Consider the following 144,179-nt stretch of genomic DNA (forward strand, 5'->3'; position numbering starts at 1 on the left):
GCTCTGACAGCTGATGCTTAAAGTTAGTGAAGAAGATATGTCTCCAGCTTCAGAGATTTTTGCAATTTGTTTCAATCATTGGCAGCAGAGAACTGGAAGGAAAGGCGGCCAATGTAAGTGTTGGCTTTGGGGATGACCAGCGCAATATACCTGCTGGAGCGCGTGCTACAGGTGGGTGTTGCTATGGTGACTAGTGAGCTGAGATAAGACAGGGCTTTACCTAGAAAATGATGACCTGTAGCCAATGGGTTTGGCGACGAATATGTAGTGAGGGCCAGCCAACGAGAGCATACAGGTTGGGGTGGTGGGTAGTATATGGGACTTTGGTGACAAAAAATAATAGTTTTACAAGGGTATGTTTGGCAGCATAAGTGAAGGACACTTTCTTGTGAAATAGGAAGCCGATTCTAGGTTTAATTTTGGATTGGAGATGCTTAATGTGCGTCTGGAAGGAGAGTTTACAGTCTAACCAGACACCTAGGGATTTGTAGTTGTCCAGAGTAGTGATGCTGGACGGGCAGGCAGGTGCGGGCAGTGATCGGTTGAAGAGCATGCATTTAGTTTTACTTGCATTTAAAAGCAGTTGGAGGCCACGGAAGGAGAGTTATATGGCATGGAAGCTCGTCTGGAGGTTACTTAACACAGTGTCCAAAGAAGGGCCAGAGGTATACAGAATGGTGTCGTATGTGTAGAGGTGGATCAGAGAATCACCAGCAGCAAGAGCGACATCATTGATGTATACAGAGAAGAGAGTCGGCCCGAGAATTGAACCCTGTGGCACTCCCATAGAGACTTCCAGAGGTACAGACAACAGGCCCTCCGATTTTACACACTGAACTCTATCAGAGAAGTAGTTGGTGAACCAGGCGAGGCAATCATTTGAGAAACTAAGGCTGTTGAGTCTGCCGAAAAGGATGTGGTGATTGACAGAATCGAAAGCCTTGGCTAGGTTGATGAATACGGCTGCACAGTAACGTCTCTTATCAATGGCGGTTATGATTTCGTTTAGGATCTTGAGTGTGGCTGAGGTGCACCCATGACCAGCTCTGAAACCAGATTGCATAGCGGAGAAGGTGCGGTGGGATTCGAAATGGTCGGTGATCTGTTTGTTAACTTGGCTTTCGAAGACCTTAGAAAGGCAGGGTAGGATAGATATAGGTCTGTAGCAGTCTGTAGCAGCAGATACGAAAGAGAGGTTGAACAGGCTAGTAATAGTGGTTGCAACAATTTCGGCATATCATTTTAGAAAGAGAGGGTCCATATTGTCTAGCCCGGCAGATTTGTAGGGGTCCAGATTTTGCAGCTCTTTCAGAACATCAGCTGTCTGGATTTGGGTGAAGGAGAAATGGGGAGGCTTGTGCGAGTTGCTGTATTTAGTGTAATGTGTGATGCTGTAATCACATATCAATAAAGCGATGTTCAGCACCCAGCATTAAGCACTTCAATCCTGAGAATATTTTTTGCTTTTACATTTATGTAAAATTTGCTTACTGCCCCAATAGGTCCACAGACAACGCAATCACACTGCACACTGCCCTAACCCATCTGTTTCAAGAGGAATACCTATGTAATAATGCTGTGCATCGATTACAGCTCAGCATTTAACACCATAGTACCCTCCAAACTTGTTATTAAGCTCGAGACCCTGGGTCTTGACCCGCCCTGTGCAACTGGGTCCTGGACTTTCTGACGGGCCGCCTCCAGGTGGTGAGGGTAGGAAACAACATCTCCACCACGCTGATCCTCAACACTGGGGCCCCACAAGGGTGCGTTCTCAGACCCCTCCTGTACTCCCTGTTCACCCATGACTGCGTGGCCATGCACGCCTCCAACTCAATCATCAAGTTTGCAGACGACACTAGAGTGGTAGGCTTGATTACCAACAACGACGAGGTGGCCTACAGGGAGGAGGTGAGGGCCCTCGGAGTGTGGTGTCAGGAAAATAACCTCACACTCAATGTAAACTAAACAAAGGATATGATTGTGGACTTCAGGAAACAGCAGAGGGAGCACCCCCCTATCCACATCGACGGGACAGTAGTGGAGAAGGTGGAAAGTTTTAAGTTCCTCGGCATACACATCACGGACAAACTGAAATGGTCCACCCACACAGACAGCATGGTGAAGAAGGCGCAACAGCGCCTCTTCAACCTCAGGAGGCTGAAGAAATTTGGCTTGTCACCAAAAACACTCACAAACTTTTACAGATGCACAATCGAGAGGATCCTTTTGGGCTATATCACCGCCTGGTACAGCAACTTCTCCGCCCACAACCGTAAGGCTCTCCAGAGGGTAGTGAGGTCTGCACAACGCATCACCAGGGGTAAACTACCTGCCCTCCAGGACACCTACACCACCCGATGTCACAGGAAGGCCAAAAAGATCATCAAGGAGAACAACCACCCGAGCCACTGCCTGCTCACCCCGCTATTGTCCAGAAGGCGAGGTCAGTACAGGTGCATCAAAGTTGGGACCGAGACTGAAAAACAGCTTCTATCTCAAGGCCATCAGACTGTTAAACAGCCATCACTAACATTGAGTGGCTGCTGCCAACATACTGACTCAAATCTCTAGCCACTTTAAAAATTTAAAATTGGATGCAATAAATGTATCACTAGTCACTTTAAACAATGCCACTTTATAAAATGTTTACATACCCTACATTACTCATCTCATATGTCAATACTGTATACCATCTACTCCATCTTGCCTATGCCGTTCGGCCATCGCTCTTCCATATATTCTTATTCATTCCTTTACACTTGTGTGTATAAGGTAGTTGTTGTGAAATTGTTAGATATTACTGCACGGTCGGAACTAGAAGCACAAGCATTTAATGTGAGTGTAGCATTTCGCTACACTCGCATTAACATCTGCCTGTATGTGTATGTGACCAATAAAATTGGATTTGATGTTGGTTGTCAAGCCTTTGCTGAATTTAATTCACTGCCTTTTTGTGACTTTGAAGGTGAGAATGGTAAAAAAATATATATTTAGAGGAATTAAATACTATGTATAAAACCAATACGTATATAAAACCTAAATATATATATACTGATTCTTTAATTATTTGTCCTTTGTTGGAGAATTTACTCTATTTTGTAAAATTTTTGTATTTTGTAAAAATAGAGTAAATTCTCCAACAAAGGACATATATATACAGTATATACAGTACAAAATACAACATTTTTACAAAATAGAGTAAATTCTTCAACCAACAAAGGACAAATAATTAAAGCTTAATGAATAGTTGCTTATTTGAATCAGTATATATATATTTAGGTTTTATATACGTATTTGTTTTATACATAGTATTTAATTCCTCTAAATATATATTTAAAATACAAAAGTGGCTATTTTGTAACCCCAGGCTTTTTTTTACCGTTAGGAAAGTGTTGATTCAAATAATGAAAGCTTAATGAATAGTTGCTTATTTGAATCAGATGTGTAGTGCTAGGGCAAAAACCAAAACGTGCACAAATTGCGGTCCCAAGTACGGAGTTTGGGAAACACTGCATTAGGGACTCTTGGAGCAATGGAAGCAAGGCTAGAGCACCATAGTATGAGTCATAAATACCATAAAACCTAGCTGCTTTACTCATCACATATGTATATACTGTATTCTACTCTGTTGTATTTTAGTCAATGCCACTCCGACATTGCTCGTACTAATATTTATATATATATTATTTCCATTCTTTTACTTTCAGATTTGTGGTAATTGTGAATTGTTAGATACTACTGCACTGTTAGAGCTAGGAACACAAGCATTTTGCTACACCCACAATAACATCTGCTACAAATGTGTATGTGACCAATACAATTTGATTTGATCAGATGAACACAGTTATTGTTTATTGCCAGTCGCATGCAGGTTTAGGCTGTCAATGCCCCGTCTAGTGTCTATCAATATTTATTTGTGAAAAGTATTTCTTGCTGTCCTTTGGAAGCATAAAGACAAGGTCCTTATGCTTCCAAAACCGTACCGCAAGTGATGCGTTTTAATGTTCAGACCTGATCGTTAACAATATACCCCGACAGAACAATATCCCCTACAGAAGACGCCTTCATCCAATGACTTATGCCTTGAAAACACCTACAGCGTTTTTGCGCAAATGATACGCAGCATCATCTGGATATGTGTGCAACAAAAGTTCAACTTTCACCTAACGCCTAGATCACACCGACATCGTCCCATTTTGGTACACCAGAAGTGCATTCATTTCCAATGGAATGCTGCATTTGCCTTGCAGCATTGGGGTGCAGAGGCAGTTTCAGTGCGTTCTGTGTGGTGCATATGCTGGATTTATCGAACTTCTCCATCAAATTGTATGCATAGACAGCTTGACATAAATAGTAGCAGATGGTGAATGTTTAACTGTTGTTGCACACATATGCTGCATACCATTTTGTGTAATGATGCTGTAGGTGTGATCAAGGCATCTGCTACCATTTCAGTCAAGCCATCTATGCATACAATGTGATAAATCCAATGTATGCACCACACAGAATGCACAGCAACTGCCTCTACAAAACAATGCTGCAAGGCAAATGCAGTGTTCCATCGGAAATTAATGTACTTCTGGTGTCCCAAAACGCAACTGCGCTGTCGGTGTATTCGAGACTTTATGTGTAATGTATTGTAACACCTTGATCACACCGATAGTGTCATGTGCAAAATAGTATGCAGCATCATCTGGATATGTGTGCAACAAATGTTCAACATTCACCTTCTGCTACTATTTCTGTCAAGCCATCTACACATACAGTTTGACGCATACGTTCGATAAATACAACGTTTGTACCACACAGAACGCAGTGCAACTGCCTCTGGCAATGCTGCAAGGCAAACGCAGCGTTTCATTGCAAAATAATGTAATTCTGGGGTACCAAAATGCCTTCCCTGTCGGTGTGACTGAAGCGTAATGAGAGTCATGATCAAAGGCTAGCTTGCAGGCAGCTCTTGATTTGAAAAAAAATGGTGTACATTTTAGAATTACCCAGAATATAAAATGAATTGTTATGGATAGAATGCAGAGTCCTTATCAATTGTGTCTAAAAACGGATTCTATTGATATTTTATGTGGTGGGGTCACCCCCATGACATTGAAAATACATTTGATAGAATTGCATTAATTGCATTAGAGTTCAATTAAGGATATTGGTGGTAAATTAAATTCATTTTGAAATTGGTACTATAATTGGATTGCTGTAACTGATCACATGAGGCTATGGAGAATGTCCACATTTGTACAAATCTGTCATAGTTTTTTGTTTTTATCTTTAATAAATGTTAATTGTTGTAGTTTAAATGTAGTTTTGATGTCAAGCACATTTCTCAAAAATCAGCTCATGGTGAGTCGATTTCTCTGCTCTTGTTCCATGACTCTCAAACATTCCACACGCAACAGGGGTGGGGAGGGACTCAGCAACAACGAGCAAAGTGCTGGAACAGTGCGGTCTCTGGAACAACTGGTCCCCACAAAGGTTAGAAATATGGGTTTCGTGGCCCTTGAAACGAAAACAAGAGCCATTTTTTTCCCGAAACTGGCAGTTGTTAACTACGCAGTGGACGAAGACTGGTTTCATTTAATGGTGTAATACGTGAGTTATTTGTAGTTTAACATGTGGGAGATGGTGGGTTTATCGAGATCCTCGTTGTCTAAGAGAACAAGATGGCAGCATTGCAGGCAAACCGAGCATGGTGTGGGTACTTGTTAACTCGTTAGCATGTTCAGAGAAGCCCTGGATTCTGTCATTTACTATTGTTTATAAAGGTATGTGCGCTACAATAATATCAAGCCCAACTTATATTTTTATGCATTTCGTCGGTAGTTAGATATCTAGCAAATAGTTCGTTTCACGTTAGCTAGCAAATATGTCAAGCTAGCTAACGTTAGCAAAAAGTTTGTTCGTCAGCCTGGGTTTACTTTTTGATTCGTCCTTTGGTTTGTAACTACATTTCGTTGATTTTTTTTGAGGGGGGGTTAGCTAATTATTACAGTCTCCATTCTCCTACCCATACTGTACATAGTTTAGTTAGCGAGTGAATTTTTAATTCAGATACCAATCTTGGCTGTTTAGCAAACGTTAGCTAGCTAATGTTACAACTTTAACTTACTAGCTACAACTTGAATTTACAAGCTAACTGGTTAGCCAACGTTCATGTTTAATAGCTAGCTACATTTTGTGGACTAGCCACATACCAAATATACTGTGACAGTACTGCACACGATCAGTGAGGGGGGGGCGTTTAATCCCATGTCCTCCCTATAGCTATACCATTGCTGACAAGTTAACATTAAACGCTTAGCTAGCTAACTCGGTCATATAGCTAGATAAAATATTCGCTGCATAATATACATACTAGTGGATTTCTGCCTTAACACTACTAGTTTAGTTACTTCCTTGAAGCCACGTAGTCAGGTGTTTTATCAATCACCCATACACCTCAGTCTACTCTGCAACTCACCCATTTGTTGATGATTTACACGTGGCCTTTTATAGCAGGCAGCCTTCTAATCCAGAAATGGTGAGGAGGAGTGTAATTCAATACTGGGCTAGGGTCTCCTACCATTGCTGGGGTGTGGTGTAGGGACAGCAGGCATTGCAGCTGGCTCTGTTTTGGTACTTAGTGTGGTAGCTACTAAGTGTCTGACAAGCATATGAAAATAATGATAAAGAAAGGGGGAACCCCGGAGTGTGAACCATTTTTTAATGGGGGTTTTGTTTTGCACAGTTCCTTTTGGTAGGATGACATGCTTTAGTTAAATGTGTTATACAACTAGCCATGTTTTATATTTTGTTTTCAATATTACTTCAATTAGGAACTGAAGTAATGTAGATCCTTTTGATACAGAAGACACCCATTAGCCTGTCTGAACTTGGCATATTTGTACCCTAAGGTGTAACTAGTTTGTCTGGCTGATGTGACTCACAGCGAGGGAGTTGTAAGTGCAGTACTTGCACAGAAGTGTGCTCCTGAATGTGGTAATTTTTGTTTGATTCTATCAATGTTTTTTTTTTTCCTTGGGGTTGAGACCTCCAGGCATTTGGATTTGAAAATCCAGTTATATTGGCTGGGGCTTTGTGGTTTTCCATGTGGGCGTTTGAGTGGGAAAGACACAAGATAAACAATCAGTAAAAAACCATCCCTTCATTATTGGTGCATCGTGCCTATATCAAAATAGCCTTTCCATACATGCCAGGAGGACTTTGAGTTAGGTGTTAGTAACTCTAGTTGTAACTAGTGCCATGTCAGCATAAAACCTTCCCATACTTTGAAGCAAACACTAACTATAATCAGCAGCACAGCTAAACCTGTCATATTTCCCAACTTTGCTGGTACTCCAACAGAGACTATAGAGGCAAGCTTACATTTGAAACAGTTTATGCTGAATGCTTATCTTTTGACGTGCAAGCTTATGGTCTGTCTCTGTTTGCCTGTGGTCTATAGTGTCACAGTTTGCTGGTTGAATAAAACTGCTCTTATCTGCTGTAGTTACCTTTTTGCTTTCTCTGCCTTTCCTGCCTGAGTGACAGGCAGCATAGCTCGCCCACAGAGTTATGCGATCCCCCTCATTACGTTTAGTTTTGAGTTTTTTGCTGAATGCCCCAGTATAGCTTGCTATTGAACAAATAGCATGCCTGCCTTTCCCCCAATTTCTATCTGATCTAACTGAAATGTTTGAGTGCATCCTCATTAACATGCTTTGTTATTCTTCTCAATACAACTTCCACCAATCACCCACAACAACAACGTGTCTGGCTAAATTGCGTTTAACTCCCTAAAGATGAATTTACAGAAATGAAGTAGTTCAAGTAAACTAATCATTCCCCTTTCTCTCTTACAGGTATGACCTCACACGTTTTGGTCTACCCACCACACGTTTATCAAACCCAAACAAGTGCCTTTTGCAGTGTGAAGAAACCCACAGTTGAACTCAATCGCTGTGTTTTTCATAGGAGGACCCTGCAGACCTATATAATTGGAGTAAACCTTGGCATTGCTAAGCCTACCAATATCCTCCTTTCAATTAAGACGAAAGTGTCTTGTAGACTCCAGAGTGGGCAGGACTTATCTTTGCAGGCAGCTACATCCCTGAAAGAAGTACACAGAGTTGCTCCAAAAAACGACACCCCCCTGTCAAGGCAAGGGTCCAGAGAAGCTGAGGCTGCAGGGAGACAGCAGTGTAGGTGCAGTCACCCTGGGTTTCGGGGACTGTGGCTAGAGAAGCAGCAGTGAACAAGGTGAAGGAGGTAGTTCAAACCTCCACTGTGCTCTAATTGGACAGCTTCCTGCGATGTGGGCTGAACTGTAAGGGTGAGTGGAGAACAGTGGGAAAGCCATGCAGATAGTGGAGGACATTTCCATGATACCTGCCATGTTGCAAACTAATGTAGGGAACAAGAACACCATGGGGGGAGTGTCCCCCAAACAGAATGTTGGTGGGACTGGGGCTCGTAATGCGACAGGGGATGGGGACTACCAGTTGGTGCAGCACGAGGTCTTGTGCTCCATGAAGAACACTTATGAGGTGCTGGAGTTCCTAGGTCGTGGCACCTTCGGACAGGTGGTGAAGTGTTGGAAGCGAGGCACAGGGGAGGTTGTGGCTATCAAGATCTTGAAGAACCACCCATCGTATGCAAGGCAGGGCCAGATTGAGGTGGGCATCCTTGCCCGTCTGAGTGGGGAGAACGCTGATGAGCACAACCTGGTGCGGGCATTCGAGTGCTTCCAGCACCGCAGCCACACTTGCCTGGTGTTTGAAATGCTGGAGCAAAACCTCTATGACTTTCTCAAGCAGAACAAGTTCAGCCCGCTGCCATTGAAGGTGATCAGACCGGTCTTACAGCAGGTGGCCACTGCGCTGAAGAAGCTCAAGAGCATGGGCCTGATCCACGCTGACCTGAAGCCGGAGAACATTATGCTGGTGGACCCGGTGCGACAGCCTTACCGGGTGAAAGTGATCGACTTTGGCTCGGCCAGCCACGTGTCCAAAGCCGTGTGCTCCACGTATCTGCAGTCACGCTACTACAGGTAGGTCGGGCCTGCCCCTTCACTAATAGGGTCTTGTTCATGCCTTTATCTTGCTAGAAACACATTTTAAAAGTTAACAGAATTCAGGACAACCCCAGTAAGGCTACTAAGTAAGCACTAACCAGTTTGAGATACAGGGGCAGCATTTCACAAGGGTTAGCATCTTTTCCAGAGCTTTAAGGTATTTAGGCTATTATGTTATGTAATGTGAACAAATGGCCCTGTAATAATCTACAGGTTTTTGAGGGAGCTTGACAGCATGCAAACACTTCTTCTGCACTGCCTCTGTTAACCATCAGTCACACCCAAATGAGCCTGGATTACGTAACCTGCTGAAGGAACAGAAATGGTTACGTGCACAAGAATGCCTTATGTCTTGCATGTTTCTGGAAGAGACAAATGGAACATTCTCAGGAAGTATAAGCCTTTTGGTCACTACCCTATGTGTACACAGGCATAAGCTTCCACTTGAACAATTATGTGAAATGTTTAACCAGTGTTGCATAACATACAGTCGTGAGTGACCGCTTCCGTCTTATGGTGTGGAGCTTCTCAGAAACTGTCCTGGTCTGAGGTGCTTACAAGACCAGTTTCCTCTCATGCAGGGCTCTACGCTGACCTTTTTTTACAAGGAGCACATGTGCGCCTGAGTTAAAAAATGTAGGTGCACAAAGTAATTTAGGAGCAAATATTTTAGATATTAAGGATACTTTCTAGGCACACTGGTGCTCCTAAATTACATTTACAGGTGGCACAGTAAAGTATTTAGGAACAAATGCAAGTAAAATGGTTGCACTACACAGCCCTGGCAGCCGAGGCTGCATGTAGCCAGAGAGGTCAGTCAGGCGGGGGCATGAATGTTGCGTGTAAATGTGCATTTAGAGACCGGAAATCAGGTGTTCGGACATTCCTCTGTTTAGTGTACAGCACATGGCACCCAGAAGTGTTTTTAGAACTCTGTATGCTTCATGGTATTGGGAACAACATCCACGTGTCTTTAAAAATATATTATTTATTTATTTATTTCACCTTTATTTAACCAGGTAGGCAAGTTGAGAACAAGTTCTCATTTACAATTGCGACCTGGCCAAGATAAAGCAAAGCAGTTCGACACATACAACGACACAGAGTTACACATGGAGTAAAACAAACATACAGTCAATAATACAGTATAAACAAGTCCATATACGATGTGAGCAAATTAGGTGAGATAAGGGCCATGGTGGCAAAGTAAATACAATATAGCAAGTAAAACACTGGAATGGTAGATTTGCAGTGGAAGAATGTGCAAAGTAGAAATAAAAATAATGGGGTGCAAAGGGGCAAAATAAATCAAATAAATACACTAGGGAAAGAGGTAGTTGTTTGGGCTAAATTATAGGTGGGCTATGTACAGGTGCAGTAATCTGTGAGCTGCTCTGACAGTTGGTGCTTAAAGCTAGTGAGGGAGATAAGTGTTTCCAGTTTCAGAGATGTTTGTAGTTCGTTCCAGTCATTGGCAGCAGAGAACTGGAAGGAGATGCGGCCAAAGAAAGAATTGGTTTTGGGGGTGACCAGAGAGATATACCTGCTGGAGCGCGTGCTACAGGTGGGTGATGCTATGGTGACAAAATATAATAATTTATAATATAATTTATCAATCCTACAAGCAATACAAAAATCTTATTATTGTGGGAGATTATAACAGTTTTAAATACCTCAATGGACCGTAAAGGAAATCTAACTTTCACTTAAGGAAATCACGAATGTCATGGATATACAGTTTAAGTCGGAAGTTTACATACACTTAGGTTGGAGTCATTAAAACACGTTTTTCAAACACTCCACAAATTTCTTGTTAACAAACTATAGTTTTGTGAAGTTGGTTAAGACATCTACTTTGTGCATGACACAAGTACTTTTTTCCAGCAATTGTTTACAGACAGATTATTTCACTCGTAATTAACTGTATCACAATTCTAGTGGGTCAGAAGTTTACATACACTAAGTTGGCTGTGCTTTTAAACAGCTTGGAAAATTCCATAAAATGATGTCATGGCTTTAGAAGCTTCTGATAGGTTAATTGACATAATTTGAGTCAATTGGAGGTGTGCCTGTGGATGTATTTCAAGGCCTACCTTCAAACTCATTGCCTGTTTGCTTGACATCATGGGAAAATCAAAAGAAATCAGCCAAGACCTCAGGAAAAAATTGTAGACCTCCACAAGTCAATTTCCAAACGCCTGAAGATATCACCTTCATCTGTACAAACAGTAGTACGCAAGTATAAACACCATTGGACCACACAGCCGTCATACCACTCAAGAAGGAGACGTGTTCTGTCTCCTAGAGATGAATATACTTTGGTGCAAAAAGTGCTGATCAACAGCAAAGAACCTTGTGAAGATGCAACTTTTGGCCACGACTGTATATATTGAAGCAACATGTCAAGACATCAGACAGGAAGTTAAAGCTTTTTCGCAAATGGGTCTTCCAAAGTTGTGGCAAAATGGCTTAAGGACAACAAAGTCAAGGGATTGGAGTGGCCATCACAAAGCCCTGACCTCAAGCCTATAGAAAATTTGTAAGCAGAACTGAAAAAGCGTGTGAGCAAGGAGGCCTACAAACCTGACTCAGTTACACCAGCTCTGTCAGGAGAAATGGGCCAAAATTCACCCAACTTATTGGGGGAAGCTTGTGGAAGGCTATCCAAAACATTTGACCCAAGTTAAACAATTTAAAGGCAATGCTACCAAATACTAATTGGGTGTATGTAAACTTCTGACCCATCTGGGAATGTGATGAAAGAAATAAAAGCTGAAATGAATAATTCTCTCTACTATTATTCTGACATTTCACATTCTTAAAATAAAGTGGTGATCCTAAGATAATTTTTACTCGGATTAAATGTCAGGAATTGTGAAACTGTGTTTAAATGGATTCGGCCAACACGGAACCCAAACTGTCTCGCGTGCACCATGCATACATTTATTTTGTCCCACTACACCAAACTTGATCACGACTCGCAGGTTAAAATATCAATAGCTAGTACTTGCTAGCTAATTTGTCCTATTTAGCTAGCTTGCTGTTGCTAGTTAATTTGTCCTGGGATATAAACGGTAGGTTGTTATTTTATCTGAAATGCACAAGGTGCTCTACTGCGACAATTAATCCACACACAAAACGGTCAACCGAATCGTTTCTAGTAATTTCTCCTCTTTCCAGGCGCTTTCTTCTTTGGACTTATATGGTGATTGGAATCTAAACTTTAATAGTATTACTACACCGACCGGCAACACAGTTCGTCATTCAATCACCCACGTGGGTATAACCAATGAGGAGATGGCCCGTGCTTCTATAAACCAATGAAGAGATGGGAGAGGCAGAACTTGCATCGCAATCTACGTCAGAAATAGGAATTACTTCAATTTTAGCTCTTGTCAACGCAGACGCTCAATAATTGAATAACACAGATTACTCAATGTATTTTGCAATGCTCGCGCACACAATGCTGAGCGGTGTGGTCAGCCTTTAAGGTATATGTAAACTTCCGACTTCAACTGTATTGGAACTAGTTGCGGCTTAAATATATTATATATGGAGGCTTAAATATCCTGACCTAGTGAGATATACATGGCAGAGGCTCAATCAAGCTTGTCGTCTTGGCTACTTTTAAGTAATTCTCGCCGTCACCAAATGTTCATGGGGGACAGAATGCGGTCGGCCCATCAAATAACAACATTACTGTTACAGAATTTCCACATGGGCAGGATATTGGAAACTTAATCGAGCCTATTGGATGACGACTTGTTTTTAACAAGGACAGAAGACTTTATAACTGACTTTTTCCAGCATAATATACAGTGCACTCAGAAAGTATGCAGATCCCTTTTTCCACATTTTGTTACATTACAGCCTTATTCTAAAATGTTTTAAATTCCCCCCCAAATCAATATACACACACTACCCCATATGACAAAGCAAGCACAGAAATATCACATTTACAAAAGTATTCAGACCCTTTGCTCAGTACTTTTTTGAAGCACCTTTGGCAGCAATTACGGCCTTGAGTCTTCTTGGGTATGATGCTACTATCTTGGCAGACCTGTATTTGGGGAGCTATTCCCATTCTTCTATGCAGATCCTCTCAAGCTCTGTCAGGTTGGATGGGGAGCGTAGCTGCACAGCTATTTTCAGGTCTGTCCAGAGTAGAGGTCGACCGATTTAATCGGAATGGCCAATTAATTAGGGCCGATTTCAAGTTTTCATAACAATCGGAAATCGGTATTTATGGACGACGATTTTTAATTTAATTAAATTTTTTACATTTATTTTAAATTTATTTAAAATTGATTTAAAAACATATATATTTAAAAAAAAATTTTTTTACTTAACTAGGCAAGTCAGTTAACTTCTTGACGCACCCATCCCTTTAGCGGGATCATTTTCATCAACACCCGCTGAATTGCAGCACGCCAAATTCAAATTAAATTACAAAAAATATTAGATTTTCATGAAATCACAAGTGCAATATAACAAAACACAGCTTAGCTTGTTGTTAATCAACCTAGCGTGTCAGATTTCAATACAGCTTTTCAGCGAAAGCATACCAAGCGTTTTTATGTTTACTCTCTCAGTAAAACAAAATATTACAAACACTAGCAGCCAAGTAGATTGGTCACGAAAGTCAGAAAAGCAATAGATTTAAATCGCTTACCTTTGATCTTCGGATGTTTGCACTCACGAGACTCACAGTTACACAATAAATGTTCCTTTTTGTTCCATAAAGATTATTTTTATATCCAAAATACATCCATTTTTTTGGCACGTTATGTTCAGTAATCCACAGGTTCGCGCGGTCATGACATTGCAGACGAAAATTCCAAATAGTATCCGTAATGTCCACGGAAACATGTCAAGCGTTTATTTATAATCAATCCTCAGGTTGTTTTTAAAATATATAATCGATAATATATCAACCGGGACTGTCGCTTTTTCAATAGGAGAGGGAGAGACAATGGCTGCCCCACTCTGCGCAAGCAAAACTCTGCGAACACCCAGCTATCCACTGACGCAATGCTATCTTTCTTTCTCGCTCATTTTTCAAAATAAAAGCCTGAAACTATGTCTAAAGACTGACACCTTGAGGAAGCCATAGGAAAAGGAATATGGTTGATATCCCTTTAAATGGAGGCAAGGCATCCAATGGAACAGAGCTTTCAGGAAAAACAGCACTTCCTGGTTTGACTTTCCTCGGCCTAGGAACAGTGGGTTAACTGCCTTGTTCAGGAGCAGAACGACAGATTTTTACCTTCTCAGCTCTGGGATTCAATCTCGCAACCTTACGGTTAACTAGTCCAACGCTCTAACCACCTGCCTCTCATTGCACTCCACGAGGAGCCTGCCTGTTACGCGAATGCAGTTGAAGCCAAGGTAAGTTGCTAGCTAGCATTAAACTTATCTTATAAAAAATTATCAATCATAATCACTAGTTAACTGCACATGGTTTATGATATTACTAGTTTATCTAGCGTGTCCTGCGTTGCATATAATCGATGCAACGCTGGGGGATGATTTAACAAAAGCGCATTTGAGAATAAAGCACAATTGAAGCACGACTGTACCTAACCATAAACACCAATGCCTTTCTTAAAATCAATACACAGAAGTATATATTTTTAAACCTGCATATTTAGTTAAAAGAAATCCAGGTTAGCAGGCAATTTTAACTAGGTGAAATTGTCACTTCTCTTGCGTTCATTTACATTTACATTTAAGTCATTTAGCAGACGCTCTTATCCAGAGCGACTTACAAATTGGTGCGTTCACCTTAAGACATCCAGTGGAACAGCCACTTTACAATAGTGCATCTAAATCTTTTAAGGGGGGTGAGAAGGATTACTTTATCCTATCCTAGGTATTCCTGAAAGAGGTGGGGTTTCAGGTGTCTCCGGAAGGTGGTGATTGACTCCGCTGTCCTGGCGTCGTGAGGGGCCAGAGCAGCGAACAGTTTTGACTGGGCTGAGCGGGAACTGTACTTCCTCAGTGGTAGGGAGGCGAGCAGGCCAGAGGTGGATGAACGCAGTGCCCTTGTTTGGGTGTAGTACCTCCAGGCTCTGATCAGGCCCTGAGGTGCCGTTCCCCTCACAGCTCCGTAGGCAAGCACCATGGTCTTGTAGCGGATGCGAGCTTCAACTGGAAGCCAGTGGAGAGAGCGGAGGAGCGGGGTGACGTGAGAGAACTTGGGAAGGTTGAACACCAGACGGGCTGCGGCGTTCTGGATGAGTTGTAGGGGTTTAATGGCACAGGCAGGGAGCCCAGCCAACAGCGAGTTGCAGTAATCCAGACGGGAGATGACAAGTGCCTGGATTAGGACCTGCGCTGCTTCCTGTGTGAGGCAGGGTCGTACTCTGCGGATGTTGTAGAGCATGAACCTACAAGAACGGGCCACCGCCTTGATGTTAGTTGAGAACGACAGGGTGTTGTCCAGGATCACGCCAAGGTTCTTAGCGCTCTGGGAGGAGGACACAATGGAGTTGTCAACCGTGATGGCGAGATCATGGAATGGGCAGTCCTTCCCCGGGAGGAAGAGCAGCTCCGTCTTGCCGAGATTCAGCTTGAGGTGGTGATCCGTCATCCACACTGATATGTCTGCCAGACATGCAGAGATGCGATTCGCCACCTGGTCATCAGAAGGGGGAAAGGAGAAGATTAATTGTGTGTCGTTTGACGCAGAGTCGGGGTATATGTAACAGTTCGGGCAGCCTGGCTCATTGCGAACTAATTTGCCAGAATTTTGCGTAATTATGACATGACATTTGAAGGTTGCGCAATGTAACAAGAATATTTAGACTTAGAGATGCCGCCCGCTAGATAAAATACTGAACGGTTTCGTATTTCACTGAAAGAATAAACGTTTTGTTTTCGAAATGATAGTTTCCGGATTCGACCATATTAATGACCAAAGGCTCGTACTTCTGTGTGTTGTTATGTTAAAATGAAGTCTATGATTTGATATTTGATAGAGCAGTCTGACTGAGCGATGGTAGGCAGCAGCATGATCGTAAGCATTCATTCAAACAGCACTTTTGTGCATTTTGCCAGCAGCTCTTTGCAAGCATAGCGCTGTTTATGACTTCAAGCCTATCAGCCTGATGGCAGGTGTAACCGATGTGAAATGGCTAGCTAGTTAGCGGGGTGCGCGCTAATTGCGTTTCACTCGCTCTGAGATTTGGAGTAGTTATTCCCCTTGCTCTGCAAGGGCCGCGGCTTTTGTGGAGCGATGGGTAATGCTGCTTCGAGTGTGGCTGTTGTTGATGTGTTCCTGGTTCGAGCACAGGGAGGAGCGAGGAGAGGGACGGAAGCTATACTGTTACACTGGCAATACTACACCTGCATTGCTTGCTGTTTGGGGTTTTAGGCTGGGTTTCTGTACAGCACTTTGAGATATCAGCTGATGTACGAAAGGCTATATAAATACATTTGATTTGAATACTAAAGTGCCTATTAGAACATTCAATCGACAAAGGTTAATGAAATACAAATGGTATAGAGAGAAATAGTCCTATAAATACTATATTAACTACAACCTAAAACCTCTTACCTGGGAATATTGAAGTCTCATGTTAAAAGGAACCACCAACTTTCATATGTTCTCATGTTCTGAGCAAGGAACTCAAACTTGAGCATTTTTACATGGCACATATTGCACTTTTACTTCCCCAACACTTTGTTGTTGCATTATTTAAACCAAATTGAACATGTTTCATTATTTATTTGAGGCTAAATTGATTTTATTGAGGTACTATATTAAGTTAAAATAAGTGTTCATTCAGTATTGTTGTAATTGTCATTATTACAAATAAATTTGTAAAAATCGGCAGATTAATTTCCTGCGACTCCAAACCAGTATCCGGGAGCGTAATCACAGCCTCAAGCTCATTACCATAACGCAACGTTTCCTATTCATAAAAATCGCAAATGAAATGAAATAAATATATTGAAACACAAGCTTAGCCTTTTGTTAACAACACTCATCTCAGATTTTCAAAATATGCTTTAACCAAAGCTACACAAGCATTTGTGTAAGAGTATTGATAGCCTAGCATAGCATTAAGCCTATCATTCAGCAGGCAACATTTTCACAAAAACAAGAAAAGCATTCAAATAAAATCATTTACCTTTGAAGAACTTCGGATGTTTTCAATGACGAGAGACTCAGTTAGATAGCAAATGTTCATTTTTTCCCAAAATATTATTTGTGTAAGAGAAATAGATCTGTTTTGTTCATCACGTTTGGCTAAGAAAAAAAACGAAAATTCAGTCAACACAAACGCCAAACTTTTTCCCAAATTAGCTCCATAATATCGACAAACATGGCAAACGTTGTTTAGAATCAATCCTCAAGGTGTTTTTCACAATTCTATTAGATGAAAAATCATTCCTGGCAGTCGTTTTCTCATCAGAGGCAAACGGAAAAATACTCCAGCTGGAGATTACGCAATAATTGCGACGGAGGACACCAAGCGACCACCTGGTAGATGTAGTCTCTTATGGTCAATCTTCCAATGATATGCCTACAAATACGTCACAATGCTGCAGACACCTTGGGGAAAACGTGGAAAAGGTAAGCTGACTCCTAGCTCCTCCACAGCCATATAAGGAGTCATTGCCATGAGGCGGTTTCAAAAAATTTGGCACTTCCTGATTGTATTTTTATCTGTTTTGCACTCACAGACAATATCTTTGCAGTTTTGGAGACGTCAAGAGTGTTTTCTTTCCAAAGCTGTCAATTATATGCATAGTCGAGCATCTTTTTGTGACAAAATATCGGGAACGTTTTTCATCCACAAATTAAAATAGCGCCCCCTAGTTATAAAAGGTTAACCTGTCTGGGAACGGAACCCCGTTCCGCTAGCGGAACCCCTCGCCAACAGCCAATGAAATTGCAGGGCGCCAAATTCAATCAACAGAAATCTCATAAATCAAATTTCTCAAACACACGAGTATTAGGCACCATTTTTAAAGATACAATTCTCGTTAATCCAGCCACAGTGTCTGATTTCAGCGAAAGCTCCACAAACGATTGTTAGGTCACCACCAAGTCACAGAAAAACACAGCCATTTTTCCAGCCAAAGAGAGGAGTCTCAAAAAGCAGAAATATTGATAGAATTCATCACTAACCTTTGATAATCTTCATCAGATGACACTCATAGGACTTCATGTTACACAAAACATGTATGTTTTGTTCGATAAAGTGAATATTTATATACAAAAATAAAATTTTACATTTGCGTTATGTTCAGTAGTTCCAAAACATGCAGTGATTTTTGCAGAGAGCCACATCAATTCACAGAAATACTCATAATAAACATTGATAATAGATACAACTATTAAACTTCTCCTTAACTTCTTGCGTCGAGCCATCCCGGATCCGGGATCGTGACTACAGCCTCAAGGCCATTACCATAACGCAACGTTAACTATTTATGAAAATCGCAAATTAAATGAAATCAATATGCTAGCTCTCAAGCTTAGCCTTTTGTTAACAACACTGTCATCTCAGATTTTCAAAAATATGCTTCTCAACCATAGCAAAACAAGCATTTGTGTAACAGTATTGATAGCATTCGCAGGCTAGCGTAGCATTTAGCGTTAGCATTCAGCAGGCAACATTTTCACAAAAACCAGAAAAACATTCAAATAAAATCATTTACCTTTGAAGAACTTCGGGTGTTTTCAATGAGGAGACTCTCAGTTAGATAGCAAATGTTCAGTTTTTCCTGAAAGATTATTTGTGCAGGCGAAATCGCTCCGTTTTCTGCATCATGTTTGGCTACCAAAAAAAAACGAAAATTCAGTCATCATAACGCCAAACTTTTTTCCAAATTAACTCTATAATATTGACTGAAACATGGTAAACGTTGTTTAGAATCAATCCTCAAGGTGTTTTTCACATATCTCTTCATGATATATCGTTCGTGGAAGTCTCCTCTCTCCTCTCAATCACTGGATGACTGCGTGCAGCTTGTAGATTACGCAGCAATTTCAACAAAGGACACCGGGCGGACACCTGGTAAATGTAGTCTCTTACGGAAAAAGAAAAACGTGCAGTAATCTGCGTACGGCGCTCAGACACACAAACAAGCCATGTAGATACCCGCCATGTTGTGGAGTCAACAGAACTCAGAAATAGCATTATAAATATTCACTTTGATGATCTTCATCAGAATGTACTCCCAGGAATCCCAGTTCTACAATAAATGTTTGTTTTGTTCGATAAAGTCCATAATTTATGTCCAAATACCTCCTTTTTGTTCTCGCGTTTAGTACACAAATCCAAACTCAGGAGGCGCGGGCAAGTCCAGGCGAAAGTTCAGATGTAAAGTCATATTGCAGTTCGTAGAAACATGTCAAACGAAGTATAGAATCAATCTTTAGGATGTTTTTATCAAATCTTCAATAATGTTTCAACCGGACAGTTCCTTTGTCTGTAGAAATGCAATGGAATGCAGCTAACTCTCATCGGAGCGAGCAAGACTGAGCTCATGGCACTCTGCCAGACACCTGACTCAATCAGCTCGCAATCCCCCCTCCTTCACAGTAGAAGTATCAAACAAGGTTCTATTGACTGTTGACATCTATTGGAAGCTTTAGGAAGTGCATATGACCCCATAGACACTATATTTGATAGGCAATGACTTGAAAAACTACAAACCTCAGATTTCCCACTTCCTGGTTGGATTTTTCTCAGGTTTTTGCCTGCCATATGAGTTCTGTTATACTCCGACATCATTCAGTTTTAGAAACTTTAGAGTGTTTTCTATCCAAATCTGCTAATTATATGCCTATTCTAGCTTTTAGGCCTGAGGAGCAGGCAGTTTACTCTGGGCACCTTTTTATCCAAGCTACTCAATACTGTCCCCCAGTCCCAAAGAAGTTGAGGCAGGCAAACTTAAATCAGTTTTACCAAATTTTTACCAGCATGTCACATGTGCAACCAGGGGGGGAAAAAAAATCCTAGACCACCTTTACTCCACACACACTGATTAATACAAAGCTCTCCCCCGCCCTCCATTTGGCAAATCTGAACTTAATTCAATTTTCCTGATTCCTGCTTACAAGCAAAAACTAAAGCAGGACGTACCAGTGACTCGCTCAATAAGGAAGTGGTCAGATGACATGGATGCTACACTACAGCACTGTTTTGTTAGCACAGACTGAAATATGTTCCGGGATTCATCCAATGGTATTGAGGAATACACCACCTCAGTCATCGGCTTCATCAATAAGTGCATCGATGACGTCGTCCCCACAGTGACACTACGTACATATCCCAACCAGAAGCCATGGATTACAGGCAACATCTGCATCGAGCTAAAGGCTAGAACTGCCGCTTTCAAGGAGCGGGAGACTAATCCTGCCGCTTATAAGGAATCCCGTTTGCCCTCAGATGAACCATCAAACAAGCAAAGCGTCAATACAGGATTAAGATTTCATCCTACTACACCGGATGTGACAGGGCTTGAAAACTATTACGGACTACAAAGGGAAACCCAGACGCGAGCCTACCAGATGAGCTAAATGTCTTTTATGCTCGCTTCGAGGCAAGCACCAGCTGTTCTGGATGACTGTGTGATAACGCTCTTGGTAGCTGATGTGAGCAAGACCTTTAACCTTTTGTGACTAGGGGGCAGTATTTTCATTTTTGGAAAAAATAACGTTCCCGTAGTAAACGGGATATTTTCTTAGGACAAGATGCTAGAATATGCATATAATTGACAGCTTAGGATATAAAACACTTAAAGTTTCCAAAACTGTAAAAATATTGTCTCAGTATAACAGAACTGATATTGCAGCCTGAGAAAAATCCAATCCGGAAGGGACTCATGTTTTGAATGCCCTGCGTTCCGATGCGTCCCTATTGAGCAGTGAATGGGCTATCAACCAGATTACTTTTTCTCCGTATTCCCCAAGGTGTCTACAGCATTGTGACGTAGTTTTACGCATTTATGTTGAAGAATACCCGTACTACATTGCGCAAGTGGTCACCTGATGGCTCTCAGAGTGATTCTCCTGTAAAATAGAGAGGTAGCCATTATTCCAATCGGTCCTACTGAAAAACCAATTGTCCCGGTGGATATATTATCTAATAGTTATTAATTATTAATTTATTAATTAAATTATTAATTATTATTAATTATTATCTAATTATCTATTTAATATTTGAAAAACACCTTGAGGATTGATTATAAACAACGTTTGCCATGTTTCTGTCGGTATTATGGAGCTTATTTGGAATATTTTTCTGCGTTTTCGTGACTGCAATTTCCGGGCGATTTCTCAGCCAAACGTGAAGAACAAACGGAGCTATTTCGCCCAAAAAAATATTATTTTGGAAAAAAGGAACATTGGCTATCTATCTGAGAGTCTCGTGAGTGAAAACATCCGAAGCTCATCAAAGGTAAACAATTTAATTGGATTGCTTTTCTGATTTCCGTGACCAAGTTACCTGCTGCTAGCTGGACAAAATGCTATGCTAGGCTATCGATAAACTTACACATATGCTTGTCTAGGTTTGGCTCTAAAGCATATTTTGAAAATCTGAGATGACAGGGTGATTAACAAAAGGCTAATTTTATTTTTTACATTTTTTTTAAAGCTAAGCTGTGTCTCAATATATTTTACTTGTGATTTTCATGAATATGAATATTTTCTAGGAATATTTATGTCTGTTGCGTTATGCTAATTAGTGTCAGTTGACGATTACGCTCCCGGACCCGGGATGGGGAGTCACTAGAGGTTAAACAGGTCGACATTCACAAAGCCGCTAGGCCAGACGGATTACCAGGATGTGTACTCAAAGCATGTGCGCACCAACTGGGAAGTGTCTTCACTGACATTTTCAACTTCTCCCTGACCAAGTCTGTAATACCTACATGTTTCAAGCAGACCATCATAGTCCCTGTGCCCAAGGAAGCGAAGGTAACCTGCCTAAATGATTACCGCCCCGTGGCACTCATGTCGGTAGCCATGAAGTGCTTTGAAAGGCTGGTCATGGCTCACATCAACAGCATCCTCCCGGACACCCTAGACCCACTCCAATTTGTGTACCGCCCCAACAGATCCACAGATGACGCAATCTCAATGGTACTCCACACTGCCCTTTCCCACCTGGACAAAAGGAACACCTATGTGAGAATGCTATTCATTGACTACAGCTCAGCATTCAACACCATAGTGCCCTCAAAGCTTATCAGTAAGCCAAGGACCCTGGCACTAAACTCCTCCCTCTGCAACTGGATCCTGGACTTCCTGACGGGCTGCCCCCAGCTGGTAAGGGTAGGCAACAACACATCTGCCACACTGATCCTCAACACTGGGGCCCCTCAGGGGTGTGTACTTAGTCCCCTCCTGTATTCCCTGTTCACCCACGACTGCGTGGCCAAACACGACTCCAACGCCACCATTAAGTTTGCTGACGACACAACAGTGGTAGGCCTGATCACCGGCAATGATGAGATGGCCTATAGGGAGGTCAGAGACCTGGCAGTGTGGTGCCAGGACAACAACCTCTCCCTCAATGTGAGCAAGACAAAAGAGCTGATCGTGGACTGCAGGAATAGGTGGGCCGAACAGGCCCCTCATCGATTGGGTTGTAGTGGAGCAGGTTGAGAGCTTCAGGTTCCTTGGCATCCACATCACCAACGAACTATCATGGTCCGAACATACCAAGGCGGTTGTGAAGAGAGGGTGACAAAACCTTTTCCCTCTCAGGAGACTGAAAAGATTTGGCATGGCCCCCCAGATCCTCAAAAGGTTCTACGGCTGCACCCTTAAGAGCATCCTGACCGGTTGCATTACAGTCTTGTATGGCAACTGCTCGGCATCTGACTGTAAGACTGTACAGAGGGTAGTGCAAACGGCCCAGTACATCACTGGGGCCAAGCTTCCTGCCATCCAGAACCTATATACTAGGTGGTGTCAGAGGAAGGCCCATAATATTGTCAGAGACTCCAGTCACGCGAGTTATTGACTGTTTTCTCTTCTACCACACCACAAGCGGTACTGGAGTGCCAAGTCTATGACCAAAAGGCTCCTCAACAGCTTCTACCCCCAAGCCATTAGACTGCTAAAAATGGCCACCGGACAATTTACATTGACCCCCCCCTCCTCTTGTACATTTGTACACTGCTGCTTCTCACTGTTTGCTTGTTACCTATGCATAGTCACTTCGCCCCCACCTACATGTACAGTTTACCTCAAATAACACTGACTCGTTACCAATACCCCTTGTATAAAGCCTCGTTATTCTTATTGTGTTACTTTTTATTTTAGCCTACTTGGTAAATATTTTCTTCTTGAACTGCACCATTGGTTAAGGGCTTGTAAGCATTTCGCGGTAAAGTCTGCACTTGTTTTATTCGGCGCATGTGGCAAAGTTTGATTTGATTTTAGGTTTAACTTCAAGAAAATTATTAAGAAATGTAGCCAGTTACATTCTTTCTATGACAATCATTAGAAATAGGATGGCCATGCATAATTTTTGCAATAAAGACTGCAATTTCATTGTCAGCAATAGAAAATGCAAGTTTAATGGTTTTAAATGCAGGTTTATATGGTCTGTGTTTTTTCAACTCTAAAGTGACCTCTGTAAGAGGGAGAGGTTGAAACGGAGGGTGTTTCATGAGGTATTTTACCTCTTTCATGGTGTTTCTTATTGGTGACTAAAGCTTTTATCTACTAGGCCTAAATGTAGTCAAACTGCTTTGTGAATCCAATCAAGTGTGCAGCCCATGACTATTACTGTTGGATTAGATCAGAAATGTGTTCAAATTATACTGCTGCCTGTGACGTGTATTATTGTTTTATAGGAACATGTAAAGTGATTTTTCTGAAGAACCATACTTTGCCTAAAAGCTCTGTTTTTTCAAATTCACTACCCTGACTTTTGTCTCTACTCTCAATTGTTGTTCCTGCTGTGTACAGGCTGCTTCACTTCGCCTGCCGTAAAGCTTACCTATATTCCTGGCATGTTTCTAAACTTAACCCTGGTTCTGACATCAATGATTGTTAATCCAAGGACTGCAGGAAAACCCTGGTCTTAAGAGCTTGGCTGGCTGGGCTGATGGGACAGTGGATGAGCAGTGCTCTCTCAGCTGGAACAGAAAACAATATTCCAATTTTTGCGTCAAAGGCTTACCCATGCTAAACATGTTTTTAGAATGGCTTAGAGCACGGCTCAACCAATCACAATGCTTTTTTTGACCAACCTGTTGTAGAATTTCTCCCTTTAAATGTAGTCAATACCATAAACACACAGACACGATCAAGAAAAACACAGGAACAGATTTCCTAAAGTAAATTATTTTCTAGCTGACGTCCTAGTGACTTGTCTTTTTTTTTTTAAACAAAAAAAGTAAAACTTCCCAGTTGTATCTATCTTTTGTTGTTGCATTAGTAAAACCATAAGGGTGGCATATATTTCAAAATATATAGTGCGAACGGCCCAGTACATCAAGGTATAAAATTATTATATTTTAAAATCTATTTTTGGGCTTAGTTGTGGTCAATTTGCAGTGTACAAATGTATTATTTATCTTCCAACCATCCTACTGTAGTTGCCTACCCTTGTTATTGATTGCCCTCAGTTTGTTAGATTGACCACGGTGGAGATCCTAGTGAAGAGCGGGCTTTATTCATAGTCATGCTCGTATGCTGGGTTGTCATGACAAAGCACACTTTGGTAGGGTATTTACAAAGTAATGCCCTTACGAAGATGACCTGTGTTTTCCTTTCTCCAAGTTTGAACGACAGTTCCAGCATCCATCCGACGCACGGTCACACTGCTCCTAACTCTAATTCACATATGAGACGATACCTGTTAGATGTTAACTAGCTTACAGGTTTGCACTCTCCTTTCCTTTCTTCAACTATGGTTTGAGGTACATTACAGTTTGGATGAAGGAGTGTGTAAGAGATGAAGCATGATCCACTGCTGCTAGAAATAGCCCTCTGGTGTTGGACAGTGTTGTCTGACTCCCGTAGATGGTGAGCTGCTGGCAGGGGCCTCAGTAAGACATGCCAGAAGTTTATCCCTGTGAGGTCACTGTCTCTTCTGGCTGATTTCAGATCAGTTTCTAGATTAAAAGAAATGTTCCAGGCCACACTTTTTTTGTGTGGGTGTTTTTGTTCTCTTAAAAGTAGAATAATTTGCCTGTCACCTGACCTTTGAGGAATTTAGTCACTGGGTGTGTTTTCACTGCCCTGCTTTTCAGGTTTGGATGTTCTTTGGGCATGTGTGCTCTTGATCAGTTCCCACATGTAGTGAAAGTTCTTATGAGAAAATAAAATGTAACCCATTGAGATGGGAGAAAATGGAAACAATTGCATAAAAATATGGATACATTTCCTAATTTAGGTCTAATCATGAACACTGGTAATATGTACATATTTTCAAACTATATATTTTGAAATATATGCCACCCCTATGGTTTTACTAATGCAACAACAACAACAGGCCTGATCCTATATAGATACAACACAACTGGGAAGTTTTACTTTTTTGTAAAAAAAAAAAAAAAGTCAGCTAGAAAATAATTTACTTTAGGAAATCTGTTCCTGTGTTTTCCCTCTAATTGTTCTTGATCGTGTCTGTAATCAAGGTATAACATGATTATATTTGAACATCTATTTTTGGGCTTAGTTGTGGTCAATTTGCAGTGTACAAATGTATTATAATTATCTTCCAACCATCTACTGTAGTTGCCTATGCTTGCAGTAGGAACATTAGGATACCTGTAAATATGACATTATAAAGGTAATGCAGGGTTTGCTCGTCAGTTAACCATTCTCTTGTGAGATTTAAGTTTTGAATTGTGTGGTTAGGATTTGGGTTAGGTGTAGTGTTTTTAGCGTACATTCCCTTTTGGATGTAGCGGTGGTTGCCTGTGTTCCTCCTGAGGTGCTTATTCCTATAATGCCTCAGAGTAAATGGAGCACTGTACTCTTTGAATAATTCAGCCAGCAGCTCAGGTGTGTGTGTGTGTGTTGATTAGGTTTCCTGGACAAGAGGAGAGGTCTGGAGTTACACATCCCAAAAGTTTCCCTCCATGCAAGGATCTAAAGCAGCAGGCTATAACAGGCATCGTAGTGTACGTTCTGTTAAATTCAGGCGAGTAGGTTTTCTTTGTCTTTTTTTCTTCTTTTTTTTTTTTTGGTAGAGCATGGCACTTGTAACTCCGGGGCAGTAGGTTTGATTGCTGGGACCACCCATAAAATAGGCACGCATGACTAAGGCTGTGTCTACACTTGACAGTTCATGCAGCTTTTGTATTCTGAACACATCATGTGTCTACAGTATTCAGAGCCCCTCTTTCCACATTTTGTTACTTTACAGCCTTGTTCTACAACTGATTAAGTGTCCCCCCCTATCTAAATACAATACCTCATAATGACAAAGCAAATTCAGGTTTTATAGAAATTGTTTAAATTTTTTATTTATATATATATATATATATATAAGTATTCAAACCCTTTACTCAGTACTTTGTTGAAACACCTTTGGCTGCGATTACAGCCTCGAGTCTTGGGTTTGATGCTACAAGCTTGGCACACCTGTATTTTGGGAGTTTCTCCCATTCTTCTCTGCAGATCCTCTTAAGCTCTGTCAGGTTGGATGGGGAGTGTCGCTGCACAGCTATTTTCAGCTCTCTCCAGAGATGTTCAAGTCCAGGTTCTGGCTGGGCCACTCAAAGACTTGTCCCGAAGCCACTTCTGTGTTGTCTTGGCTGTGTGCTTAGGGTCGTTGTCATGTTGGAAGGTGAACCTTCGCTCCAGTCTGAGGTCCTGAGCGCAGGTTTTCATCAAGGATCTCTCTGTACTTTGCTCTGTTCATCTTTCCCTCGATCCTGACTAGTCTCCCAGTCCCTGCTGATGAAAAAACATCCCCACAGCATGATGCTGCCACCACCATGCTTCACCGTAGGGATGGTGCTCGGATTCCTGCAGATGTGACTTTTGGCATTCATGCCAAATAATTCAATCAGGGTTTCATCAGGACAGAGAATTGTGTTTCTCATGGTCTGAGTTATTTGGGCTATTAGGTGCCTTTTGGCAAACTCCAAGCTGGCTGTCATGTGCGTTCTACTAAGGAGAGATTTCCATCTGGCCACTCTACCATAAAGGCCTGATTGGTGCAATACTGCAGAGATGGTTGTCCTTCTGGAAGGTTCTCCCATCTCCACAGCAGAACTTTGGAGCTCTTGTCAGAGTGACCATCGGGTTCTTCGATTGCTCAAGGCCCTTCTCCCCCGATTTCTCAGTTACAGTTAGGCCAGCTTTAGGAAGAGTCTTGGTGGTTCCAAACTTCTTCCATTAAAGAATGATGGAGGCCACTGTGTTCTTGGAGCTTCAATGCTGCATAAATGTTTTGGTATCTTTCCCCAGATCTGTGCCTCGACACAATCCTGTCTCTGAGCTCTACGGACAATTTCTTCTACCTCATGGCTCGGTTTATGCTTTGACATGCACTGTCAACTGTGGGAATTTTTATATAGAATGGTATATGCCTTTTCAAATAATGTCCAATCAATTGAATTTACCGCAGGTGGACTCCGATAAAGTTGAAGAAACTTCTCAAGGATGATCAATGGAAAAAGGATGCATCCTAGCTCAATTTAGAGTCTCATAGCAAAGGTTCTGAATACTTAAGTAAATAAGTTATTTCTGTATTTTCTGTATACATTTGTCTAAATGTCTAAATCTGTTCACTTTGTCATTATTTTAGAATAAGGCTAACAAAATGTGGAAAAGTCAACGGGTCTGAATACTTTTGGAACGCATTGTACATTCAAATGTCTACCGTGTCCTGTTTCTCTTTTCTTGTGCTATATTCAAATGTCTGTATGCATTTTGCAAATGGTGGAACAGGCTAAGTCTGATGTCAGTAGCCAACTACTGTAGCTAACTAGCCAGCTAATCTCTGTATCTATCCAGCTAGCTAGCAAAGCTAATGGGATTGCAAAATGGCTAGCATTTATGAAGCCAGCAAACACGTTCCTAACCTGCTAGCATTCATTATTATAATATTTTTGGGCGCAAGGCTATTTTTGGATGGTAGATTTGTGGTCCAGCCCACAGGGCTGTCAAATGCACGGTTTGCTGTGTCCGTGATGTTATTTTACAGCTGTTGTTGTTAGCAGTGCACTAAGCCCTGGCCCACTGAGGTTAGTGAGCAGAATATGAGCTGTGTACTTTTGGAGTGTTACGTCATGCCCATTTAAGTAAGGCTGGCACAATTACAGTATAATCATGTAACGTGATTATGGATGAAGGACCGTCATGAAAATAAAATAACCGTTCTTATTTAAATAATTCCTGTTTTTTTGTGTATGGAACGCACCGCTGACTGAAGACGGGGCGTCTGGGCATTTGTGTGGTTAAGACCGTTTCCGCAGTTACATGGCCACTTTACAACATGATGAAACTTTGCTCATTTTTTAAACAACAAGGTGTTGTAGAAAACTAGTCATGTTGCCTAGGCAACACCCCCCTCCCTACAGCAGCAGCAGCACATGCAGTCCGGAGTGGAGGAGAAGAGAAAATATGGGTTTACCTTTTTTTCATTTTTTTCATGTATGTTATAATGCAGCCATTTGTCTGAACAAAAACGGTCATCCATAATTCCATTACGGTCACAGCCCTGCCATTAAGCTAATGCTGTGTATCATGTACTTATGCACTCATTCCTGATGGTGAACCACTTTTAATCTGCCGCTTCACTGCTAAGGCCTCCTGGAGGACTACCACAAGGGGCATCACTGCTCAGTCTCTCTTTTTTGTTGTTTGATATGACAAAAATATCTTTGTCATGTTAGTGAAAAGGTAAACTGATGAATTTTGGCCAACGTCTACTATTGGCTTTGTATCGGCTCCTAGATCACATCTTGATAATGCTGTATCTGAAATAAAATACACCCCACACCATATTGTGAAATACAATTGATTCCTTTTATTTCCATGACTTTGGAGTTGTGTAACAGTTAGTCTAATTAGCTGTCAGTGGTGCTAGCCTATTAGAACAAAGCTGAAACGCCAAGAAAAATGATATTTACAGGGGAGTGCATAACGGGCCACTCACATTTGCGAGTGCAGAGAGATGAAGCCCAGGTCTCTTATGCCTGAATGGATCGTGTGTGTGCTTTCCACATAACCAGCTTCTTGTGCCTGCTCAGAAAACCTTGCTGTTGCCTCTGGAGGATTCCTCCCAAATGATGGAATACTTCTGTCCTGTTGTCTAGCCGTTTCTGCATTTCTAGTTTAGACCTTGAAGAATCGTATTGTACCATGTGCCTTTTTCATTGATAAAACACAGATTTCTTACATCATGCTTATTGGTCTAGTGCTGATAGCTGTGATATAGGCCTATTGGTGCAGTTTTTCTAATCTAGGCCTAATGCTATTCTTGAACTGGAAAGCTAGGCTAAATTCTATTGGCTATGAAACTTGTCAACAATGTTTTCTTGCTTCAAGCCAGATGGTAAAATGTTGATAGTCCAGTCTTCAATTCTGCATTGTTAACCAGGAGGCACTGGTGTCTTATTGCCAAGTATCCTATAGGGTACTAGGGATATGGGTTCTGTACCATTTTGTAGTATTTGTAAAGCCATAAGCTTCCTAGAAAAACACATTCGGGGCAGTCTTCTTTGGGTACATAGATGCCTTGTGAAATGCTTGCATGCAGGCCTAGGCAGGATCAGTGTGGGTGCTGCTAGACAAAATGATAGGCCTAACATTCACCAGAGAGATTTGCCTTTGCCACAGTAAAACTGAAATCCCTCACCATTATGCAACAGTACTGTTTTTCTTTCTCCTCCCTCTGGTTCACAAAGCTCATTTTAATTTCTGCAGCTCATGCTCTCTCATGGCATACTTGATTGGCCTTAACATGTGCTGTTTTAGGTTGGACCTCATTCCATAGATCCAGGAATTTGAATGCTGCATCCTTAAAATCTGTACATTCTGTACTTGTACTTCATGTTTGCAGTTTGTTGGCCATTTTGTTTTTACTTCAGCTCCAGTAAATTTTAAAACGTTCAGGGTATAATGTTTTCCCACTTTCCCATGTGCCTACTAAACACTTCATTTGATTTCAATGCAAACTGTGCTTTTCATGACCTAGGTTTTGGTTCGTATCTAATCCACGGCCTGCATACATATTTCTTCTGATCTTATGTCAACAGATCTCAGAACTGTGGGATAACAAGCTGCCTCCGATGACCTAATCATGGGTTCAGCCTCCTTTGACCAGAGGCCAGTCTGTCTAGCCAAGGCCTGGTAAATGACTTGAGTCTTGGTGTAATGAAATACCTGGAGGGAATGAGAGCAGTTGATTTGGCATGGCGTTGATGATCAAACCGTGAAGACCAAACAGAAGATTTACACCAAAGGGTGTAGTAGAAACCATCCATGTAGCCACCAATTAGTTACTAGTAGTGCACCTCATCTTGGTGTAGAGCTCTCGACCCATTTGCTCTACTTTGCATTTAGCGGTTCGTGTGATTTTTGGCCCAGTAAGCATGTTGGCTGTCATGGTACTGTTGCTGGTATTATTTATTGCTTTACCTGTCAATATCAGGGTCTGTGGTGTTTGTTCTCATGCTCAGGATTGCACATATTTCTGTGATAAACCGTGCGTATTGCCTACATTCATATCCCTTGGATTCATTCCCTTTCGGTACCTATGCCGCTTAGAAAAGCTGCTGTCCTCTGATGACCCAGGCTATGTTTTGAAAACCAAGCTGATCTTTTTTTGTGCTGGTAGCCTTTTATGTCTGCTACAGATCCTAGCCGATGTTGCTGTGTGGCTTCCTGTAATGCTGGAAACATGGGATGCTATTGCCCGCATTAAAGGGATACTTTGGGATTTTAGCATGCTAGCAGATACCCATAGACTTCAAGTCAGTGCTAACGCTAGTTAGCGAAACTACCTCTAACTTCCTTCATACTGGACACAGAGACAACAATGATAACCACATGTTCATCTAACACTGGGAAGTAGATAAAGGGCCTCATTGCCAAAATCCTGAAGTATCCTTTTAAACCCTGGAGATTGTTAGTACTCTACCCTCCTGTTTGAGCTGGGGTTTAGTTTTACAGGTGTGAAGTGGGTTTGTATGCTTAGTTGTCAGGGTCAATCAGACCAGTGGCACACTCACCGACTTGCTTATATTTACTCTACCACATTGTTTTAATGCATTGCCTAACTCCCTTTTAGATAAAGATGGAAGTTTCTATGGCTGTCTGAACCCACAGTAGAACGAAGGCTGTGTGGTCAGATCAACCAGGGCTGCTGTTTGATCAGCGAAACATGCCCTTGGCGGTATACATCATTCAAGTAGAAATGATCAGGAACACAACTGTCTGTGGCTGCATGATTAGGACCTTTTTTTAAATTGGCACGTTAAATCAGGTCTTGTGATCATGGTTGGGCTGATGCCCTTCTGAAGTTAGTCTGAATGTCCTGTGTTGTTGACAGACAGCAGATGGGGTCAATGGAGTGCTATTCTACAGTCTGAATGCTGCCTTAGGGCTGATCCTCAGGCTGGAATGCATCTTCCATGCCTTACCGCTCTCGACGAGATGTCACGTGACTTGAGTCTTAGGCGCAGCCCTATAAAAGCTCCGACACACCAGTAGGATTGTCAAATGTTTGCCTGCCAACAGTAGATAGCACCTCTGAACAGTGTTGGCAGTCACTCTTGTGTTCATCCTTGTTTGGCATATCTGTGCTCTTTGCTTATGGTCTAGAGTCCAAGTTATCTGTGCTAATGTTGCTATTTTGTAGAAAGCCCTTGTTGATACTAGCCCCGAAACAATTTAATTCACACTTCATCATCCCATACTGCCAGCCTATAGCCAAATGTTTAGCTAGCTAACGTTAGCATATTTGCTATCTACCACAATATAGAATCGCTAAGGACACTGCATTAACTCGGCAGCTAACACGCCTGTTTCAGGGAAACTATAGAATTCATTGTGATTTTTAAATATGCCAATACTAGCTACAGTGATTTGCTAGCTTGGAGGAACTATTTGGTGTTGTGTGCATTGTCTGTGCATTTGGCTAGCTACCCATCCCATAGCTACATTGCATATGTAGTGTGACTGGCTCATCTGTGGATGTACGTAGAAAATGTCCCCCCCCCCTTTATTTTGGCTCCCTCGTGCTCTCTGATTGGCAAAAAGTCCAGTTGTTGGCCACTGACGAGCATTACAATGCTACAAGTAGAATCGTTTAGGTTTGTTGCCACCGGGTTGGCACTCAGCAGGTACCATTTTTTTGTTCTAGCAAGAGAAGGAACGGCCTCCCACTATGATAAGTATCTATCGGCATTTATAGGTTCTCGGTGTGTTTCATGCTCAAGACCGACTTACATTAGGATGTGACGGGGAGCAGGTGTCACGTGCAATGACAGTTCCTTTCTCATCCCCTCCAGCTTGATGACCAGGCTGTGTATTTATCTTTCTCATCCCCTCCAGCTTGATGACCAGGCTGTGTATTTATCTTTCTCATCCCCTCCAGCTTGATGACCAGGCTGTGTATTTATCTTTCTCATCCCCTCCAGCTTGATGACCAGGCTGTGTATTTATCTTTCTCATCCCCTCCAGCTTGATGACCAGGCTGTGTATTTATCTTTCTCATCCCCTCCAGCTTGATGACCAGGCTGTGTATTTATCTTTCTCATCCCCTCCAGCTTGATGACCAGGCTGTGTATTTATCTTTCTCATCCCCTCCAGCTTGATGACCAGGCTGTGTATTTATCTTTCTCATCCCCTCCAGCTTGATGACCAGGCTGTGTATTTATCTTCACAATCTGCAGACCAATAAGTCAGACACAGGAAAAAATAAATCAAGGCATTTCCTCGTTGCGTGATTAGAAATAGAAACCCATTTCCTTCTGTTCTGTTGATTTTAGCCCCGGTTTTCTAATGGAACCGCGTTGCTCTGAGGTTATGTTTGTGGTTCTCCCCTTCATTTGAATGGGTGGTCACAGCCCGACTCCCAGGCCCCAGACCAGCAGTTCGTTATAATTAGGGCTGGGAATTGCCAGCGACCTCGTGATAAGATACTTTGGTGCCGTTGCAAGATGTTTTGCGATTCTCACGATTCTATATGTATTGCGATTAGGGCTGGGTTGTATACCGTATTTACTATATACCGGTATTGATGCACGGACTGGTTTAGATTTTTACTAAAACGGTATTTGATTTTTTAGTTTGTTAAATGTGATGCGGTGTGTAACTATACAAATGGACGTTTTCTCTCTCGCTCTCTCATATATGTGAGTGTGATGCTTTCCACATAGACCTAGTCCCACCCCCTGTCACTCAAGGAGCACATTTGTTGCTTGACCATGAGACACTTTCATTAAGTGTGCGTGGTCAATGCAGCACATGCAACAATGTTGTTTCCACTTTGATCTTAATATAAATCCACAAGCTTCTATAATTATAATATTAGTTTGTGTTTCTTACATCTGCAAACGGCTAGTTTGTATTTTCTTAGTAAGTTAAGCTAAATCGTGTTAGCCACTAATGCTAATGGCTTGTTAGCTGGCTAGCTAATAAAAGTACTGAGTCAGAGCAAACGTAGCCAGCTAATACAGCCTGACACCAGTACTGGTGGAGGCTTAAATCAGCATGTTTGTGCAACAGTATCTTCTAAATCAAAGAGGAATAGGGGACGCATGAATATATTGGCTACGTGAATAAAGATTTAATGTAGCCAAAGATTATAGGGTCCACTAGGAAACACTGAACATCACTTTGGTTCCTACCCTGTCACAATAACTCATCCATGGCATTTTCATTCGTTGTCATGTCAAACACTGTATTCAAAGTGTCCACTGTAATTTATATTATAACTAGAATTATTTAAAAAACATATTTCCACGATTCAAAAAGTTCACCCAAGTGTTTTGATCTAAATCGCAATTGCAATATTTGGTCAAATTAGGGCCTACTAGTTTTGCCCATATCAAGGCAGTATAGAAATGATCTCAAATTGAGTGCAGGAAATGCAGATACTGATGGAAATGCAGGAAATTATTTTTGGATTAAGTTAAATTGAACAGTATAAACCAATCAGAATGGAGAAACTCATTGAAATGATTTAGACTGTATGTGTTGCCACCCTAGGATCACTTACTACTCAGAAAGCAAATGTAGAACTTTTATTATTCAAAAACATAAAATATTTTGGCCATATTGCCCAGCCCTATATGCGATTTATTTTTTTAATGTGCCAAACATTGCTTGCTATATTATGTCTGCTGCAGAGCGATATGAGCGAGCATGAGAAAACAATTTTGTCAGTCTGGGAAATAAAAGCGCTGAAAACATGTTTGCTCATTATTTTAAAAGATGGAGAACAAGCTCCAATATGAAAAATACTGACGTTCTGGTGCCGGTAGAGCCGATTTTTAGCTCTAGCTTACACTACAGTTGCAAAAAAATCAATACCGAGTCAAATATTGATATAATATCATCCAAAAGTAATATTGCAAAATGTAACTTGCATATTTCCCCATCACTAGTGTCTTTATCCTGTGGCTTCTCCAGTAGGAGAGTGGTTATCTGCTGGTGCACAGGCACTACTCATTGTTTCTTTAATGACCCAATCAGGCATGGAGGATATTTAATGGCTGTTGAGTGAAAGTAAATGATGCCCCCTTCTGTGGCTTGAAAAGCTTCTAGCTAGCCATCTTCCGTCCCTGTTTATTCTAATTTTAAATTCCGATGTGCTGCTATTCCAACCGCTCTGTTGACATTGTGTTATATTAGCTATGTCAGGTCGGTCTGTTTTTACCCAGTTAATGCAGCTCTCATGTGAACGGTCCAGTTTATTTTAATTCTGTAAATGGTTACCCCCTGGAGGCTTCACAAAGTGCTGTGCTCCATCAAATATAGTGTGTGTTGTGCAGGCAGCTTCTAGAAAGGCAGGCCATGGTTGCAGCCTTTATCACACTGCCAGAGTTGAGTTATGAGTGGTAGGCTGTCCCTGCTGGGAGTGAGCAACACACACACACACACACAGTCCAATACGTATACGCACACACAGGTTCAGCCACACACACATACACACTCCAGCCCCAACCCATGAAGAATGCACTAGCTTAGAGGAGATATGATCATGTCATTTTTCAAAATACCCAACTTCTTTATTTTTTATTTTTTTATTGGAAGCAGTGAACTCGTCTGTTTCTGGGTACTGGTGCGTTTGTATGGGGGAATTTTGGTCTTTGTGAATTTGGAGGGCAGTGAAATTAGTCTCCTGTTCTGCTGCAAGAGATAAGATATGCAATTGGGTGGTATTTGCTTCAAAGTGCGCTTCTGTCCTTTTGTTTTTGTTGCTTAGTTAATGGGCTAACCCGGGTTATAATCCATGACCCCTGTTAAGGCATCTCAATGGATGGTTGATGTACCATATTTGAAGCATTCTCCAGTTCCCAAGGTTTTCCGAAGAACACATGGCAGTGATGATCCGCTGTGGAGATCACTAGCTAGTCACCCAATGAGTATTGTTTGAGAACCATGACAGGAGAGCAGCATGCTGTAGGGATGGGAGGGCTAATGTCACTCAGATTGTCAGCACAGCTGGGTGCAGGTGAAGACAGAGGTTGAGAAACCCCCTCACAGCTCCCCCCTAATCTCCATTCCCCTGATACATGTAGTGTTTATTTCAGTAGATGGTTCGTTAGGACTATGGTTAGATATATTCTGCTCCTGGGCCTGTGGAAGACACTTGTTTCCCCCAGAACAGCTGCATTTTTCAGAGTTCTCCTGGCCCACAGGCAGGCTGACCCTCTGGCCTGGTTGACCTGGTGGTCAGATACACGAGTGTCACAGTAGCAAACATTTTTTTATAACTAACCCAAGATGGACCACAGCCTGTCGTTTCCAATGGGAGCAAATTTAATGGATGGGCAGAACAAGCAAGGAGGTTGGCAGAGCCAGGCACAAGGTAGCGAGATCCTTCTAGCACACATTTCCGTTAGGGAACGCCTACTCTGTGAAGTGCACGTGTGCAATAACTTAAATCGCCCTTGCACTCCTAAACAACGGCATTTTTCTTTTTTACTTTGGCAAATGGTAGTCTATTTAGTCCACTCTGATCATAACAGATTGCAGTTTTGGGAATGGAACTGTATTGAGATCAAATGTTTAATCGATGAGAGAATTTGCTGAATGTCGTCTGAAATCCATCGCGCTCAGTCTTCTCCTACTGCCGGCCACTAGGCTTCCTCTCATCACCATATTTGGTGGTGAGTGGAAATGCCAACTAGATGCTTCAGATTTATACATTGGTTCTATCTGTGACAGTACCCAAGGAAGCATGTTCTCTGGAGACTGACTGGGGCTACCCACCATTAGCACATTAACATCCTGCTCAAACCTGGACGAATCTAATTTCTCGCATGATATCTAGGCAATATTAGTTAATGCTGTTGTGATTTAGGCGTTAGCGTAATAGAACATTTTGTAATAGACTCGTCTGAACTTGGCAGTAAGCACACTATGTACAGGAGTGATTTTTCCCTCCACCCTTCCCCTTTTTACAGAACATTAAAAGAATGGAGAAGTCTGTCTCTTCTCTGGGTAACACTGACTTAATTTCCACATTAAGACAAACACTGAAATGAAGTTGATATTGAGTTTGTCAGTTTCCTCTCCTTTCCTTTAACTTCCTGCTCTAACAGGAAGTTGTTAATTGTTGCTTCTTGTTTCAACCCATGGTTGAAAAACATGAACTGTACTTATGTTCCTTTTAGACAGTCCTCTTTAACAGGCGTTGCTGCAAAACCTCAGCTATCGGGAAGTATGTGTTATCTCTTCACACAATGGTGCCTGAGGAGGCTAACGTTGAGCAGCAGTCCCCCTGTGGGTGTACATGATCTCCTCAGCTGTTGCCAGTGTGGTCCATGGCTGGATATAGAGTACACATCTGCCTCTGTGTTGTCTTATACTTAGGCTGAGAGCTGGGTGTGTGCTCATTTTGCACTTCTTTAGTCATTCTTTTGTCATGCCTTCCCTTGCTGAATTTGTTTTCAGCATTTATCCGCAGACAGAGATTTCCTGTCAGCAGGTGGTCATTTGGCTGGGAGGTGAAACGTGTTAAACCGAGTGACGACAGTGTCACTCTATATTGGTTTCATTAGGGTGTTGTGTCCGACCATCGCTAGGCAACGGATGTTTCCTCTTTGTTGTCAAGGCTGCCACGTTGCATAGCCTTGGTTTTAAACTGGTAACTGATTGGACATTCTTTTTAAAGGAAGTGGAACGCAGTAATGCCTGCAAAATTGCTTAATGGCCATCAAAGTCCACAAGTGTCATTCTTCAGCTTGATGGAACCAGTGTGTTCTCAATCCCAATATTTGAAGAAGAAATTCACATACTGAATTCTGTTTGTTTGACGTCATACATGAGGCCCCACAATAAATCATGTTAGATAATATCTTGAGTTTCCTGCCCCCTGATTTAAAACAAATCGAAAGCCTGCTGTGTGTTCTGGTCTCAGAATGGTTGTTGAAACTGCTCCCCGCTAACCTCTGTCCTGTTTGTCTTCCTTGTATACAGGGCTCCAGAGATCATCCTGGGCCTGCCGTTCTGTGAGGCCATCGACATGTGGTCCCTGGGCTGTGTCATCGCTGAGCTCTTCCTGGGCTGGCCCCTCTACCCAGGAGCACTGGAGTATGACCAGGTAAATCAAAGTACCTGCTTAATAACCTCTAAAAGTTTGGGGAGGAGGGGGGTACTAAGCTAACATATATCATAAGGCGTAAGGTTTTGAAGTGCCTGTCCTATATCTAGGAGATATAACGAACACAGCTGTATCTCTGTCACATTTCACCGCAGATGTGAAAGGGCAACATAGGTGGAGGCAGTGGCTTGAGACACAGCAGCCCATGCAAAAAACATCTTAAATTGACCGATTTTTTTTTGAGGATTTTTAAAAACGTATTATTATGTTACTTAGATTGATGTACATGTTTGTCAATAGATTTAAGGATTATATGCTCAGACACACTGTTAGGATTGTCAAATGTTTGCCTGCTGAGAGTACTTAGCACCAACCTTGAAGCTGTCAGCCATGTTCAAATACTCCAGACCACGTGGCAGTAGCGTTGCCACTTTGGGATTTAACCCCTCTACTTACCTAGAGTCCAGTGAGCTCATGGATGTCAGTATGAAAGAAGTTGGAGGTAGTTTTGTGAGCCAATGCTAGCTAGCATTTGTGCAATGACTTGAAGTCTCTTGTATCTACTAGCATGCTAGCAGTTACCATATACTTCCAGTCATTGTGCTAACGCTAGTTAGCAACTTCATTAAAACTGCACACAGAGACATAAAAATGGTAACCATAAATTAATCCGGGTCCGGGGGAAGTCAAAAATCCTGAAGTATCCTTTTAAGCTTAGTTTGGCAATGCATGTTCATGTGTGTGTTGCTTTGCCAATGTTGGCTAACTAGCTAATAGGGATGTGCATCTTTCCCTTTCAAGAAGATTTGATATCAAGATAGATGGGATACAATACAGGAATGATATGTTTTAGTTTGACATTATCACCCATTTGTCATTTTTACAGATTAAGTGTTTAAGATGGTTATGTATCACTATTGTTTACAAATGAGCTATGACCTAGCCAATGCATATACAGCACAACTTTGGATTTCACCCCCATCTCAAAATCTAATGGTTTTGACCGTTTGGAAGTTTTTATGGAGTGATCTATTTTCCACTTGCTTCGGCCATGCAGTGCTCCTAACAAAAGTGATTGTGAAATTATCAACTTTACCCTGTATATCTAAAAATGACCATATAAACCTGTTTAAAACAAAACTATAAAATCAATTGTATAGCCAGATGAGGAGTCTCCGTTAGCTTACTTTTATTCCGGTAAAACACCATTTTCAACAGCGCATAGATGACCATAACCTAGCAAATTACATAGGTTTTATAGTTGAGTGACAACCTAATATCACACAAGCGATTTTAGAGTTTGAATGCTGATGGTGCGCAAGATTATAAATAGGCTGCCTATCTCGCATTGGTCAGTGCGTGAAGCTGGGCACAGTGCGCAGTTTGTGACTAAGCAACTGATAATGCCTGGGATCGTTCTGCGTGTCAAATTACTTTTAGATCAATGACTGTCAACGCCATTACAAAGGAAGCATCAGTTGTCACAAAAGATTTGTAACGTTCAAAATCGTTTTTCTGACCGCATGTTACATTTGGACCGGTTTGGGGTCATATGCACAAAAATCTTATTTCTCAACAAAAAAAAAAAAAAACGCATTTGTTTACATCCCTGTTAGTGAGCATTTCTCCAAGATAATCCATCTGCCTGACAGGTGTGGCATGTCATGAAGCTGATTGAACAGCATGATCATTACACAGGTGCACCTTGCGCTGGGGACAAAGGCCACTCTAAAATGTGCAGTTTTGTCACACAATGCCACAGATGAGTCAAGTTTTGAGGGAGCGTGCAATTGGCATGCTGACTGCAGGAATGTCCAACGGAGCTATTGACAGATAATTGTGTTTATTTCTTTACCATAGTCCACCTCCAATGTTGTTTTAGAATTTGGCAGTACATCCAACCGGCCTCACAACCGCAGACCCCGTGTAACCACGCCAGCCCAGGACCTCCACATCCGACTTCACCTGCGGGATCACCTGAGGAGTATTTCTGCCTGTAATAAAGCCCTTTTTGTGGGGGGGAAAAACCAATTCCGATTGGCTGGGTCTTGCTCCTCAGTGGATGGGCCTATGCCCTCCCAGGCCCATCCAGTCATGAGAAATCCAAAGATTTAGGGCCTAATGAATTCATTTCAATTGAATGATTTCTAAACTGTAACTCAGTAAAATCTTTAAATTGTTGCATTTATATTTTTGTTCCTTTTTATATGATTTATGGACAAACTACAGCAACATATTTAGTTTTATTCACATAATTTAGTTTTTTTTTAAGTAAAATGTTTTAAAATGACCAGAGAATTTAATTGGGACGTATTTCGGTAATGAGAATTTGGGGTGAAAGTGTACAACATTTAGGCAAATGTATTTAAACTAAGACACTGTGCCATAAACTAGTCATTTTAGTCTTCTGAATGATAGTTGATTGTTGCAGATGCCTCATGGTTTTCTAACTCAATTTGTTACTGCCATGGTTAACTGGTTTCATGAGAATCACCTGCCAGCCCATAGCCACATTAGCTAAACGGTTATGTAATTCACTAGCTAGCACAACATGGCTGGCTAGCTAGTCACAGACACTGCACGAACTCTCAGCAACTAACACAGGCAGCTGATTCATTGAAACAAATTACTTGTTTTAATTATAATTTCAATACTAGCTACAGTGGCCAGCTGGCTAGCTTGGAAGAAGTATTGTGTTGTGTGCACTTAGCTAGCTACCATCCCATAGTGTAGCCTATATGACTGTCTCATTTAGTAAGCTGCAAGGGGGTCAATGTCACCGGGAAAAGTATATATATTTTTTGTTCTTGTTGGCTGGCCTTTCAGCACCCCGCTCGTGCTCTTTAGAGAGATGTCTTTACCGACGGGGAAACTGATTCCACATGTACAAACGCTAGCAAATGTCAGTCAGGTGCTATCGCCGACGGTCCCCAAAACAGACCACTCAACAAGCGAACGAATGTCAAATGAATGCCAGATAATCGACAGATCAACATTCGGTGCGGTGTGTGGTCTATTATCTCCAAAACCATCAGACTGTCAAGGGAAGAGAACAACACTAGCAGAACTGACAGCTCAGTGAAGACAGACTGATCAGTGGAGTAGGATAACAGTCCCTGATGCCTGTGTGCTGGTGGATTTTGATTCTGAATGCGAGGATGGTTAAGGCATCCACTTTTCGTTTGATTTTAAAGCCTATAAATGCAATTGTCTGGGCCATGTCCCTCGGCTTAAAGGCCAGACCATGGGAATGCTCTGTGTGCTGTGGGGTTTGTCATTTTTGTGTCTAGTGGTCATTTGGACAGCGACCAAGCAGTAGTGCTTTGCTGTTCAGAAGCCCCCTGACTGCTGCACCATGCCATCAGCAGGTTCTCACTTCATTGCCCTCACTGTGTTTATGCAGGGTTGTGGTAACTTGATTGAGTCTCTATAACATACAAATCATCAAGCCATTAACAAAGCCAGTGAAACTCACTGGTCTACTATCTGTTGTCAAGTGCTGGAACAGCGGCTTTGCACAGTGAGAAAAAGAGCCCTGTCTCATGGCCTAACTCATGCCTAGTCTTGTACTTGTAGCCGCTTTAAGGCACAGTGCTTTGACTGGGAGAGGGTAGCTATGATGTACCCTTTGTGAGAAAAAAGCCTTACTGGCTTTACGGTCAGGGACAGATGCTAACAGATGCCAGCTATATCTGTCATGTTGTCTGTGTCACTGCTCCCATGGCAGATCAAGTGTCAAAACATCAAAGTCAGGTCTATTGCTGTTTGAAAAATAATTTGAGTAATGATCTCATGGGCAGCAATGAAATTGTTTGAATAAGAAATAATTAAATCACCAAGTTACCAGATAAGCAACATGTTTTTGTATTAAGGTTGCCATGGCAAATTTGGAGCACAAGTAGGCCTGTGTAAGTGGCGCTCAGTCAACATATCAAGGACCTCAGCCACCCGAGCCACAGCTTGTTCACCCCGCTACCATCTAGAATGCGGAGACCGTACAGGTGCATCAAAGCTGGGACCGAGAGACTGAGAAAAGACTTCTATCTCCAGGCCATCAGACTGTTAGTCACCACTAGCCTACCTCCGCCCAGTACCCTGCCCTAAACCTTAGTCACTGTTCTAGCCGGCTACCACCCAGTACTCTACCCTGCAACTTCGACTGTTGCCATTGTACATAGTCATTGAACACTGGTCACTTTGTGAACATTATTATACTGTTTCACCCACTTTATATGTACACTGTATATACTGTATTCTAGTCATGGCTAATGGAAATGACTTAATGTTGCTAATTCCTTTGTAAATATATAGGAGTAGGTCTGACACGCAAGATAATTATGTTAATGTTGTAATCACAATATTTTCTTCCTCTTTGTCTCCTCCACAGATTCGCTACATATCTCAGACACAAGGGTTGCCAGGGGAGCAACTGCTGAACGTGGGGACCAAGACTCCCCGCTTCTTCTGCAAAGAGTCTGACTCGCCTTATGCTCCCTGGAGACTGAAGGTAACGCGCACTGACACTGTGTGATTACTGAACATTGACATCATATACCATAAGCACACCCAGTTCTGAGTACGCTAGGCAGAATGCTAGAGAATGCATGTCTGAATTTTGAAGACTCCCATTTCCTGTTTCTGTAGCTGACAGGGGAACATGAAACTGAGACTGGGATGAAATCCAAAGAGGCCAGGAAGTACATCTTTAGCAGTCTAGATGACATGGCACATGTGAGTACAGAACTTTAATTAAACGATGTGACACATTTAAGCAAAGTACGAAATTGCATACAAGTAAATTATTCATGAAAACTTATCATATGACACTGTAGTGAACACCAGTGGATTTTAATAGAGTAGCTGGATGTTGATTTTGTCCTGCCGCCTCAGGTGAATCTGGTGCTGAACATGAAGGGCAGTGACTCGTTGGCGGAGAAGGCCGACCGGAGGGAGTATGTGGGCCTACTGAAGACCATGTTGCTAATTGATGCCGAGAAGAGGATTGCTCCCTCCGATGCCCTCAACCATCCGTTTGTCACCATGCAGCACCTCCTCGACTTCCCCCACAGCAATCAGTAAGTCTAACCAACAAAAGCTCTTACATCCACTACAAAGAAGTGGTGAACTACAAACTATGATTACAGATGGTCACAGATCAGAAGTAGGAAGTAGGCCACAATGTTTCATCTTGAATACCCTCTGCTTGATTCTTCATCTCACACGTTCTCTTTCTTCTCTCCAGTGTTCAATCATGTTTCCAAATCATGGATGCCTGTCAATCACGGCCCAACACGTACAACACACTCAACCGCAACAAAGCCCTGTTCCCCAGATCCTCAACCAACTCAGCTGGACTGCCGATGGCCTTCAGTAAGATGGGATCAGTTCGCTCTCAGGTAATCTATTAACCTCTCGGGTAGGCAGGACGATTTAGAAACTTCAGAGTGTTTTCTATCCAATACTAATAATAATATGCATATATTAGGTTCTGGGACAGAGTAGGATGCAGTTCAGTTTAGGCACGCAATTTATCCAAAAGTGAAAATGCTGCCCCATACCCCAAACAGGTTTAAGCACAATCACAAGAAGCTTCACATATTGTCTGCATTAATGAACACTGGAAATCTATGATGTTACATTTATGGCTGTGGTACATAAACTTCTTACTGGACCCAATGTTTCCACCTACAGGAATATTAAGGCCATTGCATAATATTTACATAATTTTAATGGCACTGCTAGCTCTCACTATTCATTGTCTGAAGTAAATGCTGAAAAACGATGGCAACGCTAGCTATTCTCTTGTTATTTGAAAAGCCTAAACTCACCTATTAAACTTTTCAGCTGTCTTGATATCCTAGCAGGAAACCATTTTATTATAGCAATGCTCCAAGAAACACACCTGCTCCAAAAAGAGAATAGAGAACCATTTTCAAACTCGCTGCTTTTTCATCTGCCCCAAGTAAAACTAAAGGTGTAATCGTAATGATACATTAGTAACGCAATTGCCATGATTGAGTAATGGCAAAGACCAAGAAGGCAGAATCACTTTCTTTAATTGTATCCATAATGGAAAGAAAAATAGCCTTTATTAATGTGTGTACTACAAATTTGTATGATCCTATGTTTTTTGATTCTCTGAACAGCGTATTGTTAGAATTAACTGAATTCCATCTGGGTATTGGGACAGACATGAATGCCATTTTGGACATGCGTGACAAATCTAATAAGACCAACTCCAAAGTCCAATCCACATGCAACCAAGGCTCTCTAGCATAAACTCTGATTACAACCTCATTGATGCCTGGTAATCCTGAAGCAAAACAGTACACTTTCTACTCGAACAGGCATAAGTCATTCTCACTAATCGATGTCATACTATCTACACCTATTTTCTTTCATCAAGAAAATTTAAATTAGACATACGAGTCTGACCACCACGCTTACTACTGCCAACTTAACATTTCAGAATGTCCTAAAATGCCACGAAAGGTTTTATAAAAAAGAATGCAACTGCATTTGCATCTGGGTTGAATTAATCTTTTTGGACCAGGTAGCTATTACTATATCCAATTTATTGATCAGATGGAGAGCATAATTTGCCATCCATCGAGTAAAACTCAACCACTACTTCCGTGGTAGTCGTCCCAATCGTTTACTGACCAAAAAGCTATGCAGTAGTTATCAATTGACTGATAGTAATTCCCTTTTCAGATTCAATAGTTGCTCTATCAGTACCCAACTTAATCAAAGATTCTCCTGCTTCTATAAAGAAATGTACACCATTCAAAGGTTAATTTGGGAGAGATGTGAACACAGCAATTTCACTTTTTATTACAACATTTTAAGGATGCCACCCAGTGTTCTCATTATCACCCCCTATCTTTGATAAACGCAGATATTAAACTGTATTTCAAAATGTTGTCGTCCCGAGACGGAACAAAGTGGGTTTGTTAAAGCCTTTATGCTCTGTCGACTACACCTCTGTCGACTATTACATATCTTATATGCTTCATGAGAAACAACAGCTCCTTGGGCTATATTATCTCTCCATTCAGGAAACAGCTTTTGATAGACTAGAGTGGTCATATCTCTGGTCTGTCTTGGAACATATGGGAAGTGACTCCAATTTCATGAATATTATTTAAAATACTATATGCCAATTCCTCAGTCATAGTTATAACAGGCAATATCTGCTCTGTTCAGAATAACTAGAAGCAGCAGACAAGGCGATCCAATTTAGCCTCTGCTATTCTTATTATCCATGGAAAATCTGGCACGGGCAATTCCTCAACCGAAGGAAATAATTACATTTCTCTCAAATCTACTGATCACTTCATCTCATACTGCCTCAAGAACCCGATGGAGGACTACTTATGGAATCCCAATTTCCCATTTGAAATATTTGGGAGTAGATTTAGTCACTTCTTTAGATAAAACCATTGCGAAAAACTTTAATAGAACGCTCAAATCAATTAAGCTAACATATGGAATTGTTTTAACATGGTCATCCCAAGGATCAATTAGCTATTTGATTTTTAATTTTAGGACCCCTTTAGGTATAAAAAAATATTTTATGGAACATTGACTTTGGCCATACTGCTTTTAGCCCATAGAAACACGTTGTATTGTAACAGATTTTTAGGCACTACTTCCATATACACTGAGTGTATGAAACATTAAGAAAACGTTCCTCATATTGAGTTGCATCCACCCCCTTTTGCCCTCGGAACAGCCTCAATTCGTCGAAAGTGTTCCACAGGTAGGCTGTCCCATGTTGACTCCAATGCTTCCTACAGTTGTTAAGTTGGCTGTATGTCCTTTGGGTGATGGAGCATTGTTTATACACACCGGAAACTGTGTGAAAAACTCAGTCACGTTGCAGTTCTTGACAAACTGGTGTGCCTGGCACCTACTACCATACCCCATTCAAAGTAACTTAAATCTTTTGTCTTGCCATTCACATACACAATCCATGTCTGAGTTGGATGTATTTTTAATTCCTTTATTTGATTGTTTTTGTACCTGTTACTCCCCTCTGAAAAATAAATGACAAAATAAAAAGTTGGTCACCAATGTTTTAAAATAATGAAAATAATCTCTCCCACCTCTATACAGGCTTTGACGCAATCTGCTCCCTCTGTGATGCATCCTGGGATGCTGCAGACAGGAACCAGTCAGTTTGGATGTAATGACTCCTTTCAGCCAGCCCTCATCCTCTGCCCCCCAGCCATACAAGGTGAAGAGCTTTTCAAATTAGCGCCTAGTAATTTCATGACAGATACAAAGTCATTGCTGGGTTTACAGTGACCATTCTCCGATCTTATGCTAGTGTGCTTATGTTTTTAAGGTAATCCAAACCAGCCAGGATATACAGTTAGGATGGAAAACACAATACCGATGGTGACCCAAGCCCCTCCCATACAGCCTTTACACATGCGACCCGGAGTCATAGCACAGGTGAGACACTGGCTCACATTAGTGACACTTGTATACAATACAGGAGTCCGATGCTTGTCTCCACACTGGTCAAAGAGGTCAAATTCAAGTTAGGTTATTTAAGGGGTTTGGTGTTTCCCTCACTTAGTCTTAAAGGTTTATGGTCCACTAATGATTTCTGTCTTTGTCCTTTGCAGCAACCGTGGTCAAGTAGAAACCAGCAGATCCTAATACCAGCCTGGCAGCAAGTGGCTCCCCCTCCCACCACTATGGCTTCTGATACTGCGGGTGGCCCACAGAGGCTCAGTGACTGGGGGTGAGTTGGTTCACAAGAGAAGATACTTTTTAACACGTACTTCACTGGCCCCTTCACATTGTGGAGATAAAACCTGTATCATGTTTTGCCTTTTTTAAAGGAAAGTTCGGCAACACAGCAACCATTACAGCAACATGATGCAGCCTCTTCTAACCAACCAAATGGCCATGTCTGGTCCACAACCAATCAACATTGGCATTGCACACGTGGTGTGGCCACAGCCGCACGCCAACAATAGGAACCGGCCCAGTCAGAGCCGGTGAGAAGCACTATGTTTGCCCAATGTTTCTCCTCCACGCTCCAGTCACGTACAGGGTCTATGGCAAATCAATGCTGTTGAATTAACCTTAGTTCTTTGTGCCTGGTTTGATAAATTATAGATTTTACTCAAATCAAAACCTACTCAGTTTATTTGTCACCTGGTTAAAGGTGCACTTTGCAGAAATCGCTCTGTCATTTCTTGGTTGCAAAAATTGTATTAGTTGGCCTAATTTCATTTTGTGACAAAATAAGCAAGTATAGTGTGTAGGTCATTGTACCATCTAAAACACTGTAAAATATATAACCAAAAATGATTGTTTTGAAGCTGGTGTACAATACCAAAAGTAAAAGACGCAAAACAAAACTTAATGGAAGCATAGAAATGGCGCATATCGAGCAGATCTACTGCTTCTTAGACTTACTTTCACTGAGCATAACAGCGCTTAACTCACATTTCTATGTGAATTTGGTCGGGTCGCCCAAGTTACATATTGCAGCTTTAAAGGGATACTTCGGGATTTTGGCAAGGATGCCCTTTATTTACTTCAGCTGAACTTATGGATACCATTGTTATGCCTGTTCAGTATGAAGGAAGTTGGTGGTAGTTTCTAACTAACTTCCAGTCATTGTGCAATTGGTAACTAGCGTTAGTGCAATGACTAAGTCTATGGGTATCTGCTAACGCTAAGTTAGCAACTTCCTTCAAACCGCATGCAGAGACAATGGTATCCACGAGATTATTTGACTCTGAGGACGTAGATAGAGCCTCATTGCCAAAATCCTGAAGTATCCCTTTAAAGCTTTAAAGTGAATGTTCTACCAAATCGCAGATAATGTTGTTCTTACATAAACAATAGTGTTAAAATGTACTGACGAACAACTTCACTACTTTTACTTCATATTAGCAGCATGCACTACTCCCACAACAATGGCAACATCCAAATCTCAATGTGCCGCTCTCCAAAGATGGCCGACCGTGTTAGTCACACAGGAGGAGGAGGAGATGGTTCCCGCGGGGAGAGGCCTGAGGTGGAGGTTCAGCAGGAAAGACGACATGAGGAGGAGGTGAGCTGCTGTAAGGCAGTGGAGGATGAGAGGATAGACATGTCCCACCAGCAGCGAGAGTCTGTGGTCATCGACGACCTGCCCAGCCCCACCATCAGCGTCATCAGCAGTGACACGGACGGAGAGGAGGGTTCCTCTTGCCGGTTCAAAGGCAGCCCTGACTGCGAGGCGTGTAAGAGCTCTCTGAATATGGAGAGGGTGTGTTCCCTCAGCAGCCCAGACAGCACCCTGAGCACCAGCTCCTCTGCCTCGGTGCAGTCCAGCCCGTCCCCCTGTAAGAGGCCCAACAGGTACTGCCAAACTGCATGTTTAAACGTTAACATCTTTTTAAAACTTGCGTGAGCGGCCACAGTCTTGATCATCAGTAGCAAACATGGACATTTAGTTCTGTTATTGATAGCTTTTGTCTGTTTTCAGCATGTCTGAGGATGATGGTCATGAGAGTGGCTGTGAGACGGTAGACGGTTCCCCTGCCTCGGACTCCAGCCGGAGCCAGAGCCCCTACCTGGAGAGCCGCTACCTAGGCAACCACAGCCATCAATCTCTGAGCATGAGGACGAGTGGCATGGCCCCCCAGAAGGAGCCCAGCAATCCCCCTGTGAGAACCATGGTGGTGCCACCTTTGAAGGTGGTGCTGAACAACAACAACATGGACCTGCACACAGACCGAACGGGTCAGTTTCTATTCACAGCATTACATGTCAAAATTGGTTTAGTATTAACAGTAAGAATAGGCCTATACATTGTAATCTTTTGTTTCAGTTTTGTATAACATACAGGCCTGGTTGGAAGTGTTCTCTGTAGGAAAGAGGGTGCTTTGTGAGCCTGTTGATGTCTGAATGATGTGTGTCAGTCTGAAGAAATTAGGGAGAGTCTGTCACCTGTGCTGATGTCTGCCTTGCAGGTCACATGGGCGTGGCAGGCAGCTACCACTCCTTAGTTGGTCAGAGAGGCTATCACAGGTGAACATGGGTAACTTGCACTGGGCAGCCTGTCTCTGTGGCTGTGCTGATAGCTAGTTGCTGCTGAATGAACACTTCTGATTTGATCTGCTGTTCCTCTTTTTCTCCGATTCTCATGGATATCTATTTCTTCCCCAGTTCATCTTGGTGTGTTTTCATGTGTTTTGGATGCTAAAGAAGGTAATTCGGTAGACTCTTGAGTTAGACCAGCTAATTCATGTTGTAAGCATTATCGCAACCATAAAGCACTGTGGCAATGCTACAATCCAGACATGATTAACCTCAACTGTCCATCTGCACTGTCAGATGTTCTTGAGTGTTCATTTACAGCACATCATGTAGGTTTGCTTTTGAGGTGTACAGGCTTTTATATGCACTGCAAATCAGGCTATGGGATGTGTACTGTAACTTGTGATTTATACTGAAGGTAACCTAGCTATACACAGCAAAGGACTGTCCACTAAATGGGATTGGATCTGATATGGGACATATATTAGTGCCAACATTTGTAAGTGGCATATTAATCCTGAAATGAAGGGACGCCTAGTCGGTTGTAAAACTGAATGCTTTCAACTGAAATGTCTTCGATATTTAACCCAACCCCTCTGAACCAGAGCGGTGCGGGGGTGCTGCTTTAATCGACTTTCCACAACATCGGCGCCCGGGGAACAGTTGTTGGGGGTTCACTGCCTTGCTCAAGGGCAGAACTGCAGATTTTTTCACCTTGCCAGCTAAGGATTCAAACCAGCGACCTTCTGGTTACTGACCCAACGCTCTTAAACTTGATCAGGTATTTTTGAATGGGCTACGTCTCAATCCACCATATCGGCCTTCCACATCTGCAGTGAAAGGTGACAGCTACAGTGGTGTTTGTCAGACCATGAGACATCCCGAAAATCTTTCTTCTCACAAAAACGTATGTAGTGTCCGAATGGTTTTGCCTACGGTATGACCCCTCTATGGAAAGGTGAGAATCTCACCAACATGTACATAATAACATTAAGTCCAAATTCAGTGTTTCATCAAATAATTGTTTTATATATATTTTTTATACCTAAAGGGGCCCTAAAATTCCAAATCTAGTTGCTAAATGATCCTTGGTATGACTATCTGAAATCAATTCCATATGTTAGCTTAGTACAAAGAGCCTTTCTATCAGCCAAAGTGCATCTCTAGCTCTCGCTCTCTGTCTGTTTGTTTTAGCAAGGCATGCTCTTGTTTCCTGTGGGTCCTTATTGGTCTTGTTACCCTGTCATTTTGAAAGACACATCTTATCTCAATCTGAGAGACCTTTCTTGTTTCTCTTGCAGTCTTCGAATCCTCATGCCAGTCCAAAAGGCGCTGTGCCCCTGGACGACTGAACCACCACCACCCCCGGCAGCAACAGAAGATGACCACATTCCAGCAGCAGCCCCTGGGCTTCGGCCAGGTCAGTCCCCCTTCCTCTTCCAGGTTTTGGTCATTCAAATCTAATTCTACATGTAATTTGACTTTGTTTACATTTGAGTATTTTAGCAAATGCTCTTATCTAGAGCGACTTAGTTTGTAGTGGTGTGTAAAGGTTTTTCCCTCTCCTTGGCCAGCCTCAGGTCCAGCAATACAGCTCCTGCCACAAGGAATGGAACGGAAATTATGGGCTGCATCGGCGGCCGCACGCTTACATCCCTCCCACGGTACACGGCCACGCTTTCACCCCCACCCACAACTCGGGGCCTCACCCCCAGACCACCCTGCTCTCCTATCCTCCCTCTGCGCCCGTCGCCCACCTCCTGGCCTCGCCCTGCGCCCAGCGGCCCGTCCTACAACCCGCCTTCGGCATCTCCCACCCTGGCAGCATTGTCCACCAGGTGACCATGGGCATCAACCACCGCCTGCTGCCCTCACCCACCATCCACCACCAGGGCCAGTTTGGGCCCCTCTTTCCCCCACACTCCTACATCGCCTCGCCAGCCTATACAGGCTTCCCCCTCAGCCCCACCAAACTCAACCAGTACCCTTACCTCTGAGCACCAGCCGCCCAGGGCCATAGGCCAGCAAGGGCAGCCAGAAGTGACAACGTTAACCAAGGCCTTCATCCGTCATCTCTCAAGTTATGACAGAGAAAGAACCCCCCCCTCCTCCAGGCTTCAACAAATCATGTTGGTTGATGATGATAGGATTTAAACCTGGGGGAAAAAAATATTGAAAAAAGAATGAATCAACGATTAAGAAATTCTCACTTTTAATGGGTTTTTGCACTTTTGTGCTACAGTGTCATTTGGAGCGTAAGTCTCACAGTACAGTCTCACGGTACACATTGTTCTCAGCCCTGTTTCTCCCCCTTTTTCTATATTGCCTTCTACCTAGCATGTGTGCTAGTCACATCACTCGTTAAGCCATCCCAGTCTCCAGTGCTAGGACAAATGTCTCCGTTGGTTCTTTGTGGCGTAAAGGTGTTCCCTAATGACCTAGTTGTTTTCAGTGTGTACCGTCAGTGGTCTGAAAAGGTTGTTCCACACGCTGCATGCCTTCGCATGGGAAAAATAAAGTTGTTGACAGTTAGATGTCACTCCTGTGTACTGTGAGACTTACTACATCGTAACCTGTTCCCACACCTACTAGTGCCTTCAATATCTGAGGTTGTTAATGTTACTTCTGGCGTTTATAGATGTATCATGTACTGGACTGCAGCACTTGAATATCTGATTATTTTCACTCATGCTTTTGCCTATCAGATAATCAAATAAGTAATACTTATTTGGGCTCATTGTATTTTGGGGGTAAAGATTCACTATGCAGAAATCACTCTGCCATTTCCTGGTTGCAAAAATTCTAATGGTTCGGCAAATTTCAGTTTGTGACAAAACAAGCAAGTATAGAGTATAGAATCATTGTACCATCTAAACCGCTGTGAAATATATTTTCCATAACCAAAAATATTGTATTTTTAGCTGTTTGAAGCTGGTGTACAAAAACTAAACTTAAGAATGGGAAGCATAGAAATAGCGCACATAGCTACTGATTCTTAGACTTGCTTTCAATGAGAAGGACAGATCTAGAACACACATTTCTATATATGTGAATTTTGTCCGGTAGCCCAAAAAGATACATTGCAGCTTTAAGCTTATTTTATGCTTTAGGCAAATGTTTATTTTGTTTTGGACTTTTCCTGAATGAACTAATGTACAAACAAAAGGTGAATTATTTAACATTTGATCATCAATTTCTAGTCACTAAGTACTTAATTACTAACAGTATTGACACTGTTTATTGGAACTGCAATACAATCTACATATAGCCGCTGGTTTTCTGCGTTATTGTATTTACAGCCTTTTTCTTAGCGTAATACCGATGTGGGGCATGGCATTGACTATAAACAAACATGCAAATAGTTGGTTGATTCTTTGTATGATCTCATATATCTTCAGAAAACTGTAGTGTTTTGATATACCGTCTATTAACCTAGTGTATCATTGCTGGACTATGTAGTGCTTGACAAGGTGTATTGGTTAAGTGCAATTTCCGCATTAGACTTCTACTTTATTTTATTGTTCCATTTGTTGAGGTTTGTTAATGTGTCAACTGCTTATTTTATACATTCTGTCAGGGAGGAAATATCATTTTGTGTGAATTGTTTTTAATTGCTAGTGTGTGAATTAGGTTTTTGTTTTTTCTTACTTACAAATGAAAATGCTTTTTCAGCACCAAAGACTGTAATTCACCCCAAGCAAGGTAGCTACTCTTTCTTTCCCTGTTGTCTTCAAGTATACTGGAGTCATGAAGATGGAATATATTGAGAAAAAATATATTTTAAAAAGGTTTGTTTTAAGCATTTTGGGCAAGTTATATCATATATCTTGAATGCATCATAGATGAGCTGCTATGTACTGATTACCACTTCAAAATAGCTGTGAATTTAGGGGATTATCTTAGTTCTTACTATGCATTCTTACTTTTGTATAGTTCTAATTACCATATACTAGAAGTGGGTTTTATTTGAGTATAGTGACTGGCACAAAGACTTGTTAGTGCCTCTATATTTGCTTTGATGTTTGAAGTGTGATTGGAACTACTGTATTACAAGTAATGGAATTAAGTGTTTTTTTGTTGTTTTTGTGTGCATATAGCATCAGTATTTTATATTTTTAATCATAGGTTGGGTTCATCATTGCATACAGTAGTTGTGTTGACAATTTTGCTTATCGATTTTAGTTATTGATCTGTTAACATCCTGAAAAGCCCAAAGATGATTCACATTATTGATTGACAGTTCTATATTACCATGCAGATATATTTACTACAACACCTCTATTTGGTCCCCACCTTTACATTGGGTTGTAGAGATGCCTTCACGTGTGTAATATTTGTTATGAAATGCATCAGTAAGCACTTGTTAAACTTTCAAAAAGCTCATCAGGTTTGGGTTGTGGCAAAATCCCACACAGTTTTCATGAAATTGCCGTGGTCAATGAAGTGCTTCACTAATATGGATTTTTCTAGCCATCTATTTTAATTAAGACTATGAATTATTTTTTTTGTATCTAAAGTGAATTGTGAAAGATTTTCTATAGATGATTCTTATCTATTCATAATGGATCGATTTGAGGCAGATGGGTGTGAATTATTAAAACATTTTCTGTCATAACTCATTAATCCAAACAAGGGCAACTGTCAAATGATGACAGATTATATTTTCTAATCTTTCTAGCCCTTTTGTAGTCTTTCAATACATTGTGTACTGTGAAAGATTGAATATGTTTACTCACTAGCCCCCCAACTCCAGACACACAAATAGCATTTTTCTCACTCTGACAGTGTCTACAACTAGTGCCTTTTCAAATTTTGGTCAAGAGAACTGTTGGTTGATAACTCCATGGCCCCTAGCCAGTCCCTCTCCTGCAGAGTCAAGTGTGGCAGTAGAGTGAAATATGGATGCTCCTCAACAGAGCGGAGTATTTCGCACCAGAGTGGTAGGATGTTAGGATTATGCAGCCTCATGTTTTATCAGGACTTCTGCAGCCTGTTCAAATCCTCATGTTTCTCACATTTGTTACGAAGTGAGAAAGCACTCTGCTTTTGGACTCAAGTGTACAATTTAGTAGAGCTGACAAACACAATGCATTCTCCTTTCTGAGGAGCTCTTCTGGGTGCTGGCTGTTATCTTCAGGTCACGCAATCCCAATGCTCAACCTTAACCATATGGTCTGAATCTATATAGCTTTTCTACAGAACATAAAAAGACAATTATTCTTAGTCAGGGAATATTTTATACATATAACACTCAACACAGTTTTGTCTCTTTTTTATTGAACATGACAAATGCAAAGCTTTACATACACTGTGAATGTATTTGTGGAGTTGAATTTTTGGGGGCTTTGCAGACATGACAATGTTTTTGTTGCATTTTTTGATGGCTACAGCTATTTCTATTCTGTATATGATAAACATCCATATAGCAGCATCTGTTTTGATTGATCACTTGTTGGTATTTGCTTTAACAACCCACATACACACAGATTAGGTCCAAAGTTGTCACTTTTTAAGTCTATACTGCAACTAATGTATTATGTTGTGTCATGCTATTATAATTAATTCAGGGTATTTGTATTGTCCAATATGCCACTGCATTAATCTTCAATCCTTTCCACTTGGTTTGATTGCTTTGGATCTTGTTTGCAGTTATTTCACCTGTTAGTATAAGTTGTATTACACTTCAAGTGATAGGGTAATACACGTAGTAAACACAGCATATAGACTTTATTGCTAAATTGGAAGTGTTAACTGTTTTATTGTGTAGTTTCTGTGGCTTTATTTTAATATGCTTTTGGTTTTATGCTACACTAGTTTGCCATGTAGCAACTGCACTGTGCAATATAATATGAGAACTGGGAAAATTTATTATTTTGGATGTAATGTCTCTTACAGTTTGCGGTCGTATTTCTCTCTAGTTCTCAGTGATTTCAATGTGACCAAGCCTTATTTACTTTGTCACAAAAAGCGGGTTTTCCTAGTGACTGTTGGAGTGTCAAATTTAAGAATTGATGGTGTACTATTGTAAAAATTCACTTTCAATAAAAAAAATATTGCTTCACCCTTCTTGTTTGTGACTTGTATTTTATGAGTAGTACAATACATTAAGTTGTTGATGCTATTAGCACCACCCAGTGCAAGCAAAGTAGAAGTGCAGTACCGATATTTTAACTTACTGAAAATGTGCATAGGGTAGGCTACACACATCACATTTGATTTACTTGACAACGTTCCTCAGCTGATGCCTGGAGTGTTCCGAATGGTAGCAGACGTTAATGTAGGCTGCCATTTCGAAACCAGAATGTTTTTTTAAAATGACATGTAATTTATGTAATGCTGTTCTCAACCCTGATCTCAATATCTCAGCACTAATGTATGCGATGCCATTGGCTAACCCTGGCCCCAGCTGGTGAAGCTGTCCTTTGACGCTCAATATACATTTACAGATATTTATGCAAATCAAATTGGTAATCGAATTACGGTAAATTAAAATAGGAACTTTTTTGGGTCGGTTTAGGTTTGCCGTCTATACCCACAAGAGGTCGTCTGTTACCGTGAGGAGATTGCAGTCAACTCTCGCGTCACGCCGCGACGTGATATTTTTTCTAATGAAATGACGGGTTCGACTTGTAAATATTCCAACAAGGTAGCATAATTGATCACTTCTGCGTGTTGAACGGGAGCCGTTTTCCGTCCGAATCATTAAATGTACTTTTATGGTTATGAGTGCATCTTAGATTGTTCGTAGATAATAGCTTATTACGCGCTAGCAGGTCGACGTGGTGCATGGACTGTTACCTCCAGACGCATCACACACAAGGTTCAATGCTGCCGCTTTCTGTCAACCTCGGGGAGAGGCTTTCGGAGAACATCGTCCGCAGTGAAGGATTTATCAAATGTATTTGTCAATATTAAGACTGTTAGATGTATCAAGGATAAACAAATGGCTTCAAAACATGTACATAACAGCCTCGATGATTTAATTGTCAGCGGAATAAACAATGCTCCCGCGATTGGCTCGATTGAATGGATAGGTGTGGGAATGGGAGCCACCTTATGTTTCCAGAAAAACGGAAAGACATTGGGACTGGATCGAATGTGGACTAAATATATTTTATCAGTTGGAATGGTTTTGCTTTTAATGCAGTCTGTCCTAGCTGCTGATGGTAAGACTTATTATTTGGTTTGTTGACAACCTGTTCGAGTAGTATTTGTCTTGCTTGGTAGGACTAACTAATTGGTCTTCATCGAGATGTTAGGCTGTATATGACCTGCGGGTGGATGGGGATTGTAATTATATAAATATCTCAAATTGGTTGCACTTTTCTGGTGGAACTCTTCGTACCCTGTCCTTATATTATGACCATCGGTGCACATACGCGGATAATGACCGTGGAGAAAGTAGCAGATCTTCTGGTTATTTTTGTCAAAATAGGAAATTGTGATTTATTACAACAATCAAGATTCTTAGGAGACCACTGGATTTCGCAATTTGCAATGTAGTATATGTGGAGGGGACATTCTAAAATATTACGCACAATAATCTGATTGCGCCTATTTTTGCTTTAAGCAAACACATTCAGACAATTAGACATGCTAAATCAATATAATTGTTGATTTTGTAATGTGGCCTCCCAGCCTCTTGTGTTTTTCGAAGGAAGAGAATCGCTGGTGTGGCCTTTGTGCCTGGAGTGGCCTATGTTCAGCAGTCAAGACTGCAACGACGACAATTATAATTACGCTTCTTGCTTATTTGATCGACAGTGATGGCAGCATTTGTGGAGGTCACTTACCTTCTTGAAATAACGTGTCATCATTTTTAAATAATGGATTATGTTGTCATACGAAGCAAAATGCCACTAATGAGATATGTTTTCTTTTCTGCCTTGGACCTGGTGTTTAAAAGGCTTAAGCCTATAATTTGACCATGGGTAGCAGTTTTCACCTCATTTTAGCTTTCCAATGTGTATTTTTTTTCTACATTCAAGTAGGAAAAACATATTGTGATTCAGCCATAGGCCTGCATTAGCCTTTATATTTTCAAATCCTCTCAGATTGCTATTATATCCCTCTTTTCCTCCATTCATGAAACCATATTTGAATACCTTGCCATTTGGCTGTGGGCATGGGCCAGATCCACTTGTGGATGTGAGGATGAGGTGTTTTGTCTTTAATGAGCCCACAGAGCTGTTGCATTAAGTCAACATGGAGCCAAATATGCTGTGTTGCCATGGGAACCGATCTGCCTAACATTAATTGTTTTCTGACAGGGAAATATATAGCCAGCCCTATAGCATATGAATAACCAGTACAAACTACAATTTGGTCTGCTTTTAGACAATAGTGTAAGATTGAAATGCTGTGTGATTTGAATAGTGCATGCAAATGAAATGCTTCTCCTTGTAAATTATGGCAGAAAAGATTTCACACTGCTCAACAGCAAACAACAGACATGTTTGAGGTAGAGTAAAATGCATGCCTAGGCCTATACCCTTTAATTAGCAAGAAAACACTATTTTGTGCTCCATTTTATGTCCAATATTTTTCTACCAATTACACACAAATACACATTTCTTTAACCAGGCTTTCCAAGCTGTGGTCACGACATGCAAAATCAACATTGGTGTGGAGAAAAGAGCAGCAAACTGGTATTGGAACAGGCTGCTGCATTCTGGTGTGCTCATAGAGTATGCTACTGGTTAAGTAGGTTGTATTCAGATGAAAAGCCAGTGTATTTATTTATCACTAATTATGACCACAGCTGCTGCTGGTCACAAGGCAATGAATGCCCAATAATAATGAATCTGTCTTCAATTACTGATCAATTATGCTAACCAGGATTCCCATTCTGCTGATAATGGCTTTCAGTGTTTCTGTATTTTATGCATGCTGCTCCAGTTGGATTTCTTCTTCGTATCGTTTATAAAGAATTTGCTGCTCAAAGGATGGTGTGAAAATGTGGGCCCCTTTGTTATGTCCTGTTTGTTAGCCCCTTATACAATCCCATAATAAGATGCCAACAATTAGGATTATGCCGCAATCAAATATTAACATTTGGGTTGCTTGGGAACTCTTTTAAGAGAGTGGCCAAAACATGGCCTGTACAGCACCTTTCCCCACACACTCTTCTGTGCTTCATTAGGGCGATTGCATGTGCTGTGGAAGTTAATTATGCATTGCTAGATCTTAAATAGATATTTCCCTTTTACATTAATACATTATGCATGGAAAGCCTCTATAAAGCATGTGGGTAGGATGAGCTTGTTGGCTAATTTGATTTCTAATCCCGATTTAGGTATAGTACTTATTTATTTAGTACTTATTTATTCCTGATCTTTGGGGGAGGTTATCTATTGATCTGAACAGGACAGTGTTTGAAACACAGTTTGTTTATTTTTTTGAAAATGATGTGCTAACACCTTGATGCAGAATACTTCATTTTATATGCACAGTACATTATACTGTATGCATATGTAATGCATGTTAGTATATTATACTATGTGTGTGTGTGTGTTTTCCAAACTTGGTCCTGGGGCCTTGGTTTTTGCCCTAGTACTACACAGCTGATTCAAATAATCAAGCTTGAAAAACCAAAACGTGCACCCATGTGAGGCCCCAGGACAGAGTTTGGGAAACCCTGTAGATGCCTACTACTCTGCTGCATAGTCCAGTAACTGTGTGTTTATGTTCCCTTTTTAACACTGTAATTCTATCATAGGGACATAAAAGTTTCTCAAAACTGTATGACAAGCTTAATGTCCCTGGAAATTGTCCATCAAAACGCTATTTTTTACAAATGTAATTTCTGTCATCAGGGAATAACGTTGACCCCAAACCAACACATTAGGTAACAGGGATTTTACAGTAAGTCTTTCATGAAAATGTAATCAATCTTCTTAAGATTAAATTACGAATATCCAGATGGATTTATGTCTCCGTCTCCTTGAGCAGTTCTGAACTCACAATGTATTAGAACGCCCTTTCGTCATCGCTCACAGTGACTGCTGTGTGACGGCCTTGATAGTTGCTGCCTGCTGTGTAGCAGCAGTTGTTCAATTTGTGTTGGCCTGGGAGGCCTCAGTACTGACTGAAGAGAAAAACACAAAGAGAAGGGCTGGCTGTCTGGCCTCATTGTAGACCTGAGCAGACCAGGAGATCAAACTGAAAGATACTGAAACAGGAACAGACAAACATAATCAATCAATCAATCAAATGTATTTATAAAGCCCTTCTTACATCAGCTGATGTCACAAATGGCTGTACAGAAACCCGGCCTAAAACCCCAAACAGCAAGGAATGCAGGTGTAGAAGCGCAGTGGCTAGGAAAAACTCCCTAGATAAGCCAGAACCTAGGATGAAACCTAGAGAGGAACCAGGCTATGAGGGAGAAATAACTGCTTTCATTCATTTCAGCACTACCTTACAGTAGCTGTGTGTAGTTATTTATTTGGCACAACTTAATTAGAGGGCTTTGCAATAGTGCTGGATACCTTGACGCTAACGCAAACTAAACCTGTCTGGAACAACCCCATTTACATTTTAGTTTGCAGCTTTAGTGTCCGTTTAGAAGCCACTTGTATCCTCAACCTGCGGAGAGCTGCAAAGATGCTTATCACTGTATGACTGTCTATTATGTAATGGGAAAGGAGAGCCAAGTGAGTTCTGGCCTTTTAGCTCATCTAATGAATACTATATTCCATGGAATCAGTGACACTGACCATAAGAGCCATTTAACAAATGTGTTTCCTATGAGACTCACAGGATCATGGGTGACCTCTATCAGATGAATGCTTCTGATTCCCGAGACGATAATGAAATGGCTTCTGTGCTCACGCCATATGCACCTGCAAATCTCCCGCTACAGTAGCTTATGAAACAGCTTTGAGCCACAGCAGGGGACGAGAAAGGGCAAAAAGCATGGCCAGTGGTTCGTTATTGGACCTGTGGAGTCACATTGGTTTGTGCAGCAGTTTTGGCATTTATTAAATAAAAAAATCAATGCATACTTTTATGTTCAAAGTCTATCAATCGAAGTGCTCACGCTTCCCTGGGATAGACTATAGCTAGGGGCTTCGTGATTTACTGTTTGGCCGCTTGAGTCGATATGAATTCATCATAAAAAATAAAATTTGTAGGGTCTCCCGAGTGGCGCAGAGGTCTAAGGCATTGTATCGCAGTGCTAGAGGCGTCACTATGTTTCAGAGGACGCATGACGCGACCTTCGCCTCCCGAGCTTGTTGGGGAGTTGCAGTGATGAGACAAGATCGAAATGGGGGGGGGGGGTGTAGAATACAAAAAATACAATTTGTATACATGCCCGCGAGTGTGTGTGTGTGCATGCGTTTAACACAAGGTCAGGTGACTGACTGTGTCCTAAATTCTTTTTAACCTTAGTGCCAGTTGATCGTAGTGACAACTGTGAATTCCTCACACGCCATCTGCATTTGAAAGAAGCTATTAGAAATGGATTGAAAAAATATTCTGATAATTACAATTTTGGTTTTAGGGCTACTGTATACAAGTCAAATGTACACTTGCATTTTCTGTTGAATTATGTACATTTCTTTATGAAAATGTTGACAAAGTATATATTTTTGAATGATCTTTAAGGCATATGCCCTGCACTAATTGTAATTAAGGTCAATCATGTCAGTATCTTGTTTTGCCAAAAGGCCATACGCTGCTTCTAATACATTGAGCTTTTAGTGTTGGTCTTGTATGTTTAACTTGCTCACATGAGACATGATATTGTCTGTCTCTGGATCAGTAGGCTACAGAGAACAATTCAACAACAACTAATGCAGAGTGAAACAAACTTTCCCAGTGCTTAGGTCTTACTTCTGGTCCCCTGAGGTCAGTTTCGACTCCTCAGATATGACAAATACATCTTCTCACTGCTCTTTTGGAGGGTGGTGCTGGAAAAGCAAGACGCTCATCTACTTTTAATATGGTTGTGATTACCTGCTGCACCCCTGGGACTTTAAGCTGCTGCTTCGCGGCAAATGCAAGTGCATCATAAGGTGTTTCTTAGGATGCACTGAGGTGAAAATCTCACATGCTCTCCCTTGCAGGAGCTTAGAAAACTCAATATTTCAGTCCCTGGTAGCTGTGATGCTTACCAGAAGAGAAGGCTACATAGCCAAACTGAGCCTGACAGAATACAAAATAAACAAGGCCTGTTGAAATCCATGCTCCATCCATTGTTGTTATTCATTATCACTGTCACGCAAGCCATCAGGTTTGTTGTGGAAAGTGAGCATGGCAGGATCAGTGTTTGTTTGTTTGCCAAAGTGGATTCAGGGTGATGTAATGGTATTTGCTGTGTCCCCTTTCTGTGTTGCTTTTCATGAGCTCCAGTGCTAGACTAGAGCTCCCCCAGCAACATCACATGACTGTCTTTCTTCTTCAAATCAAAGGCATGCAGCAGAAAGACCAAAGAGCCTCCTCAGTGCCCCTTACAGAGAGGATTCTTGGTCACTGCCTGCCTCACCACAATATGCCCAGATTGTCAACTACATAATTTTCCACTCTCTGCGCATGTCCTTATGTGGCCAATATTAAAATTGTTGTGGCTCAGAATGTCACACTCTCGCTTTGTTTTTGCTAGACTGCCTGACCTACCCCGAGCCAGAGAAATGGTCACATGACTGTCTTATCTAGTCACATGGGACCCAGTAATGCCTGCACAGATGAGCTGCTAACCTTCTGCATCAGTGCCATCACAACCAAGTTTTATTTATCACATTGGGAAAGCATCCTTCACTTGCAATGTGCTAGTTACCTTGTTTAGTCCTCCAATGGTATGCATTAACACCACACTTTGTTACTTTGTGGTTTAACTAGGCTAATTATTATTATTCTTTGTGTTATGATAATTCAGTTGTACTAATGCTTTTATAAAAAATCTTCAAAAATATTTAGGGTACTACCAATGTATGTATCATTAAATGACCTTTAGGAAATATTGCAGACTGTGGCTTTAAGTGTGTGACAACTGAAGTGCCAGAGTATGTCCATCATATTCTCCCAGGACCCAGGAGTGTGACCACTGCAATATAGGTCACACACAGAGCCTGGGCTCCAACAACACAGGAAACAGAATATGGTACTTTGTTTGTTCTGAATCTATTTTACAGCTGTCTTTACCAGCCTGTATGCAGCACTGTCACGTCATTGGCTTCTTTCAACCCTCTAAAAATGTTTAATACCCTCCTTAATCGTAAGCTGTGCAAAGCTCAGGCTCTGGTTTGACTTTTAGTTTTGCATTTATATGAGTTAGCGTGCAGTAAATGGAAAGGGTTTACTGTGATAACGTAATACCGTGCTCCTATAAGTCTGTCTTCAGCTCTTCATTTCTGGTAATGTCTTACCTGGGAGACAGTGCCACTGTCTTTCAATCACTGTAGCCTATGTGGTTTAATGCTTTTACATTTTATATTCTACTGATTAGTAATATTTCATGACTACTAATTACAGTACTATTTAATTACTGTAAATATAATTCCATTGACTCTATAGATGGAACGACACCTCTTAGAAAGCAGTGTTGTTGCTATGCTGTGTCTACAGATGCATGCTGAGATGCAGTGTGACCTCACTTAGCAGGTGTCTGTGCAGTACCGGTCAGGGTAAATGGAAGACATTTCTGTTATTCTGTTGTGTTTGACAAACAAAACAGTGAAATATTAGCTGAACTTTCATATAACTCAGAGCTCAAATCTGCCAGCCATACTGCCACTGCTGTATGCCCTCTGTCCATACTTTATGATGACATTTCCTTATCTGCCTTATCTTCAAGTCAGAGGACATTACTGTGATAAAACATTTCCAAACATACTCCTTAGACTAGTTGAAAAATAAATGTGTCTTAAATTGGTGTTGCTTCGCTAAATGCAATACAATATGGTACATATTTTGTCATTTTTCATATTCACGTTTCCTATGTTTTGCTTGTGGAATAAATTGCTCTAATCAGCATTTAAGGTGAATATTTAATTGTTTCCTTTGGGCCCTGTAGTCTTCCTGAAAAACACTGTAGAAGGGTTATTTACTCTGTACTGTAGATGCACTATTTAACCCAGCGAGACAGATGGACACTATGAATAGTTTCAGGAAGTGTGTATCTGTCCATCCTGTTGGAAAGATGTCACTCCATGGAAAGCACACCACATTGTCTCAATGGGTTTCATTTCACTTGGACACTTCCCCAGCGCCCCCTCCTCACCACCTGCGCCTAGGATGGTGATGCACCATGTTTCCTGCCCGAACGGATCAGTGTTCTGAATGGGCAGAGCTTTTTCATGAACCCCAGGATGGCTGGAGCAGTCGTGTTGTCAAATGAACCCAATTGCTGTCCACTGCCATGGCTCATACCTCGCAGTGAACTCTCAGTGCTTCTGATGGAGGGCCCCATATGTTGCACCCTGTCAGAGCAGGTGGCTTTCTGTGGGGGTTAGGATAGATACGGAAGAGGTCTTCAGTGTGTCCTGTCTTGAAGACACCAAATGCTGTCACACTTACACTTCTGATCTTAGAGGGTATTTTAGAATGAATATCTACTGGTAGGGTTGGCAATAAAAAATGTGCAAACTCATTGTCATATATATTCATGGAGTTCTTTTGATGATTGGTTTATCAGAGCTTTTTATAGGATTAATTGCTGCTAGTTCTTGGTAGATCCATTGTTTGAGTTGAACAGTTCAGTGGGTAGAGTTAATGGGAGACAGAGGGATTGCATCCTGGGAAATTTAGGCACAGGCCTGGTTGTACAAAGCCCGCCTGATTTGGAAATCCTTCCTTTTAAATGAAACAATCCTCTGATGAATAAGTTGAGAATGTGGGGGAAGTTCAGAATGGAAGTACTGTATAAATGCGCTCTGGAGATTTGCCAGTATTTCACCGGCTGCCTTCCAGAAGACAATAAACCCTGTTAGCTGCCCAATCCTCATCGTTCGCTTGTACTGGGGAAAGGGGCCTTTGAAAACACCACCACTGTATCAGCACAGAATCCCAAGCTATAGCTTTCACTTGTAGGTTGAGATATGTTTTTAAATCACAGCAGCTGCTTACGTGTGTCCCAGATATGTACTTAACATCTAAATCTATTCCCTATGCTTATCCTGAACAAAACATAAGTGACCTACTTAAAAAATATATTTTTTATTTTTAAACCTTTATATAACTAGGCAAGTCAGTTAAGAAAAAAATATTATTTTCAATGACGGCCTAGGAACAGTGGGTTAACTGCCTTGTTCAGGGGCAGAACGACAGATTTGTACCTTGTCAGCTCGGGTATTTGAACTTGCAAGCTTTCGGTTACTAGTCCAACGCTCTAACCACTAGGCTACCCTGCCGCTCTAACCACTAGGCTACCCTGTGACAGTGGGAACTTAATGTTCCCACTGTCACAGTTTCATAATGATACTCCTGGATGACTAAGAAGTGTTTGTGTCCTCACATGTTCTGCTCCTTGGTGTGAAGTCTGTTTCTACCTCCCTCATGTTGTTGACAGGAGGGCATGGCCAGGCTTCGTTTTGAATAACAATATTTCATATTTTCAAGATGTAGTTATAGATTGAGCCGATGTTGATGAGAAACATGAGAGACAGTCAAGACGTCATCATCAGGCCTCTGGGATTGATGAGTCAAATAGAGAATAAATGCGTTCCTCCCTAAGTCTCATCTCTCTCTTTGTTTTTCAGATGAAGGGCACTACAACGGGTCATCAGGACATGCAGCTCTGCCTCAGGACCCAGCTGTGCCCTCTAACCTCTCTGCCAGGGCAACGCCAGTGAAGGATTGGCTCCTGGGCGCTCTAGCCGTGCCCACAGACCCATCAGGGGCGACAGCAGAGAGCACCAGAGAGCAGCCAGGGTTCTCCTCTGTACTGACCCTGCTGGCTAGCTCAGACCAAGAGCCACAGGCCCCAGTGCAACCATCAGTACTAGCTAATGCCTCCTCAGCCATCAACAATGACAATCAAACAGCAGGAACAACAGACCCTTTGTCGTTAGCCCCTGTAGCCAACAGCACCTCAAACACCAGCTCAGGTAGGACCCATGTTCAAACAGTCATCCACACCATCTAATAGAAGAATCCAAATATCATACGTACAGCCTCCTGACTGTGTTTAAAGTCTACAGACTAGAGCTTTGGTTTCCTTATCCATCATCATGCTCTGCACATTCATTCCCTCAAAATCCACCATTTCATTTTATTTTGGTCCAGCTCAGTTCCACATCATCCTGCCCCACCCCCTCCATCGTCTACCTCCCCGGTGCCTGCTGCCTCTCCCGGTCTGACATCATCCTCACAGTATGAGACATCATCAAAATGGGGACATTATTCACCTGATATGAATTACCTGATGTGACATCATTCAAACGCTGTTTGTTGTCTCATTGCAGAGGAGGCGGTCAGCAGTTTGCCTGCAAACCCAGATTTACCTACAGTCCCAGTGTCCTCTCTGGCCACCTTGGGGGAGGGCGACTCCACCCTCCCAGACAATGTGACTAGTCCTTTCTCTACTCACACATGGAACACCGCCAAACCTGCAAGGGCTGACAACTACACCACTATACCATCCACCACAGCGGCACACACCAAACCAACACCAGACACTGTGACCAATGACAGTCTACAGCTCACGACTGTGACCACCACGACCGTCACGCCCCTGACCGTGACCACCACAACTGTGACACCCCAGACCACGACAGCTTTGACCACAGAGGCGGTTACGACCATACCCCGGACCACTACGACCACACAGGAAGTGACCACCTTCCAAGAAACTACATTGATGACAACCACAACTGACCCACCCACCACGGCGACGACAACCACAAGTGCTCCCACTACCACAAACGCTCCCACTACAAGTACAACTACCACTGCACCGACCACCACTTTGACTGTCCCCACCACCACCACAGAAACCACCCCTGGACCAACCACAACTGAATCTCCTCCCATCAGTGCTGAAGAGGAATGTCAACCATGTAACATCACTGAGAAGACCTGGGTCAAAACAGGTATGGGCTCTCAGTTTACAGCTCAGTTTGAACAACCTTTCACTAACATACACTGTGTTGTTTCTTTGAGTTGTTACAGTATCTTTACAACCATAATAAAAGTCCTCTGGTTCCTTCCAAAGGATGTCCCATCCTTCACATCCAGAAGACTGACACACCTCATGTATGTGTTTTCCTCCACAGTGTTGTCTATGCAGTTGAGGAGGAACAGGCTTGATATCATTGTGAGGCAGAATCTGTCTAAAGGACTCACCCATGCTCTACAGAGGGCCTTCAATGACACCAATGTTTATGTCCAGGTCAGTATTGTACTGTACTCTGTGTTCGGATGCTGTTACTGCTGTACTGTACCTGGAGAACAACATGTACACCACCGTTCAAAAGTTTGGGCCCACTTAGAAATGTCCTTGTTTTTGAAAGAAAATCTATTTTTTTGTCCTTTAAATTAACATCAAATTGATCAGAAATACAGTGTAGATATTGTTAATGTTGTAAATGACTATTGTAGCTGGAAATGGCATATTTTCTATGGAATATCTACGTAGGCATACAGAGGCCCATTATCAGCAACCATCACTCCTGTGTTCCAATGGCACGTTGTGTTAGCTAATCCAAGTTTTTCACAAGACTAATTGATCATTAGAAAACACTTTTGCAATTATGTTAGCACAACTGAAAACTGGCCTTTTTTAGACTAGTTGAGTATCTGGAGCGTCATCGTTTCTGGGTTCGATTACAGACTCAAAATGGCCAGAAACAAATAACTTTCTTCTGAAACTCGTCAGTCTATTCTTGTTCTGAGAAATGAAGGCTATTCCAAAGTGAGACATTTCCAAGAAACTGAAGATCCCGTACAACGCTGTGCACTACTCCCTTCACAGAACAGAACAAACGGTCTCTAACCAGAATAGAAAGAGGAGTGGGAGGCCCCAGTGAAAAACTGAGCAAGAGGACAAGTACATTAGAGTGTCTAGTTTGAGAAACAGACACCTCACAAGTCCTCAACTGGCAGCTTCATCAAATAGTACCCGCAAAACACCAGTCTGAATGTCAACACTGAAGAGGCAACTCCGTATGCTGGCCTTCTAGGCAGAGTTCCTCTGTACAGTGTCTGTGTTCTTTTTCCCATCTTAATCTTTTATTTTTATTGGCCATTCTGAGATATGGCTTTTTCTTTGCAACTCTGCCTAGAAGGCCAGCATCCCGGAGTCGGACTTCATTGTTGCTGTTGAGACTGGTGTTTTGCGGGTACTATTTAATGAAGCTGCCAGTTGAGGATTGTGAGGCGTCTGTTTCTCAAATACAACATTAACAATGTCTGCACTGTATTTCTGATCAATTTGATGTTATTTTGATGGACAAAAAAAAATGTTCTTTCAAAAACAAGGACATTTCTAAGTGACCCCACATTTTTTGAACGGTCGTGTATATCAAATATAGTATGTGCCACAGTCCCGTTCAAATATTGCATCATCCATCTTTGCGCTGTTGGAAAAGCATTTGGTATTAGTTATTATTATTATTATTATTATTTTTGCATATCCCACTCCTCCTGAGACACCCTTGGAGTGTGGGGTCACGGCCAGGGTCACCATATCCCACTCCTCCTGAGACACCCTTGGAGTGTGGGGTCACGGCCAGGGTCACCATATCCCACTCCTCCTGAGACACCCTTGGAGTGTGGGGTCACGGCCAGGGTGTTCAGCCATTTTTAAAGGCGACCCTGGAGCAATTAGGTTGAACTGCCTTGCTCAAGGGCACTTCAACAGAATTTTTTTCACCTAGTCGGCTCGGGGATTCGAAACCAGCGACCTTTTGGTTACTGGCCCAACGCTCTTAACTGCTAGGTTGCCTAGCTGTTACGAATGTTGAGATGGCCACTTCTAAAGGAACTATAGTGAGTGACTTATTCTTCCTCTCCTCTTCGCCCTATTATTCATGGAGTCCAATCTCTCACTGTGATAGCAGAGACTGAAGTGACTAATGATAAAAGGATTTCAATAAGATAATAAATGGTCTCTTGAATTGTGGATAGGCTTTGCATTATAGAGGCTGTTAAGAGTATGTGAAGAGAAAGACTCTTATGGACCCTACCAGCTGAATGACTACAACTCATTATTACCAGCGTTTCCTCTTCGGAAATGTCCATTATTCAGCTCTCGTTCTCTCTGTTTCTCTCTGTCTGTTCCTCTCTGTCTGATTCTGTGTGTCTGTCATATTCTCTCTGTCTGTTTCTCTCTGTCTGATTCTCTTTGTCTGATTCTGTGTGTCTCTGTCATATTCTCTCTCTGTTTCTCCCTGTGTGTTTCTCTCTGTGTTTTATTCTCTGTTTCTATCTGTGTTTCTCCCTGTGTTTTATTCTCTGTTTCTCCCTGTGTGTTTCTCTCTGTGTTTTATTCTCTGTTTCTCCCTGTGTGTTTCTCCCTGTGTTTTATTCTCTGTTTCTCCCTGTGTGTTTCTCTCTGTGTTTTATTCTCTGTTTCTATCTGTGTTTCTCCCTGCGTTTTATTCTATGTTTCTCCCTGTGTGTTTCTCTCTGTTTTATTCTCTGTTTCTCCCTGTGTGTTTCTCTCTGTGTTTTATTCTCTGTTTCTATCTGTGTTTCTCACTGTGTTTTATTCTCTGTTTCTATCTGTGTTTCTCCCTGCGTTTTATTCTATGTTTCTCCCTGTGTGTTTCTCTCTGTGTTTTATTCTATGTTTCTCACTGTGTGTTTCTATCTGTGTTTTATTCTATTTTTCTCCCTGTGTTTTATTCTCTGTTTCTATCTGTGTTTCTCCCTGTGTTTTATTATATGTTTCTCCCTGTGTGTTTCTCCCTGTGTTTTATTCTATGTTTCTCCCTGTGTGTTTCTCTCTGTGTTTTATTCTATGTTTCTCCCTGTGTGTTTCTCTCTGTGTTTTATTCTATGTTTCTCCCTGTGTTTTATTCTCTGTTTCTATCTGTGTTTCTCCCTGTGTTTTATTCTATGTTTCTCCCTGTGTGTTTCCCTCTGTGTTTTATTCTATGTTTCTCCCTGTGTGTTTCTCTCTGTGTTTTATTCTATGTTTCTCCCTGTGTTTTATTCTCTGTTTCTATCTGTGTTTCTCCCTGTGTTTTATTCTATGTTTCTCCCTGTGTGTTTCTCTCTGTGTTTTATTCTCTGTTTCTCCCTGTGTGTTTCTCTCTGTGTTTTATTCTCTGTTTCTATCTGTGTTTCTCCCTGCGTTTTATTCTATGTTTCTCCCTGTGTGTTTCTCTCTGTGTTTTATTCTATGTTTCTCACTGTGTGTTTCTATCTGTGTTTTATTCTATTTTTCTCCCTGTGTTTTATTCTCTGTTTCTATCTGTGTTTCTCCCTGTGTTTTATTATATGTTTCTCCCTGTGTGTTTCTCCCTGTGTTTTATTCTATGTTTCTCCCTGTGTGTTTCTCTCTGTGTTTTATTCTATGTTTCTCCCTGTGTGTTTCTCTCTGTGTTTTATTCTATGTTTCTCCCTGTGTTTTATTCTCTGTTTCTATCTGTGTTTCTCCCTGTGTTTTATTCTATGTTTCTCCCTGTGTGTTTCTCTCTGTGTTTTATTCTATGTTTCTCCCTGTGTTTTATTCTCTGTTTCTATCTGTGTTTCTCCCTGTGTTTTATTCTATGTTTCTCCCTTTGTGTTTCTCTCTGTGTTTTATTCTCTGTTTCTCCCTGTGTGTTTCTCTCTGTGTTTTATTCTCTGTTTCTATCTGTGTTTCTCCCTGTGTTTTATTCTATGTTTCTATCTGTGTGTTTCCCTGTGTTTTATTCTCTGTTTCTCCCTGTGTGTTTCTCTCTGTGTTTTATTCTATGTTTCTCCCTGTGTTTTATTCTCTGTTTCTATCTGTGTTTCTCCCTGTGTTTTATTCTCTGTTTCTCTCTGTGTTTTATTCTGTTTCTCCCTGTGTGTTTCTCTCTGTGTTTTATTCTATGTTTCTCCCTGTGTGTTTCTCTCTGTGTTTTATTCTATGTTTCTCCCTGTGTTTTATTCTCTGTTTCTCTCAGTGTTTTATTCTCTGTTTCGCTCTGTGTGTTTCTCTCTGTTTCTCCTTGTGTTTTATTCTCTGTGTGTTTCTCTCTGTTTCTCCCTGTGTTTTATTCTCTGTGTGTTTCTCTCTGTTTCTCTCTGACTCTCAGTCCTCTGTCTCATCTCTCCCTGTCTTGGTCTCTCTTTCTCTCTCTCTCTCTCTCTCTCTCTCTCTCTCTCTCTCTCTCTCTCTCTGTCTAACTGATGGCTGACTCAAGTTTAAGTCCATTGATTTCCTGCCTGTGCTGTCTGTCTATCTGTCAGTCTGTCTGGGGTGTGATTCAGTGGCTGCTACTCTATCCAAGGCCTCCTCTCCTCTCCCTATCAGAACCCATGTATTATTAGTGAGCCTGGAGGTGATCAGCGGGAGACATCACAAACACCAGCTGTATAGATAGTGTGTCTGTGGATAGCTAGCTAACACATACTGGTAGAGACTGATGAGGAGTGGGTGGTACTACAAAGGACCAGAGACGCTAGCCTTGACCATTGCCATCGTATTGTCTGTTAACGATAGCGATCAAGATATTAACTACATGTTTTCACTTCTCAGATTGAACGGGATCTCTGCAGCCCTCATAATGTCACCCTTGGGTACTATGTAGGCAGTGGGAAAATGGTCTACATCGCATCTGTGGTGGTGGAGACAGTGAAGGCTTATGGTTTTGACAAAGTGCTAGCAGACATCCGGCAGCACAGTCCTCTGGTGATGGCTGTTCTGCTCCCTGTGGCCCCCTGGGCCCCTAGCCTCAGTGTCCATCTGCAGCTCAAAACAGGTATGGCACATCAGGAACAACACAGTGACACTGCTGGATGATGTGACCATGATTGTAGACAATGTTGTACTGTGCTGTTGTGTACTGTAACTGAATGTGCTGTGCTGGTATATTGATTGGTGCTCTGCTGTTTTTAGTTCTCAGGTTCGTAGGTCCAGCGGACCGCATCAACTCCTGCAGTTTTGTTCAGATGATGGAGCAACGGCTGGAGAATGCGTTTGAGGAAGCTCAGGACAAAGTGATGGAATCTTACAGCCGGCTTTCTGTTGAGGTACATTTATGACTTGGGATCATATTCAATCGCACACAATTAGCATAGTTGTTTAGAGCATTGTATTTACTTCAACATGTCTGGTTTCGTCTGTGTTTGTTCAGATCCAGAGCACCTCCCAAGCGATTGGCTCTCCTGCCGTATCTCTGGTCTATGTGGTCAAGAACCAGGCCGCGATCCTGAATGGAACCGTCTCCAGCGGTCTCCTGAATCAGCTGAACGCAGAGCTGGTGGGCTACTTCCTCTTCTTCCCGCCCCTCGTCATTGCTGAGCGTAAGTGCCCCACTGCATCATGGGAAGGGTTTGAGTGGCATGTTTTGCCTGGCTTTTTCTCCTTATTTATTCATTTTCTGATACATGCATATTGATGTCATATCCTTCAGCGATATTGTCCTTCAACGATAGCTAGGGTTGAGGTTAATTCCACAAATTAAATTATAAATCAATTCCCTCTACCTGTAAATTCCATTTAATTCAACTCAAATTCCAGGTCAGTATTTTAATTCAGAGATAATTCAATTAGTCTCAATTCTAATGTTAGTTAAATTCCAAGATTTCAATTCGATGTTCAATATTATCTCCAACAATTCCTCAAATTCCAATCTAGTTTGAATTCCCTCAGTCTTTTCTGGCTGTCCATGTCGCTGTTCAGACTATCTAGCTATACTGGAAATATAGAAATACAAATTGAAATTATTTCAAACTAATCCTGTGGTCCATTTTTAAACCAAGTGCATTAATTCCATTAACTGGGAAATGTACAAATATTGAATTCCAATTAAATTCCAAATATTTATATATGTTTTTACATTTAAATTATAATTCAAACAGTCCAAACTAGAGGTCGACCGATTCTGATTTTTCAACGCCGATACCGATACCGATTATTGGAGGACCAAAAAAAGCCGATACCGATTAATCAGACTAGTTTTTAATATTTTTTATTTGTAATAATGACAATTACAACAATACTGAATGAACACTTATTTTAACTTAATATAATACATCAATCTATTTAGCCTCAAATAAATAATTAAACATGTTCAATTTGGTTTAAATAATGCAAAAACAAAGTGTTGGAGACGGAAAAGAGCAATATGTTCCATGTAAAAAAGCTAACGTTTGAGTTCCTTGCTCAGAACATGAGAACATATGAAAGTTGGTGGTTCCTTTTAACATGAGTCTTCAATATTCCCAGGGAAGAAGTTTTAGGTTGTAGTTAATATAGTATTTATAGGACTATTTCTCTCTATACCATTTCTTTTCATATACCTTTGACTATTGGATGTTCTTATAGGCACTTTAGTATTGCCAGTGTAACAGTATAGCTTCCGTCCCTCTCCTCACCCCTACCTGGGCTCGAACCAGGAACACATCGACAACAGCCACACTCGAAGCAGCATTACCCATCGCTCCACAAAAGCCGCGGCCCTTGCAGAGCAAGGGGAACAACCACTCCAAGTCTCAGAGCGAGTGACGTTTGAAACGCTATTAGCGCACACCTCGCTAACTAGCTAGCCATTTCACATCGGTTACACCAGCCATTAGGCTGATAGGCTTGAAGTCATAAACAGTGCTGTGCTTGCGAAGAGCTGCTGGCAAAACTCATGAAAGTGCTGTTTGAATGAATGCTTACGAGCCTGCTGCTGCCTACCATCGCTCAGTCAGACTGCTCTATCAAATATCAAATCATAGACTTAATTATAACATAATAACACACAGAAATACGAGCCTTTGGTCATTAATATGGTCGAATCCGGAAACTATAATTTCGAAAACAAAAAGTTTATTATTTCAGTGAAATACGGAACAGTTTGGTATTTTATCTAACGGGTGGCATTCCTAAGTCTAAATATTCTTGTTAAAATGGACAACCTTCAATGTTATGTCATAATTACGTAAAATTCTGGCAAATTAGTTCGCAATGAGCCAGGTTGCCCAAACTGTTGCATATACCCTGACTCTGCGTGCAATGAACGCAAGAGAAGTGACACAATTTCACCTGGTTAATATTGCCTGCTAACCTGGATTTCTTTTAGCTAAATATGCAGGTTTAAAAATATATACTTCTGTGTATTGATTTTAAGAAAGGCATCGGTGTTTATTGTTAGATAGTCGTGCAACGATTGTGCTTTTTTCGCAAATGCGCTTTTGTTAAATCACCCCCCTGCGTTGCATCGATTACATGCAACACAGGACACGCTAGATAAACTAGTAATATCATCAACCATGTGCAGTTAACTTGTGATTATGATTGATTGATTGATTGTTTTTTATAAGATAAGTTTAATGCTAGCTAGCAACTTACCTTGGCTTCTACTGCATTCGTGTAACAGGCAGTCTCCTTGTGTAGTGCAATGAGAGGCAGGTGGTTAGAGTGTTGGACTAGTTAACCGTAAGGTTGCAAGATTGAATCCCAGAGCTGAGAAGGTACAAATCTGTCGTTCTGCCCCTGAACAAGGTAGTTAACCCACTGTTCCTAGGCCGTCATTGAAAATAAGAATGTGTTCTTAACTGACTTTCCTAGTTAAATAAAGGTGTAAAAAAAAAAGACTCCGGCGTCCAAAAATACAGATTTCCGATAGTTATGAAAACCTGAAATCGGCCCTAATTAATCGGCCATTCCGATTAATCGGTCGACCTCTAGTCCAAACAGTCTTATTCAATTTCAATTCCATAACCTGAAGATTGTTGAAATTTGAATGAAATTCAACATAAATAATCCACTTCATGAGTGTGTGTTCTGAACATGAAAATGTATGCTGTCTTGATTTCATTATACCTGCAGAGTACTGATAATCAGATGTTGAACTCATTTACAAAGGAGAAGTTATGGCTGCTTGCATTTACTGTCATCCAGTATCTTGTTGTTGTGCAGAGAGGAGACTGACTAGTTTACTTCATGCTCAACTTCAATCATTTGCATCACCTTCTGGGTGTTTTACTTCACATAATGGGTAATTTTAGCACGAAGGGAAGATCAGATAACATTCTATTTATATTTACACACTACCTCAGGATCCAAATGAATCCTTTACCATTTGAATATTCAAGGCTCGTTCGTACATGATTACAGAGTGTCAAACAGAGTTATGAGGGATAAGGTGCCACTGCAAAGTCAGAGGCAACGTCCCTGCTGGCCTCCAGCCAGCTGCATAATAGGACAGAAAATGTGGAATTTATCAGGCATGCAGCCTGGCACCCTCTATCTCTCTCTCGCTGTCTCTGTCTCTCTCTGTTTGTGTGTGTATTTGTTCACTCTGTCTCCATCTCTCTCCCCCCTCTTCCTCCACAGCACTAGAATACCACAACCTCAATACATCCACTGCCACCAAGCACTACTGGGTGATCACAGGTAATTAAACGTGTCATTGATTTTCACTAACTGCTAGTTAGTTAATGCTTTGCTCTAATGCTGTGTGTTGTGTACAGTTTTCCGCCAACATATCTGAGCTCCTTTTTCCCCTCTGAATGCTATTGCTGCATTATTTAGAGATTCCGGACATCTGCTTCTGAAAGATCACATCGGATCAGAGCTCAGTGTGAAGGAGGCTTTCTTTTGTGAGAGATCTCTAAATTAGCTTTAGCCTCTCCCTGTACCTTTCTGCTACTGTCATGATGAGACCACAGTGTGCCAAGGTCAGCCTGACAATATAATGGGACTTACAGATTTTAAATTGAGGGATGAATAACCATACCTCTTTGTCCTCCACTGTCCCTATCCCACCTCTTCATCTCCTCTCTTGTCCTCTTACCTCTCTCTTTCTGTCTATCTGTCTGTCTCACTGTCTCTTCCTCTCTCTCTCTCTCTCTCTCTCTCTCTCTCTCTCTCTCTCTCTCTCTCTCTCTCTCTGTGTACTCCACTGCTCTGCAGTAATTCAGGATGTTGACAGCTCATCTCTGGAGAGGAATTATCAGAGCTTTGCTAGTTTAATGGAGCAGCGGCTGGCTGAGCTGTTTTTGGTGGCTGGGCGTCAGGGGAGCCAGGGGAGCCGCTTTAGAAGGGCCACCACTGTTGGGGACTACACCGTCCAGGTGAGGTGGGCACACACACGGGTTGCGTGCTCACTCCCCGATAAACAACCTCTGTTTTATGTTGACTTGCCAGAGTTTCACAATTTTTTGAAGACCCACAGAATTTCTATTCTCTCGTTTATGTTTTGCCACAGATGAATTGTTTTATGTAAAGTCACAGATGATCAGGTTTTATGAGGGGGAGAGAGCTCATGTAATGGATGTTGATCTCTTCCATTTAACACCCCCCTGCTTTATGGCAAGCTTTAATCACAGCCCTTGATTAAACCGTTATGATGTATTATGGACATAAAACATTTGATCTATAATAAAATCAGATTATTTCCACTGATATTAATCCCACGTGTGGTCCCGGAGTGCTGTTATTTTCAAGTGTTTTCAAGTGTTTGCCCCTTCAGATAACATCAGTCTTATTATTGTAATAGCAATATGACAGCAATATGACAGCAATATGACAGCAATATGACAGCAATATGACAGCACTGAATCCACCAATTTGTGTTGTTCTTGTTTAGATGGTTGGTATTCGTCGGCTCCCTGGGCCAAAGAATCCTGCCGAAATGACCTACTATGCCCAACTGAATGGTGCCCCCATAACTGGCACCACTGCAGCCAAGACTCTCAGTACCTTGGATTCCCAAACCATGGCTCTAACCCTGGGCTACTTTATCCAGCGCCAAGCCGATCGTAGGTTTTCTCCACATCTTTACCGAACAGCTGTAACATTATGATCTTAGATGACGTGTATAGAACTAACTTTTCAGTCAGTCACACAGATGGATGCACACAAGTAATTGCAGTATATTTTTGTTTTGCTCAAACTGAAACACATATACAGTGAGTGCACAAAACATTAAGAACACCTGCTCTTTCCATGACATAGACTGACCAGGTGAAAGCTATGATCCCTTATTGATATCACTTGTTAAATCCACTTCAATCAGTGTAGATGAAATGGAGGAGACAGGGTGGTGTACAGTATGTGTGCCATTCAGAGGGTGAATCTTCAGTTTTCCGTTTGTATTAATAATGGTCCACCACTGAAAAGACATCCAGCCAACTTGACACAACCGTGGGAAACATTGGAGTCAACATGGGCCAGCTTCACTGTGGAAAGCTTTTGACACCTTGTAGAGTCCAAGGTGGGGGGCTGCAACTCAATATTAGGAAGGTGTCCTTAATGTTTTGTCAACTCAGTGTATCTGTCTCATAGACTGTTGAATAGCTAAGTGCCTCAATAATGACGTAATGATTGCAAACAATAACACATATTGATAGATGGTGTGGGTGGGTGGTGTATCTATTTTATCTCCATGATTTCCGACAGCTGTGGTAAAGGTCCCGCCGGCCAATCTGTGGATCATGGCCGTGCTGACGCCTGTTGCCCTGGTGATGGTTGTTGTTGTCATGGTCACCGCCATCCTGTGCAAGAGGAACAGGGTCATCTTCAAGACGGGCGCTTTCAGGAGCTTCAAAACACGCTCTAAGGTGAACTTTACATATCTCTTAACATCTTAATGTGCAATTCAGAGAAATGTCACATCTGGGCAAGTCTTGGCACTTTATCTTGTGTTCGCTCAATTACTTATAGCCAATGGTGATGGATGCTCAATGAGCATTATGGGGGCGAAATGAGAATCCAGATGGTTAATGTGCTGGAATCGAATCCTCAGCTAAATGTCCCTTTAATTGTCTTCTTGTTTAGACGTCCTATCGGAGGGAGGGCAGTTATCACCACCAGGTATTGACTGAGTGTTATTGTCAGTAAATGCATGTGGCTGTGCTTGGGAGAGGACATCCCTCCTTTGTTGGCAGTGCCTAGGGGAAATCAATGGGATGGAGGGGTCTCACCAGGGCTCACCGTCTATGATCAATGGGCCATTCTATACATCCCTGTTCCTTCCAAATGCATAGTAATGACTCTTATCCACCAGGCGTCTTCTCATCCAGTCTCATCTCATACCAGCTAGTGGTTTCATGGTGGAATCCAAGCCATCAGTAATGTTGTTACTGGATTAAATATGGTGCCATTTTGATTCATAGAGATAATGTGGAGGAGCATAAACAAGATCCCCTACCCTAAACATTTCAGATTCATCATGTACCCCGTCGTTTCACAACATGCACTCATGAAGCAGCAGAGAAAGTTGGCTGATTTTAGTGTTTTTTCTCAACGTCATTCCATCATCACTCCCCCCAGAGAGACAGATGTACTAAGGCATATTTTTGGATGGGAAACGAGGAGCACTAGCTCCAGCTTATGTTGTAGGACAAGGTCAGAGATACACATGATTAGTACAAATAGGATAGTAGGATAGAACTTCTCTCCCAGAAACAAGGCCTGTTTCTATTAGCATAGTGTCTGCTTACTGTATTTACATTTCAGAGTGCAGTGCTTCAAGGTTTGTAAAAATGTTGGTAAACATTAAATGTCACTGGGTTGTTTTGAATGTGACATAAATGATTTAAAGCGTTGCTAAATTGGGAGATTCACGCATGGCGTTGTAAGGGCAATTGTTCGGTCTTTCCCTTTCTGACCAGAGATGTGGCACGCATGGCGCTGTAAGGCCAACTGTTCAGTCTTTCCCTTTCTGACCAGAGATGTGGCACGCATGGCGCTGTAAGGCCAACTGTTCGGTCTTTCCCTTTCTGACCAGAGATGTGGCACGCATGGCGCTGTAAGGCCAATTGTTCGGTCTTTCCCTTTCTGACCAGAGATGTGGCACGCATGGCGCTGTAAGGCCAACTGTTCGGTCTTTCCCTTTCTGACCAGAGATGTGGCACGCATGGCGCTGTAAGGCCAACTGTTCGGTCTTTCCCTTTCTGACCAGAGATGTGGCACGCATGGCGCTGTAAGGCCAATTGTTCGGTCTTTCCCTTTCTGACCAGAGATGTGGCACGCATGGCGCTGTAAGGCCAACTGTTCGGTCTTTCCCTTTCTGACCAGAGATGTGGCACGCATGGCGCTGTAAGGCCAACTGTTCGGTCTTTCCCTTTCTGACCAGAGATGTGGCACGCATGGCGCTGTAAGGCCAATTGTTCAGTCTTTCCCTTTCTGACCAGAGATGTGGCACGCATGGCGCTGTAAGGCCAACTGTTCGGTCTTTCCCTTTCTGACCAGAGATGTGGCACGCATGGCGCTGTAAGGCCAACTGTTCGGTCTTTCCCTTTCTGACCAGAGATGTGGCACGCATGGCGCTGTAAGGCCAACTGTTCGGTCTTTCCCTTTCTGACCAGAGATGTGGCACGCATGGCGCTGTAAGGCCATCTGTTCGGTCTTTCCCTTTCTGACCAGAGATGTGGCACGCATGGCGCTGTAAGGCCAACTGTTCGGTCTTTCCCTTTCTGACCAGAGATGTGGCACGCATGGCGCTGTAAGGCCAACTGTTCGGTCTTTCCCTTTCTGACCAGAGATGTGGCACGCATGGCGCTGTAAGGCCAACTGTTCGGTCTTTCCCTTTCTGACCAGAGATGTGGCACGCATGGCGCTGTAAGGCCAACTGTTCGGTCTTTCCCTTTCTGACCAGAGAGGTGGCACGCATGGCGCTGTAAGGCCAACTGTTCGGTCTTTCCCTTTCTGACCAGAGATGTGGCACGCATGGCGCTGTAAGGCCAACTGTTCGGTCTTTCCCTTTCTGACCAGAGATGTGGCACGCATGGCGCTGTAAGGCCAACTGTTCGGTCTTTCCCTTTCTGACCAGAGATGTGGCACGCATGGCGCTGTAAGGCCATCTGTTCGGTCTTTCCCTTTCTGACCAGAGATGTGGCACGCATGGCGCTGTAAGGCCAACTGTTCGGTCTTTCCCTTTCTGACCAGAGATGTGGCACGCATGGCGCTGTAAGGCCAACTGTTCGGTCTTTCCCTTTCTGACCAGAGATGTGGCACGCATGGCGCTGTAAGGCCAACTGTTCGGTCTTTCCCTTTCTGACCAGAGATGTGGCACGCATGGCGCTGTAAGGCCAATTGTTCGGTCTTTCCCTTTCTGACCAGAGATGTGGCACGCATGGCGCTGTAAGGCCAACTGTTCGGTCTTTCCCTTTCTGACCAGAGAGGTGGCACGCATGGCGCTGTAAGGCCAACTGTTCGGTCTTTCCCTTTCTGACCAGAGATGTGGCACGCATGGCGCTGTAAGGCCAACTGTTCGGTCTTTCCCTTTCTGACCAGAGATGTGGCACGCATGGCGCTGTAAGGCCAACTGTTCGGTCTTTCCCTTTCTGACCAGAGATGTGGCACGCATGGCGCTGTAAGGCCAACTGTTCGGTCTTTCCCTTTCTGACCAGAGATGTGGCACGCATGGCGCTGTAAGGCCAATTGTTCGGTCTTTCCCTTTCTGACCAGAGATGTGGCACGCATGGCGCTGTAAGGCCAACTGTTCGGTCTTTCCCTTTCTGACCAGAGATGTGGCACGCATGGCGCTGTAAGGCCAATTGTTCGGTCTTTCCCTTTCTGACCAGAGATGTGGCACGCATGGCGCTGTAAGGCCAACTGTTCGGTCTTTCCCTTTCTGACCAGAGATGTGGCACGCATGCGCAACTACTGAGATAAATATTCTTAGAATGATTTGGTTTATGAATAGCTTGTGGCGATATGCTAAAGGACGTGGTAAATGTGTTGAGTTGAAATCTTTGGCTCCACTACTCCACTGCACATATTTGCAGTTTGTTGCAGTGTAATGTGTTGGTGTCCAAACGTTCTGGGATTGAAGACAGAATATCAAGCAGAGCCTAACCCACTAGGGAGATAGTGGGCTTCATGAACCTCTAGCCCACAGCACACAATTATCCATCAAAGTGGGACAACAACGTCAAGCTGCAAATCAATGGCATGGCTTCAGTCTGCATGTGTGCTTTTGCAGGAAATATGTGAATCTATTTCATTGCTCTCCAAATTCACTATGTGGTATAGTCCATCATGTGTCTTCATTTTGAAAGTTTGTGCAATAAAGAGAAAATCATATCAATCATAATTTAGTTGTTCAGAGAGGTTCTACCATTCGTTAGTTTTTTTTTTTACACGTGGGTTTTATCAAACCTGTCCCCCTCTGTCCTGTGACTCCATCAGTACACTGAATGAGCCCAAGTCAAAACACAGAATCCGTTTTTGGGCGATTCCACGCCAGTAGGAGCAGAAAATATTTTGGGTAACCCAGATTGTTCTGGCAATTCTCACATAGAAACTTCATTCGGAGGAAGGATTTTTGACATGTTTTTAACATTTGTACCACCATTTCTTTCTTTGTTTTATCATGATCAACGTGGACCTATACATGCCTCCTGTTAGTCCCTATGATCTGTGCATGATACAGGCAACATCTTGATGTCATTATACTCCTTATGTTCTTAAACATGGAGTACGTCTTGATTCTGAAATATAAACATTTCACATGAATTTATTCCACATTAAACATATTCATATTAATATCTCAAAATGACCCCTATTAATTTAGCTTATTTTAAGACATATTGTTTGGAACAATATACTCTACAAGTACATCACATTTCCAGAGTGGGCTCTGCTAATTCGGAAGGTATGATCTATTTTATGAACACCACCAATACAGTGAATGGAAACGGGAACTCCCTCTGCATGTGACTTGCAGAATGTACAATCCCAAAGGAGTGCTGTGATTGGTTAATGACCTATAATGTCAATATATATGTATAAAATCATTAAAAGGACCAGAGAGTCACTCTGGAAATTTGACCTGTTTGAAGAGTATTTTGTTACAAACAAAATGTCAGAAATAAGCTAAATCAAGAAGGGTAGTTTTGTGATATTGATATTTGTAATATTGAATAAATGAAGAATCTAGACATACTCCATATTTCCGAGCACACTATAAGGAGTATAATAATATAAATGGCACCAAGATGTTGTCTGTATCATGTACAGTTCACAGATCATAGGGTCTTACAGAAGGCACCACCCTAGAACAGTAGGTCTGAAAAGGGCCTAAAATGACCACTTTATCATGATTTTCTTTATAATGTTTTCCAAATAAGTTTCTATGTGAGAATTGCCAGAACAATCTGAGATATAAAAAATATGTTCCGCTCCTTCTGGTGTGGAATTGCCCCTTTGTCAAATCCATCACAGAGTAGCCTTGTGCAGAGTCTTGGACCAACTCCATGTCTTTATCAGACTGGGCAGTTGAAAGGTGACCATTTAGAAAGTCAACGGAATCAAGTGGACAGAGAGGCCTGCCTCTTGCCAGTGAAACATATCTGTGTTGAGCTCAGCCTTTAAGGTTCATCTGTTGAAACATTCCCCTCTGTGAATGTCCAATATGATGAAGCCATAGTGTCTCTATACATGACTTCTGCCAGACTCACTGTTGTGAAATATCACTAACCTCAGGATGAGGTGAAGATGACTGCCTGGTACAGTGTATCGATTTCTCTCCTATTTAGCTGTGTGCTGCAACTATGTGTCATAATACACTTGATGTCACTGAGACTCTTTAATTATTAAAGCTGTGTGCAGTTATATTTTCCCTTCGTATCCACACATGCACTCAAGTAGAAATACATTGAATATAATGTATTTATGTATTTCGTTTTCCAAAAATAATATCTGCACTGTGATGCTCCTTTTTGCTGTTTTACAAACCTGAGAGGCTTCATGAAATTAGAGTAATTTGGTTATACAAAGGAACTGCCTAGACCTTGCAGACATAAACAAATATATAAATCATGAACCAATTACATTTTTCATGTCTTTCCTCCAATACATCTCAACTTCAAAGGTGCCATTAGATGTTTCGTTTAACATTTAGTAGAATCCCATTCAGTCTTTACTTGCTGACTGAGAGAAAACAGAGCTCACCGAGCCGACTGCTCATTTACCTTGTCTGTAAATGAAATGTCATTCTCTTAAAGCACTCCTTTACTTTACCATATATCATCGTAAACCCTTTCCCAACCTTCTCTACCCCAGCCTGTGCAGGGATTTGACTATGCCAAGAAGCATATGGGCCATCAGCAAGGTGAGGAGACCATCTCTGTTACCAAGGAGACGCTGGTCCTGGGCCTCCCGGTGAGAGATGCTCCATTGTCATTGGACAGGAAGGTGCACCAGGATGGGACCGCTTCTAAAAGACCCCCTTCTGCTGACATCATCCACAAAGGGTAAGAAGAACGCCGATTGAAATAGAAACCGAATTATAGGATCTCTATGAAGATTGATCCCTGTTTACTATAGATTACCAGACAACATTTGGATTTGTTTGTGCCAATACTTTAAGTCAAGGAAAATTCACAATAAGTATTACAGTCTTGGACAGATTGCATAGACTCTGCTTAAATCTGCTCATGTTGACTGGCTTACAGTTTGCCTTGGTGTTGCCAATTGCCTGATTCGTAGCCGTCTATCACTCAGTTTAGGCAATAGAAAGCTAAAATGTTGTTACAAAACATGAGTCATGAATGTGTTATTGCCGTGCCACAAAACAGATAGAGCCTGCTGTCTTTCCTCTAGTCTAGAAGACAAAGCCAAGCTTTTGCTGCTGTTTTGAGCCATCTTTTCTTTGAATTTCCCACGCATTAAAATTCTCATTTTAACACAGAGACATTTACAGATCACCAAAGCCTTGATTTTTTTATTTATTGACCCAGCCCAAGACATCAGTCATTGTCTTAAAGCTGTCAAATGTAGTAGATCTCCCCTATCTTTGGCTGATTTAGACCCACTTGGGTTTTTTAATATTTACTGCTGCCAAGCTGGAGGTGTGACACGAGTCTGCTACAATGATCATTGGGTTTTGAAGGCACTGCAGTGTAGACCTGGGTTCAAATAGCATTGGAAATATCTCCAATGCTTTGAGTATTTGCTCTCTAGCCTGCCTGGAGTACCAGATTTGGGGGGGGTGGCAGTTTTTAAACTATTCTATTGGTCCTTTAAACCCAGTCAAGCTCAATCAAACACCAATAAAGTATTATTTTAAATATTATGTGAACCCAGGTCTTCTGCAGCGGCTGCTATTCCAGTCACTCTTTGGATGGACCGCAGGGCTCATTCAGACTGGGATTAGCAAGGCTTCAAAAGGCTACAAAACACACAGCTGTGCAGTGTGATGATTAAAGCATAAAACGCCTTTGAAAAGGTGCTGAGAATAATAATTGGTAAAACAAGCAGGCGGTAAACACACATGGTGGTGTAAAGTGAATAGAGGCTGAACACAGCATGGAGAGAGACATAGTGGTGTAAAGTGAATAGAGGCTGAACACGGCATGGAGAGAGACATAGTGGTGTAAAGTGAATAGAGGCTGAACACTGGGCATGGAGAGAGACATAGTGGTGTAAAGTGAATAGAGGCTGAACACTGGGCATGGAGAGAGACATAGTGGTGTAAAGTGAATAGAGGCTGAACACTGGACATGGAGAGAGACATAGTGGTGTAAAGTGAATAGAGGCTAAACACTGCATGAAGAGAGACATAGTGGTGTAAAGTGAATAGAGGCTGAACACTGGGCATGGAGAGAGACATAGTGGTGTAAAGTGAATAGAGGCTAAACACTGCATGAAGAGAGACATAGTGGTGTAAAGTGAATAGAGGCTGAACACTGGGCATGGAGAGAGACCTAGTGGTGTAAAGTGAATAGAGGCTGAACACGGCATGGAGAGAGACATAGTGGTGTAAAGTGAATAGAGGCTGAATACTGGACATGGAGAGAGACATAGTGGTGTAAAGTGAATAGAGAATGAACACTGGGCATGGAGAGAGACATAGTGGTGTAAAGTGAATAGAGGCTAAACACTGGGCATGGAGAGAGACATAGTGGTGTAAAGTGAATAGAGAATGAACACGGCATGGAGAGAGACATAGTGGTGTAAAGTGAATAGAGGCTGAACACGGCATGGAGAGAGACATAGTGGTGTAAAGTGAATAGAGGCTGAACACTGGGCATGGAGAGAGACATAGTGGTGTAAAGTGAATAGAGGCTGAACACTGAACATGGAGAGAGACCTAGTGGTGTAAAGTGAATAGAGGCTGAACACTGGGCATGGAGAGAATCATAGTGGTGTAAAGTGAATAGAGGCTGAACACGGCATGGAGAGAGACATAGTGGTGTAAAGTGAATAGAGGCTGAACACGGCATGGAGAGAGACATAGTGGTGTAAAGTGAATAGAGGCTGAACACGGCATGGAGAGAGACCTAGTGGTGTAAAGTGAATAGAGGCTGAACACTGGGCATGGAGAGAGACATAGTGGTGTAAAGTGAATAGAGAATGAACACTGGGCATGGAGAGAGACATAGTGGTGTAAAGTGAATAGAGGCTGAACACTGAACATGGAGAGAGACCTAGTGGTGTAAAGTGAATAGAGGCTGAACACTGAACATGGAGAGACATAGTGGTGTAAAGTGAATAGAGGCTGAACACGGCATGGAGAGAGACATAGTGGTGTAAAGTGAATAGAGGCTGAACACGGCATGGAGAGAGACATAGTGGTGTAAAGTGAATAGAGAATGAACACTGGACATGGAGAGAGACATAGTGGTGTAAAGTGAATAGAGGCTAAACACTGGGCATGGAGAGAGACATAGTGGTGTAAAGTGAATAGAGGCTAAACACTGGGCATGGAGAGAGACATAGTGTTGTAAAGTGAATAGAGGCTGAACACTGAACATGGAGAGAGACATAGTGGTGTAAAGTGAATAGAGGCTGAACACTGAACATGGAGAGAGACCTAGTGGTGTAAAGTGAATAGAGGCTGAACACTGAACATGGAGAGACATAGTGGTGTAAAGTGAATAGAGAATGAACACTGGGCATGGAGAGAGACATAGTGGTGTAAAGTGAATAGAGGCTGAACACTGAACATGGAGAGAGACCTAGTGGTGTAAAGTGAATAGAGGATGAACACTGAACATGGAGAGACATAGTGGTGTAAAGTGAATAGAGGCTGAACACGGCATGGAGAGAGACATAGTGGTGTAAAGTGAATAGAGGCTGAACACGGCATGGAGAGAGACATAGTGGTGTAAAGTGAATAGAGAATGAACACTGGACATGGAGAGAGACATAGTGGTGTAAAGTGAATAGAGGCTAAACACTGGGCATGGAGAGAGACATAGTGGTGTAAAGTGAATAGAGGCTAAACACTGGGCATGGAGAGAGACATAGTGTTGTAAAGTGAATAGAGGCTGAACACTGAACATGGAGAGAGACATAGTGGTGTAAAGTGAATAGAGGCTAAACACTGAACATGGAGAGAGACATAGTGGTGTAAAGTGAATAGAGAATGAACACTGAACATGGAGAGAGACATAGTGTTGTAAAGTGAATAGAGGCTGAACACTGAACATGGAGAGAGACATAGTGGTGTAAAGTGAATAGAGGCTGAACACGGCATGGAGAGAGACATAGTGGTGTAAAGTGAATAGAGGCTGAACACTGAACATGGAGAGAGACATAGTGTTGTAAAGTGAATAGAGGCTGAACACGGCATGGAGAGAGACATAGTGGTGTAAAGTGAATAGAGGCTGAACACTGGGCATGGAGAGAGACATAGTGGTGTAAAGTGAATAGAGGCTGAACACTGGGCATGGAGAGAGACATAGTGGTGTAAAGTGAATAGAGGCTGAACACTGGGCATGAAGAGAGACATAGTGGTGTAAAGTGAATAGAGGATGAACACTGGACATGGAGGGAGTCATAGTGTTGTAAAGTGAATAGCCGCTGAACACTGAACATGGAGTGAGTGAGCTACACAGCCTGGAGAGATCCTTCCAGGGCCATGTTTGATTCAGTGTTCCTCTGGGCTCAGGTTGACAGGAATACATGCATCCTCAATCTGTTCTCTCTCTCTCCCCCTCCCTCTCCCTCTCTCTCTCTCTTCCCTCTCTCTGTCTGACCATGTATCACATGAGTAGAACTGTACCTCATTATAGAAGCCTCATGATTGCGAATGCTGATTCCATTTAGTATTTCTGAATGCATTACACCCTTAGAATAATCTAATCTTGTTTAACCCAGAAGTAAAATCACGTATTTGGTCAGATGCTCGATTATGTTTAAGTAGTCTGTCCATGAGGGATTAAGAATAATCTGATACAAACATTCTGAAGAGCAATGTCGATATGAGCTGACATAATGGGTGTGTGTGTTCCTAGCTGTCTTATCTGACATAACATCAGGCTCCTGTGTTAGTCACTGGTGTCAGTCTGTTGGTTACACCTGAAAAGATACCAGGGGAGGGTAGTTTGACATTAAGATAGTATCTCCCACTGTTCCAGCCTGTGGCCTTGTTGTGAAGCACATAGCTTTAGATAGAACACAGCCTTTATCGGTGTCTCTGTCACCAGGGTTGAAGAGTGACATGTTATATGTAATCCCATTGCAAAAAAACTAACTGTAATCAGATGCGTTACCATGAAAAAATATTGCAATCAGATTACAGATACTTTTGAAAAACTAGATGATTATGTTTGCGAAAAAAGACATGACACCTTTTCTGTTTTCTCAATGACATTCAATTCATCATTGAAAAAAGGTGCCAGTTTAATTTTGTTCCACCTGATCGAGTCTGAAACCACTATGATGAAGCACCAAATGTGTTTAAAGGATTATTTTTGTTGTCTTCTAATGCTGTAATCTAAAAGTAACATTACTGAGTTTGGTTAATCCAAAAGTTGTTACTGATTACACATTTTGGGCAGGTAACTATGGTAACTTTAATGGATTATGTTTAAAAAGTAACCTACCAACCCTGTCTGTCACATACTGCAGTCAGATTTCACAGGTTAGAACTGGCCAGGGGGCTGTGTGATAGCAGCATTACCCTTGGATAATACTGTATGCACAAAGCTTACCACTGCCTGCCTCTGTTGCTATGGTTACCTGCGGCAGGTTGCCAAGCGAGGACGGCTCGGTTACAAGCAATGAATCCGGGAAACTCAACACGGGCAAGAGCTCGATGGTACGGAGGCCTGCGGTACAGAACAGCGCCAAGGAGGATCTACTACACAAGAGGAACGGTGAGAGAGAGGAGAGAGGCCATACTCCGGCTACTGTACTGCTGAGAGGCCATACTCCGGCTACTGCTGCTTGTCCCTACTGCTGCCCACCACAATATTGTGTCCTCACACAGGCTTGGTACACCATACGGCCATTAGAGAGAGCTAATGAATTGTAAATGAAAATAAGCACTTACTGTATATGCAGGGATGCATGCAGTGCACACACACACACACACACACAGTATGCACCATGGAAACACACATACACACACACACAAGCATCTTTCTATTTCCCTCCTATCTAACTGCAGTAGCTGTAACACTCAGGCAGTGTGAGTGGGGATGTGAGGAAGGGTCTGATGAATGATAAAAGGATGATGCAGTGGCAGCCACTGAAAGTCCTCATTGTTCTTGAACTTCAGATATTTACCTTACTGGATGAATCAAATGAAAGGTGACAGTCTGGTAGAATTGCATTTTTACACAATGTTTCCATTGTTATTTGGAAGTTGTCTATGATGATTGATATGCCTTAATATCTCAAGGTTAGATTACACACTGCATTACAGTAAGCGTCTCAATTTCAGAAATTATGTTGAGACAATGTCCAGTCAATATTGTTACTGTGGCATCTAGAAAGCTTCTATTTTCAACCGTCTAGCAATGGTTACCCAACATTTATTGGTGAGATGTATTATAACGTAGTATACATATTAACATATTATAACGTAGTATACATATTAACGTATTATAACGTAGTATACATGTTAACGTATTATACCGTAGTATACATGTTAACGTATTATAACGTAGTATACATGTTAACGTATTATAACGTAGTATACATGTTAACGTATTATAACGTAGTATACATGTTAACGTATTATAACGTAGTATACATGTTAACGTATTATAACGTAGTATACATATTAACGTATTATAACGTAGTATACATGTTAACGTATTATAACGTAGTATACATGTTAACGTATTATAACGTAGTATACCTATTAACGTATTATAACGTAGTATACCTATTAACGTATTATAACGTAGTATACATATTAACGTATTATAACGTAGTATACATGTTAACGTATTATAACGTAGTATACATGTTAACGTATTATAACGTAGTATACATGTTAACGTATTATAACGTAGTATACATGTTAACGTATTATAACGTAGTATACCTATTAACGTATTATAACGTAGTATACCTATTAACGTATTATAACGTAGTATACATATTAACGTATTATAACGTAGTATACATATTAACGTATTATAACGTAGTATACATGTTAACGTATTATAACGTAGTATACATGTTAACGTATTATAACGTAGTATACATGTTAACGTATTATAACGTAGTATACATGTTAACGTATTATAACGTAGTATACATATTAACGTATTATACCGTAGTATACATGTTAACGTATTATAACGTAGTATACATGTTAACGTATTATAACGTAGTATACATGTTAACGTATTATAACGTAGTATACATGTTAACGTATTATAACGTAGTATACATGTTAACGTATTATACCGTAGTATACATATTAACGTATTATACCGTAGTATACATGTTAACGTATTATAACGTAGTATACATATTAACGTATTATACCGTAGTATACATGTTAACGTATTATAACGTAGTATACATATTAACTTATTATAACGGCAAATTCCTCGGGGGAAGTAGAAAATGAGTGATTGTATTATTTCCCTCTCAAGACCTTAGACGTACATTTAGAATGCCATTTACTTTCCCTTGGGTATAAGCTATCTCCTATATTTTCTAGTTTTCATACATTAATACTTTCCCCACGTCTACAGTATATGCAGAGTGATCTGAGCACTGAAGCAGTTAACCTAGAACAACATCTGCTCTGTTTGATTGGTGCTGATGAGAGACACCATTAACCCCACTGTAGCCAACCGCCATATGACGTCAGTGAAGTGCTCACAGCAGTATCAGTCATAGCTGGGCTAGCTAGCGCTGTGCTAATTAGCAATGTCCTCTCATCCCAGCAGATCCCTATGAGGACCACACTGGCTCACTGCGACTCATCACCATCAAGCCAATGGCGGCCCAGCCCACATACTCCTACCCATCCTCCTCCAGTCACAGCCAGGACTCAGTCGTCCTCAATGGGGAGGTGAGACACCACCCCCAGGCTGCTGGTTACATTGTGTCTGCCAGATGAAGATTCTAAAGATGAATGTTCTGGATGTGTACTGTAAAAGCAGTGTAGAAGTGGAACTATATTTCTGCAGACATCTAAGGGTTTGGGCCAATGGGAAGTAGGAATGGATTTGGAATCGATTTGTTTCTTTATAGAGAAGAGGGACCTCAGTAGATACCTCACCACGTTTACTTCAAATACCAAGTAATGTCAAACTAGAATCAATACTAATGTAATACAAATGACTTCGTCTACAGGCAAATGTGGGGCTCAAGCAGAAGTCCGACATCGAACACTACAGGAACAAACAACGGCAGAAAGCCAACAGAAAAGGCTACTGTGATTTCCCTGTTACAGACAATGGCATCCACCCATTCAACCCCAGAGAGAGGCACAGCAGGCATGAGAATGCCAAGGAGCCAATGACTGCTGAGGAGAAGAGGGCATCCTATGCAGGATGCCACATCAGGAGGTGGGGGAGCAGACAGACAAATGCCTCTTTTTGCATCCACATTATGTAATATGCCAAGAGACATACAGGAAGAATTGCTTTCATGTTTGAGTGGGTGTTCAGTGGGTGTTCAGCGGGTGTTCAGCGGGTGTTCAGCGGGTGTTCAGCGAGTGTTCAGCGAGTGTTCAGCGGGTGTTCAGCGAGTGTTCAGCGGGTGTTCAGCGGGTGTTCAGCGGGTGTTCAGCGGGTGTTCAGCGGGTGTTCAGCGAGTGTTCAGTGGGTGTTCAGTGGGTGTTCAGCGGGTGTTCAGCGGGTGTTCAGCGGGTGTTCAGCGGGTGTTCAGCGGGTGTTCAGCGGGTGTTTAGCGGGTGTTTAGTGGGTGTTCAGTGGGTGTTCAGTGGGTGTTCAGTGGGTGTTCAGTGGGTGTTCAACGTAAACAGATCCACTGGTTTAAAAGTGACTTTTCAGAATGCCTACATGTACAGGTGACTACTGCACCGGGACATCGTTAATGTGACAAAATCTTTTGCAGGGGGATGCCAAGCATCAAGTTTGTTTACAATCATATAACAACTTATGTTATTGAACACTAGTCACTTTAATAATGTTTACGTACTGTTTCCCCCACTTTATATGTACTGTATTCTAGTCCAGGCTCATCCTATGTACAGTTGAAGTCGGAAGTTTACATACACTTTAGCCAAATACATTTAAATTCAGTTTTTCACAATTCCTGACATTTAATTCTAGTAAAAATTCCCTGTTTTAGGTCAGTTAGGATCACCACTTTATTTTAAGAATGTGAAATGTCAGAATAATAGTAGCGAGAGTAATTTATTTCGGATTTTATTTCTTTCCCTTTTTGTTGTCCTTGAGCCATTTTGCCACAACTTTGCTTAGTGTCATTGTCCATTTGGAAGACCCATTTGCGACCAAGCTTTAACTGATGTCTTGAGATGTTGTTTCAATATATCCACATCATTTTCCTACATCATGATGCCATCGATTTTGTGAAGTGCACCAGTCCCTCCTGCAGCAAATTAACCCCAGAACATGATGCGGCCACCCCCGTGATTCACGGTTGGGATGGTGTTCTTTGGCTTGCAAGCCTCCCCTTTTTCCTCCAAACATAACGATGGTCATTATCGCCAAACAGTTCTATTTTTGTTTCATCAGACCAGAGGACATTTCTCCAAAAAGTACAATCTTTGTCCCCACGTGCAGTTGTAAACCGTATTCTGGCTTTTTAATGGCGGTTTTGGAGCAGTGGGTTCTTCCTTGTTGAGAAGCCTTTCAGGTTATGTCGATATAGGACTCGTTTTACTGTTTCCTTCAGCATCTTCACAAGGTCCTTTGCTGTTGTTCTGGGATTGATTTGCACTTTTTGCACCAAAGTACGTTCATCTCTTGGGGACAGAATGTGTCTCCTTCTTCAGCGTTATGGCGGCTGCGTGGTCCCATGGTGTTTATACTTGCGTACTATTGTTTGTACAGATGAACGTGGTTCCTTCAGGCGTTTGGAAAATGCTCCCAAGGATGAACCAGACTTGTTGAGGTCTACAATTTTTTTTTCTGAGGTCTTGGCTGATTTCTTTAGATTTTTCCATGATGCCAAGCAAAAATGACAAGAGTTTGAAGTTAGGCCTTGAAATACAGCCACAGGTACACCTCCAATTGACTCAAATTATGTCAATTAGCCTATCAGAGGCTTATAAAGCCATGACATAATTTTCTGGAATTTTTCAAGATGTTTAAAGGCACAGTCATAGAGTCATAGTGTATGTACACTTCTGACCCACTGGAATTGTGATACAGTGAATTATAAGTGGAATAATCTGTCTGTAAACAAGTGTTGGAAAAATTACTTGTGTCATGTGCAAAGTAGATGTCTTAACCAACTTACCAAAACTATAGTTTGTTAACAAGAAATTTGTGGAGTGGTTGAAAAATGAGTTTTAATGACTCCAACCCAAGTGTATGCAAACTTCCGACTATCGACTTCCAACTGTAACTTATTTTAGTATTTTTCTGGATGATGTGTATTGTATTGGTGGATATTGGTGCACTGTTGGAAACATCTGAAAATCTGTGTACGCGACCAATCAACTTTGATTTGATTTGAAATACACATTTGAAATGTCTGAAATATTCCTGTGATGGTGCAAACCTATGCTGCAGAGCAGGGCCATTTTTACTGATGAGGATGATGATGGAGATTGTCATGACGATGGCAACTATGATATCCCTATTTCAGGCATCCCCCATCCAGAGAGCCAGCCTACTGGAGCCGTCAGTCCCTGGCTGCCAGCAGCCCTGGCCCCGTGGAGACCGAGATGGACCTGCTGGTCCTCAGGGAGAGGTCTAGAAGAGGGATCCGCAACAGCGGCTATGACGTGAGGCCTCACTGAGTATCACTGCTGAACATTGTCCATTTTAAGACATCCATGAGATGTAAAACAGGGATGGTCAATTCCAGACCTCACGGGCCGGAGTGGTGACACACATCCCCACACATTTCCCATCCCTAGCAAACACAGCTGATTAAACTCATTGCATTCTAAGCTAAAGATCATCAATAATTGATTATTGGAGTCAGTTGTATTAGCAGCTGGGGCAAAAGTGTGACACTAATCAGGCCGCCGAGGACTGGAGTTACGCATCCCTGTCCTGAAATGTACACCATACTACTGGAGTCACTGCATGGGCAAAAGTGTGACACTAATCAGGCCGCCGAGGACTGGAGTTACGCATCCCTGTCCTGAAATGTACACCATACTACTGGAGTCACTGCATGGGCAAAAGGGGTTGAGCATAGATACGTTCTGATACTGGGGTGCAATAACCTAAAGAAAACCCTAGAACAAAGCCTGTCCCAAAATGCCTATCTCTCCCAATCCTTATTCTAAGCTCTATGGCTCAAATGAAGAGGATTACCTTCATCCAAACTTTAAAACCTCCATCTAGCACAGCGATGGAGCTCGTTCTTAGAGCTATCATTTTATGCTGCATGCACAGGCACTACATTGCTGAATGTCAGTGAACGTGAACATGATTATAGCCTGTTCAGTGATTCAGATGTGAAATTCGATACCAGTTAATATACTGAAAAAAAATGTATACGCAACAATTTCAAAGATTTTACTGAGTTACAGTAATATAAATCCAATTGATTTATAAAGCCCTTCTTACATCAGCTGATATCTCAAAGTGCTGTACTGAAACCCAGCCCCAAACCCCAAACAGCAAGCAATGCAGGTGTAGAACCAATATAAGGCCATCAGTCAATTGAAATAAATAAATTAGGCCCTAACCTATGGCTTTCACATGATTGGGCAGGGGTGCCCCCCAGTGGGTGGGGTGGGGGACACTGGAGAGCCAGGCCCAGCCAATCAGACATAGTTTTTCCCCACAAAAGGGCTCTATTACAGACATAAATATTCCTCAGCATTTCTTGCAGTCAACATGCCAATTGCATGCTCCCTCAACACTTGAAACATCTGTGGCATTGTGTTGTATGACAAAACTGCACATTTTAAAGTGGCCTTTTATTGTCCCCAGAACAAGGTGCACCTGTGTAATGACCTTGCTGTTTCTTGATATCCCACACCTGTCAGGTGGATGGATTATCTTTGCAAAGGAGAAAAGCTGACTAACAGGGATGTAAACTAATTTGTGTGAAAATTGAGAGAAATATGTTTTTTGTGCTTATGGAAAATGTCTGGGATTTTTTATTTCAGCTCATGAAACATGGGATCAACACTTTACATGTTGCGTTTATATTTTTGTTCAGTGTAGCTCTGAATGTGCTGAGCCTTTAAATTGCAAATGGATAACCCTGTGTTTGTGTGTGTCCGCCTTCCTGTGTGTCAGGTGGAGCCGCTTGAGGAGACCAACGTGGACCGACTGATGAGCTCCCTGGGTTATGGTGGAAGCCATCAGGTCAAGGGTCTCTCAGACTCGTCCACTCTGAGCTCTCAGCCTTCCATCGGTGAGGTCCGTCAGCAGATGCAGCTCCTGCTGGGTAATGCCTTTGGGCTGGCCCCAGATGAGGCCCTGCCCTCCAACCACCACCACCCCCACATTCACCCCCACCTCCACAGTTCCTACAACCCCAGTCATACCAGCCCCTACTCCGAGGGAGTGACCAGTGCCCCTGGCACCATGAACCACCCATGTGGAGGAGGCCGCCAGCATGGGTCTGCCTACGGGCCGGAAATACACCAGTGTAGCTTACCCAAGCCTGTGAGTGCATTGATTAGATCATGCAATAAAGCAACAACAAAAAATGTGTATGTTTACGGTGGTGTTTTAAACAATAATCCTGAATGCTATTGTAGAACATCCACATAATAAGATGGTATCTGTATAGGACATTATGTTTAAACACCCACACACTGATTGAACTGTGTCTGCGTGTTGTGTTTGGTGCTGCAGGGCTTCAGGTTCACTCAACTTCCTGACATGTGCGTTGGACCTCCGCCCACTCTGATCCCCTCCAGACCTGGACCCCCTCCCGGGACCTCAATGAGGTGGTACGAAGCTCCCTCCTCTTCCCTTCAAGCTGTTAGAAAGACAGTAAACGGATGCAAATAACATTCATTCCAATAAATGCACAGTGCTAAACGTACTCAACCTACTACACTGAACAACAATCTAAATGCAACATGCAACAATTCAAAGATTTTACTGAGTTACAGTTCATATAAGGAAATCAGTCAATTGAAATGAATTTATTTGGCCCTAATCTATGGATTTCACATGACTGGGAATACAGATATGCATCTGTTGGTCACAGATATCTGAAAAAAGTAGGGGCGTGGATCAGAAAACCAGTCAGTATCTGGTGTGACCACATTTTGCCTCATGAAGTGTGACACATCTCCTTCACATATAATTGATCAGGGTGTTGATTGTGGCCTGTGGAATGTTGTCCCACTCCTCTTCAATGGCTGTGCGAAGTTGCTGGATATTGACGGGAACTGGAACACGCTGTCGTACACTTCGATCCAGCGTATCCCAAAGATGCTCAATGGGTGACATGTCTGGTGAGTATTCAGGCCATGGAAGAACTGGGACATTTTCAGCTTCCAGGAATTGTGTACAGATCCTTGCAATATGGGACAGCGAATTATCATGCTGAAACATGAGGTGATGGCAGCGTATGAATGGCACAACAACGGGCCTCGGGATCTTGTCACGGTATCTCTGTGCATTCAAATTGCCATTGATGAAATGCAATTATGTTTGTTGTCCGTAGCTTATGCCTGCCCATACCATAACCCCACTGCCTCCATGGGACACTCTGTTCAAAACGTTGACATCAGCAAACCGCTCGCTCGCCCACACAATACCATACACACGTCTGCCATCTGAACGGAACAGTTGAAACCGGGATTCATCAGTGAAGAGCATACTTCTCCAGCATGCCAGTGCTATTGAAGGTGAGCATTTGCCCACTGAATTCGGTTACGACGCCAGTCAGCTACACTGAGATAGAAGTTTGGCACAAACTGTCAGAAACGTTGGTTCTGCAAACCCTCAGTTTCATCAGCAGTCCGGATGGCTGGTCTCAGACCAACCCACAGTTTCATCAGCAGTCCGGATGGCTGGTCTCAGACCAACCCACAGTTTCATCAGCTGTCCGGATGGCTGGTCTCAGACCAACCCACAGTTTCATCAGCTGTCCGGATGGCTGGTCTCAGACCAACCCACAGTTTCATCAGCTGTCCGGATGGCTGGTGTCAGATGATCCCGCAGGTGAAGAAGCCGGGTGTGGAGGTCCTGGGCTGGTGTAGTTAAGCATGGTCTGCGGTTGTGAGGCCGGTTGAAAGTACTGCCAAATCCTCTAAAACAATGTTGGTAGAGAAATGCACATTCAATTCTCTGGCAACAGCTCTGGTGGACATTCCTGCAGTCAGCATGCCAATTGCACATTCCCTCAAAACTTGAGACATCTGTGGCATTGTGTTGTGTGACAAAACTGAACATTTTAGTGGCCTTTTATTGTCCCCAGTGCAGGGTGCAGCTGTGCAATGAATATGGCTGTTTAATCAGATTCTTGATATGCCACACCTGTCAGGTGGATGGATTATCTTGGAAGGAGAAATGCTCACTAACAGGGATGTAAATACATTTGTGAACCAAATTTAAGAGAAATAAGCTTTTTGTGCGTATGGAAAATGACTGGGAATCTATTTCAGCTTATGAAGCATGGGACCAAGACTTTACATGTTGTGTTTATAGTTTTGCTCAGTATACTTATTTTGAAGGTCTATTTGTAACTAGCGTACTGTATCCTTGTAGCGTTTCCTATCCTAACTTTTGTTGTACCACTTTAGATGTTATGCTGCTCATGTGTTGTTGTATTTCTACTCTACTGTTATTCTGCATATTTTAAAACAGGGATGGGCAAACCTTTTGATCAATACATTTTTTGTTTTTGTTTTACTCATTCGGGTGTCAATTTACTGTTGCAAGTTAGAATAGTAAAATACACAAGGTGCAATATAGAAATTTGGTTGTGCATCAGCAGTTTCTCTCTTGTTATGTCAGTCACTGATAGTCACTCCATTAGCCCATGTCAGCAAACATGTTTTAGATTGGTAAGCTATCTAAACTTCGTAATCATGGTGGAATTACCAGCCGGGGGCCCCCCATTGATTTTGTTAGTCCGTCTCACTCAAATATCATATTAAAAATGGCTAAACATTTCTCTCCACCCTATTTCACAATGTGTAGAATTGCAGGAAAATTGTTGTAAAAGCTAATTTTGTCTTTGTCCCTCCTTCTGCAGTTCTACACCCGACATCAGCCTGAAACCTCGCATTTCTGAGGCTTCTGAGATACAGAATCAGCACAATGGTGCCACCTACCTGCCTATCAACAGAGCGCCCTTCCCTGCTGTCACTGTTGACCAGTCCATGACCAGCTACTCAGGTCAAAATATTAAATATGATATAATTATTCAGATATGGACTAGTAAATATACATTGAGCACCATAATTCATTGGACAGTGACCATTTTTTTGTTATTTTGGTTCTGTACTCTAGCACTTTGAGTTTGAAAGGATACAATGAGGGTGAAGTGCAGACTGTCCGCTTTAATTTGAGGGTATTTTCATACATATCGGATGAACCGTTTAGAAATTATAGAAGCTTTTGTACCCATTTTCGCGTCATCAAAAAACATTGGACTGTTTAACATAATGTAGAATAAAGTAATCATTGTTAATATTTGGTCGCATATCCTTTGCATGCAATGACTGCTTAAAGTCTGCTATGCATCGACATCACCAGACGCTGGGTATCTTCCCTGGTGATGTTCTGCCAGGCCTGTACTGCAGCCATCTTCAGCTCCTGCTTGTTTCGGGGACTTATTTCCTTCAGTCTCCTCTTCAGCATGTAAAATGCATGTTCAATGTGATTCAGATCTGGTGATTGACTCAGCCAGTCAAGGATTCTCCACTTTTTGGCCATAAAAAACCCCTTCGTTACTCTAGCAGTATGTTTAGGGTCATTGTCTTGTTGCTTGATGACGTGCCGTCCAATGAGTTTGGAGGCATTTGGTTTTATCTGAGCAGATAAAATATTTCTGTAGACTTCAGAATTCATTGTTCTACTTCTGTCTGCAGTCACATCATTGATGAAGACAAGTTCCCTGTTCCACTGGCAGCCATACAGGCCCAAGCCATAACACCCCCTTGACCATGTTTCACAGATCAGGTGGTATGCTTTGGATCATGGGCATGTCTTTTTATTCTCCACACTTTCCTCTTTCCTTCACTCTGGTACATGTTAATCTTTCTCTCACCTGCCCACAATACTTTTTTTCTAGAACTCTTGGGGCTCTTTTAGGTGCTTTTTAGCCAACTGTAATCTGGCCTTTCTGTTCTTCAGGCTTATCAGTGGTTTGCATCTTGTAGTGTACAAGATAGAAGACTACACCAGCAGGACTATGTATGGTAGACTTTGACACATCTACACCTGCATCCAGGAGAGTGTTTTTGATCTGTTGGGCTGTTGTCAGGTTTTTTTTTCTTCACCATAGAGAGTATTCTCTGGTCATCCGCTACAGTGGTCTTCCTTAGTCTACCGGGTCTTTTGCCATAATTGAGTTCACTGGTTGTTTTTTTCTTGTTAATGATGAACCAAACTGTTGACTTGGGCATGCCCAGGGTTTTTGCAATGTTCCTGATTGATTGATTTTCATTTCTGAGCCTTATGACGGCCATCTTCATTTGCATCGACACTGCTGTCTTCCTCATGTTGTCACACCCCAACAACAACCTCCAAAGGCAATAGCAAAGTCTAGAATCAATACTATTCATCAACAGCTCTCCTGCATTCACTAACGACACAAATGAATACACCTGCCTAACGACACACTTCTGTGAAGCCAATTCAACAAATACTTGTAGTACCTTAAAATGGGGGGACCATGTACAAAAGGTTCTGTCATTTCTAAACGGTTCATCCGATATGTATGAAAATACCCTCAAATTAAAGCTGACAGTCTGCACTTCACCCTCGGTGTCATTGTATCCTTTCAAACTCAGTGCTAGAGTACAGAACTAAAATAACAACAAAATTGTCACTTTCCAATTAATTATGGTGCTCACTGTAAGTACCAGTCAAAAGTTTGGACACACCTGCCCATTCCAGGGTTTTTCTTTATTACATCAAAACTATGAAATAACACATATGGAATCATGTAGTAACCAAAAAAGTGTTAAACAAATCTAAATATATGTTATATTTGAGATTCTTCAAAGTAACCACCCTTTGCCTTGATGACAGTTTTACACACCTGGAACGCATTTGAATTAACAGGTGTGCCTTTTTAAAAGTTAATGTTAAGTTAAAGTTAATGCGTTTGAGCCAATCAATTGTGTTGTGACAAGGTAGGGGAGGTATACAGAAGATAACCCTATTTGTTAAAAGACCAGGTCCATTTTATGGAAAGAACAGCTCAAATAAGCAAAGAGAAACGACAGTCCACTACTTTGAGACCTGAAGGTCAGTCAATACGGAAAACTTCAAGAATTTGGAGTGATGATGGCTAATAATGGGCCTATGTACGCCTATGTAGGTATTCCATTAAAAATCTGCCGTTTCCAGCTACAATAGTCATTTACAACATTAACAATGTCTACACTGTACTTCTGATCAATTTGATGTTAATTTAATGGACAAAACATGTGCTTTTCTTTCAAAAACAAGGACATTTCTAAATGACCCCAAACTTTTGAACGGTGGTGTATGTGTACAGTGGGGCAAAAAAGTATTTTGCCACCAATTGTGCAAGTTCTCCCACTTAAAAAGATGAGAGGCCTGTAATTTTCATCATAGGTACACTTCAACTATGACAGACAAAATGAGAAAAAAAATCCAGAAAATCACATTGTAGGATTTTTAATGAATTTATTTGCAAATTATGGTGGAAAATAAGTATTTGGTCACCTACAAACAAGCAAGATTTCTGGCTCTCACAGACCTGTAACTTCTTCTTTAAGAGGCTCCTCTGTCCTCCACTCATTACCTGTATTAATGGCACCTGTTTGAACTTGTTATCAGTATAAAAGGCACCTGTCCACAACCTCAAACAGTCACACTCCAAACTCCACTATGGCCAAGACCAAAGAGCTGTCAAAGGACACCAGAAACAAAATTGTAGACCTGCACCAGGCCTGGAAGACTGAATCTGCAATAGGTAAGCAGCTTGGTTTGAAGAAATCAACTGTGGGAGCATTTATTAGGAAATGGAAGACATACAAGACCACTGATAATCTCCCTCGATCTGGGGCTCCACGCAAGAAGAATCCATCCAGAAGAAGATTGGGAGAATGTCATATGGTCAGATAAAACCAAAATATAACTTTTTGGTAAAAACTCAACTCGTCGTGTTTGGAGGACAAAGAATGCTGAGTTGCATCCAAAGAACACCATACCTACTGTGAAGCATGGGGGTGAAAACATCATGCTTTGGGGCTGTTTTTCTGCAAAGGGACCAGGACGACTGATCCGTGTAAAGGAAAGAATGAATGGGGCCATGTATCGTGAGATTTTGAATGAAAGGGCATTGAAGGGCATTGAAGATGAAACGTGGCTGGGTCTTTCAGCATGACAATGATCCCAAACACACCGCCTGGGCAACGAAGGAGTGGCTTCGTAAGAAGCATTTCAAGGTCCTGGAGTGGCCTAGCCAGTCTCCAGATCTCAACCCCATAGAAAATCTTTGGAGGGAGTTGAAAGTCTGTGTTGCCAAGCAACAGCCCCAAAACATCACTGCTCTAGAGGAGATCTGCATAGAGGAAAGGGCCAAAATACCAGCAACAGTGTGTGAAAACCTTGTGAAGACTTACAGAAAACGTTTGACCTCTGTCATTGCCAACAAAGGGTATATAACAAAGTATTGAGAAACTTTTGTTATTGACCAAATACTTATTTTCCACCATAATTTGCAAATAAATTCTTTAATAATCCTACAATATGATTTTCTGGATTTTTTTCCCTTATTTTGTCTGTCATAGTTGAAGTGTACCTACCTATGATGAAAATTACAGGCCTCTCTCATCTTTTTAAGTGGGAGAACTTGCACAATTGGTGGCTGACTAAATACTTTTTTGTCCCACTGATATATATATATACACATACATACATACATACACACACACACAGTTGAAGTTTACATACACAAGGAACCGAAACTGGCTGTGCGCGTGCGCCATCGTGCATACATTTATTTTGTCCCCCTACACCAAACACGATCACGACACGCAGGTTAAAATATCAAAACAAACTCTGAACCAATTACATTAATTTGGGGACAGGTCGAAAAGCCTTAAACATGTATGGTAATTTAGCTAGTTAGCTTGCACTTGTTAGCTAATCTGTCCTGGGATATAAACATTGAGTTGTTATTTTACCTGACATGCACAAGGTCTTCTACTCCGACAATTAATCCACACATAAAACAGCCAACCGAATCGTTTCTAGTCATCTCTCCTCCTTCCAGGCTTTTTCATCTCTGAACTTATGTGGTGATTGGCATCTACACTTTTACCACGAGAACCGGCAAAACATTTCGTCTTTCAATCACCCACGTGGGTATAACCAATAAGGAAATGGCACGTGGGTACCTGCTTCTATAAACCAATGAGGAGATGGGCGAGGCAGGACCTTCAGCGCGATCTGCATCAGAAATAGTAATGACTTCTATTTTAGCCCTTGGCAACGCAGATACTCGTTGGCGCGCGCGAGCAGTGTGGGTGCAATAATTGAATAACATAGATTTCTACATTTATTTTGCGACGCTCACACACGCGACGTGTCCGGTCTGGTCAGCATGTTAGCCAAATACATTTAAACTCAGTTTTTCACATTCCTGACATTTAATCCTAATAACAATTCCCTGTCATAGGTCAGTTAGGATCACCACTTTATTTTAAGAATGTGAAATGTCAGAATAATAGTGGAGAGAACGATTTTTTTCAGGTTTTTACATCTTTCATCACATTCCCAGTTGGTCAGAAGTTTACATACACTCAATTAGTATTTGGTAGCATTGCCTTTAAATTGTTTAACTTGGGTCAAACGTTTCAGGTAGCCTTCCACAAGCTTCCCCTAATAAGTTGGGTGAATTTTGGCCCATTCCTCCTGACAGAGCTGGTGTAACCGAGTCAGGTTTGTAGGCCTCCTTGCTCACGCGCTTTTTCAGTTCTGCCCACAAATGTTCTATAGGATTGAGGTCAGGGCTTTGTGATGGCCACTCCAATACCTTGACTTTGTTGTCCTTAAGCCATTTTGCCACAACTTTGGAAGTATGTTGGGATCATTGTCCATTTGGAAGACCCATTTGCGACCAAGCTTTAACTTCCTGACTGATGTCTTGATGTCTTGTTTCTTCAATATATACACATCATTTTTCTGCCTCATGATGCCATCTATTTTGTGAAGTGCACCAGTCCCTCCTGCAGCAAAGCACCCACACAACATGATGCTGACACCCCCGTGCTTCATGGTTGGGATGGTGTTCTTTGGCTTGCAAGCCTCCCACTTTTTCCTCCAAACATAACAATGGCCATTATGGCCAAACAGTTCCTTTTTGTTTCATCAGACCAGAGGACATTTCTCCAAAAAGTACGATCTTTGTCCCCAGGTGCAGTTGCAAACCGTAGTCTGGCTACTTTATGGCAGTTTTGGAGCCGTGGCTTCTTCCTTGCTGAGCGGACGTTCAGGTTATGACGATAAAGGACTCGTTTTTCTGTGGATAGATACTTTTGTACCTGTTTGCTTTGCTAGGTCCTTTGCTGTTGTTCTGGGATTGATTTGCACTTTTCACACCAAAGTACGTTAATCTCTTGGAGACAGAACGCGTTTCCTTCCTGAGTGGTATGAAGGCTGCATGGTCCCATGGTGTTTATACTTGCGTACTATTGTTTGTACAGATGAACGTGGTACCTTCAGGTGTTTGGAAATTGCTCCCAAAGATGAACCAGACTTGTGGAGGTCAAATTCTTTTTTTCTGAGGTCTTGGCTGATTTCTTTAGATTTTCCCATGATGTCAAGCAAAGAGGAACTGAGTTTAAAGGTAGGCCTTGAAATACATCCACAGGTACACCTCCAATTGACGCAAATGATGTCAATTAGCCTATCAGAAGCTTCTAAAGCCATGACATCATTTTAGGGAATTTTCCAAGATGTTTAAAGCCACAGTCAACTTAGTGCATGTAAACTTCTGACCCACTGGAATTGTGATACAGTGAATTATAAGTGAAATAACCTGTCTGTAAACAATTGTTGGAAAGATTACTTGTGTCATGCACAAAGTAGATGTCCTAACTGACTTGCCAAAACAAGACATTTGTGGAGTGGTAGAAAAACAAGTTTTAATGACTCCAAACTAAGTGTATGTAAACTTCCGACTTCAACTATATATATATATATATATATATATATATATATATATATATATATATATATATATATATATGTTTTCTGTCAAATTACTTAAGTTCACTCATTTAAGCCTCTGATTGGCTAACCACACTGCTCATCTCTACAGGAAACCCAATGACAGCAGTCTACGCCATATCAGCCAACCACCCTGGTTACTCTGACTACTTTGTCATGTCTCCACCATCGTCGTACGGAAGCCCATCTTGGATGTCCTACCCACCGGAACCTGAGGACATCCCACACCAGTGGAATGATACTGTAAATACTGTTAGTATCTGAACCAGATCAATGTCCCCGTATATTTAGCTTGTATAACACAGATTGTTTGATCTGGATTCCTCACTATTAGTCCCTGTTTAAACCAGTCTCTTCTCCTTTCAGAACCCGTGTCATTTAGAAACCATTTGTTGAGATGACCTGATCTCTGGCACTGAGTGGAAACAGCATATATCTTGGTGGGCACACACACTTAATACAAGACAGCATTTTCTATCAATGATTTGGGTTTTTGTGGCTAATTTCCTTTCGTTACATTTCTTTCTCTTTGTCTTCCAGGTGTCCTATCGGTTGGGCAGTAGGGCCTCCCTCCCTCACAGTGAGTACCCCTGGACTAGAGCACCCTGCCCTCACTGTCACCCCTGGCACCTGCTGGCCTCTGGCCTGCCTCCTCAGCCCATCCAGGCCCCCCATGGTCTCTGAGCCCCAGGTCACACAGGCCTCACAGCCTCCATGTCAACTGCCACCAGCCAGCGGAGGATGGCCTAGAGTAGAGCAGCAGCATGGTAATGCCACATACAGCCTCTGCCCTGGTCCACACCATCCAACGACAGAGCTGGACTGACTGTGCTTTTTGATGATCCAAATTCTTTAAAGGAAAGAAGAGTTTTACCTACTAAACTGATGGTTTATGTGTATTTTTTAAAATGACAAAAAAAATAGTATCTAACTCGTCTTGAGCTGTTTCAGTTTTTGGATATTTGTGTGCTTTGTCATTTACTTTTGTGCATTACTTCTTATTTTGAATGAGTAAAACATTTAATGAGTGTATCTTGTGTGCTCACCTTAATTTAAGGAAGACATTTGTGCAAGAAAAGCTTTGGTGTGATTGGCATTGTCATTCTGTATTTCTGAAATGTACCCATGACCTTCAACCCATCAGATTACAGTAAAAAAAAAAACACGTGTTCTGTCATTCATATGTTAATGAGGTGGGTCTACTAACCATGATTATGAAAAGCTGAATAGAGTCATATATTGCAGCACACAAATGATCTTACAATGGTTCTTTACTTGCAAGTGTTATTATGTATTTGTATTTGGAGATTCTGACTTATATTGGGTCATATTCATTCACTGGACAGAGTGGTAATTAATCAGATGTGTTGGATGGGCCACAGGAGTATTTATTCAATTTATTATGTAACATGACAGCATTAATTATTGAAGAGACTTTTACAAGCAGTGAGAGAGAGAGATATTTTCTGTGTATATTTTGACACAATTTTCTTGACATGTTGACTTGCTTTAATGCATTTTGAATTTGAAGGACGGTCAGGTTGTTTTGAATCCTATTTTCAAATATGTCAAGTGTACCAACACTTAGATGTCTAACTACCAGGATCATCTAGTGTAAAACATGACCACATTTCAAATGTATTAATTCATGTAAGTGCATATGCTGGTATATGCATATACACAAATACTCACTGGGTCATAACATAAGCAAAATGATGCATAATGCTATGTTTTACTAGTATTTACTGAATCGCCTGTATTTCAAAACAAGGATAAGGTGATGGCTAGGGCTCTTTACCATGTATATGCTACTAGTTGAGTTAATCAGTGCAGTTTAGTGTAGATCAACAACCACCAAAACATGTAACCAGACTTGATTTGTATTACTGTGATATTGCTGATATTGAATATCTAATAATGACATAGCATTGGAAAGGTTTTTACATTTAAAAATGGTGACCGAATCAGGTTTAATGTGATGATAAAAAATAAAATACAGTTTGATCCATCACAAAGTAGGGACGTTATTAGTTTAGTCTGATATTAGATGAACAGAGCACTTTCTCATCCTGAGTTCCTGACCCCACAAAACTGCAGTATCAATGCAAATACTTTGTTAAGCATGCAATATTAATATCGAAAATATTAGAATAACTGCTTTTTAACAAATTATGAGTCATACTCAAAATTATAAAAAGATGCAAATGCATAGTCAAGTATCTAGTCCACTCGTTTGACTAGGTAGGTGTCTTCAAATGCATAGTCAGTATCTAGTCCATTCGTTTGACTGGGTAGGTGTCTTCAAATGCATAGTCAGTATCTGGTCCATTCGTTTGACTGGGTAGGTGTCTTCAAATGCATAGTCAGTATCTGGTCCATTCGTTTGACTGGGTAGGTGTCTTCAAATGCATAGTCAGTATCTAGTCCATTCGTTTGACTGGGTAGGTGTCTTCAAATGCATAGTCAGTATCTGGTCCATTCGTTTGACTGGGTAGGTGTCTTCAAATGCATAGTCAGTATCTAGTCCAGTCATTTGACTGGGTAGGTGTCTTCAAATGCACAGTCAGTATCTAGTCCATTTGTTTGACTGGGTAGGTGTCTTCAAATGCACAGTCAGTATCTGGTCCATTCGTTTGACTGGGTAGGTGTCTTCAAATGCATAGTCAGTATCTAGTCCATTCGTTTGACTGGGTAGGTGTCTTCAAATGCATAGTCAGTATCTGGTCCATTCGTTTGACTGGGTAGGTGTCTTCAAATGCATAGTCAGTATCTGGTCCATTCGTTTGACTGGGTAGGTGTCTTCAAATGGATAGTCAGTATCTGGTCCATTCGTTTGACTGGGTAGGTGTCTTCAAATGGATACCAACTGTTTCTACCTAGTTTGAAAAAAAATATTGAACTATTTTTCTACAAAAATATGAAACCATTATTTTGACGTTTAAGCGTAATATTCCAAAGGAAGTAGGATAAACCATGTAAAAAGCCCAAATGCAAAGACATTTAGAGAATCTGTGTGATTTGCTCTGTAATACTACATAAAATGTCTACTTTTTCTGCTCTACACATACACTGGTAAAACATTCTTCCTCTACTAGATTTAGTCACAATAAAGTTTCACTAAACAATGTTGATGAGACTTGAAAAATAATTCAAATGGAGCCTATGAGTTGAACATCTTTGCCTTTATCAAGCACAAACATCTGGTTGATGCTTGGAATCGTCGTCATTGTAACTTGTATCGCTAAGAGACAAAAGGCACTCCCATTTGTTGAAAATAATGTCATTGGTATATTCAGTTACCCATATTTGAAGCTAATGAAGGGGAAAATGTGATTGAGTTGAACAGTCAAAAGGAACATAATGAAAGAGTTGACTTAAGTTGATGTACTCCTGATGCTTCTTTTACCTCATTTCTCTGAGATTAAATGTGATGATTAGCCCCGGAGGTTTCTGAAGGCACAGCAGTTTGAATCATGTTATGAAGAATGCAGTTGAATGTAGTTATGCAGAATTTTGGTGAAATAAAACCCAATAAATTACAACTTGGAATTTGTTTCTTGAGTGGAACATTAGTTTTACAACCCTGAATGAAGAATAGATACTTTCAGTAGGAACCTGCACGTGAGGGAGATGGGAGTCCGTATGTGACATTTTCTACTAGTTCAGTGAATAAATGTCAGGGTCTCACAGCCATCTGACAGTGCAATGTTCCCATTGTCTAAGGAGCTGAACGTCCCTAGAGGGAAACTCATTTGACCAGTGACGTTGAAGGATTTATAAAGACCACAGACCGCAGCTCCAGCATCTAAAATGACTTTTCTTGACTTTCTACAAGCAATGAATCCTGAATACAAAGCTTTTACACTGAACAATTCATTGTCCTCAGAAAGCTTTAAAATTGGTATTCTTTTCGCACACATTATGATTAATTGCCGTATCAGTCCTCCAAGGAGATGGTAACCACGTCAGGACCTTGACTCTTCAGTACTTGTTTTAGGGACATCAATCCATATACAGAGAGATCTAAAGTAATATTGGATCAGTTTCTCTTATAGAGGCAGATTGTCAGTAAGCCTGTGAGTGTGAGTAAACCTTCAGGATTTTCTTTGTACTCAAGGCTTACCCCTAAAACATCAGGTCAGATCACACATTGCTAATATGGTAAATGTGTGATCAACTGGCAGTTCATCTTTATCCCCACAAGGGGGAGGCAGAATTCCTGTAACTCATTAAGGTTTTCACAAATCTCACTCCATCTCCATTTTACAAAACCAAAGTCTCTGGCATTAATGGAGGTCTAGATGCTTTTATCTCCCATAATGCCCCTGGATTTTTTCTTAAACATGTTGTAGTGTTATTCATACACGTCTCTCATCTAAGGGGCCTTCCCAGCTGGCAACACTGTTTGGAATGATGTCATGGCCTGCTCGCTAGCCTGCTGCTGGTGAGACAACCCTGTTTAACAACAACACATTACCCAGGTACCCCCTCCTCTGCGGCTCTGGAGCCAGGCTGATGTCCCTACCTGCTGAGGTGTCTGTTGCACCTCATCCCGCTAACCATGGAACAACCCCCAGGCCCTGATGCAGTGACAAGAACAATTCCCTCTCTTCGCCACAGGAAATAGACCCTGTTTAAATTGTTCTCATCTGTTTCTTCCTCCTCTCCTACTGAGGTAGTCAACACACAGAGCACAGCCTCCAGGACCACTGGTTGTGCATAAGAAAAAGGTAAACAGTTCTACTTAATGGCAGGTAGCCTAGTCGTTAGGAGCGTTGGGCCAGTAACTGAAAGGTTGCTGGTTCAAATCCCCAAGCTGACTAGAGAAATACACTTAACCCTAATTTCTCTGGATAAGAATATATGCTGAATGGTGATAATGTAAGCCAACCATGAGATTTGTCAAGCTGAAAAGTTCTGTTCCACTGGGCACAAACTGGTTGAATCAATTTGTCATTGTATTGTGACATGGAATCTACACTGAACAAAAATGCAACATGCAAAGTGTTGGTCCCATGTTTCATGAGCTGAAATAAAAGATCCTAGAAATCTTCATTATGCACAAAAAGCTTATTTCTCTCATATTTGATGCACAAATGTGTTTACATCCCTGTTAGTGAGCATTTATCCTTTACCAAGATAATCCAACCACCTGACAGGTGTGACATATCAAGAAACTGATTAAACAGCATCTTCATTACACAGGTGCACCTTGTGCTGGGGACAATAAAATGCCACTCTAAAATGTGCAGTTTTGTCACACAAAACAAAGATGTCTCAAGTTGAGGTAGTGTGCAATTGGCATGCTGACTGCAGAAATGTCCACCAGAGCTGTTGGCAGAGAATTTAATGTTAATTTCTCTAACATAAGCTGCCTCCAATGTCATTTTAGAGAATTTGGCAGTATGTCCAACCGGCCTCACATCCGCAGACCACGTGTAACCATGCCAACCCAGGACCTTCACATCCGGCTTCTTCACCTGCAGGATCGTCTGACACCAGCCAGCCAGATAGCCGATGAAGCTAAATATAAAAAATAAAATAAAAAAGCATTGTTTTTGGGACAAGTCACTCGCTCAATGTTAAACCTTGTTTAGATCTTTTATTGAATTATGTAGCTCTTGAGCAAGTTGAGGAGACTAAACTGCTGGGTGTAACCCTTGATAGCAAGCTGTCATGGTCAAAACATATACACTTAATGGTTGCTCAAATGGGAAGAGGTCTGTCCATGATAGGGCGTTGCTCTGTCTTCTTGACATCTCAGTCAACCAGACACGTCCTACAGGCCCTAGTTTGGTTACACCTGGATTACTGCCCAGCTGTGTGGTCATGTGCGGCAAAGAAGGACATAGGTCAATTTCAGTTGGTCCAGAATAAAGCAGCACGTATCACACTTAGATGTACACGAAGTGAAAGTGCCAGTAACATGCATGTCAGTCTCTCCTGGTTCAAAGTTGAAGAGAAATTTGACTGCATCACTATTGGTCTTTGTGTGAGGTATTGATGTGTTGAAGATACTGAACTGTCTGTTCAAGCAGTTGGCACACAGTTCAGATACTCATCAGTACAACACAAGACAAGCAACCAGAGGTCTCTTCACAGTCCCTAGGTCCAGAACAGAGGTTGAGAAACACACAGTTCAGATACTCATCAGTACAACACAAGACATGCAACCAGAGGTCTCTTCACAGTCCCCAGGTCCAGAACAGAGGTTGAGAAACACACAGTTCAGATACTCATCTGTACAACACAAGACATGCAACCAGAGGTCTCTTCACAGTCCCCAGGTCCAGAACAGAGGTTGAGAAACACACAGTTCAGATACTCATCGGTACAACACAAGACATGCAACCAGAGGTCTCTTCAGTCCCCAGGTCCAGAACAGAGGTTGAGAAACACACAGTTCAGATACTCATCTGTACAACACAAGACATGCAACCAGAGGTCTCTTCACAGTCCCCAGGTCCAGAACAGAGGTTGTGAAACACACAGTTCAGATACTCATCGGTACAACACAAGACATGCAACCAGAGGTCTCTTCACAGTCCCCAGATCCAGAACAGAGGTTGAGAAACACACAGTTCAGATACTCATCGGTACAACACAAGACATGCAACCAGAGGTCTCTTCACAGTCCCCAGGTCCAGAACAGAGGTTGAGAAACACAGTTTTAAATAGAGCAATGACGACATGAAACTCTCTGCCAGCTCAGGTAATTCAAGCTAGTAATAAAACCAGATTCAAAAAACAAATGATACCCTACTGCACAAAGGGGCTGTGAAGAGACACAGCCATTTTAAATATATTGTGTTGTAACTTGCACTGTATTATGTATCAGACCTAGATATTCTGTGTATATACTGATGTGTAGGCTGTGTGTGACACTTTAAATGTATGTATTTCAGTCCGTGACTAATTGTGTTCCATACTATGTATTATGTCATGTTTCATGATCCTAATAAATACCAACTACCAAACTGTTGGTTTGCACAACCAAACAATTTCTGCACATACTGTCAGTCTCAGGGAAGCTAATCTGCGTGCTCGTCGTCATCACCAGCTTCTTGACCTAACTGCAGTTCGGCGTCACAACAGATTTCCGTGGGAAAATGCTCACCTTCACTGTCACGCTCTTCACTGATGAATCCCGGTTTCAACTGTACTGGGCAGATGGCATGTATTGTCTGCTAAATGACTTAAATGTAAATGTAATGTCAATGTTGTGTGGGAGAGTGGTGTGCGGATGTCAATGTTGTGAACACAGTGCTCCATGGTGGAGGTGGGGTTATGTTATGGGCAGCCATAAGCTACTGACAATGAACATGACTGCATTTTATCAATGGCAATTTGAATGCACAGGTGCATACTCACCAGACATGTCACCCATTGAGCCTGTTTGTGATGCTCTGGATCAACGTGTACAACAGCGTGTTCCAGTTCCTGCCAATATCCAGCAACTTCGCACATCTATTGAAGAGGAGTGGGACAACATTCCACAGGCCACAATCAACAGCCTGATCAACTCTATGCGAAGGAGATGTGTCATGCTGCATGAGGCAAAGGGTGGTCACACCAAATACTGACTGGTATTCTGATCCACTCCCCTACATTTTTTAAAAGGTATCTGGGACCAACAGATGCATATCCCAGTCATGTGAAATCCATAGATTAGAGCTTAATTTATTTATTTCAATTGACTGATTTCCTTAAATGAACTGAAACTCAGTAAAATCTTTGAAATGGTTGCATATTGCGTTTATATTTTTGTTCAGTGTTGTGTAGTGGGTTTGCTGGCATGCACAAAATAATATCCAAATGTGGTGATTTTAGCAGGCATATTGATTTTAAATTTTTATGCATGCCTGCAACACAACACAATATTTTAATTGCACTATAACGGTGACAGACAGTGCCCACGTAAAGCTGTCTCAACAGCAGAGTCCCAACAGCAGTTTCAACCCCTTACCACTGGCTATCAGAATACCTGCTAGTGAAGGTGTCAGGAGCTTGCAGGGATTTGTAGTCTTGTATGATGTCTACTTTGATACTAATTAACATTTTCGAATCTGAGAGTAAATAGAGCTGAATCTTGTCTGACATGGTTATCAAACATCACGCCAGGGTAAGCCTACACAGGAACACAGCCCTTATTTTAAGTGTTCCAAAAATCATCATTGGGAAAAATGAATGGTGGAAATATTATTGGAACCATTTTGCCCTATATATGGCGACCAGAGTATGGGCGAGTGGATGTGTTGAAAGGAGAGTGTGAAAAGCGGATCAGCTACAGTCAATATTTGGACATTGACCAAGTTATCATTTGGCTCTGTACGCCACCACAATGGATTTGAAAGGAAACAATCAAGATGAGCTGAAAGTTTGAGGGTAATTACATCCAACTCGGGTGAAAGGTGTAGGATTTACAGCACTTTTTATATGTGGTCTCCACAATTTTATTATCTCAAAATTAATTGGACAAACTAACAATCATAACTTAAATTGTGAGTTTTAATACTTGGTTGCAAATCCTTTGAGGTCAATGACTGCCTTAAGTCTGGAACCCATAGACATCACCAGATGTTGTGTTTCTTCCCTGGTGATGTTCTGCCAGGCCTTTACTTCAGCTGTCTTCAGTTCCTGCTTGTTCTTGGGGCATTTTTTTTTCTTCAGCAAGTGAAATGCATGCTCAATTGGTTTCAGGTCAGGCCATTGACTTGGTCATTGCAGAACATTCCACTTATTTGCCTTAAAAAAGTATTGGGTGGCTTTTGCAGTCTGCTTTGGGTCATTGTCCATCTGCACTGTGAAACACCATCCAATGAGTTTTGAGGCATTTGGCTGAATCTGAGCAGATAATATAGCCCTAACACTTCAGAATTCATCCTGCTGCTTTTGTTAGCAGTCACATTATCTATAAATACAAGGGAACCAGTTCCACTGGCAGCCATACATGCCCACGCCATAACACTACCTCCCCCATGATTCACAGATGAGATGATGATTTTGGACTGTTTAATGAAGAAAAATACAATTCCCTTTTGATTTGACCTAAATCAGAGGACCGCCCCTGAGCCCAGTTAGGGTCAGACATCCTGGGACAGCCCTCTACGGCCCGTCCGAATAAAACCCCCACTCGGGTTTTCGATCAGCAGACCGAGCTTACCTCAATTACGAGATGGCTAAAGGTTGCAGACCATGTTTTTCTCCATTAGGAGGACAAAGGTTGTAGACCATTGCTGAATCTTTTAACCATACCACGTGGTTAAACTCTTAGACTATCGATACCGACAGAATAAGAACAAGTCTTTGATATTAATTACTAGTCTGCAGATAGGAATTCGGTATCATTGAACGCGAAGAACGACAACCGCCCGAAACATCCATTCTATAACGAATGTCACTCTGAACAATCCCCTCTAACCACAACCGAGAGAGAGCGGGAGAGAGATGGACAATTCTACAAAAGAAATGAACTTTTCACCAGCGATCAAGACGACACACTGAGCGAAAATATATGTATTGATTGCAATTGTTTCTGAGTGAGTGAGCGTTCATGTGCAAAGGATTAGCATTTCAATTGTTATAATTATCACTCTGTAGTGACTTCTTAGTCGACCCCCACTTCCCCTTTTGTCTAACAAGCCGCCATGCCGGTTTAGCCCACTAGGGCACATTCTCCTCATGTAACCACATTTACCTTGTTTGTTTATGCATTTCTGTGAATTACTTAGTTAGTAATAAATAAATGATTTAAGACAATTGATGTATGGATGACTCATAGTGAAGACTGGGTTCATGCAGATAACCAACCATTTACGACGTTTGGAATGAGACTAAGGTGAAGTAAAGTAAATAATTCATTAATTCGAAGACTAATTGATCAGATAAAATATCTGAAAAGTTATTTTAGGAAATGATAACTTTGTAATCGGAATATTTTTCCTTGGTGCCCCGACTTCCTAGTAATTAGTTACATGATTAATCAGTCTAATCGCGTAATAACTAATTACAGAGAATCTTTGATTAAAACTATCAGTCTTCAGTTAATGATAGTAAAGACACGACACTTTATTCACATTTTTTAAATTTCACCTTTATTTAACCAGTTGAGAACAAGTTCTCATTTATATCTGCGACCTGGCCAAGACAGAGCAAAGCAGTGCGACACAAACAACACAGAGTTACACATGGGATAAACAAATGTACAGTCAATAACACAGTAGAAAAGTATATATACAGTGTGTGCAAATGTAGAAGAGTAGGGAGGTAAGGCAATAAATAGGCCATAGTGGTGAAATAATTACAATGAGCAATTAAACACTGAAGTGATAGGTGTGCAGAAGATGAATGTGCAAGTAGAGATACTGGAGTGCAAAGGAGCAAAACAAAAAAACAATACGGGGATGAGGTAGTTGGGTGGGCTATTTACAGATGGTCTATGTACAGGTGCATTGATCAGTAAGCTGCTCTGACAGCTGATGCTTAAAGTTAGTGAGGGAGATATACATTTCCAGTTTCATTGATTTTTGCAATTCGTTCCAGTCATTGGCAGAAGAGAACTGGAAGGAAAAGCAGCCAAAGGAGGAGTTGGCTTTGGGGGTGACCAGTGAAATATACCTGCTGAAGCGCGTGCTACTTGTGGGTGCTGCTATGGTGACCAGTGAGCTGAGATAAGGCAGAGCTTTACCTAGCAAAGACTAATAGATGACCTGGAGCCAGTGGGTTTGGTAACGAATATAAAGCGAGAGCCAGCCAACAAGACCATACAGGTCGCAGTGGTGGGTAGTATATGGGGCTTTGGTGACAAAACAGATGGCACCGTGATAGACTACATGCAATTTGCTGAGTAGAGTGTTGGAGGCTATTTTGTAAATGACATCGCCGAAGTTAAGAATCGGTAGGATAGTCAGTTTTACGAGGGTATCAAATCACATGTTATTGGTCACATACACATGGTTAGCAGATGTTAATGCGAGTGTAGCAAAACACTTGTGCCACTAGTTCTGACCATGCAGTAATATCTAACAAGTAATCTAACAATTTCACAACAACTACCTTATACACACAAGTGTAAAGGAATTAATAAGAATATGTACATATAAATATATGGATGAGTGATGGCTGAATGACATAGGCAAGATGCAGTAGATGGTACAGAGTACAGTATATACATATTGGATGAGTAATGTAGGGTATGTAAACATTATATAAAGTAACATTGTTTAAAGTGACTAGTGATACATTTATTTCATCAAATGTTTTATTATTAAAGTGGCTAGAGATTTGAGTCAGTATATTGGCAGCAGCCACTCAATATTAGTGATGGCTGTTTACAGTCTGATGGCCTTGAGATGGAAGCTGCTTTTCAGTCTCTCGGTCCCAGCTTTGATGCACCTTTACTGACCTCGCCTTCTGGATGATAGCGGGGTGAACAGGCAGTGGCTCGGGTGGTTGTTTTCCTTGATGATATTTTTGGCCTTCCTGTGACATCGGGTGGTGTAGGTGTCCTGGAGGGCAGGTAGTTTGCCCCTGGTGATGCGTTGTGCAGACCTCACTACCCTCTGGAGAGCCTTGCGGTTGTGGGCGGAGCAGTTGCCATACCAGGCAGTGATATAGCCCAACAGGATGCTATCGATTGTGCATCTGTAAAAGTTTGTGAGTGTTTTTGGTGACAAGCCTAATTTCTTCAGCCTCCTGAGGTTGAAGAGGCGCTGTTGCGCCTTCTTCACCACGCTGTCTGTGTGGGTGGACCATTTCAGTTTGTACGTGATGTGTACGCCAAGGAACTTAAAATGTTCCACCTTCTCTACTACTGTCCAGTCGATGTGGATAGGGGGGTGATCCCTCTGCTGTTTCCTGAAGTCCACGATCATCTCCTTTGTTTTGTTGACGTTGAGTGTGAGGTTATTTTCCTGACACCACACTCCGAGGGCCCTCACCTCCACCCTGTAGGTCTCGTCATTGTTGGTAATCAGGCCTACTACTGTTATGTTGTCTGCAAATTTGCTGATTGAGTTGGAGGTGTGTGTGTGGCAAACAGGGAGTACAGGAGGGGGCTGAGCATGCATCCTTGTGGGGCCCCTGTGTTGAGGATCACCAAAGTGGAGGTGTTGTTTCCTATATTTAGATGAAGCACGGTGATATCAAATTAATCTGTTGTATAAATAACCAAAATATCTGACATTTTATTCCCATCTGAAGGTCTGTGCTTTTAAATGGTTAAAAGCATATTGATAGACTGTCACGATCGTCGTAATAACATTCGGACCAAAGCGCAGCGTGATATGGGTTCCACATGTTTATTGAGTGAAAAACAATAAAGATAAACAAAAACAATAAAGATTGAACGAAACGTGAAGAAAATGAAGTGCTCACAGGCAACTACACATAAACAAGATCCCAAAAAACACAGTGGGGAAATGGCTGCCTAAATATGATCCCCAATCAGAGACAACGATAAACAGCTGCCTCTGATTGGGAACCATACCAGGCCAACATAGAAATGAACAACCTAGATTACACACCCTAGTCACACTCCGACCTAACCAAAATAGAGAATAAAAAGGCTCTCTATGGTCAGAGTGTGACGTAGACATTTATGTGACATCTAAATAACAAATCTGACAGTGATGGATCTGCTGAACTGGATCCAGCTACTCACACAGAAGGTGAAAGCATGAATTAATTATACAACATACTGGCAACACTGACCTCTGGAAACCTTTGTCTTTCATGTTGACACTGTGTTATTGATCATTAGCTTATCAGAATAATGAATGATTCATTGTTCTGTCTTCCAAAGGGTCCAAGGACATGTAACTTTGAATGGAAAAATTCCAAAGCCCTCTTTTTTGATTTGAGAATTTTCAGTTTTGTCCTTGGATGGCTTGCCTCGTCTCCTAATCCTTTCACCGCCTGCTGGAGTTGATTTTGTGCTCAGCTTGGACTGTGTACTTGTCCATCAGATTTGCACAGAACAGCATATTTAGCCAAGCAGCTTGTGTATGTGTATGTGTGTGTGTGTGTGTGTGTGTGTGTATGTGTCGGTTGGTTCTTCTATATAATGTTCCTTGTTTTACTATCCTTGTTAGGGACCAGAAGTCCTCACAAGGATAGTAAAAACAAGGACATTTCAGACATTTTGCCGGTCCCCACAAGGAAAAAGGCTATTTTAGGGTTATGGTTAGAATTAAGTTATGGGTTAGGTTTATGGTTAGGGTTAGTTTTAGGATTAAGGATTTGGAGGCTTCAGACAGTGCTAGTTCAGGTCTTCTGCCTGGGGAGGCTTCAGACAGTACTGGCTCAGGTCAGGCCCACTGCCTGGGCCTCTGCCTGGGAGGCCCAGTGTAATGAGAGATGTCTAATCACTTCTCTCAGTAATTAGTGAGCAATCACTGAAAGGCAAACAAATGGGAATTACAAGATTGTGGCACTCAGCGAAAGATCAGAGCACAGGGCTCAAACTGTTCAGAGGATTTACATAAGGGATAATCAACCAGGGGCTTTGTGTTCTATGGAAAATAATGAACGATGTGGAAGTGTTCCACAACGCGCTAGCGGAGTGGAACTGACATTGCACAGAGTTGCATTATATTCCAGAGAACGCATAGAGCCCCGAGTTGATTATCCCTTGTATACCATGGCTATAGTTGAACACATTAGCCGCTAGAAATGTGTTCATTTGCCGGTAGAAATGTGTTCAACATCCACTGAAGTAGCTAGCAAGTTTACTAGATAGCTAGCTACATTAGTTGCCGTGGTAACCAGACAAACAGACTTGCTAGTTTAGCTAACCAAACCATCAGTCCTAGCTTGCCATTAGGACAACCAATTCAACAATGCTATGTTTCAATTTGACTTTTTCTTTCAAAAGCAGCTCAAACAAAGAACATGTAAAAAATTAACTATAGCCATTGAATTCCACTGTGCAAAAATACTGTGCCTTATTTATTTATTATACACTGGTTACCAACGTAATTAGAGCAGTAAGAAGAAATGTTTTGTCATACCCGTGGTATACTGGCTTTCAGCCAATGAGCATTCAGGGCTCAAACCACCCAGTTTATAAATAGAAATAATCACCGCCCTAAAATGCCCTTCAAGTCAAGAAGAAACACGTATTCAACAATGCCATGGTATACATCTTGTGGTGTGTTCGCAAATTCAATTTGATGTGCCAGAGTGTGCTCTGGGCCTTCATAAATTCAGAACGTTGTCAGACTATCGGTTCGTAAATTCAGAGCGGTTTGCTCTCTGAGCGTTCTGACCAAAATAACTGGCTAACTTTGGCTAGCTTGCTAGCTACTTCCAGACACAAATGAGAGAACACCGCACTCTGACCATTTTACTCACCCTAGCAGAGCTGGTTATGCTGTTTTCATGTTATCCAGAGCGTTGGTGACTGTAACTGTGCTGCTGGCAACAATTTAATTATGCTTTTTTGCCAACGTTTACTGACACCGACCATATTCAAGGAGTGTTGAGCGTTGGTAAATTCCTCAGTTATTCTGCGCTCTGGCACACAGACGAGTTTAGGAACGCACTCTTGATAGAGAATGGGATACATGGGTGGAAATGGTTGCTCTAACTGTACAGTGTATTAAGATACATCACAAGCAAAATATATGGAACGATGGAGTGGAGGGAATCTTGGCTGAGTGCACTGTAAAAAAAAAGTGTATAATTTTACAGAAAATTCAAAGTAGATTAAATTTGTTTGCTTTTTGCAGTTTTAAAAATAAAAGGTAAAACAGAGTAAAATTACAGAGATTCCTTATAAAAATGTAAGAAATATACAGAAAAACTCTGTTTCTAGAACCGCATCTCAAATGAGAATCAATTCAAGTTTAGATGGAGTAATGATCTCGTGTGCTGATTTTTGTTGTTGTTGCCCAACGCCCAATTATGAAAACTAGACATATTTCAAGATGTTCATTATAATCAGAAAGACCCATTTTCAAACAGGAATAACTAGTGTCTTTCTCTGTTTTGTCATATTGTTGTTGTGAGAATAATGAATGTTTCCACCTCTTCTCCAACCCTCATTTGGCTGGGAGTCAGTACTCCTGCAGAGTCACTAGGTGATTTCTATAAAAGCCATTGTGGATCCTCAATGATACTCAGTGTCTCCTTGTAATTGGCAGACCAAATGAAGAGATGGTTGAAAGTAGTCACTGCCTCATTGCGAATGTCCTTCATTATGAGATGAGAGAGATTTTGATGTCCTTTTTGGAATCAAAGCCACAGGGGGAGACACTGGTTTCTGGCACTGATGACACTGCATATGGCAGTTGAGCCAGGATGATAACAGGGTGCCATCCTCTCTAGATCAACCAGGTCAGAGAGGAGGCTTTAGTAGGTGCAGAGATAGGGAGAAGCTGTTTTGAGTGGGTGTCTTCTAAACTACAGGAGACGGGCCAGAGAAAACCATTACTCCAAAACGAGGCTGAAGGTCTTATGATTCATCTGTACTGGCGGAGAGGACGGTTGAAGACACCTGTTGGTCAGGACAGCTTCACAGTTTGATGCAGAGTTGACTAGAAAATGTAACACTAGAAAATGTTCGTATTGAAGCTTAGGTTTGTTTTGGTATTTTACCTCCTTTTATTATCATCCATTATTCAATGTTTAAAAATATGTAAGAATGTGCCAACCTATGCAAAGCACTGACTGACAACATTACAATAGTGTACAATGATAACCGAAAATATACCTTTTGTTGGCTTGGTCAACTTGTGTCACATTTTTTTTCTTCGTAAAGGGCTGCTGCTATTCTCTTATCTGTGCTGGGCCATTGATCTCAACAGCTGTCTGTAGCCACGAGAGGCAGCCAGACACATTATTTGGGCAGAATTCATTAGGTTTGGTTTCCTTCCCAGGGCCCAGTATCAAAGTCCTATCTGCTAATAAGACACTTAGATTACAGTGCAATATACCTGGCAGAGGAAAGACTGATTAAACAGTAATGAGAAGACCTGTAGTAAAGGGGTGGTGGTGCAGAAATGGATAGACAAAGTGTAAGTCCTTGACACTTACAACTTTACAGATCATACAAACTTTTATTCAGCGTGTGTGTGTTTGTTTTGTCAGATGTAGGCCAGTTTTCTTTTCATGTTAGGAAATCTCAACGTCATTGGAGCAGTGGTGGGCTTAGGTATCGGCGAAGTGGGCAGCCGGAATGGTGACATTTACGCCATCGGTTTTCTATCGCTCATTTGCACGTCACATCAATAATATCATGTTACTGTGTGGGACTGTGGGTCAATTAATCTAGTCGGAGTAGGCCCCGTGATTCTAGTTTGTGAGCTAGGCAGGCTACTGCCTGGGAAGGTCTCCCACTCAGAAGTACGAGATGGGGAAGGGGCGGGTGTAAGTTGACCTCAGGTCTCCCCACTGGAAGCCCGAGGTAGGTGAGTGAGGGAATCTATCAAGTAGCGCACCTCTAACTTTGTACAGTACTATTGCAATCACACTACGAAAGGCTACCAAATACACCACAATTCATTCATAATCCTGTGAATATATAGTTTCACAGACATATTTTTGAATTTTTTTCTGGTTTGTGCGAAATGGTTAAGAATAATATAAAACCGCTACTTGATAGATTCCCCCAGGGAGCCATACAAGCTAGAACCACCACTGCATTGGAGTTAGCACTTATCCGCAATGTAGTCTCCTTCAGCACGACATCTCCCTCTCTCCAGAATATGTCATTTATCTCATGGAAACAATAGAAATACACCGTGGGTAATTGAAATCACTGATGGACAGGCAATGTAAGGCAATTTTAACACAGAGGCCTAATTCATGAGTTTTGGGTACGAATGGTTTTTGCTTTATTAAATGCAAATGAGTGCCGTTGTGGCGGCTAAGCTGTGGTCCGTTTTATCAGGCAGTAGGAAAGGATTATCAGCACTTTGACAGACAGCCACACACATACACACACACAGACACTGTTATCTCCTCTTCACATGAACAACTCCTCACCGCACCGCCACAATTACAGGTAGCACTCAGGAGGAGATGCTTACACTGCACTAATGGGAGAAAGCAAGAGCCCATCATACTTTTCTCTGAAAGAATGCCATTTTGCCATCAAAATCTCCTGAATATGATGTCTTTGTCTGTTCTTGTGTATCGATTAGGGCTCTCTTCAAGTTTAGCTGGGTTTAGCTGGCTTTGAGAGTCTGTCCCCGAGATAATATAGCCATATCCTGCAGGCTAATTTTTATGGTAGCGGTGGACAGCAGCAGTTTTCTGCACTGAATATATTCCTTGGTTTTAAAGAAGGCAATGACCTGGCTGGAAATAAACTTTAATCAAATCTGTATGATGGCACAGAATATTAAGCTGTTCCTGAAATCAACGTTCCATGCCAAAGAGTTTTCTGGGACACACAGTAAGGATGGCTCAGTATTTGTGTCAATGTACCAATGTATCGACAAAAGTTTGGGGGTACGCCTACATCATGATTCCTTTTCATTGCATGGTGTATTTAGATGATATGTCCTTATAACATTTGGTGTGTTTGACGATGGCACACCTGTTTTTTTACTCTTGAAGGAGAGATTGCAGTGACATCGAAATGTAAGCGGACAGTTTATTTCCAGTAGGTGGAGCTGTTTGTCATACAGTATGAAGTCTTCTGATGAAGACGTCTTGCTTAGCCTAAGTTCCCGTAGTAGATGACTTCATCTCCAGACCTAAACTGAGACAGAAAGGGATCAAAATCATCACTCTCACTGACCTGTCAGGGCAATGCACTACTGTTCCTAGTGGGAATCACTGACCTGTCAGGGCTATGCACTACTGTTCCTAGTGGGAATCACTGACCTGTCAGGGCTATGCACTACTGTTCCTAGTGGGAATCACTGACCTGTCAGGGCAATGCACTACTGTTCCTAGTGGGAATCACTGACCTGTCAGGACTATGCACTACTGTTCCTAGTGGGAATCACTGACCTGTCAGGGCTATGCACTACTGTTCCTAGTGGGAATCACTGACCTGTCAGGACTATGCACTACTGTTCCTAGTGGGAATCACTGACCTGTCAGGGCACTACTGTTCCTACTGTTCCTAGTGGGAATCACTGACCTGTCAGGGCTATGCACTACTGTTCCTAGTGGGAATCACTGACCTGTTCAGGGGGATCACTGATGCAGGGCTATGCACTGTTCCTAGTGGGAATCACTGACCTGTCAGGACTATGCACTACTGTTCCTAGTGGGAATCACTGACCTGTCAGGGCAATGCACTACTGTTCCTAGTGGGAATCACTGACCTGTCAGGGCTATGCACTACTGTTCCTAGTGGGAATCACTGACCTGTCAGGGCTATGCACTACTGTTCCTAGTGGGAATCACTGACCTGTCAGGACTATGCACTTGTTCCTAGTGGGAATCACTGACCTGTCAGGGCTATGCACTACTGTTCCTAGTGGGAATCACTGACCTGTCAGGGCTATGCACTACTGTTCCTAGTGGGAATCACTGACCTGTCAGGACTATGCACTACTGTTCCTAGTGGGAATCACTGACCTGTCAGGGCTATGCACTACTGTTCCTAGTGGGAATCACTGACCTGTCAGGGCTATGCACTACTGTTCCTAGTGGGAATCACTGACCTGTCAGGGCTATGCACTACTGTTCCTAGTGGGGATCACTGACCTGTCAGGGCTATGCACTACTGTTCCTAGTGGGAATCACTGACCTGTCAGGGCTATGCACTACTGTTCCTAGTGGGAATCACTGACCTGTCAGGGCAATGCACTACTGTTCCTAGTGGGAATCACTGACCTGTCAGGGCTATGCACTACTGTTCCTAGTGGGAATCACTGACCTGTCAGGGCTATGCACTACTGTTCCTAGTGGGAATCACTGACCTGTCAGGGCAATGCACTACTGTTCCTAGTGGGAATCACTGACCTGTCAGGGCTATGCACTACTGTTCCTAGTGGGAATCACTGACCTGTCAGGGCTATGCACTACTGTTCCTAGTGGGAATCACTGACCTGTCAGGGCTATGCACTACTGTTCCTAGTGGGAATCACTGACCTGTCAGGGCTATGCACTACTGTTCCTAGTGGGAATCACTGACCTGTCAGGGCTATGCACTACTGTTCCTAGTGGGAATCACTGACCTGTCAGGGCTATGCACTACTGTTCCTAGTGGGAATCACTGACCTGTCAGGGCTATGCACTACTGTTCCTAGTGGGAATCACTGACCTGTCAGGGCTATGCACTACTGTTCCTAGTGGGAATCACTGACCTGTCAGGGCTATGCACGACTGTTCCTAGTGGGAATCACTGACCTGTCAGGGCTATGCACTACTGTTCCTGGTGGGAATCACTGACCTGTCAGGGCTATGCACTACTGTTCCTAGTGGGAATCACTGACCTGTCAGGACTATGCACTACTGTTCCTAGTGGGAATCACTGACCTGTCAGGGCTATGCACTACTGTTCCTAGTGGGAATCACTGACCTGTCAGGACTATGCACTACTGTTCCTAGTGGGAATCACTGACCTGTCAGGGCTATGCACTACTGTTCCTAGTGGAAATCACTGACCTTTCAGGGCTATGCACTACTGTTCCTAGTGGGAATCACTGACCTGTCAGGGCAATTCACTACTGTTCCTAGTGGGAATCACTGACCTGTCAGGGCTATGCACTACTGTTCCTAGTGGGAATCACTGACCTGTCAGGGCTATGCACTACTGTTCCTAGTGGGAATCACTGACCTGTCAGGGCTATGCACTACTGTTCCTAGTGGGAATCACTGACCTGTCAGGGCTATGCACTACTGTTCCTAGTGGGAATCACTGACCTGTCAGGGCTATGCACTACTGTTCCTAGTGGGAATCACTGACCTGTCAGGGCTATGCACTACTGTTCCTAGTGGGAATCACTGACCTGTCAGGGCTATGCACTACTGTTCCTAGTGGGAATCACTGACCTGTCAGGGCTATGCACTACTGTTCCTAGTGGGAATCACTGACCTGTCAGGGCTATGCACTACTGTTCCTAGTGGGAATCACTGACCTGTCAGGGCTATGCACTACTGTTCCTAGTGGGAATCACTGACCTGTCAGGGCTATGTACTACTGTTCCTAGTGGGAATCACTGACCTGTCAGGGCTATGCACTACTGTTCCTAGTGGAAATCACTGACCTGTCAGGGCTATGCACTACTGTTCCTAGTGGGAATCACTGACCTGTCAGGGCTATGCACTACTGTTCCTAGTGGGAATCACTGACCTGTCAGGGCTATGCACTACTGTTCCTAGTGGGAATCACTGACCTGTCAGGGCAATGCACTACTGTTCCTAGTGGGAATCACTGACCTGTCAGGGCTATGCACGACTGTTCCTAGTGGGAATCACTGACCTGTCAGGGCTATGCACTACTGTTCCTAGTGGGAATCACTGACCTGTCAGGGCTATGCACGACTGTTCCTAGTGGGAATCACTGACCTGTCAGGGCTATGCACTACTGTTCCTGGTGGGAATCACTGACCTGTCAGGGCTATGCACTACTGTTCCTAGTGGGAATCACTGACCTGTCAGGACTATGCACTACTGTTCCTAGTGGGAATCACTGACCTGTCAGGGCTATGCACTACTGTTCCTAGTGGGAATCACTGACCTGTCAGGACTATGCACTACTGTTCCTAGTGGGAATCACTGACCTGTCAGGGCTATGCACTACTGTTCCTAGTGGGAATCACTGACCTGTCAGGACTATGCACAACTGTTCCTAGTGGGAATCACTGACCTGTCAGGGCTATGCACTACTGTTCCTAGTGGGAATCACTGACCTGTCAGGGCTATGCACTACTGTTCCTAGTGGAAATCACTGACCTTTCAGGGCTATGCACTACTGTTCCTAGTGGGAATCACTGACCTGTCAGGGCAATTCACTACTGTTCCTAGTGGGAATCACTGACCTGTCAGGGCTATGCACTACTGTTCCTAGTGGGAATCACTGACCTGTCAGGGCTATGCACTACTGTTCCTAGTGGGAATCACTGACCTGTCTAGTGGGAATCACTGACCTGTCAGGGCTATGCACTACTGTTCCTAGTGGAAATCACTGACCTGTCAGGGCTATGCACTACTGTTCCTAGTGGGAATCACTGACCTGTCAGGGCAATGCACTACTGTTCCTAGTGGGAATCACTGACCTGTCAGGGCTATGCACGACTGTTCCTAGTGGGAATCACTGACCTGTCAGGGCTATGCACTACTGTTCCTAGTGGGAATCACTGACCTGTCAGGGCTATGCACGACTGTTCCTAGTGGGAATCACTGACCTGTCAGGGCTATGCACTACTGTTCCTAGTGGGAATCACTGACCTGTCAGGGCTATGCACTACTGTTCCTAGTGGGAATCACTGACCTGTCAGGGCTATGCACTACTGTTCCTAGTGGGAATCACTGACCTGTCAGGGCTATGCACGACTGTTCCTAGTGGGAATCACTGACCTGTCAGGGCTATGCACTACTGTTCCTAGTGGGGATCACTGACCTGTCAGGGCTATGCACTACTGTTCCTAGTGGGAATCACTGACCTGTCAGGGCTATGCACTACTGTTCCTAGTGGGAATCACTGACCTGTCAGGGTAATGCACTACTGTTCCTAGTGGGAATCACTGACCTGTCAGGGCTATGCACTACTGTTCCTAGTGGGAATCACTGACCTGTCAGGGCTATGCACTACTGTTCCTAGTGGGAATCACTGACCTGTCAGGGCAATGCACTACTGTTCCTAGTGGGAATCACTGACCTGTCAGGGCTATGCACTACTGTTCCTGGTGGGAATCACTGACCTGTCAGGGCTATGCACTACTGTTCCTAGTGGGAATCACTGACCTGTCAGGACTATGCACTACTGTTCCTAGTGGGAATCACTGACCTGTCAGGGCTATGCACTACTGTTCCTAGTGGGAATCACTGACCTGTCAGGGCTATGCACTACTGTTCCTAGTGGGAATCACTGACCTGTCAGGGCTATGCACTACTGTTCCTAGTGGGAATCACTGACCTGTCAGGGCTATGCACTACTGTTCCTAGTGGGAATCACTGACCTGTCAGGGCTATGCACTACTGTTCCTAGTGGGAATCACTGACCTGTCAGGGCTATGCACTACTGTTCCTAGTGGGAATCACTGACCTGTCAGGGCTATGCACTACTGTTCCTAGTGGGAATCACTGACCTGTCAGGGCTATGCACTACTGTTCCTAGTGGGAATCACTGACCTGTCAGGGCTATGCACTACTGTTCCTAGTGGGAATCACTGACCTGTCAGGGCTATGCACTACTGTTCCTAGTGGGAATCACTGACCTGTCAGGGCTATGCACTACTGTTCCTAGTGGGAATCACTGACCTGTCAGGGCTATGCACTACTGTTCCTAGTGGGAATCACTGACCTGTCAGGGCTATGCACTACTGTTCCTAGTGGGAATCACTGACCTGTCAGGGCTATGCACTACTGTTCCTAGTGGGAATCACTGACCTGTCAGGGCTATGCACTACTGTTCCTAGTGGGAATCACTGACCTGTCAGGGCTATGCACTACTGTTCCTAGTGGGAATCACTGACCTGTCAGGGCTATGCACTACTGTTCCTAGTGGGAATCACTGACCTGTCAGGTCTATGCACAACTGTTCCTAGTGGGAATCACTGAACCTGTCAGGGCTATGCACTACTGTTCCTAGTGGGAATCACTGACCTTCAGGGCTATGCACTAACTGTTCCTAGTGGAAATCACTGACCTTCAGGGCTATGCACTACTGTTCCTAGTGGGAATCACTGACCTGTCAGGGCAATTCACACTGTTCCTAGTGGAATCACTGACCTGTCAGGGCTATGCACTACTTGTTCCTAGTGGGAATCACTGACCTGTCATATGCACTATAATCCTTCACTCCTTCTAGTCCACTGACCTTCAGGGCTATGCACTAGTTCCTAGTGGAAATCAAGGACCTGTCAGGCTAGCACTACTGTTCCTAGTGGGAATCACTGACCTGTCAGGGCTAGCACTACTGTTCCTAGTGGGAATCACTGACCTGTCAGGGCACACTACTCCTAGTGGGAATCACTGACCTCCCAATGCACTACTGTTCCTAGTGGGAATCTCCTTCAGGGCTGTCACTCCATTCCTTGGGAATCACTGACCTCCAGGGCTATGCACTACTGTTCTATCTGGGAATCACTGATTCAGGCTACCCTGTTCCTAGTGGGAATCACTGACCTGTCAGGGCTGCATTGTTCCTAGTGGGAATCACACCTGTCAGGGCTATGCACTACTCCTATGGGAATCACTGCCTGTCAGGGCTATGCACCCCTAAATCACTGACCTGTCAAACTATGCACACTGTTCCTCAGTGGGAATCATGACCTTCAGGGCTAACTCCCTAGAGGGGATCACTGACCTGTCAGGGCTATTTCTGTTCCCTGTGGGTCACTGACCTGTCAGGGCATGCACCATTTCCTAGTGGGAATCACTGACCTGTCAGGGTAATGCACACAGTTCCTAGAATCACTGACCTGTCAGGGCATGCACTACTCGTTCCTAGTGGGAATCACTGACCTGTCAGGGCTAGATCTTTAAATGGCTCTGCTGAACTGGTAGTTGTGCACTACTGTTCCTAGTTCACTGACCAGTTTGCACTACTGTTCCTGGTGGGAATCACTGACCTTCCTTGCACATGTTCCCCTCAGTGGGAATTCTGTAATCTTCTGTTCCTAGTAGTATGTTTTCACACAAGTCACAATCTTTGACATTGAGTCACTGCACTTGTTTGTTTGCACTAGAGTTCACTATATATGTTTAAATGATGGAATATGAAAGCCACTTTAAAAGAATTAAGGAAGGGTGACAACAAAAAATAGATTCAGACTTTCCATTGTGTACATTAAGATCAGATTGACTTGTTCTGAGTTTTACACACCGATTACCCCAAGCTGTTTGGCTTCATGTTTACTCCTCTTTCATATTTTTTCTTCCTCTCTCTCCCTCTCACCGCCTCTCCACCTTTCCCCCCTTTCTCTGCCGTCTCACACGGGGCCAGGGGAATCCTGGGTTGTAATCACAGTCACAGGGTCAGGACTGCTTGGGTTTGGGGCCGAGCTGATTCAGCCTTTGCTCCAGCCACACTCTGGTGCCATTCAGGCAGCTCAGAGCTGTTTCAAATTAAAAGTGTGGCCATCCCTCCCAGCTTTGAACCCCCACCTCCTCTCTCCCCAATGCTCAGTGGTGGGGACCAGAGTGATGAATTTTCACAGCACTAAGCTAATAACGTTGAGCGAGAGAAAACAAGTTGAACCACAAGAATATGAGGGGGGAAAACACTTCTGCTGGTAATGAGGGATTTATGATCGTGGAGACTGGCTTTATAGCCACAAGAAAAGAAAAAAAAACATTCAAATGGGTTTACAGAGGAAACTAGGTCCCATAATTTCAGGAAAGAGGAAAACCGACGAACTTAAGTGAATTACACAAGAGGAATACGTTTATCACATGAAAGGGCCACACTGCCCCAGTCTCTCTCTCTCTCTCTCTCTCTCTCTCTCTCTCTCTCTCTCTCTCTCTCTCTCTCACACACGTCCACATTCTCAATTCCCATAATCCCGTCAGGCTGGAGACAGACAGAGAGGAGGCCCATTTCAGTAAATGAAGTTAATAAAGAAAACCATACCTCTCAACTGTCACACAGCACTATATGTCACTGGCTGAAAGGTCTAAATATGTATTCAAACACAACCTCAAACCTGTCCAGTCCTGAAGGGTATGACAACACTGTGTCCCATCTGGAGAACATAATTGAGTGTGACACCCCAGTGGCTGGAGAGAGAGACATTACTGTGCATCCTATAACTTGTATTTATTTTATTTTGTAATTTAGCAGACGTTCTTATGTAGAGTGACTTACAGTAGTGAGTGCATACATTTTTGCATACATTTTTCATACTTTTTCGTATAGTCAGAGATGCCAGGTTTTGAATGTTAATGGGAGACACTATAACGGGTACAGGGTGCGAAATACATAGAATGTAAGTGGTAACAAATTATTAATCACAATAGGATGCAAAGTAGCTGCAACATCAGAAATGAACTATATACGATATATTATATACGATTCTTGAGTGGGGATTAAGCTCTTAAAATGAAAAAAAGACTAACAAACACAGTAGCTGATTTGCGTTGAGCTAGACATGGCCCAGTGCAAGATCTGCTTCATACATTCTGATTCCATCACACCCCATGTCAAATCAAATCAAATCATATTTTATTTGTCACATGCGCCGAATACAACAGGTGTGGACCTTACCGTGAAATGCTTACTTACAAGCCCTTAACCAACAATGCATTTCAAAGAAATAGAGTTAATAAAATATTCACTAAATAAACTCAAGTTTTAAAAAATGTAATCAATCACAAGGTAATACAAGAAATGTACAATGTGCGGGTGTAACGGCTTTCTTATGGAGAAGGAGAAGCGGACCAAAATGCAGCGTGGTGGTTACTCATGTTCTTTAATGGTGAACGATACATGAAATAGTTTAAATCTACAAAACAACAAACGGACCGTGAAAACCTATACAGCCTATCTTGTGACAACAAACACAGAGACAGGAACAATCACCCACAAAACACTCTAAGAATATGGCTGCCTAAATATGGTTCCCAATCAGAGACAACGATACACACCTGCCTCTGATTGAGAACCACTCCAGACAGCCATAGACTTTGCTAGATAACCCCACTAAGCCACACACCCAACACCCCACAAAACCCCAAGACAAAACACACCACCATAAACCCATGTCACACCCTGGCCTAACCAAATAAATGAAGACAAACACAATATATTACGACCAGGGCGTGACAGCGGGGGAACAGGTTAATCAAGATAATTTGTAGAGTGACTATGCATAGATAGTAAGTAGCAGCGCGCTGGGGGGGGGGTCAATGTAAATAGTCCGGTTGGCTATTTCATTTAGTTTAGTTGTTTAGCAGTCTTACGGCTTGATGGTAGAAGCTGTTAAGGAGCTTTTTGGTCCTAGACTTGGCGCTCTGGTACCACTTGCCATGCGGTAGCAGAGAGAACAGTCTAAATTCTTTGGGCCTTCCTCTGACACCACCTTGTATATAGGTCCTGGATGTCAGGAAGCTTGGCCCCAGTGATGTACTGGGCCGTACGCACTACCCTCTGTAGCTCCTTCCGGTCAGATGTTGAGCAGTTGCCATAACAGGCGGTGATGCTCTTGATGGTGCAGCTGTAGAACTTGTTGAGGATCTGGGGACCATGCCAAATCTTTTCAGTCTCCTGAAGGGGAAAAGGTGTTGTTGTGTCCTCTTCACAACTATCTTGGTGTCTTTGGAACATTTCAGTGTGTTGGTGATGTGGACACCAAGGAACTTGTAACTCTCGATCTGCTCCACTTCAGTCCCGTCGATTTAAATGGTGGACTGTTCAGCCCTCCTTTTCCTGTAGTCCACGATCAGCTCCTTTGTCTTGCTCACATTGAGATAGAGGTTGTTGTCCTGCCACCACACTGCCAGGTCTCTGACCTCCTCCCTATAGACTGTCTCATCATTGTGGGTGATCAAGCCTACCACTGTTGTGTCGTCAGCAATCTTAATGATGGTGTTGGAGTCGTGCTTGGCCATGCAGTCGTGGGTGAACAGGGAGTACAGGAGGGGACTAAGCACACACCTGAGTTGAAGTCAATGAACAGCATTCTCACATAGGTGTTCCTTTTGTCTATGTGGGAAAGGGCCGTGTGTAGTGAGATTGAGATTACGTCATCTGTTGATCTGTTGGGGCGGTATGCGAATTGAAGTGGGTCTAGGGTTTCTGGCATGATGGTGTTGATGTGAGCCATGACCAGCCTTTCAAAACACTTCATGGCTACTGACGTTTGTGCTACAGGGCGGTAATCATTTAGACAGGCTACCTTCTCTATCTTGGGCACAGGGACTATGGTGGTCTGTTTGAAACATGTAGCTATTACAGACTCGGCCAGAGAGAGTTTGAAAATGTCAGTAAAGACACTTCCCAGTTGGTCTGCGCATGCTTTGAGTACACTTCCTGGTAAACTGTCTGGTCCCGCGGCTTTGTGATTGTCGACCTGTTTATAGGTTTTGATCACATCGCCTACGGAGAGTGTGATCACACAGTCGTCCGGAACAGCTGGTGCTATCATGCATGCTTCAGGGATTCTTGCATCAAAGCGAGCATAAAAGGCATTTAGTTCGTGGCTGGGTTTCCCTTTGTAGTCCGTAATAGTTTCCAAGCCCTTTCTCATCCGACGAGCATCAGAGCCGGTGTAGTAGGATTCAATCTTAGTCCTGTATTGATGCTTAGCATGTTTGATGGTTTGTCTGAGGAGATACCGGGATTTCTTATAAGTGTCCGGATTAGTGTCCCGCTCCTTGAAAGCGGAAGCTCTAGCATTTAGCTCGGTGTGGATGTTGCCTGCAATCCATGGATTCTGGTTGGAAATTGTACATACGGTCACTGCGGGTACGACGTCGTCGATGCACTTACTGATGAATCCGGTGACTGAGCTGGTATCCTCCTCAATGTCATTGGATGAATCCCAAAACATATTCCAGTCTGTGCTAGCAAAACAGTCCTGTAGCGTAGCATTCACGTCATCTGAGCACTTCTGAATTGAGCGAGTCACTGGTACTTCCTGCTTTAGTTTTTGCTTGTAAGCAGGAATCAGGAGGATATAATTACGGTCAGATTTGCCAAATGGAGGGCGAGGGAGAGCTTTGTATGAATCTCTGTGTGTGGAGTAAAGGTTGTCTAGGCTTTTTTTCCCCTCTGGTTGCCCATGTGACTTGCTGGTAGGAAATAGGTAAAACTGATTTAAGTTTGCCTACATTAAAGTCCTCGGCCACTAGGAGCGCCGCTTCTGGATGAGCATTTTCTTGTTTGCTTATACAGCTTGTCGAGTGCGGTCTTAGTGCCTGCATCGGTTTGCGGTGGTAAATAGGTGGCTATGAATTGTATAGATGTGAACTCTCTTCGTAGATAGTGTAGTCTACAACGTATCATGAGGTATTCTACCTCAGGCAAGCAATACCTCGAGTCATCTTTAATATTAGACATCCTGAACTAGCAGTTTTTGACAAATAGACACACAACCCTGCCCCTCGTCTTACCAGACCTAGCTGCTCTGTCCTGACGAAAAACAGAGAATCCAGCCAGCTCTATATAATCCGTGTCGTCGTTCAGCCAAGTCTCGGTGAAACATAAGCTAATACAGTTTTTAATGTCACGTTGGTAGGATATTCTTAATCATAGATCGTCCAGTTTGCTTTCCAATGATTGGAAGTTGGCCAATGTCACATCAGGCAAAATGTGCTGAGCTCAACAGACATCTGTATTGTCACACCTGCTCTTGCTGTGCATTTACATTTACATTTAAGTCATTTAGCAGACGCTCTTATCCAGAGCGACTTACAAATTGGTGCATTCACCTTATAACTTACTGTATTTACAGACTGTTATAAGAAGAGCATCTGCTAAATGACTGACATGCCATTATTATCATTCTAGCACAGTACAGCATCCTGGTTGGCTCTCACCATGTTGCCAGGTACTGTAGTGTAGCTTGTTATTGTTCAGAAGAAAAAACTGCTGACACCCTATTACATTCTCAACCTACTTCCCAGAAAGAAGCATTTAGCAGGGAACATCTCTAAAAGCTCTAAATGGTAAATTGCAAATATGATTATTTCCCTTGTGACAAGGCACAACATGGTTGTTGGGGCTGTGTTATTGCTCCAGTATGTTGTAATCCAGTTACTGGGTTGTATTGTCTCAGCTGAAGGGGGATGTATTGTCTCAGCTGAAGCAGCTGCTGAGTTTATGGATCCAAGTACAGTTTACATCTTGGTAGGACAGGCATAATAACACACACAGAAGGAAAGAATGCACTGTGTGTGTGTGTGTGTGGGGGGGGGTATTATCATTGTGGGGACCAGAAGTCCCACAATTAATTAATTAATTAGGGTTAGGTTAAGGATTAGGGTTAAGGGTTAGGGGAAATAGGATTTTGAATGGGAATAAATTGTTTGGTCCCCACAGGATGGTAAAACAAACGTACGTGTGTGTGTTTGTGTGTGTGTGTGTGTGTGTGTGTTTGTGTGTGTGTGTGTGTGTGTGTGCATATCTCTGTATCAGTGGAGGGATGTAGATGGGACTGTTCCTACTTCCAATAACTGGGGAGCAGACAGGAAAACAGGATGTTATAAAGACTGATGTTTATTCAAACACAAGGGTGGTGATTATAGATGATGCCAAAAAGGGCTTACAGTTCTCTGCACATTTTCTTTTTCGTGGTATTGTGTGCTCAGTCCAGGGGCCTATATGACTATGTGTAGCCTCTCTCTCTCTCTCTCTCTCTCTCTCTCTCTCTCTCTCTCTCTCTCACACACTCTCTGTATCTCACTCTCTCTCTCACTCTCTGTATCTCACTCTGTCTCTCACTCGCTCTTTCTCTCTCCCTCCTTCGCTCGCTCATTCTCTCTCTCCCTCGCTCGCTCATTCTCTCTCTCTCTCTCATTCGCTCTCTCTCTCTCTCACTCTCTCATTCTCTATCTCATTCTCTCTCTCTCTCTCTCTCTCTCTCTCTCTCTCTCTCTCAATTCAATTAAATTCAATTAAATTCAAGGGCTTTATTGGCATGGGAAACATGTGTTAACATTGCCAAAGCAAGTGAGGTAGACAACATACAAAGTGAATATATAAAGTGAAAAACAACTAAAATTAACAGTAAACATTACACATACAGAAGTTTCAAAACAGTAAAGACATTACAAATGTCATATTATATATATATATAGACAATGTACAAATAGTTAAAGGACACAAGATAAAATGAATAAGCATAAATATGGGTTGTATTTACAATGGTGTTTGTTCTTCACTGGTTGCCCTTTTCTCGTGGCAACAGGTCACAAATATTGCTGCTGTGATGGCACACACTGTGGAATTTCACCCAAAAGATATGGGAGTTTTTCAAAATTGGATTTGATCTCTCTCTCTCTCTCTCTCTCTCTCTCTCTCTCGTTTTTATTCCATCAGTCCTTTCCCACATGGCCTGTGTATTACACAGATACACCCCACCATGCTCTCTAATAAGCTAATTAGCTAACGTAGGAACATTATGTTCTAATAGAAGAAAATTGCTGTTATTCTCTTGGAATCTATTTGTCTCGCTGTAATTTGAGCAGAAAAAATCACAAGGTTTGTCACAGACCATTGTTGTTCCTGTGGAGGAAATGTACAGTACAGTTTTTCTCAATTGCTAAAACACAATTTCTGAAACCTTGCTCCATTTCCTGAAACACAAAACCTCATCTTCAAGCACTATTTACATAACCTCTGACTCCTCTCTCAAAATGAAACATTCGCCTCAAAACAGTTTTACCTATGTTCAAAATCAAACTGCTCTCAAATCATAAACAAAGTGATCAAAACGATATACACTCAAGCAGTCAGTAAACAATACAACGAAAAATAGAAAACACATTGTTCAAAACATACAATTCTCAGGGAGAAGTACATTTTTAATCAAAAAAAAAATCGTATTTTCCATCGTTGTCTTTTGATGAACGAAAACATGTTCTATCACAGTAGCTCAAAATTGATCAGAAATGACTACTCTGCTTCGCTCTTTGCAATTTTGTTTTTTGTTCTTCCTCCTCCTTGTACCCCTATTTTTACAGTACTGTACCCTGCATCTCACAAACTTGTCCTTTGTCTCTGTGATACTGTAATTTTTGTTCTTTGTTGATATGAACCTGCAACCAGTCAAAATCTATTGAGCAGTCAGTACTGTTAATAAATGAAAAGCACAATGTTCAGAGCCATACAATTTGTCCATTGTACAGTATACAGCCTACAATGCACTGTACTTTTTATTTTTATTTTTTATTTCACCTTTATTTAACCAGGTAGGCTAGTTGAGAACAAGTTCTCATTTGCAACTGTGACCTGGCCAAGATAAAGCATAGCAGACTGAACAGACAACACAGAGTTACACATGGAGTAAACAATTAACAAGTCAATAACACAGTAGAAAAAAAGGGGAGTCTATTTACAATGTGTGCAAAAGGCATGAGGAGGTAGGCGAATAATTACAATTTTGCAGATTAACACTGGAGTGATAAATGATCAGATGGTCATGTACAGGTAGAGATATTGGTGTGCAAAAGAGCAGAAAAGTAAATAAATAAAAATAGTATGGGGATGAGGTAGGTAAAAATGGGTGGGCTATTTACCGATAGACTATGTACAGCTGCAGCGATCGGTTAGCTGCTCAGATAGCAGATGTTTGAAGTTGGTGAGGGAGATAAAAGTCTCCAACTCCAGCGATTTTTGCAATTCGTTCCAGTCACAGGCAGCAGAGAACTGGAACGAAAGGCGGCCAAATGAGGTGTTGGCTTTAGGGATGATCAGTGAGATACACCTGCTGGAGCACGTGCTACGGATGGGTGTTGCCATCGTGACCAGTGAACTGAGATAAGGCGGAGCTTTACCTAGCATGGACTTGTAGATGACCTGGAGCCAGTGGGTCTGGCGACGAATATGTAGCGAGGGCCAGCCGACTAGAGCATACAAGTCGCAGTGGTGGGTGGTATAAGGTGCTTTAGTGACAAAACGGATGGCACTGTGATAAACTGCATCCAGTTTGCTGAGTAGAGTATTGGAAGCAATTTTGTAGATGACATCGCCGAAGTCGAGAATCGGTAGGATAGTCAGTTTTACTAGGGTAAGTTTGGCGGCGTGAGTGAAGGAGGCTTTGTTGCGGAATAGAAAGCCGACTCTTGATTTGATTTTCGATTGGAGATGTTTGATATGAGTCTGGAAGGAGAGTTTACAGTCTAGCCAGACACCTAGGTACTTATAGATGTCCACATATTCAAGGTCGGAACCATCCAGGGTGGTGATGCTGGTCAGGCGTGCGGGTGCAGGCAGCGAACGGTTGAAAAGCATGCATTTGGTTTTACTAGCGCTTACGAGCAGTTGGAGGCCACGGAAGGAGTGTTGTATGGCATTGAAGCTCGTTTGGAGGTTAGATAGCACAGTGTCCAAGGACGGGCCGGAAGTATATAGAATGGTGTCGTCTGCGTAGAGGTGGATCAGGGAATCGCCCGCAGCAAGAGCAACATCATTGATATATACAGAGAAAAGAGTCGGCCCGAGAATTGAACCCTGTGGCACCCCCATAGAGACTGCCAGAGGACCGGACAGCATGCTGAGGAGCTGTTGGCCGAGGTTGGAGTAGCCAGGCGGAAGGCATGGCCAGCCGTTGAGAAATGCTTGTTGAAGTTTTCGATAATCATGGGTTTATCGGTGGTGACCGTGTTACCTAGCCTCAGTGCAGTGGCCAGCTGGGAGGAGGTGCTCTTGTTCTCCATGGACTTCACAGTGTCCCAGAACTTTTGGAGTTGGAGCTACAGGATGCAAACTTCTGCCTGAAGAAGCTGGCCTTAGCTTTCCTGACTGGCTGCGTGTATTGGTTCCTGACTTCCCTGAACAGTTGCATATCGCGGGGACTATTCGATGCTATTGCAGTCCGCCATAGGATGTTTTTGTGCTGGTCGAGGTCAGTCAGGTCTGGAGTGAACCAAGGGCTATATCTGTTCTTAGTTCTGCATTTTTTGAACGGAGCATGCTTATCTAAAATGGTGAGGAAGTTACTTTTAAAGAATGACCAGGCATCCTCAACTGACGGGATGAGGTCAATGTCCTTCCAGGATACCCGGGCCAGGTCGATTAGAAAGGCCTGCTCACAGAAGTGTTTTAGGGAGCGTTTGACAGTGATGAGGGGTGGTCGTTTGACTGCGGCTCCGTAGCGGATACAGGCAATGAGGCAGTGATCGCTGAGATCCTGGTTGAAGACAGCGGAGGTGTATTTGGAGGGCCAGTTGGTCAGGATGACGTCTATGAGGGTGCCCTTGTTTACAGATTTAGGGTTGTACCTGGTGGGTTCCTTGATGATTTGTGTGAGATTTAGGGCATCTAGCTTAGATTGTAGGACTGCCGGGGTGTTAAGCATATCCCAGTTTAGGTCACCTAACAGAACAATCTCTGAAGCTAGATGGGGGGCGATCAATTCACAAATGGTGTCCAGGGCACAGCTGGGAGCTGAAGGGGGTCGGTAGCAGACGGCAACAGTGAGAGACTTATTTCTGGAGAGAGTAATTTTCAAAATTAGTAGTTCGAACTGTTTGGGTATGGACCTGGAAAGTATGACATTACTTTGCAGGCTATCTCTGCAGTAGACTGCAACTCCTCCCCCTTTGGAAGTTCTATCTTGATGGAAAATGTTATAGTTGGGTATGGAAATCTCTGAATTTTTGGTGGCCTTCCTGAGCCAGGATTCAGACACGGCAAGGACATCAGGGTTAGCAGAGTGTGCTAAAGCAGTGAGTAAAACAAACTTAGGGAGGAGGCTTCTGATGTTGACATGCATGAAACCAAGGCTTTTTCGATCACAGAAGTCAACAAATGAGGGTGCCTGGGGACATGCAGGGCCTGGGTTTACCTCCACATCACCCGCGGAACAGAGGAGGAGTAGAATGAGGGTGCGGCTAAAGGCTATCAAAACTGGTCGCCTAGAGCGTTGGGGACAGAGAATAAAAGGAGCAGATTTCTGGGCATGCTAGAATATATTCAGGGCATAATGCGCAGACAGGGGTATGGTGGGGTGCGGGTACAGCGGAGGTAAGCCGAGGCACTGGGTGATGATGAGAGAGGTTGTATCACTGGATATGCTGGTTGTAATGGGTGAGGTCACCGCATGTGTGGGAGGTGGGACAAAGGAGGTATCAGGGGTATGAAGAGTGGAACTAGGGGCTCCATTGTAAACTAAAACAATGATAACTAACCTGAACAACAGTATACAAGGCATATTGACATTTGAGAGAGACATACAGCGAGGCATACAGTAATCACAGGTGTTGAATTGGATTGAATTGCTAGCTAAAACAGTAGCTAAAACAGTAGCTAAAACAGTAGGTGAGACAACAACAGCTAATCAGCACAACAACAGCAGGTAAAATGGCGTTGACTAGGCAGGGAGGTTCGGATTAACTACAGAGCCTGAGTGCGGCTGGGGCTGACAGATAAAACATAAACAAGCAGAATGGAGTACCGTGATTAATGGACAGTCCAGCATGCATCAGCTATGTAGCCAAGTGATCAGTGTCCAGGGGGCAGCGGTGGATGGGACAGGGAAGCTGGACTGGCGAGTATTATCCAGTTTTTGTTTTTAAACTGTCTGGCTGTGCCAAAAAAAAAAGCCGCTAGCAGTGGCTAACAAAGACTAAATAGCTTGTAGCTAGTTAGCTGGTTAGCTTCTGGAGGTTCTTGAGTGTGTTCTAAAAATTAAAAATAATAGCGATTCCGTATCACATTGGGTGAGGCAGGTTACCGGAAGGTATAAACAAATTAAAAATCGAAAAGAGATTGAAAGTAAATATGGGTCCAGTGAGTGTTTGGGACGCGGCGATTCAGACGGTTAGCAGGCCTGTGCTAACAAGCTAACAGTTAGTAGGCCGGGGCTAAACAAGGTAGCAGTTAGCGGACCGGGGCTAAACAAGGTATGAAATCCGAGCAAGGGTAGCATTCCAGAGGGACATCAGAGACTGTAACGTTCTTTGCTTCACGGAAACATAGCTCACTGGAGAGACGCTATCCAAGGCGGTGCAGCCAACGGGTTTCTCCACACATCGCGCCGACAGAAACAAACATCTTTCTGGTAAGAAGAGGGGCGGGGGCGTATGCCTTATGGCGAACGAGACATGGTGTGATGAAAGAAACATACAGGAACTCAAATCCTTCTGTTCACCTGATTTAGAATTCCTCACAATCAAATGTAGACCGCATTATCTACCAAGAGAATTCTCTTCGATTATAATCACAGCCGTATATATCCCCCCACCAAGCAGACACATCGATGGCTCTGAACGAACTTTATTTAACTCTTTGCAAACTGGAAACCATTTATCCGGAGGCTGCATTCATTGTAGCTGGGGATTTTAACAAGGCTAATCTGAAAACAAGACTCCCTAAATTTTATCAGCATATCGATTGCGCAACCAGGGGTGGAAAAACTTTGGATCATTGTTACTCTAACTTCCGCAACGCATATAAGGCCCTGCCCCGCCCCCCTTTCGGAAAAGCTGACACGACTCCATTTTGTTGATCCCTGCCTACAGACAGAAACTAAAACAAGAGGCTCCCACGCTGAGGTCTGTCCAACGCTGGTCCGACCAAGCTGACTCCACACTCCAAGACTGCTTCCATCATGTGGACTGGGATATGTTTCGTATTGCGTCAGATAACAATATTGACGAATACGCTGATTCGGTGTGCGTGTTCATTAGAATGTGCGTTGAAGATGTCGTTCCCATAGCAACGATTAAAACATTCCCTAACCAGAAACCGTGGATTGATGGCAGCATTCGCGTGGAACTGAAAGCGCAAACCACTGCTTTTAATCAGGGCAAGGTGTCTGGTAACATGACCGAATACAAACAGTGCAGCTATTCCCTCCGCAAGGCTATCAAACAAGCTAAGCGTCAGTACAGAGACAAAGTGGAATCTCAATTCAATGGCTCAGACACAAGAGGCATGTGGCAGGGTCTACAGTCAATCACGGACTACAAGAAGAAACCCAGCCCAGTCACGGACCAGGATGTCTTGCTCCCAGGCAGACTAAATAACTTTTTTGCCCGCTTTGAGGACAATACAGTGCCACTGACACGGCCTGCAACGAAAACATGCGGTCTCTCCTTCACTGCAGCCGAGGTGAGTAAGACATTTAAACGTGTTAACCCTCGCAAGGCTGCAGGCCCAGACGGCATCCCCAGCCGCGCCCTCAGAGCATGCGCAGACCAGCTGGCCGGTGTGTTTACGGACATATTCAATCAATCCCTATACCAGTCTGCTGTTCCCACATGCTTCAAGAGGGCCACCATTGTTCCTGTTCCCAAGAAAGCTAAGGTAACTGAGCTAAACGACTACCGCCCCGTAGCACTCACTTCCGTCATCATGAAGTGCTTTGAGAGACTAGTCAAGGACCATATCACCTCCACCCTACCTGACACCCTAGACCCACTCCAATTTGCTTACCGCCCAAATAGGTCCACAGACGATGCAATCTCAACCACACTGCACACTGCCCTAACCCATCTGGACAAGAGGAATACCTATGTGAGAATGCTGTTCATCGACTACACCTCGGCATTCAACACCATAGTACCCTCCAAGCTCGTCATCAAGCTCGAGACCCTGGGTCTCGACCCCGCCCTGTGCAACTGGGTACTGGACTTCCTGACGGGCCGCCCCCAGGTGGTGAGGGTAGGCAACAACATCTCCTCCCCGCTGATCCTCAACACTGGGGCCCCACAAGGGTGCGTTCTGAGCCCTCTCCTGTACTCCCTGTTCACCCACGACTGCGTGGCCACGCACGCCCCCCAACTCAATCATCAAGTTTGCGGACGACACAACAGTGGTAGGCTTGATTACCAACAACGACGAGACGGCCTACAGGGAGGAGGTGAGGGCCCTCGGAGTGTGGTGTCAGGAAAATAACCTCACATTCAATGTCAACAAAACTAAGGAGATGATTGTGGACTTCAGGAAACAGCAGAGGGAACACCCCCCTATCCACATCGATGGAACAGTAGTGGAGAGGGTAGCAAGTTTTAAGTTCCTCGGCATACACATCACAGACAAACTGAACTGGTCCACTCACACAGACAGCATCGTGAAGAAGGCGCAGCAGCGCCTCTTCAACCTCAGGAGGCTGAAGAAATTCGGCTTGTCACCAAAAGCACTCACAAACTTCTACAGATGCACAATCGAGAGCATCCTGGCGGGCTGTATCACCGCCTGGTATGGCAACTGCTCCGCCCTCAACCGTAAGGCTCTCCAGAGGGTAGTGAGGTCTGCATAACGCATCACCGGGGGCAAACTACCTGCCCTCCAGGACACCTACACCACCCGATGTTACAGGAAGGCCATAAAGATCATCAAGGACATCAACCACCCGAGCCACTGCCTGTTCACCCCGCTATCATCCAGAAGGCGAGGTCAGTACAGGTGCATCAAAGCTGGGACCGAGAGACTGAAAAACAGCTTCTATCTCAAGGCCATCAGACTGTTAAACAGCCACCACTAACATTGAGTGGCTGCTGCCAACACACTGACACTGACACTGACTCAACTCCAGCCACTTTAATAATGGGAATTGAAGGGAAATTATGTAAATATATCACTAGCCACTTTAAACAATGCTACCTTATATAATGTTACTTACCCTACATTATTCATCTCATATGCATACGTATATACTGTACCCTATATCATCGACTGCATCCTTATGTAATACATGTATCACTAGCCACTTTAACTATGCCACTTTGTTTACATACTCATCTCATATGTATATACTGTACTCGATACCATCTACTGTCTTGCCTATGCTGCTCTGTACCATCACTCATTCATATATCCTTATGTACATACTCCTTATCCCCTTACACTGTGCATAAGACAGTAGTTTTGGAATTGTTAGTTAGATTACTTGTTGGTTATTACTGCATTGTCGGAACTAGAAGCACAAGCATTTCGCTACACTCGCATTAACATCTGCTAACCATGTGTATGTGACAAATAACATTTGATTTGATTTGATTTGATTTGAGGTAGCAGTTAGCGGACCGGGGCTAAACAAGCTAGCAGTTAGCAGGCCGAATTAGCAAGCAAGGAGATAGCAAGGGCTAGAAAGTTAGCCTTTGGGGGGCGTCGCGATGGGGTGAGTCTGTTTATGCCTCTTCATGCGGTGACATCACACATTCATGCGTGGGTCCGGATATTGTAGCCCAGGAGTATGCTTCGGTGGTAGCCCAGGAGCTCTGGCCGGGCTAGCTTCAAGCTAAGTGGGTGGAAACGCTAGCCAGGAGTAATCATCCGGGGTTGCGGTTAGCTAGTTAGCTAGTTGTGAAGATCCAGCTGAAAATGTTCCGTTTGCGGTGGGAATCCGGTGGGAATCCGGGGATAAAAAAATAATAGGTCCGTTATGCTCTGGTTAGAGTTGCGTTGTTCGAACTGGCGAGAGCTTTCCGAGCTAAAGGTTAGCTGATGACCGGTTAGCTGAAGACCGCTAGCAATGGTTTGCTGACTGATAGCTGGTAGTTAGCTGGCTAGCTTCAGTTGAGGGGTTCCGGATCCGAAGTAAATATAAATACTTTAGAAAAAATATCTACATTGGGTGAGGCGGGTTGCAGGAGAGTATTTAGAAGTTGAGGTTTAGCAAAATGTTTTAAAAGATATGCGAAGAAAAATATGTAAAAAAAACGATATATACAAGGGACACGACACGACAAGACGTCTGACTGCTACGCCATCTTGGAATGAAGATACAATACTCAAAGGGACAAAAATCAAAGGAGTAAACATGTGATCAATGTGCTTCTTCTTGTCTTTGGGCTGGGTCAGGCCAGAGCACTTCGTCGACATAACAAGCAATATTGTCCCTCCTGAGGCAACGGGGGAAGAAGCCTCTTGTGTGCCGTATCCAGCCCTGACATGATTCCTCACCTATATCACCACTGGCTAAATCCATGGCTTGCAGCAGATTTACTCTGGTGTAGGGTTGTCTATCATACACTTTCCATCTCCAAGAGGAGAAAAACTCCTCAATCGGATTCAGGAAAGGCGAGTGTGGAGGGAGGTACAAGTTCATAAACTGCCCATTGATGTTAAACCATTCCCTTACCTGAGCAGCTCGGTGGAAACAGACATTGTTCCACACTATCACATAGGTGGGAATGGGATTCTCATTTAGCTCTTGACCCTGCTGCTCTTGAACCTGCTGCTCAAATAAAATGTATCTTAAATTGGCAATAAATCTTAGAAGGTGCTGGGTGTTATATGGCCTGAGTGTTATATGGCCTGAGTGTAACATGGTGATGTAGAACACCATGGTTGCTGATAGCAGCACAGATTGTGACATTGCCAGCTCGTTGACCAGGGACTTCAACAATGGCCCGCTGTCCAATCATGTTTCGGCCTCTCCTTCTCCGCTTTGTTAGATTGAAGCCTGCTTCATCGACAAAGATGAACTCATGGGGTCTGTCCAAGGATTCCAAGTCAAATATTGTCTGTGTAGAAATACAATATACTGTATGTAGGATTTTGTAAGTCGTACAGAGACAGTGCTATACTGTAGAGTACAATTAGGCTTCTGAATCACATACATTGTATGTACTGAAGAGTAATGTCATTCACATAGTATGTTTTAGTACTGTAGACAATCTGGATTACAGTAAATGTTTCTGAATGTACACTTACTTGCACATACTGAGCTCGAAGTTCTTTCACCCTTGGTGAGTTGCGCTCAAAAGGTACTCTGTATACTTGTTTCATTCGCATCCTGTTACGATGGAGGACACGGTCAATTGTGGAAATGCTCACACTGTCGATTCCCTGGAAGTGTGTGTTGTCTTGTATCACTTGTTCCTGGATTTCTCTGAATCGTATTGCATTATCTTGAAGGACCATGCCAACTATAACGGCCTCTTGCTCCCGAGTGAATATAGCTGTCCTTCAACCTGCATGTGGCAGCCTTGCAATTCTACAAAACGTAGTTCTGCAGTTACAAAACATATTCATGCAGTACAATACATACAGTCATTAACTTTACAAATGTCTATTGAAACAGCGGCATATAGTGTAGTACAGTAAATTTGCAATTACAAAAATACAGCAGTATACTGTACCTGTTCTCTTCTCTGAATGTCCTTACTATGGTGGACACAGAAAATCGGCTCAAATTGGGTTGCAATCTAAGTCCTGCTTCCCTCATTGTCAGTCCTTGGACAAGTTCGAATTTCATCAGATATTTCTACTCTTTGTCTTCCTCTTCCTCCTCCTCGCCCACCTCGCATACACACTCATCCTCGTCCTCTCACATTGTTTCTTCTATCCATTCTCAGACTTTCTCCTTCCCACCTTCAACAACCTGTTTGCTCTCTGAACTGACTTATATTGGTTGTGTCGCATCATTTGAAACAGGTTAAATACATTTTGAGAGGTTGTGTTCAATCAATGACATTTGTTCTCTATTTGTATTTGATTGTTGCCACTTGTGTTTACCAGTATGGATGACATGTGCATTAGAGTGCAGAATGTGTTTTGAGAATGAGAATGTGTTTAGAGTTTTGCTGAAAAGTCGAAGTGAGATCTGCAAATTGTGTTTTACCATGTGAAACGGTTTAAGGTATTGACAACAGACTGCATAATTAGCTAAATGAGTCCAGACAACTGAGAACTTTGTTCAGCCAAAGGGGTTTAGTGTTTTATCAGTTGGGAACAACTGTAATGCACCGCGTCATCTGTTTGAAAACCTCAGACTTGAATCAAAAAGCTGCCTCTTCTATGGTATCAGAGAAACAGGCAGGCAGGGTAGCACTTTAGGGTCAACTCTCCATCCATCTCAGTCATTTTCATTTTCATTTTCAGAAAAGGGTTTGGGTGCACTGCACATTGTAAAGCTGCCGCTGCCAATGCACTGTGGATTCTACCTACCGTTATGGTTAGTGCTGAGTACCCTTTAGTGGAACTAGTGGAAAATATTAGTAAATGGTTAGGAACATCTGAAGTTATTACATGGAATTATGGTGTGCAACTTTGTGTGTGACCTTGGGAGGGTATTCTGCTCTGTCCATGCTGTTAGCACAGTGTCCACCTCACAACAGACTAGGTTTGTCGGTCTTCTGCTGTTTTATTTGAATAGTCCATATAGATGCTCTACAGATGGTCATACTATCAATAAACTATCTGTTGATCAACAACTGATCATCTGTTGTTAAGTAACCTCCTGCTAAGGTTTGGCCTACAACCCCAATTTGATATCTGAAAATTCTTCCAAACCCAACCGTGTGAAAATAAATGATGTACTTAACAGTCAATGTTCACTTTTTATTGAGGGCTGTGGTAGTCAATTGAAAAACATTCAAACAGTATTTCTGATTGTCTTCTCAACTCACCATCACATACTTTTAACATGCGTTATGACAGTCCATTTTAAATTAGTCTGACAAAATGTATCTTATCTCACCACCTCTAATGAGATGTATGCGCTTAAAGCATTTCACATCGGAGGTTCTCAAAGTCAGTGGGCGTAGTCGACGGTGCGCACCTCATCTCTGCTGTCACATCCAACCTGGATGGATATTTTGTTTTAATACCGACGAGAGCACTGAATCCAGCTTCACACAGATCAGAGCTGGTGAAGGGGACCATGGGTTTCCCTTTAAGACAACTGGAAACTATGAAGAATACGAGGTCAAATCATGACGTCAGTGATCTTCAGGTCGGAAAGTTGGAGCTCTAGAAAGATGCCCAAGTTCCCGAGTTGTAATTCTGATTTGGATGACCATTACCCCAAAAATGTTCAGAGTTCCCAGTTCCCAGTTCCTAGTTCCTAGTTCCCAGTTGCTTTGAACGCGGCATTTATGCTCAGAGGGAGACGGCAGGGTATTCCCTTTGAGTCAGGAACCAAAACTCGTCC

At 42.5% G+C, this 144,179-nt stretch overlaps 2 protein-coding genes across 3 annotated transcripts; both read left to right on the forward strand.

Moving 5' to 3' along the window:
• The first annotated feature begins 5,416 nt into the window (after window positions 1-5,416).
• LOC115134021 (homeodomain-interacting protein kinase 3-like) lies at window positions 5,417-54,895 on the forward strand. 2 transcript variants are annotated; one of them, XM_029667543.2, is made up of 15 exons: window positions 5,417-5,604; window positions 7,854-9,040; window positions 37,659-37,782; window positions 42,170-42,289; window positions 42,427-42,513; window positions 42,673-42,857; window positions 43,025-43,178; window positions 45,901-46,021; window positions 46,133-46,242; window positions 46,419-46,537; window positions 46,638-46,796; window positions 47,704-48,153; window positions 48,281-48,537; window positions 50,136-50,254; window positions 50,409-54,895. In XM_029667543.2, the coding sequence occupies exons 2-15, from the start codon at window positions 8,349-8,351 to the stop codon at window positions 50,829-50,831; spliced, it is 3,120 nt and encodes a 1,039-aa protein (XP_029523403.1). In that variant the 5' UTR covers window positions 5,417-5,604; window positions 7,854-8,348; the 3' UTR covers window positions 50,832-54,895. The 2 variants fall into 2 exon arrangements, with proteins under 2 accessions (XP_029523403.1, XP_029523406.1); XM_029667546.2 differs by having other exon boundaries at window positions 47,707-48,153.
• Window positions 54,896-55,461: 566 nt separating this feature from the next.
• Window positions 55,462-105,993, forward strand: LOC115134022 (UPF0606 protein KIAA1549L-like). The gene is made up of 22 exons (XM_065022391.1): window positions 55,462-56,000; window positions 64,536-64,883; window positions 65,241-65,867; window positions 66,051-66,166; window positions 70,448-70,670; window positions 70,808-70,941; window positions 71,046-71,214; window positions 74,237-74,296; window positions 74,816-74,976; window positions 75,492-75,663; window positions 76,304-76,464; window positions 81,914-82,104; window positions 86,828-86,955; window positions 88,993-89,117; window positions 89,402-89,616; window positions 91,850-91,988; window positions 93,466-93,837; window positions 94,030-94,127; window positions 96,389-96,531; window positions 102,659-102,819; window positions 102,934-103,007; window positions 103,108-105,993. The coding sequence occupies exons 1-21, from the start codon at window positions 55,778-55,780 to the stop codon at window positions 102,961-102,963; spliced, it is 3,996 nt and encodes a 1,331-aa protein (XP_064878463.1). The 5' UTR covers window positions 55,462-55,777; the 3' UTR covers window positions 102,964-103,007; window positions 103,108-105,993.
• Window positions 105,994-144,179: the final 38,186 nt, after the last annotated feature.

Source organism: Oncorhynchus nerka, linkage group LG9a (assembly GCF_034236695.1).
Source record: "Oncorhynchus nerka isolate Pitt River linkage group LG9a, Oner_Uvic_2.0, whole genome shotgun sequence".
NCBI lineage: Eukaryota > Metazoa > Chordata > Actinopteri > Salmoniformes > Salmonidae > Oncorhynchus > Oncorhynchus nerka.

Excerpts from the sequence above, each read along its gene's own strand:
- LOC115134021 (XM_029667543.2), top strand. The coding sequence starts at position 8,349 with ATGCAGATAGTGGAGGACATTTCCATGATACCTGCCATGTTGCAAACT. Across the intron at positions 37,783-42,169 it reads GAGCACTGGAGTATGACCAG|ATTCGCTACATATCTCAGAC; the intron begins GTAAATCAAAGT and ends TCTCCTCCACAG. Across the intron at positions 46,797-47,703 it reads AACCGGCCCAGTCAGAGCCG|CAGCATGCACTACTCCCACA; the intron begins GTGAGAAGCACT and ends ACTTCATATTAG.
- LOC115134022 (XM_065022391.1), top strand. The coding sequence starts at position 55,778 with ATGGCTTCAAAACATGTACATAACAGCCTCGATGATTTAATTGTCAGC. Across the intron at positions 89,118-89,401 it reads CAGTCGTCCTCAATGGGGAG|GCAAATGTGGGGCTCAAGCA; the intron begins GTGAGACACCAC and ends CTTCGTCTACAG. Across the intron at positions 91,989-93,465 it reads TCCGCAACAGCGGCTATGAC|GTGGAGCCGCTTGAGGAGAC; the intron begins GTGAGGCCTCAC and ends CCTGTGTGTCAG.